The 144,179-nt window shown below is 39.2% G+C and overlaps 1 protein-coding gene, 1 long non-coding RNA gene and 2 pseudogenes across 2 annotated transcripts; 2 read left to right on the top strand and 2 right to left on the bottom strand.

Annotated features, from left to right (window-relative positions):
* Nucleotides 1–51,690: 51,690 nt before the first annotated feature.
* Nucleotides 51,691–108,399, top strand: LOC141554139 (uncharacterized). The gene is made up of 3 exons (XR_012485784.1): nucleotides 51,691–51,784; nucleotides 91,746–91,872; nucleotides 108,232–108,399. It is a non-coding gene; the product is annotated as an uncharacterized LOC141554139 (long non-coding RNA).
* LOC141553172 (RNA polymerase II subunit A C-terminal domain phosphatase SSU72 pseudogene) lies at nucleotides 99,564–100,148 on the bottom strand (annotated as a pseudogene).
* LOC141553170 (RNA polymerase II subunit A C-terminal domain phosphatase SSU72 pseudogene) lies at nucleotides 106,912–107,496 on the bottom strand (annotated as a pseudogene).
* A 19,794-nt stretch (nucleotides 108,400–128,193) lies between the features above and the next one.
* On the top strand, nucleotides 128,194–130,977 carry LOC141554634 (uncharacterized). Its single transcript, XM_074286721.1, is given in 2 exon segments — nucleotides 128,194–128,200; nucleotides 130,061–130,977. Coding segments are annotated over 2 exon segments (912 nt in total). The 3' UTR covers nucleotides 130,966–130,977.
* The last annotated feature ends 13,202 nt before the right edge of the window (nucleotides 130,978–144,179 follow it).

The following is a 144,179-nucleotide window of genomic DNA, read 5'->3' as shown; positions in this document are numbered from 1 at the left end:
TGAGCTCTGCTTTTAGGGCACAGGGGACATTACCTCAAGCTTCTTTTGCAGGAGGAATATTATGGAAACCTGAGGAAGGGATGAGATGTAAGATTCCTGGCCTTCAGGTAGTGGGGATGAGGGGAATAATGATTTAATCACTTAATCAGTACCTAATAAACAGTAGGTATGTAAGAAAGTAGCTGCCCATCAGTTGGAGAATGGCTGAATAAGTTATGGTATATAAATAATATGGAATATTATTTTTCTATAAGAATTGATCAAGGGATAGTTAGGTGGTACAGTGGATAGAACATCAGCCCTGAAGTCAGGAGGACCTGAATCACATAACCCCAATTACCTCAGAAAAAAAAAAAGAAAAAGAAATGATCAGGAGGATGATTTTAGAGGGCCTGGAGAGACATGAACTGATACTAAGTGAAATGAACAGAACCAGGAGATCATTGTACATAGCAACATTAATATTACATGACTATTAATTCTGATGAACATGACTTTCAAACAATGGGATAATTGACGTCAGTTCCAATAATCTTGTGATGAGGAAGAGCCCTCTACACCTAGAGAGAGGACTGTGGGAACTGAATGTGTATCACAAAATAACATTATCACTCTCTTTGTTGTTGTTTGCTTGCATTTTATTTTCTTACTTATTTGCCTTCCTATTTAATATGATTTTTCTTGCAGCAAGAGAATTGTGTAAATATGTTTATACATATTAGATTTAACATATATTTTTAAATATATGTATAACATATATTGGATTGTTTGCCATCTAGGGGAAGTGGAGGGAGTAAGGAGGGGAAAAATCTGAAACACAAGAGTATGCAAGGGTCAATGTTGAAAAATTATCTGTGGGCAGCTAGGTGGTGCAGTGGATAGAGCATCAGCCCTGAAGTCAGGAAGACCTTAATTCAAATTTGATCTCAGATACTTACTACTTCCTAGCTGTGTGAGCTTGGGCAAATCACTTAACCCCAATTGCCCCAGCCAAAAAAAATATCCATTTATATATTTTGAAAGTAAAAAGCTTTAAAATTAAAAAAAAAATAAAAATTCAGCACAACTGAAAAAAAAAACACAAAGATTCCCTTTAAAAAAAAAGAAAAGAAAAATAACATTTTTTTTAAAGTATGCTTCAATCTGCATTCAGACACCACCAGTTCTCTGGATATGGATAGCATTTTTTGTCATAAGTGTTCATACTGGTTTTGGATCATTGTGCTATTGAGAAGACTTATGTTATTCAGAGCTGAATATTACTGTTACTTTGTACACAGTACATTTCACTTTGCATCAGCCCAAGTCCTTCTGGGTTTTTCTGAAAACATCCTGCTCATCATTTCTTAGAGCACAAAAGTTTTCCATCACAATTACATCCACAATTTATTCAACCATTCCCCAATTGATGGGCATCTCCTCAACTGGAATCATTTTAAAATGAATGTCTCTCCTCTTTGTTTAAACTAATCAATATTCTGACTATCCAAAAACTTGATGCAGGAATGCATCTTACATCAGTAATGAATAATTTTTAGTCTATGACAAAATGATCAATATCTGCTTTTTGTGACTTTATTTAGTGCTTATCACGTCCTTCTCCTCCAATCTTTTCTTTTTTAAATGTATTTATCTATTTCTTTAAAATTGGGGGGATCCCTCTCTTAGTAGTTGTTGGCAAAATTTTTGCCAGAGTCCTCCATAATAGGCTGATCCTTCATTTGGAAAACAGTCATCTACCTGAGAGTCAGTGTGGCTTTAGAAGGGATTTATTAAAAAATAAAAGAATTTGTCAGTAGAAAAATAAATAAAATATTCATTATATGGAGTTTGTTCCTTTATGTGCCATATAAATGGAATTTATATAGTGATTTAAAGTTAGGAAAGTGTTTTCAAAATATTAACTCTTCATCTACACAAACACACTGAGAGCTAGGTGCTATTTTTATGCCCAAATTAGAGCTGACAAAGCTGAAATAGATAGAGGACTTGGCCAGGCTTTCACAGCTAATAAGTGTTGGAGGCTGCATTTGAATTCAGATCTTCCTGGTTCCAGGTCCAATACATTGTCCACTGTACTATCTGGTCATCACTAAGCAGCCATGATTGACAAGGGAAGGTTTCAAAATAATGGAAACTCTCTTTTCTGGGGGCACATGTTTCAGCTATAAAATTCAGCCTCTCTGTTTTTCCAAATACCCAGCAATAGATATTATATTGGAGCAGGAGAGAAAATACCACCCAAAGGCTATGGAGGACATAAGAGCTGGAGGAAGGGATCAGGATCTGGCTATGGGACAGTAATGCTCATTGACTGTGAGAGGGATTGACCATGTGCAAGGGGGAACAGAGATAGGACATGGTCATGGGAAGGACAATGGGGGACAGCTGCTGAGCACAGCCATGACCCTGTCCCAGTAACAAGTGATAGGCCAGGGAAGGGCAGAGTCTCTGGGGAGGGGGCTGTAGGCTGAGGGGGAACATTATGGCCTATGGGAAAGAAGTTTTCTTTCACTTCTATATCTAATTCTAAGTTGTGATCAGGGAGAGGGGCGTTGTTTGTTAAGTTAGCTATTTTTGAGTCAGTCTGATTGAAGTGACTTGTCCAGGGTTACATAATTAGTAAATAGCTGCTGGCACATCTGAACTCCAGGCATCCTGATGGCTGGGCCGGTGCTTGAGCCCCTGTACCACCTAGTGCCCATCAGGTACCTTTTAAAGGATCCCATGGCTACTCTGTTTGCATGGGAATTCAAAACTCTTAAAATCCCAGATCATCTGTATGGATCAAAAAAGAATGAAAAATGAGTTTCCCTTAGTGTATAGGGGGGCCCATCCAAAGCTTGGTTTCTTATGCTGCCATTTCAATGAATGAATAAATTAATTAATTGATCGATACTGATTAGGCACTTATTATGGCCAAAACCTATAGTAAGAGCTGGAGATACAAGGGAATGGTAAGGTGGTCCCTTCTCCCCAGAAGCTCACAGACAAAGGTGAGATGTCACTTATTGGAGATTTCTGTGGCAGATTGTTTAGAAAGGCCTTGTAGTTCTCCAACTAGAGCAATAAAGTGATATAAATTCTTCTTCATTAAGGTAATTTCTTCTAATCAAATAATATCAGTTTCAGATGCTGAACAATTCTCCATTTCCAAGGACTTAGCAGAGATCTCAGTAGCTGGGACAGTTGGGGAAAACATTCCAACAGAATTCTTACATCAACACTAGAAAATAATCTGTTCCATTATACTGACTCAATGCCTACAAATTCCTCCCTGATGATCAAAGAGTCATGTCAATCACTCTGAATTAGTGAACAGTATAATAAAAATCACGGGTAATGTGAACCTCTGCCAGGAGGGTCCCCATCTGAGCCTGAGCTTTCTTGGCATCTCTGAGGTTATCAAGGTTCACTGGACAGAGTAGATTCTAAACCTACTGGGATACCCCCATCCCAAGGTCCCAGAAGGGACTGCTGCACTGAGACAGCTCAGGATTCTGGACTAGCCAGGAGGGGAGATCACAGGGCCTGCCTGTGAGCAGAAGCCTCCCTCCCTGGGCTGTTTTGCATGGCTCCCTCCCAGCACAGGAAGCTCCCTGCTGAGAGCAGATATAAAAAGGCAGCTGGGGAGGAAGGTGCTGGGCAGCTCAGAGCTCAGGCACATGGAGATGGGGTTCCAGGCTCAGATGTTCCTTGTCCTGTTATTCTGGATCCCAGGTGAGTGAGAAGAGCAGAGACAAACCTGTCTTTTGTTGCCCCCCCCCCTCACCAGGAGTGGAAAGTGTGGAATTCTGAGGGTTAGAGAGAAAATATATCTCTGCACTGGGATCCTGGGGGCAGAACCCAGCCCTGAAGGTTTAATTCACCACAGTCAGAGGATTTCTCCTGCTGGCAATATGGCCTGATGTTGTTCTCACTATTTCTCTTGTGTTTGTGATTCCAGATGCCCGAGGGGCCATTGTGCTGACTCAGACTCCAGCCTCCCTGGCTGCATCTCCAGGAGAGAGAGTCACCATCTCCTGCAAGGCCAGTCAGGGTATTAGCTATTACCTGAACTGGTATCAGCAGAAACCAGGGGAGTCTCCCAAGCTCCTAATTTATTATACAAATAACCTGCACACTGGAGTCCCTGCCCGGTTCAGTGGCAGTGGTTCTGGGACAGATTACTCCCTCACAATCAGCAAAGTGGAGGCTGAGGACGCTGCAGTCTATTACTGTCAGCAGTATTATAGCTCTCCTCCCACGGTGCTACAGCCCGGAACAAAAACCTGCCCAGCAGCTGCTTAGAGGGCATCAGTGCCCCAGGGGCACCTCCTTCCCCTCAGCTGGGATGGGGGCAGCTTGTTTGGGCTGCCTCAGGGGAAGTTTCTAGGTCTCAGAGGAAGATGCTGGGGCTGTGAGAGTTCTGCCCTTGATTTCTTTTCTAACCAAGAATCCACCGAAATGAATCCACAGAAAATGGAGGCCTTGAAATATGTCTGGTCCTCCATGTCCATCACTTCTCTGCCAGGGACTGAGTAGCACACTTACTTCATCATTGGTCCTCGGAGACAATGATTGCCTTGGTCATTTTATGGTCAGGATTTCTCCCTCATCTTTGCTGGATCTTTACTCAGATCATTCCCTCTAATTCTAGGTGTCCTTTGGTGCTCTATCTCAGGCCCTATTCTCTTTTCCTTTATATCACTTCCCTTGGTGACATCATCAGCTCCCATGGATTTAATTTCCCTTGCTTTGCTAAGAATTCACAAATCTACCTCTCCTGCCCCCATCTCTCTACCACCCTCCAAGCTGACATTTTAGACAGCACAAATTGGAAGTCCAGTAGATAGTTTGAACTTGGTAGGTCCAAAACAGAACTTGCTCTCTTTATGACTTAAGCTTCACTTTCTGCAACTTTTCCCTGTAAATGGGCAATGTTTGAAATAATCTCAGACTCATACTGAACATACCCACTGTCTCTCACTTCCTCAGTGCATCCCACATCTAAGTTCTGTGCTGTACCTTCTAGGGAGGATATAGTAATTACCCCTATGCCCTCCTAACCTTAGGAGTGATCTAATTAAAAATGACATAAGATGAGCTCACAAATACCTCTGATTGTCAGATAACAGCCTGTTCATCTTTGATCACCTAATAAGCAATAATTCTAAGATGCTTAAAGTTGTCACAGGTTCAGAAAAAATTCCTTGCCCACCACTTGACCTAGTGATGTTTCAGGACTAAAAACACACCTCCAAAAGGTACCCTGAGAGCTCTGCCCAGAGAATTATGGGTATTGCACCTGTGCACAAAATCAGAAGCAGAGCACTGCTCAACTCCACCTCTAAGCCATAAAATTAGTATATCAGTCACATGAAGCACCTGGTCCCTCTCACTTTTCCCTATACATTTACCTTCTAGCTCCTGGCTTTTTGCCAACCTCTTTTGGATTCTTAGCCTACTTTACTTGAAAATACAATTATAGTAAAATTTAGTCCTTGCTTTGGAGATGAGTCCCCTTTGAACACCAAGGTGAGCTGTAACCAAAACCTATTCATTTCCCCCTTGCAATATCTCTCAGATATTCCTTCATCTCTCCTCTGTCACCAACAAGATGGCCAGAGCTGCTAAGGAAGCTGCCTGCCCATCCTTTCCCCACCCTAATCCATCTTCCATTCAGCTAATACTGTGATTTTTTTCTGGAAGCTCGGATCTGTCTGTGTCATCCTTCCTACCCAATGAATTCCAGGGGCTCCCAGTGTCCTTCAGAATCAAACACCAGTGCTTATGTTTGATATTTAAGGACTTTGGTGACCTTTTATGTAACTTTCCAGGCTTCTTTCACCTTGATGTTCCAGCATTTAATCTTCATTTCAATGATACGAGCCTCCTGGATGAGCCACAAGCAAGACCCTCCATCTGTTGGCTCTGACCATTTGCTTTGGGTTCCTTCATGCTTAGAAAGCCCTCTCTCCTTTTTCCATTTATTGATTTTCTTTGTGTTAACTAAGATCCCATTTTTACAGGAAAATTTTCCCAACATTTCTTCATCAGGTTGCTTTCCCTCTGTTCACTATTTCTATTGATGCTTGTTTGCATATATGACTTGACTATTGTCTCCCCATTAGATTGTAAGCTCCTTGAAGGCAGGCACTATTTTTTGACTCTTCCAAGCCTCCTACTCATGGACCAGAGGCACCCTCTTTTAATATCATTGTATCCCATGTAAATTCAGAGCCTTTGTTGCTCTCAAAGATCTACTGTGGCCATTTAAAACTGTCTTGTTGTATCGTCTCATTTTTTATTCCCCTACTTCAACATTTTCATTTCTCCTTAATCTTTATTTGCTGCAGTGAAGCCACATTGAATACCTTTTGAGCATTAGTCCTTTCATTCCCCTCTTAGCTTAATATGACTTCATAACTGACAGCCACTCTTTCTGGAAAGAACGCTGAAAGAGATCTCAATGTCCTGGATCTCCTGGTAGGTAGAATAAGCTTTTAATGATGTCTATTGTCTCTGTACTCCTAAGCAAGGCCCTTAACTTCTCCAAGATTTAATAATAATAATTAATAGGATTTCTCATGTATTTTAAGATTTGCAAAGCACTTTTCACATGTTTATATAATTTCTACATTTTAAGTCTGTTCTTACAAAATATTTAATAATTTTTTATCCCATTATAGATCTATTTTACTCTCTGCATGATTATAGTCAGATTAAAAAGGAAAGGGGAAAGTCCCAGGAAACTCATACCTAAAACACTTGTCATCCATAGAAAGAAAAAAAAAATATGGGAAAACCCCAGAAAGGAAGTATTCAAGGCACAAGAATAATTCGATATGACAAAACATCCAGTAGCATCTATTAAAAAACACAAAAAAACTTGGAAAACAATATTCCATAAGGCAATAATATGAAAATCAAGTACTTTATTCTGCCAATCTGAGCTGAATCGGGCAGGGAACAAAATTGACCTTTAATAGAATAGAGAACTCTCAAGTATTTTGAACAAGACATAATTAAGTTTTTTCTCCACAGGTAGTATACAGACAAATTGTCCAGACTGCCTCGGGATAGGTCTTTCAGGCCTCAGAGAAAGAGACTGAGATGGATTAATCCCTGTTTGCTTTAGTTTCCATGAAATGGTGGAATAGCCACACCTGTAATTTCATGTTGCCTGAAAACTCCTGGATGAAGAGATATTTGTAACCTTCCCTCCCATTCCTTTCTCTTCCAAGCTTTCCTATTACTCTCCATCCATACAATCTCCCAAGATAATAAGTTGAGTGCCATCCTTGACTCCTCTCTCACACTTATATGAAAAAATAACCTTTTTGTCAACTCTTATCATTTTTACTTTCAAAATGGCTCTCTTACAAATGATTTGCTCTTCATACAAGCTAAGCTCCAGCATAGGTGAAATAATTACCTCCAGGAATAGATTATCCATCACATTTTTACACAATTAATATTGCCTAAAGATAATCAGTTGGAACAACAGATCAAACACTGGGCCTGGAGTCAGGAATTCAAGTCCATTTTCAGATACTTATTAGCATTTTGACCCTGCACAAGTAACTTAACCTATCTGTCTCAGGTTCTTCCCATTGTAAAATGAACATGACAATGACACTTACCTCCCAGGTGAGTTTGAGGATCAAACAAAATAAATTTTGTATGATAACATTACTTAGTAAATACCAAGGTTACCCAACAAGGGGGAATTCTGCCAACTGCATTTTCCTGTCCAGTGAGGGGAAGTCCTTCAATGACCTCCATGGTAGAAATAGGCTGCATCCTGCAGAGGAGCCACACTGGGCTAGTTGGTCTCTTTCCAGATGCCATCAGGAGGTAAAGAACACAGCTTACCCGATGCTTGGGTGCCCTGAACTAAAAACCTGAAATGGAAGGAAAACCTCCTTCCTTCACTGCTCTTCTTTTAACCTCAGCCCTGGGGCATTGACCTTGTTCAATTTCACTGGTCCTTCTCATTTCCAGGAGCATGTGGTGATCTCTACTGGATCAGGAGTTGAGCTAATGATGCAGGATTCCAGGCAAGATGTGGCTGCCTGCCAAGCTGTCAAGGAAACCCTGAGAGGCCGTGGTTCCAGGGATGTGAGACCAAGTGGCATTTGGGATTTGGGATCAGGAACTGTCCTCTATGCAAACTGAGCTAAACTATCAACCTAGAGACTGGACTAATGGGAGTATGTGCTTAGTTATGAGTGTGTACAAGACAGAGGAAGAGAGAGGATGAAGCCCTCTGTGCTATTTATATATTAATATATCTTTGAAGTCAATATTTCTTTGGAAAACCTGCCTGTTAATGGCTAAATGAAATGGAGTGGAGAAAATTCTCCTAGGTCATAACATCACTAAGACTAGAGCTAAAGGCTGAGAAACTCTAGAGACCGAGCCTTCCCTGAGAATACCAGAGAACCCTGGGGAAGGATGAGATGTAAGGTTCCTACCTCACTTTCAGTGTTAAGTCAGTGGGTACCAGGGGTATAGAAATTCTATTGGGAAATCACTTAGCACAGTACCTGGCACATAGTAGGTGCTCCAGAAAGGCTTGTTTTATTCCCAAGGCACCCACTGCTTACTTCATGTATTACATCAGCTTCTCTTTTCCTCCTCAACATTTATGATTTTCAGCCACTGGAGCTGAGCAGAACAAGTCACACATCTCTATTGGGATAAACTATGAAGTGCTTAAATGTTGCCCAATGAATGTTCTACAGCCCAAGCTTCCATAGCTCTTCCAGTGCTCTTCACCAAATATGAAGTCCAATTCTCTCCACTTTCTCACTCTTTCTCTGGCTACCTTCCAGACTTTCTTGATTCCTCCTAAAATAGGGCACTTATAACTGAGGTGGAAGCAAACTATTTGCAATTCACAATGGAATTAGTTCCCTTTAACTATGTAGCTGGTAAATCAGCCATGTCCAACAGAATAAGTTGGTCTGATCTCTTCACCATTCCCTTCTTTCCCCAAATAAATAAAAGCCACTGGCTCCCAATGATCTTCAAAAGCACATACAACACACTCTCTTTGGCATTCAAAGCTCTTCATACATAAGGGCACTGATTATATTATCATTAACCCTCCAATTTCTCCAGTCTTGGGGAATAAAGTTCCTTGAGTGTCTTATGACAAGTTACCCACATTGTCAGAAGTGTGAAGTGTTTAGTTTTGCAAAATTGCTTTTTTCATCTTTCTTTTCAATATTTTTGCTACAATGTAGATTCTTGCTGATCTGAGGATGTCATAGGGATAAATTAAAAAAACAAAAGAAAACAATGACATTATAATAAAATATTCTTGAAATGGAGTTTGTTCTTGGAGTTTTGTTGGGGGGAAATGATAAGAACAACAACAAGAAGAATGACATTTGTACAGAGTTTTTTATTATTGCTTTTTATTTACAAGATATGTGCATGGGTAGTTTTTTAGTATTGACAATTGCAAAGCTTTACGTTCCAACTTTTCCCCTCCTTCCCCCCACCCCCTCTCTCAGATGGCAGTTAGGTCAATACATGTTAAATATGTTAAATATATGGTGTTTTAATATTTGAAAGTGGTTCAGAAATCTTAACTCTTTTAATCCACACAAGCAAAATGGGAATTAGGTGCTATATTTATCCCCAATTTAGAGATGAGGAAGTAGAACTAGTGAGTGTGGAGGCTGGGTTTGAATTCAAAGCTTTCCTAATTCTGGGTTCAGTGTGCTATCCACTGCATTCCCTGGACATCCCTAATCAGTTTTGCTTGACAAGGGAAGGTCTCAAAACCATGGAAACACTCCTATCTGAGTCACACGTTTCATCTGTCAATGCAGCCTCACTGTTCTTCCCAATACCCAGCAGTGCAATAGCTTTGATCCTGTAGCAAGAGAGAAAAATAGGAGCTGGAGATTAGGGCAGGGGGCAAAAGGGATTCATAGGCCAGAGTCTGTCTGTGGGATAATGGCACTCAGTGTTTGTGTGCTGAGGACAAGAATTGGCCTGTGCATTGACACAGAGACAGGGCACAGTGATAGAGAGGAGCAATGGGGGACAGCTGCTGAGCAAAACCAAGACACTGCCCCAGTGACCTCTGAGGGGCCTGGAAAGGAACAGGGATGAAGAGAAGCTGAGCTAGCCCTTGGGGGCAAGGTATTGGCAAAGCCTGTAGGTGTTTATGGAGAGGGGACTGAAGACTGATGGGGAGTGCCATGGTCCAAGGGAGATAATTTCCGTTCACTTCTATATCAAATTCTAGGTTGGGAATCATGTGACATTAGGTGTCCTTGAGCTGCTCCTTTCTTACTTTTTGAAGGCAATCAGGGTTATGTGATTTTCCCAGGGTCACATGTTAAACAGCTTCTTTCACATTTAAATTCCAGTCATCCTGACTGAAGGGCAGGTGCTCTACCCACTGTACCCCCTGGGAAAGTCCTTGGTACTTTCCTAAGGGAAGCTTCTCAGTTTGCATGTTCTCAGATCATCTGGGTGGAGTGAATAAAGAAGGAAACTGATTTTCTCTTAGTGTATCAGGGCCTACCCAAAGCTTGGCTTCTTCTACTGGCCTTTTTAAATAAATTAATCAACCAATACTGATTAGGCATTATTATGGGGCAAATCCTGTGCTGAACAGCTGCAGACACAAGGGGAACAGTAAGGTGGTCTCTGTTCCCCAAGCGTTCACAGGGCAATGAAGAGAGATATCACATATGGGAGATTTCTGCTTCCGGTTGGAGGGAAAGGCCTTGGAGTTCTCCAGGTAAAACTGTGAAGTGATTAAAACTCCTCTTCATTAATGTCATTGCTTTTAATTAAACCAGATTAGTTTCAGATGCTGAATAATCTTCATTTCCAAGGATTTTGATAAAATTCCTGATAGCAGGAATTTTTTATGTAACTGTGGTAATTGTGTAGCTGATGGAAAAGTCCATCACTAGGAAATGCTTTAATTCTGTTGTACTGACTCCAGTGGCTACAAATCCCTCCCTGAGGATCACACTGTCATGGTACTTCCTGTGAATTGCATAGGAGTGTCATAGGAAACTGAGTGATGAGCAGGGTTTCAGACCAGAATGGAGAATAACCTCCTTGAAGTCACTGACCACATATGTGAATCTCTTCCAGGTGAGTCCCCATCTGAGCCTGAGCTTCCTTGGTTTCTCTCAGGTTATCAAGGTTCACTGGACAGAGTACATTCTAAACCCATTGGACTATCCCTTTCCCAAGGTCCCAGAAGGAGAGGGCTGCACTGATACAGCTCAGGGTTCTAAAGTACCTAAAAGGTGAGATCACTGGACCTGCCTCTGAGCAGAAGCCTCCCTCCCTGGGCTGTTTTGCATGGCTCCCTCCCAGCACAGGAAGCTCCCTGCTGAGAGCAATTATAAAAAGGCAGCTGGGGAGGAAGGTGCTGGGCAGCTCAGAGCTCAGGCACATGGACATGGGGTTCCAGGCTCAGATGTTCCTTGTCCTGTTATTCTGGATCCCAGGTGAGTGAGGAAGAGCAGAGACAAGCCTGTCTTTTGTTGCCCCCCCTCACTAGGAGTGGAAAGTGTGGGGTTCTGAGGGTCAGGGGGAAAATGTGGCTCTGCACTGGGATCATGGGGGCAGAACCCAGCCCTGAAGGTTTAATTCACCACAGTCAGAGGATTTCTCCTTCTGGGAATATGGCCTGGCGTTGTTCTCACTGTTTCTCTTGTGTTTGTGATTCCAGATGTCCGAGGGGCCATTGTCCTGACCCAGACTCCAGCCTCCCTGGCTGCATCTCCAGGAGAGAGAGTCACCATCTCTTGCAAGGCCAGTCAGGGTATTAGCTATAGCTTGAACTGGTATCAGCAGAAAGCAGGGGAGCCTCCCAAGCTCCTAATTTATTATACAAATAACCTGCACACTGGAGTCCCTGCCCGGTTCAGTGGCAGTGGGTATGGGACAGATTTCTCCCTCACAATCAGCAAAGTGGAGGCTGAGGATGCTGCAGTCTATTACTGTCAGCAGGACTATAGTTCTCCTCCCACAGTGCTACAGCCCCGAACAAAAACCTGGCCAGCAGCTGCTTAGAGAGCATCAGTGCCCCAGGGGCATCTCCTTCCCCTCAGCTGGGATGGGGGCTGCTTGCCTGGGTTGCCTCGGGGGAAGTTTCTAGGTCTCAGATAATGATGCTGGGGCTTTGAGAGTTCTGCCCTTGATTTCTTTTCGAACCAAGAATCCACCGAAATGAATCCACAGAAAATGGAGGCCCTGAAATATAAGTGTGGTCCCCAGAGTCCATCAATTCTCTGCCAGAGACAGGGTAGCACACTTACTTCATCATTGGTCCTCTGGAGACAGTGACTGCCTTGGTCATTATATTGGTCAGGATTTCTCCCTCCACTCTACTGGATTCTTCCCTTTCTGCCTTCTAACTATAGGTGCCCCTTGGTGCTCTATCTTGGTCCCTCTTCTCTTCTCTCCTATATTACTTCCCTTGGTGACATCATCAGTTCCCATGGATTTAATTTCCCATGCTTTGCTGAGAATTCACAAATCTACCTCTCCTGTCCCCATCTCTCTACCACCCTCTAAGTTGGCATTTTAGACAACACAAATTGGAAGTCCAGTAGACATTTTAAACTTGGTGGGTCCAAAACAAAACTTGTTCTCTTTCTGACTGAAGCTTCTCTTTCTGTGACTTTTCCCTGTAAATGCTCAATGGCTATCTTTGAAATAATCTCAGACTCATTCTGAACATACCCACTGCCTCTCACTGCCTCCATCCACCCCACCTCTGAGTTCCGTGCTGTACCTTCTAGGGAGCATATAGCAATAACTCTAAGCCCCCCGATCTTGGGAGTGATCTAGTTAAAAATGACATACTACTATGTGACCAGGATGATAAGCCCACAAATACTGCTGTCTGTCAGATAAAAGCCTGTTGATCTGTGATCAACTAATAAGCAATAATAATAAGATGCTTAAAGTTGTCACAGGTTCAGAACAAAATTCTGTGCCCACCACTTAACCTAGTGATGTTTCAGGCCTAAAAACACACCTCCAAAAGGTTTCCTGTGCGAGCTCTGCCCAGAGAATTATGGGTATTGTTTCTGTATACAAAGTCAGAAGCAGAGCACTGCTCAACTCCACCTCTAAGCCATAAAATTAGTATATCAGTCACATGAAGCACCTGATCCCTCTCACTTTTCCCTAAACATTTACCTTCTAGCTCCTGGTTTTTTGCCAACTTCTTTTGGAATCTTAGCCTACTTTATTTGACAATACAATTATGGTAAAATTTGTTCCTTGGCTTGGATATGGTTCCCCTTTGAAGCCCAAGGTGAGCTGTCACCAAAACCTATTAATTTCCCTTTGCAATATCTCTGTTATTACTTCACCTGTCTTCTGACACCATCAAGATGGCAGTGCTGCTAAGGAAGCTGCCTGCTCATACTTTCCCCCATCCTAATCCATCTTCCATTCAGCTGACACTGATTTTTTTTTGGAAGCTCAGGTCTGACTGTGTCATCCTTCCTACCCAATGAATTCTAGGGGTTCCCAGTGGCCTTCAGAATCAAACACCAGTGCTTATGTTTGATATTTAAGGACTTTGATGACCTTTCATGTAACTTTCCAAGCTTCTTTCACCTTGATGTTCCAGCACTTAATCTTCATTTCAATGATACGAGCCTCCTGGATGAGCCACAATCAAGACCCTTCATCTGTTGGCTCTGACCATTTGCTTTCGGTTCCTTCATGCTTAGAAAGCCCTCCCTCCTGTTTTCCATTTATTGATTTTCTTTGTGTTAACTAAGATCCCCTTTTTACAGGAAACCTTTCCCAACACCTCTTCATTATTGTGCTTATCCTCTGTTCACTATTTTTCTTGATGCTGTACATAGCTTGTTTGCATATATCACTTGCCTATTGTCTCCCCATTAGATTGTAAGCTCCTTGAAGGCAGGCACTATTTTTTTACTCTTCCAAGCCTCCTCCCCATGGACCAGAGGCACCCTCTTTTAAGATTGTTCTATCCCATATCAATTCAGAGCCTTTGTTGCTCTCAAAGATCTACTGTGGCCATTTAAAACTGTCTTGTTGTATTGTCCTAACTTACACTTTCATTTTTTATTCCACAACATTTTCATTTCTCCTTAATCTTTATTTGCTGCAGTGAAGCCACATTGAATACCTTTTGAGGTATTAGTCCTTTCCTTCTCCTGTTAGGTCAATATGACTTTACAACTGACAGCCACTCTTTCTAGAAAGAGACCTCAATGTCCTGGATCTCCTGGTAGATAGAATAAGCTTTTAATCAAGTCTATTGTCTCTGTGATCCTTTGTAAGGCTCTTAAGCTCTCCAAGATTTAATAATAATAATTAATAGGATTTCTCATGTATTTTAAGATTTGCAAAGCACTTTTCACATGTTTATATAATTTCTACATTTTAAGTCTGTTCTTACAAAATATTTAATAATTTTTTTATCCCATTATAAATCTATTTTACTCTCTGCATGATTATACTCAGATTAACAAGGAAAAAGGAAAATCCCAGGAAACTCATACCTAAAACTCTTGTCATCCATAGAAAGAAAAAAAATATGGGAAAACCCCAGAAAGGAAGTATTTCAAGCCATAAGGAATTATTTGATATGACAAAACACCCAGTAGCATCTATTAAAAAACACAAAAAAACTTGGAAAACAATATTCCATAAGGCAATAATATGAAAATCAAATACTTTGGTCTGCCAATCTGAGCTCAATCGGGCAGGGAACAAAATTGACCTTTAATAGAATAGAGAACTCTCAAGTATTTTGAACAAGACATAATTAAGTTTTTTCTCCACAGGTAATATACAGACAAATTGTCCAGACTGCCTCGGGATAGGTCTTTCAGGCCTCAGAGAAAGAGACTGAGATGGACTAATCTCTGTTTGCTTTAGTTTCCATGAAATGATGGAATAGCCACACCTGTAATTTCATGTTGTCTGGAAACTCCTGGATGAAGAGATATTTGTAACCTTCCCTCCCATTCCTTTCTCTTCCAAGCTTTCCTATTACTCTCCATCCATACAATCTCCCAGGATAATAAGTTGAGTGCCATCCTTGACTCCTCTCTCACACTTATATGAAAAAATAACCTTTTTGCCAAGTCTTATCATTTTTACTTTCAAAATGGCTCTCTTACAAATGATTTGCTCTTCATACAAGCTAAGCTCCAGCATAGGTGAAATAATTACCTCCAGGAATAGATTATCCATCACATTTTTACACAATTAATATTGCCTAAAGATAACCAGTTGGAACAACAGAGCAAACACTGGGCCTGGAGTCAGGAATTCAAGTCCATTTTCAGATACTTATTACCATTATGACCCTGCACAAGTAACGTAACCTATCTGTCTCAGGTTCTTCCCATTGTAAAATGGAGATGACAATGACACTTACCTCCCAGATGAGTTTGAGGATCAAACAAAATAAATTTTGTATGATAACATTACTTAGTAAATACCAAGGTCACCCAACAAGGGGGAATCCTGCTATCTGCATTTTCCTGTCCAGTGAGGGGAAGCCCTTCAATGACCTCCATGGTAGAAATAGGCTGCATCCTGCAGAGGAGCCACACTGGGCTAGTTGGTCTCTTTCCAAATGCCATCAGGAGGTAAAGAACACAGCTTACCCGATGCTTGGGTGCCCTGAACTAAAAACCTGAAATGGAAGGAAAACCTCCTTCCTTCACTGCTCTTCTTTTAACCTCAGCCCTGGGGCATTGACCTTGTTCAATTTCACTGGTCCTTCTCATTTCCAGGAGCATGTGGTGATCTCTACTGGATCAGGAGTTGAGCTAATGATGCAGGATTCCAGGCAAGATGTGGCTGCCTGCCAAGCTGTCAAGGAAACCCTCAGAGGCCGTGGTTCCAGGGATGTGAGACCAAGTGGCATTTGGGATTTGGGATCAGGAACTGTCCTCTATGCAAACTGAGCTAAACTATCAACCTAGAGACTGGACTAATGGGAGTATGTGCTTAGTTATGAGTGTGTACAAGACAGAGGAAGAGAGAGGATGAAGCCCTCTGTGAGATTCATATATTAACATATGTTTCAAGTCAATATTTCTTTGGAAAACCTGCCTGTTAATGGCTAAATGAAATGGAGTGGAGAAAATTCTCCTAGGTCATAATATCACTAAGACTAGAGCTAAAGGCTGAGAAACTGTAGAGACCGAGCCTTCCCTGAGAATACCAGAGAACCCTGGGGAAGGATGAGATGTAAGGTTCCTACCTCACTTTCAGTAGTCAGTCAGTGGGTACCAGGTGCATAGCTATTCTATTGGGAAATCACTTAGCACAGTACCTGGCACATAGTAGGTGCTCCAGAAAGGCTTGTTTTATTCCCAAGGCACCCACTGCTTACTTCATGGATTACATCTGCTTCTCTTTTCCTCCTCAACATTTATGATTTTCAGCCACTGGAGCCGAGCAGAACAAGTCACACATCTCTATTGGGATAAACTATGAAGTGCTTAAATGTTGCCCAATGAATGTTCTGCAGCCCAAGCTTCCATGGTTCAGTGCTCTTCACCAAACATGGACTGCAATTCTCTTCACTTCCTGACTCTTTCTCTGGCTGCCTTTCAGACTTTCTTGATTTCTCTTAAAACAAGGCACCTAGAACTGGTGCTTTAATTCTGTTGCACTGACTCCAGTGGCTACAAATCCCTACCTGAGGATCACACAGTCATAGGATTTCAGGTAAATTACACGGGAGTGTCATAAGAAACTGTGAGTGATGGGCAGGGTTTCAGACCAGAATGGAGAATAACCTCCTTGAAGTCACTGACCACATATGTGAATCTCTTCCAGGTGAGTCCCCATCTGAGCCTGAGCTTCCTTGGTTTCTCTCAGGTTATCAAGGTTCACTGGACAGAGTACATTCTAAACCCATTGGACTATCGCTTTCCCAAGGTCCCAGAAGGAGAGGGCTGCACTGATACAGCTCAGGGTTCTAAAGTACCTAAAAGGTGAGATCACTGGACCTGCCTCTGAGCAGAAGCCTCCCTCCCTGAGCTGTTTTGCATGGCTCCCTCCCAGCACAGGAAGCTCCCTGCTGAGAGCAATTATAAAAAGGCAGCTGGGGAGGAAGGTGCTGGGCAGCTCAGAGCTCAGGCACATGGACATGGGGTTCCAGGCTCAGATGTTCCTTGTCCTGTTATTCTGGATCCCAGGTGAGTGAGGAAAAGCAGAGACAAGCCTGTCTTTTGTTGCCCCCCCCCCCACCAGGAGTGGAAAGTGTGGGGTTCTGAGGGTCAGAGGGAAAATGTGGCTCTGCAATGGGATCATGGGGGCAGAACCCAGCCCTGAAGGTTTAATTCACCACAGTCAGAGGATTTCTCCTGCTGGCAATATGGCCTGATGTTGTTCTCACAATTTCTCTTGTGCTTGTGATTCCAGATGCCCGAGGGGCCATTGTCCTGACCCAGACTCCAGCCTCTCTGGCTGCATCTCCAGGAGAGAGAGCCACCATCTCCTGCAAGGCCAGTCAGGGTATTAGCTATAGCTTGGCCTGGTATCAGCAGAAACCAGGGGAACCTCCCAAGCTCCTAATTTATTCTACAAACAGCCTGCACACTGGAGTCCCTGCCCGGTTCAGTGGCAGTGGGTATGGGACAGATTTCTCCCTCACAATCAGCAAAGTGGAGGCTGAGGACGCTGCAGTCTATTACTGTCAGCAGTATTATAGCTCTCCTCCCACAGTGCTACAGCCCCGAACAAAAACCTGCCCAGCAGCTGCTTAGAGGGCATCATTGCCCCAGGGGCATCTCCTTCCCCTCAGCTGGGATGGGAGCAGCTTGTTTGGGCTGCCTCTGGGGAAGTTTCTAGGTCTCAGAGGAAGATGCTGGGGCTATGAGAAGTCTGCCCTTGACTTCTTTTCCAGCTAAGAATCCACCGAAATGAGTCGACAGAAAATGGAGGCCCTGAAATATGTCTGGTCCCTCATGTCCATCATTTCTCTGCCAGGGACTGGGTAGCACACTTACTTCATCATTGGTCCTCTGGAGACAGTGACTAGCTTGGTCATTATATTGGTCAGGATTTCTCCCTCATCTTTGCTGGATTCTTCCCTTTCTGCCCTCTAACTGTAAGTGCCCCTTGGTGCTCTATCTTGGCCCTTATTCTCTTCTCCTCTATATCACTTCCCTTGGTGACATCATCAGCTCCCATGGATTTAATTTCCCTTGCTTTGCTGAGAATTCACAAATCTACCTACTCCTGTTCCCATCTCTCTACCACCCTCCAAGCTGACATTTTAGACAGCACAAATTGGAAGTCTGGTAGACATTTTAAACTTGGTAGGTCCAAAACAGAACTTGCTCTCTTTCTTACTTAAGCTTCCCTTTCTGTGACTTTTCCCTGTAAATGGGGAATGGCTATCTGTATTATGATTTTAAAGAAAATTTCGGAATCGCTCCTATAAATGTAGCTCTCAAGCTCAATTAAAAAGTAAAAGTAAAAAGTTTTAATCAAACAAGACAAGGTACAGACAATTTAGATTTACACAAACAAATAGAAATAAGAACAATTGATAACATGACAATTATAGCAGATAAAGGAAGAGAATACATCACCAATTCAAGGGAACCTCAAAAACTCAAATGGCTGGGAGTCCCATTTCAGCCTCAATCAACTTGAATTGTGTAAAGATTTTTCCGGGTGAAGCATCCTCCCCACGGATGAGACTTGGCTATGGCATAGAACATAACCCTTTTATATGTTTTTTTTTTAAGACAAAGAAGACCCTCAGCCAAGATGTTTGGCACGTATACATGTGCAGAGTACTTGACAATTCTATATGTTGACTCATTCCATATTGTCTATACCTTGACGTATTTCCTTATCAATTGTATAGGCTTGGGGAGGAAGCCACTCAGCCCTAAGCATAGACATTCCCAGGGATGGCTAGTTCCTGGTACCTATTGTCAAGGACATATAGAGTTCATGGAACGGTCAAATTCCCATAATTTAGAAGCTCAGGCCTGTTAGATTTGAGTGAGCTTACAATTCTAATATGAAATTTTTATTTCTTATTCACTATCTTAGAAACAATCTCAGACTCATACTGAACATACCCACTGTCTCTCACTGCCTCCATCCACCCCACCTCTGAGTTCCGTGCTGTTCCTTCTAGGGAGCATATAGCAATAACCCTAAGCCCCCCGATCTTGGGAGTGATCTAGTTAAAAATGACATACTACTATGTGACCAGGGATGATGAGCACACAAATACTGCTGACTGTCAGATAACAACAGCCTGTTGATCTGTCATCAACTAATAAGCAATAATAATAAGATGCTTAAAGTTGTCACAAGTTCAGAACAAAATTCCATGCCCACCACTTGACGTAGTGATGTTTCAGGTCTAAAAACACACCTCCAAAAGGTTCCCTGTGAGCTCTGCCCAGAGAATTATAGGTATTGTTTCTGTGTAAAAAGTCAGAAGCAGAGCACTGCTCAACTCCACCTCTAAGCCATAAAATTAGTATATCAGTCACATGAAGCACCTGGTCCCTCTCTAGCTCTTGTTTTTTTTGCCAACTTCTTTTGGAATCTTAGCCTATTTTGTTTGGCAATAAAATTATAGTAAACTTTGTTCCTTGACTTGGATATGGTTCCCCTTTGAACCCCAAGGTGAGCTGTCACCAAAACATATTAATTTGCCCTTTGCAATATCTCTCAGATATTCTTTCTCTTTAATTTTGTAGGTAATAACTCAGCCATGTCTGACAACCATTCAGGCACTAAAGTGATCTTACTAAAATGTAGGTCTGATCTCTTTGCCATCCCCTTCTTTTCCCAAATAAATAAAAACAACTCCAAGATTTAATAATAATAATTAATAGGATTTACATTGTATTTTAAGATTTGCAAAACATTTTTCACATGTTGAAGATTTCTATTGTATTTTAAGGTTTGCAAAGCACTTTTCACATGTTTATTTAATTTCTACATTTTTAACTTACAAAGTACTTAATAATCCTTTATTTCATTAAAGCTCCCAGGAAACTCACACCTAAAACTCTTGTCATCCATAGAAAGAAAAAAAATATGGGAAAACCCCAGAAAGGAAGTGTTTCAAGGCACAAGAATAACTCGATATGACAAAACACCCAGTAGCATCTATTAAAAAACACAAAAAACTTGGAAAACAATATTCCATAAGGCAATAATATGAAAATCAAGTACTTTATTCTGCCAATCTGAGCTGAATCGGGCAGGGAACAAAACTGACCTTTAATAGAATAGAGAACTCTCAAGTATTTTGAACAAGACATAATTAAATTTTTTCTCCACAGGTAATATACAGACAAATTGTCCAGACTGCCTCAGGATAGGTCTTTCAGACCTCAGAGAAAGAGACTGAGATGGACTAATCTCTGTTTGCTTTAGTTTCCATGAAATGATGGAATAGCCACACCTGTAATTTCATGTTGTCTGGAAACTCCTGGATGAAGAGATATTTGTAACCTTCCCTCCCATTCCTTTCTCTTCCAAGCTTTCCTATTACTCTCCATCCATACAATCTCCCAGGATAATAAGCTGAGTGCCATCCTTGACTCCTCTCTCACACTTATATGAAAAAATAACCTTTTTGCCAAGTCTTATCATATTTACTTTCAAAATGGCTCTCTTACAAATGATTTGCTCTTCATACAAGCTAAGCTCCAGCATGGGTGAAATAATTACCTCCAGGAATAGATTATCCATCACATTTTTACACAATTAATATTGTGTTGGAACAGTTGGAACGACAGATCAAACACTGGGCCTGGAGTCAGGAATTCAAGTCCATTTTCAGATACTTATTACCATTATGACCCTGCACAAGTAACTTAACCTATCTGTCTCAGGTTCTTCCCAATGTAAAATGGAGATGACAATGACACTTACCTCCCAGGTGAGTTTGAGGATCAAACAAAATAAATTTTGTATGATAACATTACTTAGTAAATACCAAGGTCACCCAACGAGGGGGAATCCTGCTATCTGCATTTTCCTGTCCAGTGAGGGGAAGCCCTTCAATGACCTCCATGGTAGAAATAGGCTGCATCCTCCAGAGGAGCCACACTGGGCTAGTTGGTCTCTTTCCAGATGCCATCAGGAGGTAAAGAACACAGCTTACCCGATGCTTGGGTGCCCTGAACTAAAAACCTGAAATGGAAGGAAAACCTCCTTCCTTCACTGCTCTTCTTTTAACCTCAGCCCTGGGGCATTGACCTTGTTCAATTTCACTGGTCCTTCTCATTTCCAGGAGCATGTGGTGATCTCTACTGGATCAGGAGTTGAGCTAATGATGCAGTATTCCAGGCAAGATGTGGCTGCCTGCCAAGCTGTCAAGGAAACCCTGAGAGGCCGTGGTTCCAGGGATGTGAGACCAAGTGGCATTTGGGATTTGGGATCAGGAACTGTCCTCTATGCACACTGAGCTAAACTAACAACCTAGAGACTGGACTAATGGGAGTATGTGCTTAGTTATGAGTGTGTACAAGACAGAGGAAGAGAGAGGATGAAGCCCTCTGTGCTATTTATATATTAATATATCTTTGAAGTCAATATTTCTTTGGAAAACCTGCCTGTTAATGGCTAAATGAAATGGAGTGGAGAAAATTCTCCTAGGTCATAACATCACTAAGACTAGAGCTAAAGGCTGAGAAACTCTAGAGACCGAGCCTTCCCTGAGAATACCAGAGAACCCTGGGGAAGGATGAGATGTAAGGTTCCTACCTCACTTTCAGTGTTAAGTCAGTGGGTACCAGGGGTATAGAAATTCTATTGGGAAATCACTTAGCACAGTACCTGGCACATAGTAGGTATTCCAGAAAGGCTTGTTTTATTCCCAAGGCACCCACTGCTTACTTCATGGATTACATCAGCTTCTCTTTTCCTCCTCAACATTTATAATTTTCAGCCACTGGAGCTGAGCAGAACAAGTCACACATCTCTATTGGGATAAACTATGAAGTGCTTAAATGTTGCCCAATGAATGTTCTACAGCCCAAGCTTCCATAGTTCTTCCAGTGCTCTTCACCAAATATGGACTCCAATTCTCTCCACTTTCTCACTCTTTCTCTGGCTACCTTCCAAACTTTCTTGATTCCTCCTAAAATAGGGCACTTAGAACTGAGGTGGAAGCAAACTCTTTGCAATTCACAATGGAATTAGTTCCCTTTAACTATGTAGCTGGTAAATCAGCCATGTCCAACAGAATAAGTTGGTCTGATCTCTTCACCATTCCCTTCTTTCCCCAAATAAATAAAAGCCACTGGCTTCCAATGATCTTCAAAAGCACATACAACACACTCTCTTTGGCATTCAAAGCTCTTCATACATAAGGGCACTGATTATATTATCATTAACCCTCCAATTTCTCCAGTCTTGGGGAATAAAGTTCCTTGAGTGTCTTATGACAAGTTACCCACATTGTCAGAAATGTGAAGTGTTTAGTTTTGCAAAATTGCTTTTTTCATCTTTCTTTTCAATATTTTTGCTACAATGTAGATTCTTGCTGATCTGAGGATGTCATAGGGATAAATTAAAAAAACAAAAGAAAACAATGACATTATAATAAAATATTCTTGAAATGGAGTTTGTTCTTGGAGTTTTGTTGGGGGGGAATGATAAGAACAACAACAAGAAGAATGACATTTGTACAGAGTTTTTATTATTGCTTTTTATTTACAAGATATGTGCATGGGTAGTTTTTTAGTATTGACAATTGCAAAACCTTATGTTCCAACTTTTCCCCTCCTTCCCCCCACCCCCTCTCTCAGATGGCAGTTAGGTCAAAACATGTTATATATGTTAAATATATGGAGTTTTAATATTTGAAAGTGGTTCAGAAATCTTAACTCTTTTAATCCACACAAGCAAAATGGGAATTAGGTGCTATATTTATCCCCAATTTAGAGATGAGGAAGTAGAACTAGTGAGTGTGGAGGCTGGGTTTGAATTCAAAGCTTTCCTAATTCTGGGTTCAGTGTGCTATCCACTGCACTCCCTGGACATCCCTAATCAGTTTTGCTTGACAAGGGAAGGTCTCAAAACCATGGAAACACTCCTATCTGAGTCACACGTTTCATCTGTCAATGCAGCCTCACTGTTCTTCCCAATACCCAGCAGTGCAATAGCTTCGATCCTGTAGCAAGAGAGAAAAATAGGAGCTGGAGATTAGCGCAGGGGGCAAAAGGGATTCATAGGCCAGAGTCTGTCTGTGGGATAATGACACTCAGTGTAAGTATGCTGAGGACAAGAATTGGCCTGTGCATTGACACAGAGACAGGGCACAGTGATAGAGAGGAGCAATGGGGGACAGCTGCTGAGCAAAACCAAGACACTGCCCCAGTGACCTCTGAGGGGCCTGGAAAGGAACAGGGATGGAGAGAAGCCGAGCTAGCCCTTGGGGGCAAGGTATTGGCAAAGCCTGTAGGTGTTTATGGAGAGGGGACTGAAGACTGATGGGGAGCGCCATGGTCTAGGGGAGATAATTTCCGTTCACTTCTATATCAAATTCTAGGTTGGGAATCATGTGACATTAGGTGTCCTTGAGCTGCTCCTTTCTTACTTTTTGAAGGCAATCAGGGTTATGTGATTTTCCCAGGGTCACATGTTAAACAGCTTCTTTCACATTTAAATTCCAGTCATCCTGACTGAAGGGCAGGTGCTCTACCCACTGTACCCCCTGGGAAAGTCCTTGGTACTTTCCTAAGGGAAGCTTCTCAGTTTGCATGTTCTCAGATCATCTGGGTGGAGTGAATAAAGAAGGAAACTGATTTTCTCTTAGTGTATCAGGGCCTACCCAAAGCTTGGCTTCTTCTACTGGCCTTTTAAAATAAATTAATGAATCAACCAATACTGATTAGGCATTTATTATGGGGCAAACCCTGTGCTGAACAGCTGCAGACACAAGGGGAACAGTAAGGTGGTCTCTGTTCCCCAAGCGTTCACAGGGCAATGAAGAGAGATATCACATATGGGAGATTTCTGCTTCCGGTTGGAGGGAAAGGCCTTGGAGTTCTCCAGGTACAGCTGTGAAGTGATTAAAACTCCTCTTCATTAATGTCATTGCTTTTAGTTAAACCAGATTAGTTTCAGATGCTGAATAATCTTCATTTCCAAGGATTTTGATAGCAGGAATTTTTTATGTAACTGTGGTAATTGTGTAGCTGATGGAAAAGTCCAGCACTAGGAAATGCTTTAATTCTGTTGTACTGACTCCAGTGGCTGCAAATCCCTCCCTGAGGATCACACTGTCATGGTACTTCCTGTGAATTGCATAGGAGTGTCATAAGAAACTGAGTGATGAGCAGGGTTTCAGACCAGAATGGAGAATAACCTCCTTGAAGTCACTGACCACATATGTGAATCTCTTCCAGGTGAGTCCCCATCTGAGCCTGAGCTTCCTTGGTTTCTCTCAGGTTATCAAGGTTCACTGGACAGAGTACATTCTAAACCCATTGGACTATCCCTTTCCCAAGGTCCCAGAAGGAGAGGGCTGCACTGATACAGCTCAGGGTTCTAAAGTACCTAAAAGGTGAGATCACTGGACCTGCCTCTGAGCAGAAGCCTCCCTCCCTGAGCTGTTTTGCATGACTCCCTCCCAGCACAGGAAGCTCCCTGCTGAGAGCAGCTATAAAAAGGCAGCTGGGGAGGAAGGTGCTGGGCAGCTCAGAGCTCAGGCACATGGACATGGGGTTCCAGGCTCAGATGTTCCTTGTCCTGTTATTCTGGATCCCAGGTGAGTGAGGAAGAGCAGAGACAAGCCTGTCTTTTGTTGCCCCCCCCTCACCAGGAGTGGAAAGTGTGGGGTTCTGAGGGTCAGGGGGAAATGTGGCTCTGCACTGGTGATCATGGGGGCAGAACCCAGCCCTGAAGGTTTAATTCACCACAGTCAGAGGATTTCTCCTGCTGGGAATATGGCCTGATGTTGTTCTCACAATTTCTCTTGTGCTTGTGATTCCAGATGCCCGAGGGGCCATTGTCCTGACCCAGACTCCAGCCTCTCTGGCTGCATCTCCAGGAGAGAGAGTCACCATCTCCTGCAAGGCCAGTCAGGGTATTAGCTATAGCTTGAACTGGTATCAGCAGAAAGCAGGGGAGCCTCCCAAGCTCCTAATTTATTATACAAACAGCCTGCACACTGGAGTCCCTGCCCGGTTCAGTGGCAGTGGTTCTGGGACAGATTTCTCCCTCACAATCAGCAAAGTGGAGGCTGAGGATGCTGCAGTCTATTACTGTCAGCAGGACTATAGTTCTCCTCCCACAGTGCTACAGCCCCGAACAAAAACCTGGCCAGCAGCTGCTTAGAGGGCATCAGTGCCCCAGGGGCATCTCCTTCCCCTCAGCTGGGATAGGGGCAGCTTGCCTGGGTTGCCTCGGGGGAAGTTTCTAGGTCTCAGATAATGATGCTGGGGCTTTGAGAGTTCTGCCCTTGATTTCTTTTCTAACCAAGAATCCACCGAAATGAATCCACAGAAAATGGAGGCCCTGAAATATAAGTGTGGTCCCCAGAGTCCATCAATTCTCTGCCAGAGACAGGGTAGCACACTTACTTCATCATTGGTCCTCTGGAGACAGTGACTGCCTTGGTCATTATATTGGTCAGGATTTCTCCCTCCACTCTACTGGATTCTTCCCTTTCTGCCTTCTAACTATAGGTGCCCCTTGGTGCTCTATCTTGGTCCCTCTTCTCTTCTCTCCTATATCACTTCCCTTGGTGACATCATCAGTTCCCATGGATTTAATTTCCATTGCTTTGCTGAGAATTCACAAATCTACCTCTCCTGTCCCCATCTCTCTACCACCCTCTAAGTTGGCATTTTAGACAACACAAATTGGAAGTCCAGTAGACATTTTAAACTTGGTGGGTCCAAAACAAAACTTGTTCTCTTTCTGACTGAAGCTTCTCTTTCAGTGACTTTTCCCTGTAAATGCTCAATGGCTATCTTTGAAATAATCTCAGACTCATTCTGAACATACCCACTGCCTCTCACTGCCTCCATCCACCCCACCTCTGAGTTCCGTGCTGTACCTTCTAGGGAGCATATAGCAATAACCCTAAGCCCCCCGATCTTGGGAGTGATCTAGTTAAAAATGACATACTACTATGTGACCAGGATGATAAGCCCACAAATACTGCTGTCTGTCAGATAAAAGCCTGTTGGTCTGTGATCAACTAATAAGCAATAATAATAAGATGCTTAAAGTTGTCACAGGTTCAAAACAAAATTCTGTGCCCACCGCTTAACCTAGTGATGTTTCAGGCCTAAAAACACACCTCCAAAAGGTTTCCTGCGAGCTCTGCCCAGAGAATTATGGGTATTGTTTCTGTATACAAAGTCAGAAGCAGAGCACTGCTCAACTCCACCTCTAAGCCATAAAATTAGTATATAAGTCACATGAAGCACCTGGTCCCTCTCACTTTTCCCTAAACATTTACCTTCTAGCTCCTGGTTTTTGGCCAACTTCTTTTGGAATCTTAGCCTACTTTATTTGACAATACAATTATGGTAAAATTTGTTCCTTGGCTTGGATATGGTTCCCCTTTGAAGCCCAAGGTGAGCTGTCACCAAAACCTATTAATTTCCCTTTGCAATATCTCTCAGTTATTACTTCGCCTGTCTTCTGACACCATCAAGATGGCAGTGCTGCTAAGGAAGCTGCCTGCTCATACTTTCCCCCATCCTAATCCATCTTCCATTCAGCTGACACTGATTTTTTTGGGAAGCTCAGGTCTGACTGTGTCATCCTTCCTACCCAATGAATTCTAGGGGTTCCCTGTGGCCTTCAGAATCAAACACCAGTGCTTATGTTTGATATTTAAGGACTTTGATGACCTTTCATGTAACTTTCCAAGCTTCTTTCACCTTGATGTTCCAGCACTTAATCTTCATTTCAATGATACGAGCCTCCTGGATGAGCCACAATCAAGACCCTTCATCTGTTGGCTCTGACCATTTGCTTTCGGTTCCTTCATGCTTAGAAAGCCCTCCCTCCTTTTTTCCATTTATTGATTTTCTTTGTGTTAACTAAGATCCCCTTTTTACAGGAAACCTTTCCCAACACCTCTTCATTATTGTGCTTATCCTCTGTTCACTATTTTTATTGATGCTGTACATAGCTTGTTTGCATATATCACTTGCCTATTGTCTCCCCATTAGATTGTAAGCTCCTTGAAGGCAGGCACTATTTTTTGACTCTTCCAAGCCTCCTCCCCATGGACCAGAGGCACCCTCTTTTAATATTGTTCTATCCCATATCAATTCAGAGCCTTTGTTGCTCTCAAAGATCTACTGTGGCCATTTAAAACTGTCTTGTTGTATTGTCCTAACTTACACTTTCATTTTTTATTCCACAACATTTTCATTTCTCCTTAATCTTTATTTGCTGCAGTGAAGCCACATTGAATACCTTTTGAGGTATTAGTCCTTTCCTTCTCCTGTTAGGTCAATATGACTTTACAACTGACAGCCACTCTTTCTAGAAAGAGACCTCAATGTCCTGGATCTCCTGGTAGATAGAATAAGCTTTTAATCAAGTCTATTGTCTCTGTGATCCTTAGCAAGGTTCTTAAGCTCTCCAAGATTTAATAATAATAATTAATAGGATTTCTATTATATTTTAAGTTTTGCCAAGCACTTTTCACATGTTTATTTAATGTCTACATTTTAAGTCTGTTCTTACAAAATATTTAATAATTTTTATCCCATTATAAATCTATTTTACTCTCTGCATGATTACACTCAGATTAACAAGGAAAAAGGAAAATCCCAGGAAACTCATACCGAAAACTCTTGTCATCCATAGAAAGAAAAAAAATATGGGAAAACCCCAGAAAGGAAGTATTTCAAGCCATAAGGAATTATTTAATATGACAAAACACCCAGTAGCATCTATTAAAAAACACAAAAAAACTTGGAAAACAATATTGCATAAGGCAATAATATGAAAATCAAGTACTTTATTCTGCCAATCTGAGCTCAATTGGGCAGGGAACAAAATTGACCTTTAATAGAATAGAGAACTCTCAAGTATTTTGAACAAGACATAATTAAGTTTTTTCTCCACAGGTAATATACAGACAAATTGTCCAGACTGCCTCGGGATAGGTCTTTCAGGCCTCAGAGAAAGAGACTGAGATGGACTAATCTCTGTTTGCTTTAGTTTCCATGAAATGATGGAATAGCCACACCTGTAATTTCATGTTGTCTGGAAACTCCTGGATGAAGAGATATTTGTAACCTTCCTTCCCATTCCTTTCTCTTCCAAGCTTTCCTATTACTCTCCATCCATACAATCTCCCAAGATAATAAGTTGAGTGCCATCCTTGACTCCTCTCTCACACATATATGAAAAAATAACCTTTTTGCCAAGTCTTATCATTTTTACTTTCAAAAAGGCTCTCTTATAAATGAACTGCTCCTTATATAAGCTAAGTTCCAGCATAGGTGAAATAATTACCTCCAGGAATAGATTATCCATCACATTTTTACACAATTAATATTGCCTAAAGATAACCAGTTGGAACAACAGAGCAAACACTGGGCCTGGAGTCAGGAATTCAAGTCCATTTTCAGATACTTATTACCATTATGACCCTGCACAAGTAACTTAACCTATCTGTCTCAGGTTCTTCCCATTGTAAAATGGAGATGACAATGACACTTACCTCCCAGGTGAGTTTGAGGATCAAACAAAATAAATTTTGTATGATAACATTACTTAGTAAATACCAAGGTCACCCAACAAGGGGGAATCCTGCTATCTACATTTTCCTGTCCAGTGAGGGGAAGCCCTTCAATGACCTCCATGGTAGAAATAGGCTGCATCCTCCAGAGGAGCCACACTGGGCTAGTTGGTCTCTTTCCAAATGCCATCAGGAGGTAAAGAACACAGCTTACCCGATGCTTGGGTGCCCTGAACTAAAAACCTGAAATGGAAGGAAAACCTCCTTCCTTCACTGCTCTTCTTTTAACCTCAGCCCTGGGGCATTGACCTTGTTCAATTTCACTGGTCCTTCTCATTTCCAGGAGCATGTGGTGATCTCTACTGGATCAGGAGTTGAGCTAATGATGCAGGATTCCAGGCAAGATGTGGCTGCCTGCCAAGCTGTCAAGGAAACCCTCAGAGGCCGTGGTTCCAGGGATGTGAGACCAAGTGGCATTTGGGATTTGGGATCAGGAACTGTCCTCTATGCAAACTGAGCTAAACTATCAACCTAGAGACTGGACTAATGGGAGTATGTGCTTAGTTATGAGTGTGTACAAGACAGAGGAAGAGAGAGGATGAAGCCCTCTGTGCTATTTATATATTAATATATCTTTCAAGTCAATATTTCTTTGGAAAACCTGCCTGTTAATGGCTAAATAAAATGGCGTGGAGAAAATTCTCCTAGGTCATACCATCACTAAGACTAGAGCTAAAGGCTGAGAAACTGTAGAGACCCAGCCTTCCCTGAGAATACCAGAGAACCCTGGGGAAGGATGAGATGTAAGGTTCCTACCTCACTTTCAGTGTTAAGTCAGTGGGTACCAGGGGTATAGAAATTCTATTGGGAAATCACTTAGCACAGTACCTGGCACATAGTAGGTATTCCAGAAAGGCTTGTTTTATTCCCAAAGCACCCACTGCTTACTTCATGGATTACATCTGCTTCTCTTTTCCTCCTCAACATTTATGATTTTCAGCCACTGGAGCTGAGCAGAACAAGTCACACATCTCTATTGGGATAAACTATGAAGTGCTTAAATGTTGCCCAATGAATGTTCTGCAGCCCAAGCTTCCATAGCTCTTCCAGTGCTCTTCACCAAATATGAACTCCAATTCTCTCCACTTCCTGACTCTTTCTCTGGCTGCCTTCCAGACTTTCTTGATTCCTCCTAAAATACGGCACTTAGAACTGAGGTGGAAGCAAACTCTTTGCAATTCACAATGGAATTAGTTCCCTTTAACTATGAGCCTTTAACTATGTAGCTGGTAAATCAGCCATGTCCAACAGAATAAGTAGGTCTGATCTCTTCACCATTCCCTTCTTTCCCCAAATAAATAAAAGCCACTGGCTCCCAATGATCTTCAAAAGCACATACAACACACTCTCTTTGGCATTCAAAGCTCTTCATACATAAGGGCACTGATTATATTATCCTTAACCCTCCAATTTCTCCAGTTTAGGGGAATAAAGTTCCTTGAGTGTCTTATGACAAGTTACCCACATTGTCAGAAATGTGAAGTGTTTCGTTTTGCAAAATTGCTTTTTTCATCTTTCTTTTCAATATTTTTGCTACAATGTAGATTCTTGCTGATCTGAGGATGTCATAGGGATAAATTAAAAAAACAAAAGAAAACAATGAAATTATAATAAATATTCTTGAAATGGAGTTTGTTCTTGGAGTTTTGTTGGGGGGAAATGATAAGAACAACAACAAGAAGAATGACATTTATACAGTGTTTTTTATTATTGCTTTTTATTTACAAGATATGTGCATGGGTAGTTTTTTAGTATTGACAATTGCAAAACTTTATGTTCCAACTTTTCCCCTCCTTCCCCCCACCCCCTCTCTCAGATGGCAGTTAGGTCAATACATGTTAAATATGTTAAATATATGGTGTTTTAATATTTGAAAGTGGTTCAGAAATCTTAACTCTTTTCATCCACACAAGCAAAATGGGAATTAGGTGCTATATTTATCCCCAATTTAGAGATGAGGAAGTAGAACTAGTGAGTGTGGAGGCTGGGTTTGAATTCAAAGCTTTCCTAATTCTGGGTTCAGTGTGCTATCCACTGCACTCCCTGGACATCCCTAATCAGTTTTGCTTGACAAGGGAAGGTCTCAAAACCATGGAAACACTCCTATCTGAGTCACATGTTTCATCTGTCAATGCAGCCTCACTGTTCTTCCCAATACCCAGCAGTGCAATAGCTTCGATCCTGTAGCAAGAGAGAAAAATAGGAGCTGGAGATTAGGGCAGGGGGCAAAAGGGATTCATAGGCCAGAGTCTGTCTGTGGGATAATGACACTCAGTGTTTGTGTGCTGAGGACAAGAATTGGCCTGTGCATTGACACAGAGACAGGGCACAGTGATAGAGAGGAGCAATGGGGGACAGCTGCTGAGCAAAACCAAGACACTGCCCCAGTGACCTCTGAGGGGCCTGGAAAGGAACAGGGATGGAGAGAAGCCGAGCTAGCCCTTGGGGGCTAGGTATTGGCAAAGCCTGTAGGTGTTTATGGAGAGGGGACTGAAGACTGATGGGGAGTGCCATGGTCTAGGGGAGATAATTTCCGTTCACTTCTATATCAAATTCTAGGTTGGGAATCATGTGACATTAGGTGTCCTTGAGCTGCTCCTTTCTTACTTTTTGAAGGCAATCAGGGTTATGTGATTTTCCCAGGGTCACATGTTAAACAGCTTCTTTCACATTTAAATTCCAGTCATCCTGACTGAAGGGCAGGTGCTCTACCCACTGTACCCCCTGGGAAAGTCCTTGGTACTTTCCTAAGGGAAGCTTCTCAGTTTGCATGTTCTCAGATCATCTGGGTGGAGTGAATAAAGAAGGAAACTGATTTTCTCTTAGTGTATCAGGGCCTACCCAAAGCTTGGCTTCTTCTACTGGCCTTTTAAAATAAATTAATGAATCAACCAATACTGATTAGGCATTTATTATGGGGCAAACCCTGTGCTGAACAGCTGCAGACACAAGGGGAACAGTAAGGTGGTCTCTGTTCCCCAAGCGTTCACAGGGCAATGAAGAGAGATATCACATATGGGAGATTTCTGCTTCCGGTTGGAGGGAAAGGCCTTGGAGTTCTCCAGGTACAGCTGTGAAGTGATTAAAACTCCTCTTCATTAATGTCATTGCTTTTAGTTAAACCAGATTAGTTTCAGATGCTGAATAATCTTCATTTCCAAGGATTTTGATAGCAGGAATTTTTTATGTAACTGTGGTAATTGTGTAGCTGATGGAAAAGTCCAGCACTAGGAAATGCTTTAATTCTGTTGTACTGACTCCAGTGGCTGCAAATCCCTCCCTGAGGATCACACTGTCATGGTACTTCCTGTGAATTGCATAGGAGTGTCATAAGAAACTGAGTGATGGGCAGGGTTTCAGACCAGAATGGAGAATAACCTCCTTGAAGTCACTGACCACATATGTGAATCTCTTCCAGGTGAGTCCCCATCTGAGCCTGAGCTTCCTTGGTTTCTCTCAGGTTATCAAGGTTCACTGGACAGAGTACATTCTAAACCCATTGGACTATCCCTTTCCCAAGGTCCCAGAAGGAGAGGGCTGCACTGATACAGCTCAGGGTTCTAAAGTACCTAAAAGGTGAGATCACTGGACCTGCCTCTGAGCAGAAGCCTCCCTCCCTGGGCTGTTTTGCATGGCTCCCTCCCAGCACAGGAAGCTCCCTGCTGAGAGCAGCTATAAAAAGGCAGCTGGGGAGGAAGGTGCTGGGCAGCTCAGAGCTCAGGCACATGGACATGGGGTTCCAGGCTCAAATGTTCCTTGTCCTGTTATTCTGGATCCCAGGTGAGTGAGGAAGAGCAGAGACAAGCCTGTCTTTTGTTGCCCCCCCCCTCACCAGGAGTGGAAAGTGTGGGGTTCTGAGGGTCAGGGGGAAAATGTGGCTCTGCAATGGGATCATGGGGGCAGAACCCAGCCCTGAAGGTTTAATTCACCACAGTCAGAGGATTTCTCCTGCTGGGAATATGGCCTGGCGTTGTTCTCAATGTTTCTCTTGTGTTTGTGATTCCAGATGTCCGAGGGGCCATTGTGCTGACTCAGACTCCAGCCTCCCTGGCTGCATCTCCAGGAGAGAGAGTCACCATCTCTTGCAAGGCCAGTCAGGGTATTAGCTATAGCTTGAACTGGTATCAGCAGAAACCAGGGGAGTCTCCCAAGCTCCTAATTTATAATACAAACAACCTGCACACTGGAGTCCCTGCCCGGTTCAGTGGCAGTGGTTCTGGGACAGATTACTCCCTCACAATCAGCAAAGTGGAGGCTGAGGATGCTGCAGTCTATTACTGTCAGCAGTATTATAGCTATCCTCCCACAGTGCTACAGCCCCGAACAAAAACCTGCCCAGCAGCTGCTTAGAGGGCATCAGTGCCCCAGGGGCATCTCCTTCCCCTCAGCTGGGATGGGGGCAGCTTGCCTGGGTTGCCTCGGGGGAAGTTTCTAGGTCTCAGATAATGATGCTGGGGCTTTGAGAGTTCTGCCCTTGATTTCTTTTCTAACCAAGAATCCACCGAAATGAATCCACAGAAAATGGAGGCCCTGAAATATAAGTGTGGTCCCCAGAGTCCATCAATTCTCTGCCAGAGACAGGGTAGCACACTTACTTCATCATTGGTCCTCTGGAGACAGTGACTGCCTTGGTCATTATATTGGTCAGGATTTCTCCCTCCACTCTACTGGATTCTTCCCTTTCTGCCTTCTAACTATAGGTGCCCCTTGGTGCTCTATCTTGGTCCCTCTTCTCTTCTCTCCTATATTACTTCCCTTGGTGACATCATCAGTTCCCATGGATTTAATTTCCATTGCTTTGCTGAGAATTCACAAATCTACCTCTCCTGTCCCCATCTCTCTACCACCCTCTAAGTTGGCATTTTAGACAACACAAATTGGAAGTCCAGTAGACATTTTAAACTTGGTGGGTCCAAAACAAAACTTGTTCTCTTTCTGACTGAAGCTTCTCTTTCAGTGACTTTTCCCTGTAAATGCTCAATGGCTATCTTTGAAATAATCTCAGACTCATTCTGAACATACCCACTGCCTCTCACTGCCTCCATCCACCCCACCTCTGAGTTCCGTGATGTACCTTCTAGGGAGCATATAGCAATAACCCTAAGCCCCCCGATCTTGGGAGTGATCTAGTTAAAAATGACATACTACTATGTGACCAGGATGATAAGCCCACAAATACTGCTGTCTGTCAGATAAAAGCCTGTTGATCTGTGATCAACTAATAAGCAATAATAATAAGATGCTTAAAGTTGTCACAGGTTCAAAACAAAATTCTGTGCCCACCGCTTAACCTAGTGATGTTTCAGGCCTAAAAACACACCTCCAAAAGGTTTCCTGCGAGCTCTGCCCAGAGAATTATGGGTATTGTTTCTGTGTACAAAGTCAGAAGCAGAGCACTGCTCAACTCCACCTCTAAGCCATAAAATTAGTATATAAGTCACATGAAGCACCTGGTCCCTCTCACTTTTCCCTAAACATTTACCTTCTAGCTCCTGGTTTTTTGCCAACTTCTTTTGGAATCTTAGCCTACTTTATTTGACAATACAATTATGGTAAAATTTGTTCCTTGGCTTGGATATGGTTCCCCTTTGAAGCCCAAGGTGAGCTGTCACCAAAACCTATTAATTTCCCTTTGCAATATCTCTCAGTTATTACTTCGCCTGTCTTCTGACACCATCAAGATGGCAGTGCTGCTAAGGAAGCTGCCTGCTCATACTTTCCCCCATCCTAATCCATCTTCCATTCAGCTGACACTGATTTTTTTTTGGAAGCTCAGGTCTGACTGTGTCATCCTTCCTACCCAATGAATTCTAGGGGTTCCCTGTGGCCTTCAGAATCTAACACCAGTGTTTATGTTTGATATTTAAGGACTTTGATGACCTTTCATGTAACTTTCCAAGCTTCTTTCACCTTGATGATCCAGCACTTAATCTTCATTCCAATGATACGAGCCTCCTGGATGAGCCACAATCAAGACCCTCCATCAGTTGGCTCTGACCATTTGCTTTCGGTTCCTTCATGCTTGGAAAGCCCTCCCTCCTTTTTCCATTTATTGATTTTCTTTGTGTTAACTAAGATCCCCTTTTTACAGGAAACCTTTCTCAACACCTCTTCATTATTGTGCTTATCCTCTGTTCACTATTTTTATTGATTCTGTACATAGCTTGTTTGCATATATCACTTGCCTATTGTCTCCCCATTAGATTGTAAGCTCCTTGAAGGCAGGCACTATTTTTTGACTCTTCCAAGCCTCCTCCCCATGGACCAGAGGCACCCTCTTTTAATATTGTTCTATCCCATATCAATTCAGAGCCTTTGTTGCTCTCAAAGATCTACTGTGGCCATTTAAAACTGTCTTGTTGTATTGTCCTAACTTACACTTTCATTTTTTATTCCACAACATTTTCATTTCTCCTTAATCTTTATTTGCTGCAGTGAAGCCACATTGAATACCTTTTGAGGTATTAGTCCTTTCCTTCTCCTGTTAGGTCAATATGACTTTACAACTGACAGCCACTCTTTCTAGAAAGAGACCTCAATGTCCTGGATCTCCTGGTAGATAGAATAAGCTTTTAATCAAGTCTATTGTCTCTGTGATCCTTAGCAAGGCTCTTAAGCTCTCCAAGATTTAATAATAATAATTAATAGGATTTCTCATGTATTTTAAGATTTGCAAAGCACTTTTCACATGTTTATATAATTTCTACATTTTAAGTCTGTTCTTACAAATTAATAATAATTTTTATCCCATTATAAATCTATTTTACTCTCTGCATGATTATACTCAGATTAACAAGGAAAAAGGAAAATCCCAGGAAACTCATACCTAAAACTCTTGTCATCCATAGAAAGAAAAAAAATATGGGAAAACCCCAGAAAGGAAGTATTTCAAGCCATAAGGAATTATTTGATATGACAAAACACCCAATAGCATCTATTAAAAAACACAAAAAAACTTGGAAAACAATATTCCATAACGCAATAATATGAAAATCAAGTACTTTATTCTGCCAATCTGAGCTCAATCGGGCAGGGAACAAAATTGACCTTTAATAGAATAGAGAACTCTCAAGTATTTTGAACAAGACATAATTAAGTTTTTTCTCCACAGGTAATATACAGACAAATTGTCCAGACTGCCTCGGGATAGGTCTTTCAGGCCTCAGAGAAAGAGACTGAGATGGATTAATCCCTGTTTGCTTTAGTTTCCATGAAATGATGGAATAGCCACACCTGTAATTTCATGTTGTCTGGAAACTCCTGGATGAAGAGATATTTGTAACCTTCCCTCCCATTCCTTTCTCTTCCAAACTTTCCTATGATTCTCCATCCATACAATCTCCCAAGATAATAAGTTGAGTGCCATCCTTGACTCCTCTCTCACACATATATGAAAAAATAACCTTTTTGCCAAGTCTTATCATTTTTACTTTCAAAAAGGCTCTCTTATAAATGAACTGCTCCTTATATAAGCTAAGTTCCAGCATAGGTGAAATAATTACCTCCAGGAATAGATTATCCATCACATTTTTACACAATTAATATTGCCTAAAGATAACCAGTTGGAACAACAGAGCAAACACTGGGCCTGGAGTCAGGAATTCAAGTCCATTTTCAGATACTTATTAGCATTTTGACCCTGCACAAGTAACTTAACCTATCTGTCTCAGGTTCTTCCCATTGTAAAATGGAGATGACAATGACACTTACCTCCCAGGTGAGTTTGAGGATCAAACAAAATAAATTTTGTATGATAACATTACTTAGTAAATACCAAGGTCACCCAACAAGGGTGAATCCTGCTATCTGCATTTTCCTGTCCAGTGAGGGGAAGCCCTTCAATGACCTCCATGGTAGAAATAGGCTGCATCCTCCAGAGGAGCCACACTGGGCTAGTTGGTCTCTTTCCAGATGCCATCAGGAGGTAAAGAACACAGCTTACCCGATGCTTGGGTACCCTGAACTAAAAACCTGAAATGGAAGGAAAACTTCCTTCCTTCACTGCTCTTCTTTTAACCTCAGCCCTGGGGCATTGACCTTGTTCAATTTCACTGCTCCTTCTCATTTCCAGGAGCATGTGGTGATCTCTACTGGATCAGGAGTTGAGCTAATGATGCAGGATTCCAGGCAAGATGTGGCTGCCTGCCAAGCTGTCAAGGAAACCCTGAGAGGCCGTGGTTCCAGGGATGTGAGACCAAGTGGCATTTGGGATTTGGGATCAGGAACTGTCCTCTATGCAAACTGAGCTAAACTCTCAACCTAGAGACTGGACTAATGGGAGTATGTGCTTAGTTATGAGTGTGTACAAGACAGAGGAAGAGAGAGGATGAAGCCCTCTGTGCTATTTATATATTAATATATCTTTCAAGTCAATATTTCTTTGGAAAACCTGCCTGTTAATGGCTAAATGAAATGGAGTGGAGAAAATTCTCCTAGGTCATAACATCACTAAGACTAGAGCTAAAGGCTGAGAAACTCTAGAGACCGAGCCTTCCCTGAGAATACCAGAGAACCCTGGGGAAGGATGAGATGTAAGGTTCCTACCTCACTTTCAGTGTTAAGTCAGTGGGTACCAGGTGCATAGCTATTCTATTAGGAAATCACTTAGCACAGTACCTGGCACATAGTAGGTACTCCAGAAAGGCTTGTTTTATTCCCAAGGCACCCACTGCTTACTTCATGGATTACATCTGCTTCTCTTTTCCTCCTCAACATTTATGATTTTCAGCCACTGGAGCTGAGCAGAACAAGTCACACATCTCTATTGGGATAAACTATGAAGTGCTTAAATGTTGCCCAATGAATGTTCTACAGCCCAAGCTTCCATAGCTCTTCCAGTGCTCTTCACCAAATATGGACTCCAATTCTCTCCACTTTCTCACTCTTTCTCTGGCTACCTTCCAGACTTTCTTGATTCCTCCTAAAATAGGGCACTTAGAACTGAGGTGGAAGCAAACTATTTGCAATTCACAATGGAATTAGTTCCCTTTAACTATGTAGCTGGTAAATCAGCCATGTCCAACAGAATAAGTTGGTCTGATCTCTTCACCATTCCCTTCTTTCCCCAAATAAATAAAAGCCACTGGCTCCCAATGATCTTCAAAAGCACATACAACACACTCTCTTTGGCATTCAAAGCTCTTCATACATAAGGGCACTGATTATATTATCCTTAACCCTCCAATTTCTCCAGTTTAGGGGAATAAAGTTTCTTGAGTGTCTTATGACAAGTTACCCACATTGTCAGAAGTGTGAAGTGTTTCGTTTTGCAAAATTGCTTTTTTCATCTTTCTTTTCAATATTTTTGCTACAATGTAGATTCTTGCTGATCTGAGGATGTCATAGGGATAAATTAAAAAACAAAAGAAAACAATGACATTATAATAAAATATTCTTGAAATGGAGTTTGTTCTTGGAGTTTTGTTGGCGGGAAATGATAAGAACAACAACAAGAAGAATGACATTTGTACAGAGTTTTTATTATTGCTTTTTATTTACAAGATATGTGCATGGGTAGTTTTGTAGTATTGACAATTGCAAAACCTTATGTTCCAACTTTTCCCCTCCTTTCCCCCACCCCCTCTCTCAGATGGCAGTTAGGTCAATACATGTTAAATATGTTAAATATATGGTGTTTTAATATTTGAAAGTGGTTCAGAAATCTTAACTCTTTTAATCCACACAAGCAAAATGGGAATTAGGTGCTATATTTATCCCCAATTTAGAGATGAGGAAGTAGAACTAGTGAGTGTGGAGGCTGGGTTTGAATTCAAAGCTTTCCTAATTCTGGGTTCAGTGTGCTATCCACTGCATTCCCTGGACATCCCTAATCAGTTTTGCTTGACAAGGGAAGGTCTCAAAACCATGGAAACACTCCTATCTGAGTCACACGTTTCATCTGTCAATGCAGCCTCACTGTTCTTCCCAATACCCAGCAGTGCAATAGCTTTGATCCTGTAGCAAGAGAGAAAAATAGGAGCTGGAGATTAGGGCAGGGGGTAAAAGGGATTCATAGGCCAGAGTCTGTCTGAGGGATAATGGCACTCAGTGTTTGTGGACAAGAATTGGCCTGTGCATTGACACAGAGACAGGGCACAGTGATAGAGAGGAGCAATGGGGGACAGCTGCTGAGCAAAACCAAGACACTGCCCCAGTGACCTCTGAGGGGCCTGGAAAGGAACAGGGATGGAGAGAAGCTGAGCTAGCCCTTGGGGGCAAGGTATTGGCAAAGCCTGTAGGTGTTTATGGAGAGGGGACTGAAGACTGATGGGGAGCGCCATGGTCCAAGGGAGATAATTTCCTTTCACTTCTATATCAAATTCTAGGTTAGGAATCATGTGACATTAGGTGTCCTTGAACTGCTCCTTTCTTACTTTTTGAAGGCAATCAGGGTTATGTGATTTTCCCAGGGTCACATGTTAAACAGCTTCTTTCACATTTAAATTCCAGTCATCCTGACTGAAGGGCAGGTGCTCTACCCACTGTACCCCCTGGGAAAGTCCTTGGTACTTTCCTAAGGGAAGCTTCTCAGTTTGCATGTTCTCAGATCATCTGGGTGGAGTGAATAAAGAAGGAAACTGATTTTCTCTTAGTGTATCAGGGCCTACCCAAAGCTTGGCTTCTTCTACTGGCCTTTTTAAATAAATTAATGAATCAACCAATACTGATTAGGCATTTATTATGGGGCAAACCCTGTGCTGAACAGCTGCAGACACAAGGGGAACAGTAAGGTGGTCTCTGTTCCCCAAGTGTTCACAGGGCAATGAAGAGAGATATCACATATGGGAACTTTCTGCTTCCGGTTGGAGGGAAAGGCCTTGGAGTTCTCCAGGTACAGCTGTGAAGTGATTAAAACTCCTCTTCATTAATGTCATTGCTTTTAATTAAACCAGATTAGTTTCAGATGCTGAATAATCTTCATTTCCAAGGATTTTGATAGCAGGAATTTTTTATGTAACTGTGGTAATTGTGTAGCTGATGGAAAAGTCCAGCACTAGGAAATGCTTTAATTCTGTTGTACTGACTCCAGTGGCTACAAATCCCTCCCTGAGGATCACACTGTCATGGTACTTCCTGTGAATTGCATAGGAGTGTCATAAGAAACTGAGTGATGGGCAGGGTTTCAGACCAGAATGGAGAATAACCTCCTTGAAGTCACTGACCACATATGTGAATCTCTTCCAGGTGAGTCCCCATCTGAGCCTGAGCTTCCTTGGTTTCTCTCAGGTTATCAAGGTTCACTGGACAGAGTAGATTCTAAACCCATTGGACTATCCCTTTCCCAAGGTCCCAGAAGGAGAGGGCTGCACTGATACAGCTCAGGGTTCTAAAGTACCTAAAAGGTGAGATCACTGGACCTGCCTCTGAGCAGAAGCCTCCCTCCCTGAGCTGTTTTGCATGGCTCCCTCCCAGCACAGGAAGCTCCCTGCTGAGAGCAGCTATAAAAAGGCAGCTGGGGAGGAAGGTGCTGGGCAGCTCAGAGCTCAGGCACATGGACATGGGGTTCCAGGCTCAAATGTTCCTTGTCCTGTTATTCTGGATCCCAGGTGAGTGAGGAAGAGCAGAGACAAGCCTGTCTTTTGTTGCCCCCCCTCACCAGGAGTGGAAAGTGTGGGGTTCTGAGGGTCAGGGGGAAATGTGGCTCTGCACTGGTGATCATGGGGGCAGAACCCAGCCCTGAAGGTTTAATTCACCACAGTCAGAGGATTTCTCCTGCTGGGAATATGGCCTGATGTTGTTCTCACTATTTCTCTTGTGCTTGTGATTCCAGATGCCCGAGGGGCCATTGTCCTGACCCAGACTCCAGCCTCCCTGGCTGCATCTCCAGGAGAGAGAGTCACCATCTCCTGCAAGGCCAGTCAGGGTATTAGCTATAGCTTGAACTGGTATCAGCAGAAACCAGGGGAGCCTCCCAAGCTCCTAATTTATTATACAAACAGCCTGCACACTGGAGTCCCTGCCCGGTTCAGTGGCAGTGGGTATGGGACAGATTTCTCCCTCACAATCAGCAAAGTGGAGGCTGAGGATGCTGCAGTCTATTACTGTCAGCAGGACTATAGTTCTCCTCCCACAGTGCTACAGCCCCGAACAAAAACCTGCCCAGCAGCTGCTTAGAGGGCATCAGTGTCCCAGGGGCATCTCCTTCCCCTCAGCTGGGATAGGGGCAGCTTGCCTGGGTTGCCTCGGGGGAAGTTTCTAGGTCTCAGATAATGATGCTGGGGCTTTGAGAGTTCTGCCCTTGATTTCTTTTCTAACCAAGAATCCACCGAAATGAATCCACAGAAAATGGAGGCCCTGAAATATAAGTGTGGTCCCCAGAGTCCATCAATTCTCTGCCAGAGACAGGGTAGCACACTTACTTCATCATTGGTCCTCTGGAGACAGTGACTGCCTTGGTCATTATATTGGTCAGGATTTCTCCCTCCACTCTACTGGATTCTTCCCTTTCTGCCTTCTAACTATAGGTGCCCCTTGGTGCTCTATCTTGGTCCCTCTTCTCTTCTCTCCTATATTACTTCCCTTGGTGACATCATCAGTTCCCATGGATTTAATTTCCATTGCTTTGCTGAGAATTCACAAATCTACCTCTCCTGTCCCCATCTCTCTACCACCCTCTAAGTTGGCATTTTAGACAACACAAATTGGAAGTCCAGTAGACATTTTAAACTTGGTGGGTCCAAAACAAAACTTGTTCTCTTTCTGACTGAAGCTTCTCTTTCAGTGACTTTTCCCTGTAAATGCTCAATGGCTATCTTTGAAATAATCTCAGACTCATTCTGAACATACCCACTGCCTCTCACTGCCTCCATCCACCCCACCTCTGAGTTCCGTGATGTACCTTCTAGGGAGCATATAGCAATAACCCTAAGCCCCCCGATCTTGGGAGTGATCTAGTTAAAAATGACATACTACTATGTGACCAGGATGATAAGCCCACAAATACTGCTGTCTGTCAGATAAAAGCCTGTTGATCTGTGATCAACTAATAAGCAATAATAATAAGATGCTTAAAGTTGTCACAGGTTCAAAACAAAATTCTGTGCCCACCGCTTAACCTAGTGATGTTTCAGGCCTAAAAACACACCTCCAAAAGGTTTCCTGCGAGCTCTGCCCAGAGAATTATGGGTATTGTTTCTGTATACAAAGTCAGAAGCAGAGCACTGCTCAACTCCACCTCTAAGCCATAAAATTAGTATATCAGTCACATGAAGCACCTGATCCCTCTCACTTTTCCCTAAACATTTACCTTCTAGCTCCTGGTTTTTTGCCAACTTCTTTTGGAATCTTAGCCTACTTTATTTGACAATACAATTATGATAAAATTTGTTCCTTGGCTTGGATATGGTTCCCCTTTGAAGCCCAAGGTGAGCTGTCACCAAAACCTATTAATTTCCCTTTGCAATATCTCTCAGTTATTACTTCGCCTGTCTTCTGACACCATCAAGATGGCAGTGCTGCTAAGGAAGCTGTCTGCTCATACTTTCCCCCATCCTAATCCATCTTCCATTCAGCTGACACTGATTTTTTTTTGGAAGCTCAGGTCTGACTGTGTCATCCTTCCTACCCAATGAATTCTAGGGGTTCCCTGTGGCCTTCAGAATCTAACACCAGTGTTTATGTTTGATATTTAAGGACTTTGATGACCTTTCATGTAACTTTCCAAGCTTCTTTCACCTTGATGATCCAGCATTTAATCTTCATTTCAATGATACGAGCCTCCTGGATGAGTCACAATCAAGACCCTCCATCAGTTGGCTCTGACCATTTGCTTTCGGTTCCTTCATGCTTGGAAAGCCCTCCCTCCTTTTTCCATTTATTGATTTTCTTTGTGTTAACTAAGATCCCCTTTTTACAGGAAACCTTTCCCAACACCTCTTCATTATTGTGCTTATCCTCTGTTCACTATTTTTCTTGATGCTGTACATAGCTTGTTTGCATATATCACTTGCCTATTGTCTCCCCATTAGATTGTAAGCTCCTTGAAGGCAGGCACTATTTTTTGACTCTTCCAAGCCTCCTCCCCATGGACCAGAGGCACCCTCTTTTAATATTGTTCTATCCCATATCAATTCAGAGCCTTTGTTGCTCTCAAAGATCTACTGTGGCCATTTAAAACTGTCTTGTTGTATTGTCCTAACTTACACTTTCATTTTTTATTCCACAACATTTTCATTTCTCCTTAATCTTTATTTGCTGCAGTGAAGCCACATTGAATACCTTTTGAGGTATTAGTCCTTTCCTTCTCCTGTTAGGTCAATATGACTTTACAACTGACAGCCACTCTTTCTAGAAAGAGACCTCAATGTCCTGGATCTCCTGGTAGATAGAATAAGCTTTTAATCAAGTCTATTGTCTCTGTGATCCTTAGCAAGGCTCTTAAGCTCTCCAAGATTTAATAATAATAATTAATAGGATTTCTCATGTATTTTAAGATTTGCAAAGCACTTTTCACATGTTTATATAATTTCTACATTTTAAGTCTGTTCTTACAAATTATTTAATAATTTTTATCCCATTATAAATCTATTTTACTCTCTGCATGATTATACTCAGATTAACAAGGAAAAAGGAAAATCCCAGGAAACTCATACCTAAAACTCTTGTCATCCATAGAAAGAAAAAAAATATGGGAAAACCCCAGAAAGGAAGTATTTCAAGCCATAAGGAATTATTTGATATGACAAAACACCCAGTAGCATCTATTAAAAAACACAAAAAAACTTGGAAAACAATATTCCATAATGCAATAATATGAAAATCAAGTACTTTATTCTGCCAATCTGAGCTCAATCGGGCAGGGAACAAAATTGACCTTTAATAGAATAGAGAACTCTCAAGTATTTTGAACAAGACATAATTAAGTTTTTTCTCCACAGGTAATATACAGACAAATTGTCCAGACTGCCTCGGGATAGGTCTTTCAGGCCTCAGAGAAAGAGACTGAGATGGACTAATCTCTGTTTGCTTTAGTTTCCATGAAATGATGGAATAGCCACACCTGTAATTTCATGTTGTCTGGAAACTCCTGGATGAAGAGATATTTGTAACCTTCCCTCCCATTCCTTTCTCTTCCTAACTTTCCTATGATTCTCCCTCCATACAATCTCCCAAGATAATAAGTTGAGTGCCATCCTTGACTCATCTCTCACACTTATATGAAAAAATAACCTTTTTGCCAAGTCTTATCATTTTTACTTTCAAAATGGCTCTCTTATAAATGAACTGCTCCTTATATAAGCTAAACTCCAGCATAGGTGAAATAATTACCTCCAGGAATAGATTATCCATCACATTTTTACACAATTAATATTGCCTAAAGATAACCAGTTGGAACAACAGAGCAAACACTGGGCCTGGAGTCAGGAATTCAAGTCCATTTTCAGATACTTATTAGCATTTTGACCCTGCACAAGTAACTTAACCTATCTGTCTCAGGTTTTTCCCATTGTAAAATGAACATGACAATGACACTTACCTCCCAGGTGAGTTTGAGGATCAAACAAAATAAATTTTGTATGATAACATTACTTAGTAAATACCAAGGTTACCCAACAAGGGGGAATCCTGCTATCTGCATTTTCCTGTCCAGTGAGGGGAAGCCCTTCAATGACCTCCATGGTAGAAATAGGCTGCATCCTCCAGAGGAGCCACACTGGGCTAGTTGGTCTCTTTCCAGATGCCATCAGGAGGTAAAGAACACAGCTTACTCGATGCTTGGGTGCCCTGAACTAAAAACCTGAAATGGAAGGAAAACCTCCTTCCTTCACTGCTCTTCTTTTAACCTCAGCCCTGGGGCATTGACCTTGTTCAATTTCACTGGTCCTTCTCATTTCCAGGAGCATGTGGTGATCTCTACTGGATCAGGAGTTGAGCTAATGATGCAGGATTCCAGGCAGGATGTGGCTGCCTGCCAAGCTGTCAAGGAAACCCTGAGAGGCCGTGGTTCCAGGGATGTGAGACCAAGTGGCATTTGGGATTTGGGATCAGGAACTGTCCTCTATGCAAACTGAGCTAAACTATCAACCTAGAGACTGGACTAATGGGAGTATGTGCTTAGTTATGAGTGTGTACAAGACAGAGGAAGAGAGAGGATGAAGCCCTCTGTGCTATTTATATATTAACATATCTTTCAAGTCAATATTTCTTTGGAAAACCTGCCTGTTAATGGCTAATGAAACTGAATGGAAAAGACTCTCATAGGTCATACTATCACTAAGACTAGAGCTAAATGCTGAGAAAATATAGAGACCCAGCCTCCCTTCAGAATACCAGAGATCCCTCACCTTCAGTGTTAAGTCACTGGGTATCAGGGGTATAGAAATTCTATTGGGAAATCACTTAGCACAATACCTGGCACATAGTAGGTATTCCAGAAAGGCTTGTTTTATTCCCAAGGCACCCACTGCTTACTTCATGGATTACATCTGCTTCTCTTTTCCTCCTCCCAATTTATGATTTTCAGCCACTGGAGCCAAGCAGAACAAGTCACACATCTCTATTGGGATAAACTATGAAGTGCTTAAATGTTGCCCAATGAATGTTCTGCAGCCCAAGCTTCCATGGTTCCAGTGCTCTTCACCAAACATGGACTGCAATTCTCTCCACTTCCTGATTCTTTCTCTGGCTGCCTTTCAGACTTTCTTGATTTCTCTTAAAACAAGGCACCTAGAACTGGTGCTTTAATTCTGTTGCACTGACTCCAGTGGCTACAAATCCCTCCCTGAGGATCACACAGTCATAGGATTTCAGGTAAATTACACGGGAGTGTCATAAGAAACTGAGTGATGAGCAGGGTTTCAGACCAGAATGGAGAATAACCTCCTTGAAGTCACTGACCACATATGTGAATCTCTTCCAGGTGAGTCCCCATCTGAGCCTGAGCTTCCTTGGTTTCTCTCAGGTTATCAAGGTTCACTGGACAGAGTACATTCTAAACCCATTGGACTATCCCTTTCCCAAGGTCCCAGAAGGAGAGGGCTGCACTGATACAGCTCAGGGTTCTAAAGTACCTAAAAGGTGAGATCACTGGACCTGCCTCTGAGCAGAAGCCTCCCTCCCTGGGCTGTTTTGCATGGCTCCCTCCCAGCACAGGAAGCTCCCTGCTGAGAGCAGCTATAAAAAGGCAGCTGGGGAGGAAGGTGCTGGGCAGCTCAGAGCTCAGGCACATGGACATGGGGTTCCAGGCTCAGATGTTCCTTGTCCTGTTATTCTGGATCCCAGGTGAGTGAGGAAGAGCAGAGACAAGCCTGTCTTTTGTTGCCCCCCCCTCACCAGGAGTGGAAAGTGTGGGGTTCTGAGGGTCAGGGGGAAAATGTGGCTCTGCACTGGTGATCATGGGGGCAGGACGCAGCCCTGAAGGTTTAATTCACCACAGTCAGAGAGATTTCTCCTGCTGGGAATATGGCCTGGCGTTGTTCTCACTGTTTCTCTTGTGTTTGTGATTCCAGATGTCCGAGGGGCCATTGTGCTGACCCAGACTCCAGCCTCCCTGGCTGCATCTCCAGGAGAGAGAGTCACCATCTCCTGCAAGGCCAGTCAGGGTATTAGCTATAGCTTGGCCTGGTATCAGCAGAAACCAGGGGAGCCTCCCAAGCTCCTAATTTATTCTACAAACAGCCTGCACACTGGAGTCCCTGCCCGGTTCAGTGGCAGTGGGTATGGGACAGATTTCTCCCTCACAATCAGCAAAGTGGAGGCTGAGGACGCTGCAGTCTATTACTGTCAGCAGTATTATAGCTATCCTCCCACAGTGCTACAGCCCCGAACAAAAACCTGCCCAGCAGCTGCTTAGAGGGCATCATTGCCCCAGGGGCATCTCCTTCCCCTCAGCTGGGATGGGGGCAGCTTGTTTGGGCTGCCTCTGGGGAAGTTTCTAGGTCTCAGAGGAAGATGCTGGGGCTATGAGAAGTCTGCCCTTGACTTCTTTTCCAGCTAAGAATCCACCGAAATGAGTCAACAGAAAATGGAGGCCCTGAAATATGTCTGGTCCCTCATGTCCATCAATTCTCTGCCAGGGACTGGGTAGCACACTTACTTCATCATTGGTCCTCTGGAGACAGTGACTAGCTTGGTCATTATATTGGTCAGGATTTCTCCCTCATCTTTGCTGGATTCTTCCCTTTCTGCCCTCTAACTGTAAGTGCCCCTTGGTGCTCTATCTTGGCCCTTATTCTCTTCTCCTCTATATCACTTCCCTTGGTGACATCATCAGCTCCCATGGATTTAATTTCCCTTGCTTTGCTGAGAATTCACAAATCTACCTACTCCTGTTCCCATCTCTCTACCACCCTCCAAGCTGACATTTTAGACAGCACAAATTGGAAGTCTGGTAGACATTTTAAACTTGGTAGGTCCAAAACAGAACTTGCTCTCTTTCTTACTTAAGCTTCCCTTTCTGTGACTTTTCCCTGTAAATGGGGAATGGCTATCTGTATTATGATTTTAAAGAAAATTTCGGATTCGCTCCTATAAATGTAGCTCTCAAGCTCAATTAAAAAGTAAAAGTAAAAAGTTTTAATCAAACAAGGCAAGGTACAGACAATTTAGATTTACACAAACAAATAGAAATAAGAACAATTGACAACATGACAATTATAGCAGATAAAGGAAGAGAATACATCACCAATTCAAGGGAACCTCAAAAACTCAAATGGCTGGGAGTCCCATTTCAGCCTCAATCAACTTGAATTGTGTAAAGATTTTTCCGGGTGAAGCATCCTCCCCACGGATGAGACTTGGCTATGGCATAGAACATGACCATTTTATATGTTTTTTTTTTAAGACAAAGAAGACCCTCAGCCAAGATGTTTGGCACGTATACATGTGCAGAGTACTTGACAATTCTATATGTTGACTCATTCCATATTGTGTATACCTTGACGTATTTCCTTATCAATTGTATAGGCTTGGGGAGGAAGCCACCCAGCCCTAAGCATAGACATTCCCAGGGATGGCTAGTTCCTGGTACCTATTGTCAAGGACATATAGAGTTCATGGAACGGTCAAATTCCCATAATTTAGAAGCTCAGGCCTGTTAGATTTGAGTGAGCTTACAATTCTAATATGAAATTTTTATTTCTTATTCACTATCTTAGAAACAATCTCAGACTCATACTGAACATACCCACTGTCTCTCACTGCCTCCATCCACCCCACCTCTGAGTTCCGTGCTGTTCCTTCTAGGGAGCATATAGCAATAACCCTAAGCCCCCCGATCTTGGGAGTGATCTAGTTAAAAATGACATACTACTATGTGACCAGGATGATGAGCACACAAATACTGCTGACTGTCAGATAACAACAGCCTGTTGATTTGTGATCAACTAATAAGCAATAATAATAAGATGCTTAAAGTTGTCACAGGTTCAGAACAAAATTCCATGCCCACCACTTGACGTAGTGATGTTTCAGGTCTAAAAACATACCTCCAAAAGGTTCCCTGTGAGCTCTGCCCAGAGAATTATAGGTATTGTTTCTGTGTAAAAAGTCAGAAGCAGAGCACTGCTCAACTCCACCTCTAAGCCATAAAATTAGTATATCAGTCACATGAAGCACCTGGTCCCTCTCTAGCTCCTGTTTTTTTTTTGCCAACTTCTTTTGGAATCTTAGCCTATTTTGTTTGGCAATAAAATTATAGTAAACTTTGTTCCTTGATTTGGATATGGTTCCCCTTTGAACCCCAAGGTGAGCTGTCACCAAAACATATTAATTTGTCCTTTGCAATATCTCTCAGATATTCTTTCTCTTTAATTTTGTAGGTAATAACTCAGCCATGTCTGACAACCATTCAGGCACTAAAGTGGTCTTACTAAAATGTAGGTCTGATCTCTTTGCCATCCCCTTCTTTTCCCAAATAAATAAAAACAACTCCAAGATTTAATAATAATAATTAATAGGATTCACATTGTATTTTAAGATTTGCAAAACATTTTTCACATGTTGAAGATTTCTATTGTATTTTAAGATTTGCAAAGCACTTTTCGCATGTTTATTTAATTTCTACATTTTAACTTACAAAGTACTTAATAATCCTTTATTTCATTAAAGCTCCCAGGAAACTCACACCTAAAACTCTTGTCATCCATAGAAAGAAAAAAAAATGTGGCAAAACCCCAGAAAGGAAGTGTTTCAAGGCACAAGGAATGATTTGATATGACAAAACATCCAGTAGCATCTACTAAAAAACACAGAAAATCTTGGAAAACTATTCCATAAGGCAATAATATGAAAATCAAGTACTTTATTCTACTAATCTGAATCCAGTCATGCAGGGAAAAAATTGACCTTTAATAGAATAGAGAACTCTCAAGTATTTTGAACAAGACATAATTAAGTTTTTTTTCTCCACATGTAGTATACAGACAAATTATCCGGACTGCCTCAGGATAGGTCTTTCAGGCCTCAGAGAAAGAGACTGAGATGGACTAATCCCTATGTTGCTTTAGTTTCCATGCAATGGTGCAATAGCCACATTTTAAATTTCATTTTGTTTGAAATTCCTGAATGAAGAGATATTTGTAACCTTCCCTCCCATTCCTCTTTCCCCTTCCAAACTTTCCTATTACTCTCCATCCATACAATCTCCCAGGATAATAAGTTGAGTGCCATCCTTGACTCCTCTCTCACACTTATATGAAAAAATAACCTTTTTGCCAAGTCTTATCATTTTTACTTTCAAAATGGCTCCCTTATAAATGAACTGCTCTTCATATAGCTAAGCTCCAGCATAGGTGAAATAATTACTTCTAAGAATAGATTATGCATCACAGTTTTACATGATTAATATTGCTTAGAGATAACTAGTTGGAACAACAGGTCAAATACTGCGCCTGGAATCAGAAATTCAAGTTCATTTTCAGATACTTATTAGCATTGTGACCCTAGACAAGTAACTTAACCTATCTATCTCAGGTTCTTCCCAATGTAAAATGGAGATGCAATGACACTTACCTCCTAGGTGAGTGTGAGGATGAAACAAAATAATTTTTGTATGATAACATCACTGGTCCTTCTCATTTTTAGGAGCAGGTGGTGATCTCTATTGGATCAGGAATTAAGCTAATGATGCAGGATTCCAGGCAAGATGTGGCTGTCTGCCAAGCTATCAAGGAAACCCTCAGAGGCTATGGTTCCAAGGATATGAGACCAAGGGGGATTTGGGATTTGGGATCAGGAACTGTCCTCTATGCAAACTGAGCTAAACTATCAACCTAGAGACTGGAATAATGGGAGTATGTGTTTAGTTATGAGTGTGTACAAGACAGAGGAAGAGAGAAGATGAAGCCCTCTGTGCTATTTATATATTAATATATCTTTGAAGTCAATATTTCTTTGGAAAACCTGCCTGTTAATGGCTAATGAAACTGAATGGAAAAGACTCTCATAGGTCATAACATCACTAAGACTAGAGCTAAAGGCTGAGAAAATATAGAGACCCAGCTTCCCTTCAGAATACCAGAGATCCCTCACCTTCAGTGTTAAGTCACTGGGTACCAGGGGTATAGAAATTCTATTGGGAAATCACTTAGCACAGTACCTGGCACATAGTAGGTGCTCCACAAAGGCTTGTTTTATTCCCAAGGCACCCACTGCTTACTTCATGGATTACATCAGCTTCTCTTTTCCTCCTCCCAATTTATGATTTTTGGCCACTGGAGCCAAGCAGAACACGTCACACATCTCTATTGGGATAAACTATGAAGTGCTTAAATGTTGCCCAATGAATGTTCTACAGCCCAAGCTTCCATGGTTCCAGTGCTGTTCACCAAACAGGGACTGCAATTCTCTCCACTTCCTGACTCTTTCTCTGGCTGCCTTCCAGACTTTCTTGATTCCTCCTAAAATAGGGCACTTAGAACTGGGGTAGAAGCAAAGTATTTGCAATTCACAATGGAATTTGTTCCCTTTAATTATGTAGCTAATAACTCAGCCATGTCTGACAACCATTCAGGCACTAAAGTGGTCTTACTAAAGTGCAAGTCTAATTTCCTCACCATCCCCTTCTTTCCCCAAATAAATAAAAGCCACTGGCTCTCAATTATCTCCAAAAGCAAATACAACACACTCTCTTTGGCATTCAAAGCTCTTCATACACGAGGGCACTGATTATATTTATCATTAACCATTCTGTTTCTCCAGTCTTGGGGAATAAAGTTCCTTCGGTGTCTTATGTTATGTTACCCATGTTGTCAGAAGTGTGAAGTGTTTATTTTTGACAAACTGCTTTTTCACCTTTTTTTTCAAATTCTTTGCTACAACCTAGGTCTTGCTGACCTGAGGATGCCATAGGGATAAATTTAAAAAACAAAAGAAAGCAATAAAATTATAAGAAAATATTCTTGAAATGGAGTTTGTTCTTGGAGGTTTTTTGGGGAGAAATGATAAGAACAGCAACAACAATAATAACATTTACACAGTGCTTTAATATTTGAAAGCTGTTTCAAGAATATTAACTCTTTTAATCTACACAAGCAGAATGTGAATTAGGTGCTATATTTATCCCCAATTTAGAGATGAGGAAGTTTAACTAGTAAATGTTGGAGGCTGTGTTTGAATTCAGAGCTTCCTGATTCTGGGTTCAATGTGTTATCCACTGCACTCCCTGGATATCCCTAGTCAGTGTTGGTTGACAAGGGATGATTTCAAAACAATGGAAACCATCCTGCCTGGGGGCACATATTTCATCTGTCAATGCAGCCTCATTGTTCTTCTCAATACCCAGCAGTGCAGTAGCTCCAATCCTGCAGCAGGGAAGAAAAATATGACCTGGAAACTGGGAGGGGGGATGGCAAAAGGGTTGGAGGCAGGGGCCAGGGTCTGTCTGTGGGATAATGACACTCAGTGTTTGTGTGCTGAAGACAAGGATTGACTATGTGCAAGTGGACAGAGACAGGGCACAGTGATAGGGAGAAGCAATGGGGGACAGCTGCTGAGCACAACCAAGACTCTCCCCCAGTGAACTCTGAGGGGCCTAGAAAAGAGCAAGGATGGAGAGAAGCTGGTCTAGCCCTTGGGGGCAAGATATTGGTAAAGCCTGTTGGTGTTTCTGCAGATGTGACTGCAGACTGTCGGGGAGTGCCATGGTCTAGGGGAGAGAAATTTCCTTTCACTTTTATATCAGATTCTAGATTGGGAATCATGTGACATTAGGTGTCCTTTTTTCTTTGCTCCTTTCCTACTTTTTGAAGTCAATCGGGGTTATATGATTTTCCCAGGGTCACATGATAAATTTGTATCACATTTGAACTCCAGTCCTCCTGACTACAATTTGATAGTTCTCCAGCTTGGCCACAATATTCCGTTGATTTTCTTTTTTTAGGGTCTTTTTCAATGAATTCTTTCAATGCCTATTTTACCTTCTGGTTCTATTATCTCTGGACATTTCTCTTTGATGATTTCCTGTAAAATAGAATCTAGGCTCTTTTTTTCATCATAATTTTCGGGGAAGTCCAATAATCCTCAGATTATCTCTCCTAGATCTATTTTCCAGGTCTGTCAATTTTCCCAGTAAATATTTGACGTTATTCTCCAACTTTTCATTTTTTTTGGTTTTGCTTGACTGATTCTTGGTGTCTCAATGAATCATTCATTTCTATTTGTTCAGTCCTGATTTTTAATGAGTTATTTTCTTCATTCGCTTTTTTACTTCATTTTGAATGTGTCCAATTGAGTTTTTAAATGAGTTATTTTGCTCTATTGAATTTTTTTCCATTTCACTAATTTTGTTTTTTAGTGAATTATTTTCTTTTTCCAATTCACAAATCCAACTTTTTGGGAATTCTTTATCTTTTCTAATTCACAGATCCTACTTTCCTGTGATTTTTTTAACCTTTTCCTATTCACAAATTTTGTTTCCCTGCACTTCCTTTTGTCCAATTCAAATTTCAGGATGTTGTTATTCTCTAACATAGCTTCTCTTTCCTTTGTCCATTTTTCTTCTAACTCTCTTTTCAGGTCTTTAATAGTCTCTTCTAGAAGAGAGTTATGTGTTGGGGGCCAGGTATCATTCCCCTTTAGGGTATTATCTGGAGACTATCTGCTGTTAGCCTCCTTGGGGTTGGAAACTCTCTCTTTTTCTGTATAGAAGCTGTCAATAGTTCTCTTCATTTGTTTACTAATTTTTAAAAACCTATGGGATCTGCCTTCAGGGTAAGGAGGTTACCAGCTTCCTCAAAATACAGGGATAGGATGGATTGCAGCTGTCTTGTGAACAGGCTGCAAAGTTAAGAGGGAGCTCTGGGAGAGAGTTTCCCCCCCCTCACCGGAAGTGACTCAGAGGTGGTTAGCAGGGCTGAGCTGTGGGAGTGCTGGTGAAGATTTTCCATTCTGTGGCCTAGCAACTGCCCTGAGGCTAGAGGCTGAACAGTGAAAGTGTCACAATCCCAGGCTAAAACCCCTTGTGGGCCTGTGGATATTAGCAGCTGACCAGCAAAAAGCCCCAAGCACAGACTGGAAGTGTCTCTGACCGGGGCAGCACAGCCGCTGCTGTGGAAATTCTACTACTTCAAGACAAACTCCCCACTGTGTGGATTAGAGGCTGTCCTAGGCTGTGTCCCCTGCTGTGCAAGTTCTTAATTGCCCCAAGGAAAAGCCCTGGATAGCAGAGGGCAGCTGCTTATTAGTGCTGTGATTTGTGTTAAGTCACTTCCTGTTTGGGGTAGTTATAGGTTCTGGCATTTTTTTGTTTGTTTGTTTGTTTTTGAAAGTGGCTTTGATTTCTCTGCTGATCTGCTGTTTTGCAAGCAGAGAGAACAATGCCAGATTCCTCTGTCTCCTTAGCTTTTCTAACCCTAGAGGCCTCCCCAGCTCATTTGGCGAAATATGCTAGCCTTTAGTCTAATTCTGTCTGTGCTGATCTATTTCTCCACCCCTCAGGACTGACCTTTTCTGACAAAATTCCATATTCTCTTTGGCTGGTAAGTTGTGCTTCTGATCTTTGTGGTTTTTACCAGTCCAGCACTATTTTTGAGGCTGAGTTAAATAGTTGGTATTGAGGGTAACAGGGAGCTTAGAAATTCGCATGTATCTTCTCCGCCATCTTGGCTCCACCCCAGCTTAAGTCTAAAGTAAGCTTCTCTACATCTTTCCCATTCTGCTCACCTTTATGTGGTTTGGTACAAGGCAAGTCACACCTTCATCCTTGTCACATCCCTTTTGATGGTTGAAGGTAGTTTCTACATGGCCCATGTTGGTCCTTCTCCCAGGCTCAGCCTCCCTGGCTCCTTCAGACAACCTTCTCGTCTCTAGGCATCTGGCCTTTTCCCCATCCTGGCTGCCTCTCTCTGTCTCAGCTACCTTCAGGCCATTCTCCAACAGGGCACCCAGGAAGGAAAACAGGATTCCAGGAGAGCTCTGATCAGGGCAAATCTAGAACAGCTTGGGACCTAAGAGGGAGTTACTGATCTCTTGACAGAGAAGGGATAGACACAAAGGACATAGCCCTATATTTTAGGCATGGCTTCTCTGCAAATTCAGTTTGTCGGACTTTCATTTGTGGTTTCACTAAGGCTGAACACCAGGAAAGCATCACAGTCTGTCATATATTGACTGGCGTCTGGGTCTTTTAGCTCTGCAGATGTTAACTCAGCCATGCATGGCCATGTTATGAGAAAAAGGTAAAATAGTATGCTTCAATCTGGATTCAGGTTCCATAGTTCTCTCTCTATGTTATAACATTTTCCAGGGTGATTCTTTTATAATTGTCTTGGATCAATTTTTTGCTGAGAAGATTTATGTCTATGAAATTTGATCATTGCCAAATGTTGTTGTTATTTTGGACAATGTTCTCCTGGTTCTGCTGATTTCACCTAGCATCAGTTCATATATGTCCTTGCAGGTTTTCTGTCATCTGTCAGCACAACAGTGCTCTTATGGCATAACAATATTTTATTCCACTCATATACCAAAATTTGTTCAGCCATTCTACAATTAATGAACATCTCAACTTCTAATTCTTGCTATCATAAAATTTTTTTCACATCCTCTCCAAAATATACCAACCATCTTTTCTATCATATCAGCCAACCTATTATTTTGCATTTCTCTAATCAATAATGTCAGACCATTTCTTGTTTTGACATAGCTTTAATTTCGTTACCTGAAAATTATCTTTTTTTAACAATTTATTAATTTATCAATTGGGGAATAACTTGCATTCTTATAAATTTGACTCATCTTTATATTTTTGAAGTGAGGACTTTTTCAGACACACTGGCAGCAAAAATTGTTTCCCCAATTTTGGCTTTCCTTTTAATTTTGATTGCCTTGGCTTTGTGCAAATCTTTTAAAATTTAATGCAATCAAAATTATCCATTTGGCTTTTCATAATGTTCCCTATCTCTTGTTTGCTTATAATTTTTTTTCCTTTCTCCACAGATCTGACACATAAATAATAGTTTATTGCACTTCTAATTTGTTTATGAAATCATCCTTTATGTTGAAATCCTATACTTATTTTGATCTATTCTCAGTATATTCTGTAAAATGGTGGGCTTTGTCTAGTTTCTGCTGCACTATTTTCTAGTTTTCCCAGAAATTTTCTTAATAGTGAGTTTGGGGTTTATCAAACAGTAGATTACTATAGTCATTGATTATTATGAATTGTTCCACCTATTCCACTGATCCACCACTCTATTTCTTAGCCATTACCAAAAAGTGATGATGTCCTGCTTTACAATATAGTTTTAGATATGGTACAGCTAGACAATCTTGCTTTGAATTTTCTTGAATACTTTCCTTGATATTTTTGACTTTTTATTTTTCCAGATAAGTTTTTTGTTAATATTTTTTCTAACACTATAAAGTATTTTTTTGATAATTTGATAAGATGGCACTGAAGAAAATTAATTAGTTAAATAATAATAAATTAATTTACCTAGAATTGTCGCTTTCTTTATATTAGCTCAGCCTATCTATGAACAATTGATAATTTCCCATTTATTTGATTAAAGAAGAGAAAGGGACCTGTATGTGCCAAAATGTTTGTGGCAGCCCTTTTCATAGTGGTTAGAAACTGGAAAATGAATGGATGTCCATCAATTGGAGAATGGTTGGGTAAATTATGGTATATGAATGTTACGGAATATTATTGTTCTGTAAGAAATTACCAACAGGAGGAATACAGAGAGGCTTGGAGAGACTTATATCAACTGATGCTGAGTGAAACGAGTAGAACTAGGGGATCATTATACATTTCAACAATGATACTGTATGAGGATGTATTCTGATGGAAGTGGATATCTTCAACATAGAGAAGAGATAATCCAATTCCAATTGATCAATGAAGGACAGAATCAGCTATACCCAGAAAAGGAACACTGGGAAATGAGTGTAAACTGTGAGCATTTTTTTCTTTGTTTGTTTTTCTTCCTAGGTTATTTTTACCTTCCAAATACAATTCTTCCTTTGCAACAACCACAACAACAAAATTCGGTTCTGCACATATATATTGTACCTAGGATATACTATAAGATATTTAATATGTATGGGAATGCCTGCCATCTAGGGGAGGGGGTGGAGGGAAGGAGGGGAAAAATTAGGAACAGAAAGGAGTACAAGAGATAATGTTGTAAAAAAAATTACCTATGCATATGTACTGTCAAAAAATGTTATAATTATAAAAATTAATAAAAAAAAAGAGAAAAAAATTCCCACTTATTTGGATCTGACTTTATTTGTGTCAAAATGTTTTGTAATAATAAAATTCCTGGATTTTTCTTGGCTTGTAGACTCACAAATATTCTGTATTGTCTATAATCAATTTAAATGGAATTTCTCTTTCTATATCTTGCTGCTGGACTTTTTTGGTAATATATAGAAAGCCAATAATTTATATAGGTTTATTTTATATCTTGCAACATTGCTAAAATTATTGAGTATTTTTTAAATTGTTCTCTAGGATTCTCTAAGCATACCATAATATCATATACAATGAGTGATATAGTGATAATAACAGAATTTCCTAATTCCTTCAATTTCTTTTTCTTTTCTTATTGCTAAAGTTAATACTTTCAGCACTACATTGAATAACAGTGGTGATAATGGACATCCTTGCTTCACCCTGGGAAGACTTCTAGTTTATGCCCATTATAATGAGAGACTTTCAAGATAAACAACAAAAATTTTTAAAAAAGTATTTATTACAAGGGCAACTCCCAACAAACAAGATGTAAGCAAAAGAGTGCTAAGTACAAACTTCAAAACACAAGATTAAATAGACCCTAAACACAGAAGGCCCCACCCACCTGACTTTTTCTCTTATTGTTTGGGGGAGTCCAGGTTTACACTCTAAACATGGAAATCTATGCCAGAAACAAAAGAATACTAGTAAATAAGAAACTCAATTTAAAATTCTCTAAAGATCTGTTCTGTTATAAAAGCAGATATCCTTAGATGAGAGAATTCTGTTATCTGAATTTCCAAAATCATGATTGTCTTTTTAAAAAAGTACTTAAATGCTAATTAAGAGGTAGGGGAAAAGAGGAAGAGAAATGTTCATGCAAGACAATGGAACACCTATAGCTTTTTAGCTATAGTATAATATGTTATTGAAAAGTCTCAAGTCACTGTTAAGACATAGTTCAAGGCTACATTCCCAGGAGAGGTCTTCACTCAATTATCCCATTCAAATTCATTACATTTAACCTCAACATCATAAGTGGTCAAGCTTTATTTGGAGTTTTTCCACTGTGGAAACAAAACTTTACAATAGACTTATTTTTCACAGTTTCTATAGAGTTATGAAAATTGAATTGAAAAAAAAAAAAAGAAACAAATTAGAAAATTGAGAAGGCTGAATTCCACAAGGAAATCAAGGAGTGTAATCAGGGCTAGGGGAGTGGGGTTTAGATTTGAAAAGGAACCTTCTCCACTTTGCCCTATTCCTTTTTTCTACCTTTATGTGTTATCTTCCACCAAAAGAATAAACTCCTTAAATGCATTCACAGGTTTACCTAATCAAGGGTAGAGAATTACAATAGGAGATATTTATGAGATGTAATTGGGGGGGATGGAGATTCACACTCTGTAATGTAGAGGGCTGGAACTCTGAAAAAGTCTATTTAAATCTGAGACAGCAGAGCACTTAAGGCTAATTACCTTCTCAAGGTGTGATAAACATATGGTGATGCCATGTCTTTCCTCAAGACTGGCTGACTGTGTTGTGATGAGGTAATCAGAGGCAAGGATTGGAAAGCTAAGGGAAAGGGTCAGAGCCACTCTGCCACAGCACCCTGAGGAAAGAGGACTTCAGGCTCCAAATTCCAGAGTCCAGTATTCATCTTTGGCAAGCCTTGTAGCAGCTTGCCTGCCTCCTTCACTTCTCCTAAAGACCAAGGACTTTGATCCTGATTCTGCCTGATTCTGAGACCCTCCAGAGAGCTAGCTCAGACATTATACTGTAACACCAAAACTTTCCTACTGAGTTCTCCTTGGCCTCTGTGGGTTGAAAGGTCAATTTGGATGTAGATGCCATGTATCATTGAGAAGAAGGAGTATACCTTTCTATCCCAATTCCATTTTCTCTAGAAGTCAATCATATCTAAGTTTTTAAAGATTCTAATTACTTCCCCAATTTCTTTCTTGCTTATTTTGTGATTAGATTTATCTGATTCTAAGAGCAACAGGTTGAAGTCCCCTTTAGTATAATTTTGCTGTTTATTTCTTCCTATAACTGACTTAACTTCTCTAAGAATTTGGATGTTGCCCAACTTAGTACATAAATGTTTGGTATTGATATTACTTCATTATCTATGAGATCTTTTACCAAGATGTAACTTCTTTCCTACGCCCTTAATTAGGTCTATTTTTGCTTATTCTGAGATCAGAATTGCTACATATACTTTTTTTTTGTTGTTGTTCCAACTGAAGCATAATATAGTCTGTTCCATATTTTTACCCTTACTCTGTGTTAATCACTCTGGCTCATATATGTTTTTCTAAGCAATCTTGTGCATAACCACTAGATGTCACCCAAAAGTTTTTGATAGTCATGAAGAGTAAATTGATCTGTCCTTCTCCTGTGGTTCTGATCACTACTGTCATGAGTCTGGCAAAGAAATCGCTGAAGGACTCAGTGGGTCCTTGTTTGATCTGTGAAAGAGAAATTCCTATATTTTGCAGAGGGGAGCTTTTGCTAGGTCCTTAAGGCATAGACAGCAATCTGCTGGTGTTCTTGCATGGTATAGTACAATCACCCCCCTAATTGATTGTACTGACACATCCCGGTTAGATGATCCCAGGTGATATTAACATTATGAACCTGGTTGTCCATTGCCTGAAGTCTTCATTTCTCCCCCAAATCTGTGGAGTAATTAGAAAACCCCCTGGGTCTAGGCAGATGCAAGCAAATGTGTAAGGGGCCTTTAAATGGGTGCCACAGCAAATCGGGAGATTGAGGCCCGGAAGTAATTTCTGTGGATATTAGGACTGCCCTTGGGCGGGATCCTGGCCATATTGAGATAGCTTCATAATGGGTGACTCTCTCGCTGATTGGCTGTGTGTGTGACCTCACAGGCCCTATGTAAGCCCACTGCAGGCAGCAGGCGGTCTCTTTAACCTGGCGCTCTTCACCCTGGCTCCCTAGCCTGGGTGGCCAAGCCAAGATGGATAGCCAAAAGAGGTAAGGGTTTTGGTAGTGAACACGTGGGTCTTCTGACCAGGTGTTCACTCGGGAACCAACAAGTCAGGGCATCAGTTAAGGCATTATGTGAATAGGTATAATAAAGGCTTTTAAGATTACACATGGTTGTTCTTGAGTGCGCTACCGGTTATTAAGCTAGTAATTGTAACTGCCAGGAGAGCACGTTACACAAATGTGTACCAATCATGGGGGGAGGGAAGAAGGTAAGACAGAGTGTTGAATCTGTTCTAAAAGACTCTTAACATATGCAGATGTAGGAATTATTAATCCTTTGATGCAGCCTTTAAGTTCTTAAGGACACTCCTGGGCAAAAGGGTGTACTCAGGGATTTCTATGAAGGGAAAAGTCTCAAAGAGAGCATCTGCTGGGAAAAAGTCATTCCCTGAATGTGATCATAACATCTTTTGTAGAGAGGTGAGAAGCTGCTGCCTTTGCCTTGAGGTAGAGTCGGGAGGCTCCTCATTGATGGATAAAGAGGGCATTCCATCAGGATCTGTTTAGAATGAGAGTAAAGACCAGTATTTCTCATAAAATACCAATGTGAATGTACAGGGAATTGATAAAGAACATAGATTTAACATATGTAAAATCAAATTGTATTTTTTCATTGAACAAAAATGTATTTTCTTTGTCTCTCAAATTCTCAACACTGAAAAAAAAAATAAAGGAAAACAAGACCCTTAAAACAAATCAAAAAGTTTCTCACTTGATTCATGACTAAAACTTTGTTTTGTTTTTCAACCTAAGTCTTCTTGATGCCTTTGTATCATGGTTAGTAATTGTTTTCATCAGAATTCTTACAGTTTTTATGCAACTTCCTGGATGCAACCTTGCAGCAAACACTGACACTTAATGGACTATGTCAGGGGTTCTCAAACTACGGCCTGTGGGCCAGATGGGGCCTGCCATGTTATGGCAAATGGGCTGAGGGGCAGAGCTTTTGTTTTTACTATAGTCCGGCCCTCTAACAGTCTAAGGGTCATTGAACTGGCCCCCTATTTAAAAAGTTTGAGGACCACTGGAGTATGTGACTGTAAGGATGTGAGAGTAACAAAGATGATGTGGAGTGCAGAATACTAGACTTCTCATAATCTTATCTTTTCCAAGCCAAACATTCACATGCAGCAAAAGTGATGTCAAAATGATAAGATTACTACTAAAAGACCTGATGCCAGTAGATTCTGTAGTGAGAATAGTTAGTTGCTAACCTAGAGGAAAAGCAACATCAATACATTGTTGACAATAGTGTAGCAGAAATAGAGTGGGCAGCTTTCTGAGATCTGGTGTATAGAACCACGTTTATTCCTGTAAGTCAGAACTCTCCCAAAACTCAAGATTAGTTTCACAAAATGATGTGTAAATGTAGAAGTAGTTAAAAAAAGAAACAAGAATTCCACAGCAGAATAGGTCATTTTTCTCTACCAAAAAAATAAATAAATAAATAAATAAATAAATCTATGCAAAGATCAGAGAGATACGATTTTTGATTCAGTAAAAAGGTAGATGAAATTTAATTTTACACTAACAGTAGTGAACTAGACTGCCTTTATGGCACTCTAAAACCCATCTATAACCAAAGACCTACACTGTCTCTCAGTTACTCATTGCTCATAGAGCCATATTCAGTCAAAATGGGATTATGAATAGGATTAGGGAAAAAAACCTAAGAAAGGAAACAAAATGCAAGCAAACAACAACAGAAAGAGTATAAATATTATGTTGTGGTCCACACTTATTCCCATCATCCACTCTCTGGGTATAAATGTCTCTTTTCATCACCAGTGAAACTGTTTTGAATCATCTCATGTTTGAAGAGAGCCCCATCCATCAGAATTGTCTTGTTCTTACTGTGTACAGTGATCTCCCAGTTCTGCTCATTTAGTTTAGCATCAGTTCATGTAAGTCACTCCAAGCCTCTCTGAAATTATCCTATTGATAGTATTTTAACAGAACAATAATATTCCATAACATTAATATACCATAATTTATTCAGTCATTCTCCAACTGATGGGCATCCATTCAGTTTCCAGTTTCTTGCCACTACAAAAAAGGGCTGTCACAAACATCTTTGCACATGTGGGTCCTTTTGCCTCCTTTAACATCTCTTTGGGATATAAGACCAGTAGAAACACTGCTGGGTCAAAGAGTATGCACAGTTTGATAACTTTTTGAGCAAAGTTCCAAATTGCTCTCCAGAATAGTTGTATCCATTCACAGTTCCATCAACAATGTATCAGTGTCCCAGTTTTCCCACATCCTCTTCAACATTCGTTATTTTCTATTCCTATCATTTTAGCCAATCTGAGAGGTGTGTAGTGATATCTCATAATAGTCTTAATTTGCATTTATTTGATCAATAGTGATTTGAAGCACCTTTTCATGTGGCTACAAATATTTTCAATTTCTTTATCTCAAAATCTTCTGTTCTATATCCTTTAACCATTTTTCAATTAGAGAATTGCTTGATTTCTTATAAATTTGAGTCAATTCTCTATATATTTTAGAAATGAGGCCTTTATCCAAACTTTTGAATGTAAAACTGTTTTCCCAGTTTATTTGCTTCCCTTCTAATCTTATCTGCATTAGTTTTGTTTGTACAAAACCTTTTTAACTTAATATAATCAAAATTATCTATTTTGTGATCAATCTAGTTCGTGATCTCTTGGTTTTCTTTGGTCACAAATTCCTTCCTCCTCCACAAATCTGAGAGGTAAACTATCCTATGTTCTTCTAATTTGTTTATAATATCATTCTTTATGTCTGGATCATTAACCCATTTTGTCCTTATCTTGGTATATGGTGTTATGTGTGGTTCAATGCTTAGTTTCTGCCATACTAGTTGCCATACTAGTTTTTGTTAAGTAGTTAAATAGTGAATACTGATCCCAAAAGCTGGGGTCTTTTTGGGTTTGTCAATGCTAAATTGTTATAGTTATTGACTATTTTGTCCTGTGAACCTAATCTATTCCATTGATCAACTAGTCTATTTCTTAGCCAGTAACAAATGATTTTGATGACCGCTGCTTTATAATATAGTTTTATGTCTGGTATAACTAAGTCACTTTCATTTGCTTTTCTTTTCTTTTTTTTTTTCCCTTCATTAATTCCCTTGAGATTTTTAACCTTTGTTTCTTCCAAATGAATTTTGTTGTTATTTTTTCTAGGTCAATCTGATTGGTATAGCACTAAACAAATAGATTGCTTTAAATAGTATTGTCATCTTTATTGTATTTGCTCAACCTATCCAAGAGCGTTTGATATTTTTTTAATTGTTTAGATCTGACTTTATTTGTGTGGAAAATGTTTTGTTATTTTGCTCATATAGTTCCTGACTTGGCAGATAGATTCCCAAATATTTTATACTATCAACAGTTATTTTAAATGGAATTTCTCTTTGTATCTCTTGATGTTGGATTTTGTTAGTGATGTATAAAAATGGTGATGATTTATGTGGATTTTTTGTATCCTGCAATTTTCCTAAAGTTGTGAATTATTTCTAATAGTTTTTTAGTTGATTCTCTAGGGTTCTCTAAATTCTCATATTATCTGCAAAGAGATACTTTGGTTTTCTCATGACCTACTCTAATTCCTTTAATCTCTTTTCCTTCTCTCGTTGCCAAAGGTAGCATTTCTAATACAATATTGAATAGTAATGGCCATAGTGGGCAACCTTGTTTCACCCCTGATTTTATTGGGAATAGTTCCAGTTTATCCCTATTACATATGATGCTTGCTGATGGTTTTAAATAGATGCTACTGACTATTTTAAGGCAAAGTCCATTTATTCCTATACTCTCTAGTATTTTAATAAGAATGGATGTTGGACTTTATCAAATACTTTTTCTGCCTCTACTGAGATAATCATATGTTTTTTGTTAATTTGATTATTGATATAGTCAATTATACTAATATTTTTCCTAATATTGAACCAGCCCTACATTTCTGGTATAAATTCTACTTGGTCATGGTGTATTATCCTGGGGATGATTTTCTGTAATCTCTTTGCTAATATTTTATTTAAGATTTTTGCATCAATATTCATTAAGGAGATTGATCTATAATTTTCTTTCTCTGTTTATGTCCTACCTGGTTTAGGTATCAGTATCATGTTTGTGTCATAAAAGGAATTTGGTAGGAGTCCTTCATTCCCTAATTTGTCAAATAATTTCTACAGTATTGAGTTAATTGTTCTTTAAATGTTTGGTAGAATTCACATGTAAATCCATCTGATCCTGAGGATTTTTTCTTAGAAAGTTGATTAATAGCTTGTTCTATTTCTTTTTCTAAAATAGAACCATTTAAGTAATTTATTTCCTCTTTTGTTAATCTGGGCGACCTATATTTTTGTAGGTATTCCTTGAGTTATCAGATTTTTTGACATAAAGTTGGGCAAAGTATCTCCTAATTACTGCTCTAATTTCCTCTTCATTGGTGTAAAGTTCTAGGAGAACAATTTTTGAGTAACTGAGACAAAGAAAACTTTTTTTTTTTTTTCTGAAGTAATTGGGGTTAAGTGACTTGCCTAGGAAGTATTAAGTGTCTGAGATCAAATTTGAACTGAGGTCCTCCTGAATTCAGGGCTAGTACTCTATCCACTGTGCCACCTAACTACCCAAAGAGAATATTTTGAGGCAAAATATGGATAATCTACATAACTTTAATTAGCTAGATTTTGTACAAGTAAAATCAATGTAACCAAGATTGGAAGGAAAACAGAAAATTGGGAGAAAAATTCTATAAACTATTCCTCAAATAAAGGTCTCATGTCAAATAGATAAAGAACTTTGTCAGATTTAGAAGAATGTGGAGGGTTCTTGGGAGATGACAGAGTAGGTCAGAAAACCTTTTTGACTTTCCATATTTCTAAACTCAAAAGAATTTAAAAAATAAAACAGAAAATGAAACTTCTCTTCTGAAAAACAACTGGATCTAGGGAACAGATTGAGGAGAAATTATTAAAAAAATAGTCAAGCTACCTGAAAAATAAGATTTTAAATAAGAATTTTAAAAAGAATCTTGATAAAATATTCCATGAAATTTTTGAACAAGAAAGTCAAACATAAATAAAAGAAAAACTATATATATATGTGTGTGTGTGTGTGTGTGTGTGTGTGTGTGTGTATATATATATATACATACATATATGTATATATATATGTATATATATATGTGTGTGTGTGTGTGTGTGTGTGTGTGTGTGTGTGTGTGTGTGTGTGTGCATGCATGTGTAAAAGTCTTCTACATTCAGGAAGAAACAAGAGGGCCAGGGGATGGGATGGTAGATAAGGGAGAGACTTTTAGTGTCAGGTTAAGGAATAGGAGGGCAACATAGTGGGTAAATAAAACAGAGGATGGAAGAGAGATAGGATAAATAGAGAGAGAAGGATACTAAGGAAAAACAGGAAAAAGGAAAATGCACATGCAATTGTAGCTTAAAATATGAATGAGACACATTCATCATAAAGTAGAAATGATGGCAGATTCAAAATTTGAATTTAATGATAAATTGCTTTCAGGAACATTATGAAATTATTTTAAAATAATAATTTAAAAATTATAATAATTATAATAATTAAAATTATTTTACTGATTTACAAAGAAAAAATTATAAAGTTCATTTGGAAGAGCAGAACTTCAAAGAAGCCAGGAATAAAATATATAATCAGCAACTATAGTATAAGAGACATCATTGAGGAAGTGCAAAGAGGATCAATTCAATTATTTTACACTAAATTTTTATAGACAAAAATAGAAAGACTACAGGAAATTGAGGAAAAAATGTTCACAATCTCTCAGATCAGATGAGACTGGGTTGGAATACTGCTATGGTGTAGGAAGTAATGAGCTGATTGATTTAGAAACATGAAAAGACTTGAAGCTGTGAAGGAAGATACCACCCAGCCTCTGAAAACAGATGACAGATGGAAATAAGCAAAGTATATATATATATGTGTGTGTGTGTGTGTGTGTGTGTGTGTGTGTGTGTGTGTATACATATATATATATATATATATATATATATATATATATATATATATATACATATGTATATACATATATATGTATATGGTTGCATATGAGTATGTAGGTATATGTTTATAAATATCTATGTGTAATTGTAGCCTTCTTTAGGAAAGGGGGTGAAAAGAGAGGGGAAAAGTAAATTAAGAAGTGCATAGCAGAGAGTAAAAAACAAAAAACAAAAAACAAACAAAACAAAAAAAAAAACCAGAACAACCAAAAACAAAAAAAAAAAAAAAAAAAAAAAAAAAAAAAAAAAACTCCACAAAGAAGAAAAGAAAGCATGGGCCATTCTGGAAAAATATGTAATATTTATTATATAAGTTTCCTTGACTTGAAAATCTATTGTTTAGATTCAAGACTTCTATGCATCTCTGTGTATATGGCAAGGTTGTCCTTTTATCTTTGCCACTTTGTAATTAAGTTTAAAATTAAAAAGTCATTTTTAAAAATACCCCAGGCATAATCTAATCCCACTTCTTCATTTTACAGATAACTAAATTGAGGTCCACTCTATAATTCTAAATGATAAATACTATTGATGATTAAAAAACTATAATATAGTAATTCCCCAGTTGATAATTTGTCAAGAATATGAATAGGCATTTTTTTCAATTAAGCAATACAAATATAGATAGTCATATAACATAAATGCTCTAAATCACTATTAATTAGAGAAGTACAAATTAAAACAACTTTGAGTTAATAACAAATAGCTTTTAGATTGACTAACATGATAGAAAGGGACATGATAAATGTTGGGAATGAGGAAAATTGGAACCTGATTTACTACTGGTAGAACAATAAACTGACCAATCAATTTTGAACAGCAATGTAGAAGTGTGCCCAAGAAGTTATAAAACTATGTAGCCACTTTGAGCAGCAATGCCTCTCTTTGATATGTTTACTAAGGTAATGAGTAGAAAAGGAAAAGAAAGTTAAAATAAAATATGAAATATAGTAGCAGCTGTCTTTGTACTGGCAAAGAACTGGAAGCTGAGGAGATAACCAACAAGTGGGTCACAGCTCAGTGAGTTGTGATATATGATTTTGCTGGAATTCTACTGTGCTATAAGAAATGATTCTAGAAAACTATTGAAAGACTTGTTTGAAATGAATAAGAGTAAAAGAATCAAGTGAATATTGTTCCTTGTAACAGCAATAATATTATAGGAAAAACTTTGAACAAATGATCTGAGTATTATGAATATTCATATCAACTCTAGAGTCCATGAAGGAAGATGAAAATAAAAGAAGAGATTAAGAAAATGAAGGTAAGAAAACTATTGATCTACTAAATAAAACTGAGTTGGTTAAACCTTTAGTTAATATGATTAGAAAAAGGAAAGAAAAAACCAAATTACCAGTCTCAAAAATGAAAAGGGTGAACTTTCCACCAAGGAAGAGAAATTAAAGCAATAATTAGGAGCTATTTTGCTTAATTGAATGCCAATTAATCTGATAATCTAAATGAAATTGACGAGCTTTACAAAAATATAATTACCCAGCTTAAAGAAGAAGAAATCAAATACTCAAATGGTCTTATTTTAGTGGGGAAATTTTGAATAAGCCATCAATGAACTACCTAAGAAAAAAATCTAGAGAAAATTGAAAATTGTATGGCAGAAAGTAGGTGTCTACCAACATCTAACACCCAATACTAAGATAAGGTCAAAATGGGTTCATAATTTAGACATAAACTATCAGCAAATTAGTAGAGGATGACCATGAATTGGTTGTTAAATTTTCCTTGTGAACATTCAAATATTGGCAAATACTCAAAATCAGTGCTTAATTTAATGTTTTCTTGGCAGTCTGTACGTGAGAAAGTGACAAACAAACTGCTAATAATTACAATTGCACATGAAAGTGTAGCCTACATTTCTTAAAGCTACTTAGTAGACATTTTTCAGCATAACACTATTATGTTTATCATCAACCTTCCAGTTTCTCTTATGTTGGGAAACAATGTTTCTTTAGTATCTTATTATATTATTACATATGTTGTGAGAAGTGTGCACTGTTCAGTTTTTTTGCATTGTTCTTTCTCCTTTTTAAAAAAAAATAACAAGGGAGATCTTGCTGACCTGAGGAGGTAACAAGGATATAGTTGCACGTAAATATAATTTTAAAGTAAAAGAAAACAATCAAATTATCTGAAGTCAAAATAAATAAAATATTTGTGATGTGGAGTTTATTTTACATGCTTTTTTTGAAAATAACAAGGAGGACATTTATAAAATTTGGAAAGTATTTTTAAAACATTATCTTTTTTTCAGGCACACAACTACACTAGGATATGAGGGGTATTTTAATGCCAAATTTAGAGGTCAAGAAGTTGGAATAAATGGAAACGGATAAATGACTTGGTCAGGCTTTCACAGCTAGTAAGCGTTGGAAGTCCAGTTCCCTATCCACTAAACAACCTGGTCATCTCTAGACAGGCTTGGTTGAAACAATCCTCTATAGTGACTGTTTTCCCAGTTTTGCAACAAATCTGATGCCAAAGCAGGAGAGACAATACAATCTGAAGCCTGTGGAGGGCAGGAGGGCTGAAGCCAGGGGCCAGGGTCCTTCTGTGGGACAGTGACGCTCACGGCCTGTGAGCTGAGGACAGGGACTGCCCCGGGGGGAACAGAGAGAGGACACAGTGATGACAAGGAGCAGTGGGGGACAGCTGCTGAGCACAGCCGAGATGCTAACCCAGTGACCTCTAAGAGGCCTGGAAAGGAGCAGTGATGGAGAGAAGCTGAGCTAGTATATGGGAGGTAATAGGGGGATATCGGGCAAAGACAGAGCCTTCAGATGTCTCTGAGGAGGGGGCTGTGGATTGATGGGAAATGTCATAGTCTACGGCTGAGAAGTTTCTTTTCACTTCTGGAACAAATTCTAGATTTGAAATCATGTGACCGTAGAGTTTTTTGGGTTTTTTTTGTTGTTTTTTTTTGTTTTTGGTTGTTGTTGTTGTTGTTTTGGTTTTTTTTTTTTTTTTTATTTTTTATTTATTTTTTATTTTTTTAAAGTCAGTTGGGTTAAGTGACTTCCATAGGGACACACAACTAATAAATGCCAGAGGTCATGTTTCAACTCAGGTCCTCCTGACTCCAGGGTCAGTAAGTACTCTATCCATAATGCCACATTTCAACCCTCCATCCCCCCATTAGGTGCTTTCTATAGAATGCTGTGGCTATTCCATTTGTATGGGAGTTCATATCCCAAAATTCCAAGATCATCTCTCTGAAGTAAATGAAGAGGAAAGGAGTTTTCCTTACTGTTTAGGGGCCTTGCAAAGCTTGGTTTCTTATGCTGACATTTTAATAAATGAGTAAATTAATGAATAAAACAATGTTGATTAGACACTTATTATGGACCAAACCCTGTGCTAAGAGCTGGAGACACTAGGGGAACAGTAAGATGGTCCCTGTTCCCTCAGAGCTCACAGAGGAATGAGAGGAGATAGAATCACATAGTGGAGATTGCCGCTGGAGGTTGGATTTTAAACCACCATATATTCCTCTGGGTACAACAACAAAATGAGGGTAATTCCTTTTCAATAATGTAATTTCTTCTAATCAAATCAGATGGATTTCTGACATGAGCTATTTGCATTGTCCATGGATTTTAGTAGCAGGAACTTTCTTCACTAGCTCCAGGATGATGCAAAAATAAATAAATAACTACAGCAGTATTTATAGTAACATTAAGAAATGACTCTCATCTATTGTACCAATTCCAATGATTATAAAGTCTTTCTTTATGAACAGACAGTCATAGTAATCACTGAAAACTCAGGGAAAATATAATAAAAATCTGGAGTGATGTGCAGGTGCTTTAGGTTAGAATGGAGAGTGAACCCTTTGAGTCACTGACCATATATGTGAGTCTCTTCCAGGCTGGTCCCATTTAGCTCCTGAGCTTTCTTGACATCTCTGAGGATTTCAGGCTAATGGAGACAAGGTAGGGTCTACCCCACTGGGATATCCCCATCCCAGGATCCCAGAAGGGGAAAGCTGCACTGATACAGTTCAGAGTTCTAAACTAGCCAGGAGGGGAGATCACTGGGCCTTCCTCTGAGCAGAAGCCTCCCTCCCTGGGCTGTTTTGCATGGCTCACTCCCAGCCCAGGAAGCTCCCTGCTGAGAGCAGCTATAAAAAGGCAGCTGGGGAGGAAGGTGCTGGGCAGCTCAGAGCTCAGGCACATGGACATGGGGAACCAGGCTCAGATGTTCTTTCTCCTGTTGCTCTGGATCCTGGGTGAGTGAGGAGGAGCAGAGAGAAGGCTATCTTTTATCTCTTTGACAGAACAAGGAGGGTCAGAGAGCAAATGTGGTTCTGCACTGGTGATCATGGGACAGGACTCAGGCCTGAAGGCTTAATTTACCACAGTCAGAGATTTCTTCTGCTGGCAATATGTCCTAGAGTTGTTGTCACTGTTTCTTTTGTGTTCTGATTCCAGATTCCCAAGGGGCTGTTGTGCTGACCCAGTCTCCAGCCACCCTGGCTTTGTCTCCAGGAGATAGAGTCACCATGTCTTGCAGGGCCAATCAGGGTATTAATACCAACCTACACTGGTACCAACAGAAACCAGGCCAGGCCCTTTGGCTCCTCATTACATATGCAAACAACCTACATACTGGGGTCCCTGCCCGGTTCAGTGGCAGTGGGTATGGGACAGATTTCTCCCTCACAATCAGCAAAGTGGAGGCTGAGGATGCTGCTGTCTATTACTGTCAGCAGTGGGATAGCTATCCTCCCACAGTGATACTGCCCGGAACAAAAACCTGCTCTGCAGCTGCTGAGGGGGCATCAGTGTCCCAGGGGCCTCTTCCTCTCCTCAGCCAGGAAGGGGGTAGCTAATCTGGGCTGCCTCAGGGGGAAGTTTCTAGGTCTCAGAGGAAGATGCTGGGACTGTGAATAGCTCTGACCTTGATTTCTAGTTTGAATCATTTCATTGTTGAAAAGAGCCACGTCCATCAGAATTGATCATCTCATAGTCTTGTTGTTGCCATATATGATGATGTCCTGGTTCTGCTCATTTCACTTAGTATCAGTTCATATAAGTCTCTCCAAGACTTTCTGAAAGATAGAACATATTTTTTAAAATTATTTAACTTTAGTTTATGAGATTTTCTAAATTCCAATTAAATGTTCCAGACAACTTGAATCATTATTTGAATATTTTCCAATTCACACAAATCATTTCTCTTTTGTGTGCCAGGAAAGTTTAAGGTGTTAGTTTTTTTGTAACTAGGCCCTGAGAAATCTGATAACTCAAAAGCATGCTGAGTTGTTTTTTTTTTTTTTTTTTGGTTTTGTTTTGTTTTGTTTTGTTTTTTTGGAGGGTGCAGTTTTTAAGTAGCTATGAACTGCTTTTTTTGTTTTCCTTAATTTAGTGCAAATAGATTATATTTTATATATCCCTTTAGTGAGCTTTGAAAAACTGCTTTTGCTATCATATCTCAAATAACTAATTTTACTGAATGATGTATATATTTTTTTTCTTTCTCTCTTATCCCTTTTGTCAGAGAAGGAGGGGAAGGAAGAAGGATATGAACTATCCTCCAAAGTTTGGTAAGGCCTTAACTTAGTTGAATTTGCTTAATTTACACAGACCCAAAAATTATTTATCACACATTGGCATTGTATGTTGGTCACATTTAAAAAGCCATAAAGTCATCAAATATCAAGCAATTTTATCCAATAAAGCAGTTAACATTCATATGGCTTTTGTTTTTTCTAAGCACTTTCATATTTATATTATTTTCACAAGGAAAATCATTATTAATCTTTACAAATCAGAAAGCTGAGCAGAGATAAAATAATTTGCCATGAATCATATAGCTAATACATTTCTTTAACTGAAACAGAATAATTTACTAAAAACAGAGGATGAGTGGCTTTTTCCCATCACACTGTCATATTGGGTGCTGCCAGGGGCACTCAGATTCTTCCCAAGCAGTTTCTGGACAAAACCTGATGAAGGCTGGTGTTCCTCTCCAGGCAACAACACCTACATAGTAACAACTGCTTAGCTGCAGGATTCCACATTATCCTGACCTGGCTTTGAATCCCCCTTGAACTCCCTTAAAATGTCAATCAGCAGACCAGCAAAGACTGAGAAGAATTAGGAATGGGTGTATTGGAGTATGTACCATTAACCAGGATGGAAAGGAGGTGACCCTTTTTCTATAGAGAATGCCTAGTTTCTAAAAGTATACAAAATGTTGTCACTTTATGCCCCTTTATCTGCTTTATGGTTCTTTGTTTCCTTAGTAATTTTGCAGTTTTAAGGCTTAAATATGGAGAACATAGACACAGGAAATGGAGGGTCTTATCTTGACTATCTACACTGGTGTTTCCTGCCTTTTCTTGCTTTTTTGGGCTCTGTGAGTCCATGCAGTTGATCTGTTATTAACATTTCACAGGCTGGAGTAACTGGTGCCAGGATTTTTCATTGATGGTAGTTTCAGGTTCCAGGGCTCAAGGAATGCTGACCATGGATCCTGACCCCCACTCCATCCTCATTCCCCCAAGCTGGGTTAGGGAAGTGTTTGGACAAGGTTGTTTGGGGTTCCCATGGGATGCTTCTCCTATTTCTACAGGTGAGGCAAAATTTGATTTTTAATCTGATCTGCGAGGAATTAGTAAATGGAGGGACTTTAGCTATACTGATCATCTTATCAATCCCCACAAATAATATACTATATTCAGGACTCTGGAGCAGAGCAGCTGAGTGATAAATGCTGTAGAAAGAGCCCTCCCTTAATTCCTTCTGGCTTTCTTTCCCAATGGGTAGGAGACTCCAGATAAGATAGAAGTCAGAGTGGTTAGCAAAAAGTTGCTATTTACCTAATTTTTTTTCTCGTCTTTTCTTTCACAATAAGGTAAATTCTTGCAATTATCCCCAATATCTCAGGAATTTTTCTTAAAATCTTAAAATGACTAATTACCAAATTTCCTAATCATTGCTTTCAAAATTTTGAGAATTTGCTAAGTTGTTTTGCTCTCAAAACTTTTGAGAATCTGTAAAGATGTATTTTAATTTTAATTAGTTAACTTTTTTTGTGTAGTCCCCAGCTTGGCCAGAGTTGAAATCCACAGAAAAAGTTAATCTTTTAAAGAAATTTTCCCGACATTCTATCTATAGTCTAGAGATTTTTTTCTTTCTTGTTGCCTTTTAAATCTTTCCAGGTAACAAAATCTAGTTCACAGAACAAATATGAAATTCTGCTCAGAAACACAGATGCAGACACAGACAAAAATGACATGGAAGAAGACTGTTCCAGTTTGCCAAAAGCCATAAACTTGTAAAATAAAATCAACTACTCAGTTATTAATATTGTGCACACATATACCATTCTTTTAAGAAATAACTAATATTAAAAGAATCTCATTTTAACAGCAGGATGTCCAAAAATGGGATTATTTCATAAACAGCAAATTTGCTATTTGAAAAAATATTGAGAGGTTCTTGAACAGTATAAAGAACAGTAATGATTGCATATAACTCATTCTACTCTATATATTCAAACAGGATCTTAAAAACATATTTAGTAATAGGTAGAACATATTTCAAGAAGCTAATTATTTATTAGTAGCATCTGAAAATATCATCTACTGCTTGAAGCTGATCTTCAGACTTCTTTTTGGATTAGGGTTAGAATCTCCTTTTAAAATTTTGAATAATTTTGTCAATTCATGCATTTCTGATTTCAAATACAATTTTATCCAATTAATATCCCTTACTATTTGATAATCTTAGTTGATAAACATAGTTGGAGTAACTAAGTTAACGCTTCTAATTTGTATTTTAAAATAGTACTAAAATTGTTATGCCATAGTTTTCAGTTTCTCTAATTATCCTGACCTAACTCAGTTTCTCTGCTTCTCAGTCCTGCAAAACCTCCTCTCCCTCTTTATCAGAATATTTGATAAGTATAAAAGATCTTATGTTTTAGAATAACAGAATGCCTCTCCCCATCCCAAGCTACCAGAATGTCAGATACTGTCTTATCAACAAGATGCCTCTCCCCTCACCTTGTGAGAACCAGATTGTCTGAGTCCCATTTCTACTCTCAGCACCCCACCTCAGTCTACCCCCTGAGTTTGAGCAATGTATATATATGTCATTGAGAACTCTCATTGTTGGCTGGATTCTTGGAGATGATAGTCTTATTCACCCAAGGGATCAAACCATGGATCTATCTGGTCCCAGTAAATCTCTCCATTTAATAAATTATTAAATACTCTCTAATCTCTATCTTGTGAGGAATGGCATAGCAAAGAATACATATAAAAATTAGAATTACAACTCTGGCCATAACCTTAAATCCTAGCAATGAACTGCATCCAAAATAAGACCTAGCATACCAGAAGGAAGTGAACCTGAAGAGGGAGGGAAACCATTGCCTTTACTGAAGTTGTGTTCCCTTTAAGATTAATACTCTGAATCTGTGTTCCCTTTAAGATTATCACTAAACTGTATTGTGTCCAGGCTCCAAGAAGTCTAGAGTCAGAGCCTATCTTCCCAGGATAAGAGAAGCAATATTATTCAAGAGCAAATCAACTCCCATAGATCTTTTTGAAATTCTAAATTCTCATTCAATTGAGAAATCCTGGTCTGATCAGCTCAGACTGTTCCAGCCCTCCATCAAGATGCCCATATAGCATATATATATAGCATATAGGCTTTCTTCAGCTCAGCTCTTTGCAGAAGGCCTAAGCAATTTGCTAGGATCCTGCCCACTGATTCTCAATGTAAAATTCCATTTCCCAATAGGACTCTGCCACTAAAAAAGTCAGTCTCTTAGCAAACTGATTTCTATGCAATAATAAACTTTCATTTTGCAATTAATAATTCGAGAATAAGTGAATTCTTTCACTTTAAACCTGCAGCAAATTAAAAGGGGATTTTTAACAACTGTCTTATTGCCACTAACCTCATCACCACCAGGAATTGAGGGGATTCAAACATCATCAAATCCAAGTGGGTCTCCAGTTGGGAAAGAACATTTTCTATATTATCTGTATTTCAGAGTGACACTGATGGGGACACATCAAGACTGGCTCTTTTGGGGGTAGTATGCATTAAAAATTGTTCTGTCAATAAGTAGGTTTTAAGATATTTTGTTTGCAGGAACAGCTTGAGGGGAAAATAAAGGAAAGTGCCCATTGTTGCCTGGGTAGAAGCTAGTTCTGGGAATGGTTGATATCCAGTTACTTTCCCTATCATTCTGAGAGTGATATACAGAAGCCCATTGTCTGCCTTTCTTGAATTTTGAACAAAAAAAATCAGAGGTTTATCTGCTGAATTGCAATGAGGTGCAACCTTTTGAGCAGTAAGATTTTTTTCTTATGTGACCCAATTGTCCACAATTATAGTATCTATGAAAATTTGAAAAAAAAATTTAGTTAGTAAATTTTCCAGATTTAATGCAACCGTTTGAAAAGTAGAAGTCTCAATATTCTGACATTTTGGAATCATTTCTCCTAAAGTCATTTTTGGTTTTCCATCAGCTAATTCTTTTTTACAATCAGCATAAGCATTTTTCAAAGGCAAGTTGTTTCAATAAAATAAAGTTGGCTCCCCATATTGATTGAAGGCTGGATGGGGAGAGGCATTCTGTTATTCTAAAACATAAGATCTTTTATCCTTATCAAATATTCTGATAAAGAGGGAGAGGAGGTTTTGCAGGACTGAGAAGCAGAGAAACTGAGTCAGGTCAGGATAATTAGAGAAAGTGAAACTGAAGTCATTAAAGGTCTTATTGTCTTTATTACCTTATTACCTTGCCTGATTTTTATATAAGATATTCCTCTATCAGCTTTTTCTGGTATTTTCACCCATGCTACTCTAGGCATTCCTCAAAAAACACTGCCTTCCATATCAAATAGTCTCCTCCTTCTAAAGTTAGATTTCCCACTAATCTAAAAGGTATCAAAGTAATTCAGAAAAATACTTTTAGATAATATTCTCTGTCCCTGCTATCTGATTGAGATTCTGATTCAATATGTATATTATACTGATATCACTTGGACAAGGATCATCTTATAAATTTTATCTTTTTGTATACCTCTTATTTTTTCTGATATCTAGTATCTTATAACATATTTTATCTTATATTTTCTCCTCATGGCAGCCTAGTGATATATTATTTTTGGCGATTACCTCTTCTTTACTTTATCTAACTTCGCGTATAATTTACTTTCCTCTCTTACCTTTATTGTGAGCTCACCAAGAGGGCACTCTCGTGCCAGGACAACCAAGTCCCTGTAATCCGGGTACCATATGTTGGAGTCCAGCTGACTGAGAGTGTGAATGAATACCCGAGGCCAGGCAGAAGATATACATTGCAGTCTTGGTTTATTAATCTAAGTGCCAGACTTAATATACCTTTTAGGCTAGTGTTAAAACATCACTAACTACCTTCAGGTGACATCATGTTCCTCCAAGGTTAATGTATGTTTCATATTTTGGTGTTATAGTATCCACGCCAACCATCAATACCAAGATACTTATCAATACAGAACTGTAAATAACCTTGTTGTGATGCTCATCAACATCAACAGAATTGTAAATAGTTATAATGTTTTATCAGTATCAAATTATTTGTTGAAACAGAATAGTAAAGAGCAAAAATTATCATACTAATGTACTTATCACTAGTATGTCCTTTATTCATTGTTAAGGGGTAAATAATATTGTTGAAATCCCTTGTTCCTTGTGCTTTTTCCTAAATTTACCCCGAATAGGTCTTTCAAAGATTGTGAGAAGACATGGTAAGCCAATGTGGGTATGAACTTACTGGCCTGGTTGACAAAGGATATTCAAAGTAAAGGAAGCTTTCTGTATATACACAGGGCTATACTTGTTTTGGTTTTTTTGGAGGGGGAGGGATGATTTAACATAATATTTTATTCCCCTTCCCCAATTACATGTAAAATAATACCTTTCACATTTGTTTTAAAAATTTGGGTTACAAATACTCTACCTTCCTCTCTCCTCACTCCTACCTCCTCTTACTGAGAGTACCCATATGAAGTTAATACAAAACATTTTCATTAAACTCATTTTGTGATATATATATATATATATATATGTGTGTGTGTGTGTGTGTGTGTGTGTGTGTGTGTGTGTGTGTGTATTCCCCAGTCTACAGTCCCCCCAAAAAAATCTGAAGAAAAATAAAGTTTAAAAAAGTATTCCGCAATCTGTATTCAAACATAATAAGTTCTTTCTCTGAATACAAATAACAGTTTTCATCATAAATCCTTCAGATTGTTTTGGATCACTGTATTACTGAGAGTATCAAAGTCATTCACAGCCAATAATCTTTTATTCTGCTATTGCTTTATATATAGTACATTTCATTTTGCATGAACTCATGGAAGTCTTTCCAGATTTTCTGTGAGCATCCTGCTCATCACTTTAAAAAAAAACATTTTAAAGATTTTATTTTATTAAAGTTTGTTTTTTTTCAAACCATATGCATGGATGATTCTTCAATATTAATCCTTGCAAAATCTTGTGTTTCAATTTCCCCCCCCCCCTTTCTGCCACAGCCTCTCCTATATGGCAAGTAATCCAACATATGTTAAACATGGTAGAAATATATGTTAAATGCAATGTATGCATACATATTTATACAATTATCTTGCTGCACAAGGAAAATTAAACCAACCCAGAAAAATGAGAAAGAAAATATAAGCAAACAACAACAAAAAGAGTGAAAATGATGTATTGTGAACCACACTCAGTTCCCACAGTCCTCTTGCTGGGTGTAGATGGCTCTTTTCATCATAAGATCCTTGGAATTGGTCTGAATCATCTCACTGATGAAGAGAACCACCTCCATTAGAACTGATCATTGTATAATCTTGTTTTCATGTACAATGATCTCTTGGTTCTGCTTATTTCACTTAGCATCAGTTGATGTTAAGTCTCTTCAGGCCTCTCTGAAATCATCATGCTGATTGTTTCTTATAGAATAATAATATTCCATAACATTCATATACCATAACTTATTCAGACATTCCCCAACTGATGGGCATGGATTCAACTTCCATTTTCTTGCCACTACAAAAAGGGCTGCCACAAACATTTTTGTGCATGTCAGTCCCTTTCCCTCCTTTAAGATCTCTTTGGGATACAAGCCCAGTAGAAACACTGCTATGAACCGTTTGATAACTCTTTGGCCATAATTCCAAATTGCTCTCCAAAATGGTTGGATCCATTCATGATTCCACCAACAATGTATTAGTGTCCCAGTTTTCTCACATCCCTTCCAACATTCGCCACTATCTTTTCTTGTCATCTTAGCCAAATAAGCTCATCATTTCTTATAGCAGAATAGTATTCTATTCTAATCACATACACATTTATTCAGCCATTCCACAGTTGATGGACATCCCCTCAATTTCTGATTCTTTACCAAAAGAAAGGAACTACTATAAATATTTTTGTACATATAGGTATTTCTTTTCCTGTTTGTTTTTTTAAAAATATCCTTTTGCAATACATGCCTAATGGTATTTTTCTTAGGTCAAAGGATATGCATGGTTTTATAGTCCTTTGAGAATAGTTCCAAAATGTATGGTTGGATCACTCCACCAACAATGTCTTAATGTCTCAGTTTTCCCATATCCCTTCCAACATTTATTATTATCTTTTCCTGACATCTCTGTACTTTGTGTCCATCACTTCTCTGCCAGGAGGTGGGTAGCATATTTCCTCATAGACATGATTGTCTTGGTCATTATATTGGTTTTTCTCTATCATCCTTGCTGGATCCAGATCCAGATCCTACCCTCTAACATAGGTGTATCTTGAGGTTCTTTCCTGACCCCTCTTTTCTTCTTTCACACTAATTTACTTGGGGTCATCATCTCCCAAGGATTTTTTTTTCTTTTAAAATCCTTGTGACAATGCTTAACTGAGGAGGTGACAGGGACATACTTGTAATTAAAGATGATTAAAAAACCCGGAAATTTTTCAGAAATCAAAATAAATAAAATATTCATTATATGGAGTTTGTTGTTTTATGTGCTATTTTTGGAGATAATAATAACAGTCACAATAACAATAATAATGCCATTTATATAGTACTTTAAAGTTTGAAAAGTGTTTTTAAAATATTCATCCATACAACCACATTCCTAGCACTTAGGTGCTATTTTTAGGCCCAATTTAGAGATGAGGAGCTGAAATAAACAGAGGAAAGTGACTTATCCAAGGCTTTAAACTACTAAGTGTTAGAAGTTGGATTTGAATTCAGACCTTCCTGATTCCAGTCCCAGTATGCTATCCACTGCACTTCCTGGTCATCTCTAGTCAGGCTTCCTTGTCTAGTAGGCCATGTGCAGTAGTGCAGAGACAGGAAACAGTGATGGGGAGGAACACAAGGGGATAGGTGCTGAGCATGGTCATGATCTAATAGGAAGTAGAATGAGAATCATGAATGATGGACAGGTGCTTCTGGCTAAAATGAAAAATAATCCCCTTGAAATCACTGACCACATATATAAATCTCTTCCAGGCTGGTCCCACTATGCTTCTGAGTTTTCATGGCATCTTTGAAGTTTTCAAGGCTCATGGGACAGAATGGGTTCTAATGCCACTGGGCTAACCCCATACCAGGGTCCCAGAAAGGGCCTGCTACACTAATACAGCTCAGGCTTCTAGATAGTAAGGAGGGGAGATCATTGGTGCTGCCTCTGAGCAGAAGCATATCTCTGTGGGCTGTTTTGCATGGCTCACTCTCAGCACAGGAAGCTCCTTGCTGAAAGCAACTATAAAAGGCATCTGGGGAGGAGGGTGCTGGGTACTCAGAGCACATGGAGATGGGGAACCAGGCTCAGATGCTCTCTCCTGTTGTTCTGGCTCCCAGGTGAGTGAGGAAGAGCAGAGACAAGCCTGTCTTTTGTCACTCTGGGAAGAACTGGGAAAGGGTAGGATTCTAAGGGTCAGGGAGAAAATGTGGCTTTTCACTGGGATCATGGGAGCAGGACCCAGCCTGAAGGTTTAATTCACCACAGTCAGAGAGATTTCTCCTGCTGGGAATATGGCCTGATGTTGTTCTCACTATTTCTCTTGTGTTTGTGATTCCAGATGCCCAAGGGGCCATTGTACTGACCCAGACTCTAGCCTCCCTGGCTGCATCTCCAGGAGAGAGAGTCACCATGTCCTGCAAGGCCAGTCAGGGTATTAGCTATAGCTTGAACTGGTACCAACAGAAAGCAGGCCAGGCCCCTTGGCTCCTCATTAGGTATGCATCCATCCTGCACTCTGGGGTCCCTGCCCGGTTCAGTGGCAGGGTTCTGGGACAGATTACTCCCTCACAATCAGCAACATGGAGTCTGAGGACACTGCAGTCTATTACTGTCAGTAGTATGCTAGCTCTCCTCACACAGTGATACAACCCCGAACAAAAACCTGCCTGCTGAAGGGACATCAGTGTTCCAGGGGCCTCTCCTTCCCCTCAGCTGGGATGGGGTCACCTTGTCTGGGCTGCCTCAGGGGAGGTTTCTAGGTCTCAGAGGAAGATGCTGGGGCTGTGACAAGCTCTGCCCTTGTTTTCTTTTCCAGACAAGAATCACAGAGAGACACAAAATTAATAAGTGGATGACACCCAAAGATGGCTTCTCTAATCCAGATCTGAGCAACAATTCTGTTTCCAAATCCCCACAAGTGTTCTTATAGCCTTTGTTTTAAAGAGTTCCAGTGCCAGGGGAATAGTTACCAAGGTGCAATTGTTAGAGCCATATTGTCAGGAAGACCTGAATTCAAATCCAGTCTCAGCCACTTTCTAACTGTGTGATGTTGGTTTAGTCACTTCACCTTTGTTTCAATTTTATTTTCTGTTAAAATAAGAACCATAAAAGCATCTCCTTCCAGGGGTGGTTGTGAGGATCAAGTGAAATAATAGTTATACAGAGTTTAGTAGTGTGTCTCAAAGTAAGCATTGTAGGAATATTAACTATTATTATTACCACCACCATCACTACCACCATCATCATCATTACTAGCTCATTAACCATCTAATATAGTTATTATTGCCACAGAGTTTGTTCTGAAGTTAAGTCTAAAGTCAGCCTCTCTACACCTTCACCCTTTGCTTATATTTCTGGGCTTTGGTCCTGGGCAAAGCAAGTCCCACCCCCATCCTTGTCACAACCTTTTGAATGCTTCCAGGCAGTTACTACAAGCCCTGTATTGGACCTCCCCAAGCTCAGCCTCCCTAGTTCCTTCAGACAACCTTCCTGTCTCCTAGCCTCTGGCCCTTTCCCCATCCTGGCTACCTTGCTTTACCTAGATACCAGCCTGCCTCAGGCCATTCTCCCATGGGGCCCCCAGGAAGGAAAGCAGGATTTCAAGGGAGTTCTGACCAGGGAAAACCTAGGACAGCTTGGGACTTAGGAGGGAGTTACCCCTTCCTGACAGAGAAGGGATGGACACAAAGAACAGAGACACACATGTGTCAGAGATGGGTACTCTGCAGATTTAGTTTGTTGTACTCTATTTGTGGTTTCACTGAGACAGAAAGTGTCACAGTCTGTCAGACACTCCCTGAGTATGGGCCTTCCAGCTCAGCCATGCAGGTCCATGCTGTGAGACCTCTTTGGTCATGCCTTACTAAGTTTACTAGGAGAATTCCATCCAAGCTGATGGGGCCCTTCTCCATTGAGATGGACATCATCATCACAGTGGAGTTTATGGGTCATCCAACAATTGTCCTTTTCTCTTCCCACCTGACATATTATGAGCTTATATTTTGGATATTGTACTTTATTTTACCCTTTCTTAAAAATTCTTTCTTTACCATTCTTCTTTACCATTTGCCTCTCCATTGACTTCTCAAAGCACCATTAAGAAAACAAGGTATAGAAAGAGTGCAATGAGGCAAATGAAAAATGAAAATATCAAAACAAAACTAAATGTTTCAATCCTGCAAGGACCAACCCTTGACCTGAGAGAGGAGTTGAGATATTGAGCCTTTCTCTCTTTGTATTATATTCTGTTGATTTACTTGTTGGTTTTTATTGAACTATTCCCTCCTATTTTTTATTTTTTACTATTTGTTATATTCTTCAGTATAACAGCAGGCAGAGGAATATTTGCAAATTAATATAAAAAGATGTGGGTCAAAGTACAGTAGTCATAGTATAAAATTTATGGATGCATCTACCTGCTTGTTTAAAAAAAAACATTTAGCCCAATTTTAGTCTAATTTTAGTCCAATTTTAGTCTAATTTAGTCTAATTTTCCATTAGTTTTTTTAAATTATTATTATTAAGAGAGGTCATACTGAGAAGAACAAGTGGGATATGTTGGTGAGATAATATCAATTTAACATAAAAAGTTAATGTAAAAAAATTTAAAAATCAAAATAAACAAAATAATCATCCTATATAATTGATAAGTAGTTGTATATACTTTTTGAAAACCATAAACATCTCACACATATACTCCCTCCCACAGAGACACTGACATTGGAAAGAGATATGTGATTTCGAGATTCAAGATTGAAACAGTATCTCAGTGAACCTCTTTGTAAGTGAGCCATGGTTTAAAGTAATGGAAGCTTTCCTTCTCTGTGCTTTAAAAAATAATTCCAAACTTGGACATTAAAAAGACTTTTTCCATAAACCACAACAGAACACACATACACACACACACACACACACACACACACACACACACACACACACAAATGTATTCTATATGAAACTCTGAATCTCCATTGCACACACTTAGATTTAAAAGAAACATAATTTATATTGGACTATCTGCCATCTTGGGGAGAGGTTAGGGGAAAGGGTTGTTTATAAAGTCAATGTTGAAAAATTACTCATGCATATGTTTTGTAAATAAAAAGCTATAATAAAAAAGAAACATGAAAAATTATGCATTTCAATTTCTATTTATGCTGATTTTCTGTACCCACTTCTAACATGCTATCTATTCTCTTCAGTGCATTTTTAAAAATATTATTTCCCCAATTTCTGTCTTCACTATGGCTAACCTTACTTAATGCTTACCTTTCTCTCCATTCTGAAACCTATGAAAACAGAAAGAATAAAAGGAAAAAATAACAACAGCACAAGTTACAAACAGAATCCCACAAAATGAATCCACAGAGTAGCTGACCTTGAAATATGAGTCTTGTCCTCCGTGTCCATCACTTCTCTGCCAGGAGGTGGATAACACAACTTACTTCATCATTGGTCCTTGTCATTTTATGATCAGAGTTTCTCCCTCATCTTTGCTGGATCCTTATCCAAATGCTGCCCTCTAACTGTAGGTGCCCCTCAGGGTTCTATCCTGGCCCCTATTCTCTTCTCCTCTATATCACTTCCCTTGGTGACATCATCAGCTCCCATGGATTTAATTTCCATTGCTTTGCTGAGAATTCACAAATCTACCTCTGCTGCCCCATTTCTCTACTACCCTCCAAGCTGACATTTTTAGACAGCACAAATTGGTAGACATTTTAAATTCGATAGATCCTGTTTGTGCAAAAATGTTTGTAGCAGCCCTTTTTGTAATAGCTAGAAACTGGAAATTGAATGGATGCTCATCAATTGGAGAATGGCTGAATAAATTGTGGCATATGAATGTTATGGAATATAATTGTTCTGTAAGAAATGACCAGCAGAATGAATACAGAAAGGCCTGGAGAGACCGATATGAACTGATGCTAAGTGTAATGAGCAGAACCAGGAGATCATTATATATTTCAACAACAATATATGAGAATCAATTCTGATGGATGTGGCTGGCTTCAAAAATGAGATGATTCAAATCAGTTCCAATTGTTCAATAATGAACAGAACCAACTACACCCAGCAAAAGAACACTGGTAAATGAGTATGGCCACAACATAGCATTTCCACTCTTTGCTTGTATTTTGTTTTTCTTCCCTAGTTATTTTTACATTCTTTGTAAATCCAATTTTTCTTGTGTAGCAAGACAACTGTATAAATACATATATGTATATTGTATTTGACATATACTTTAACATATTTAACATGTATGGGACTACCTGCTATCTAGGGGAGGTGGTGGGAGGAAGGAGAGGAAAAGACGGAAAAGAAGTTTCTGCAAGGGTCAATGTTAAAAAATTACCCATGAGTATGTTTTGTCAATAAAAAGCTATAAAATAAATAAACTTATGTTTGTTTTATGAAAAAATTAAAAATAAAAATAAACTCGATAGCTCCAAACAGAACTTGCTCTCTTTTTCACTTAATCTTTCCCTTCCACAACTTTTCCCTGTAAATGAGCAACTATCTTTGAAATAATCTCAGTCACTTACTGAATTCCCCACTGTCTCTCACTGTCTCTGCCCACCCCAAATCTGAGTTCTATGCTATATCTTCTAGGGAGGATATAGCAATATCCCTTAAGAACCTTGATTGGGAGTGATCTAGTTAAAAATGATATACTTCTGTGTGAACAGGATGCTGAGCCCACAAGTACTGCTGACTGTCAGATCTGTGATCAACTAATAAACAATAATAATGAGATGCTCAAAGTTGTCTCAGGCTTAGAACATAATTGGGTGCCCACCCTTGATCTAGTGATATTCCAGGCCTAAAAACACACCTCCAGAAGATTCCCCATGAGCTCTGCCCAGAGAATTATGGATATTGCACATGCGCACAAAGTCAGAAGCAGAGCACTCCTCAACTCCACCTTTAAGCCATAAAATTAGTTTATCAGTCACATGAAGCAGCTGGTCCTTCCCACTTTTCCCTAAACATTTGCTTTCTAACTCCTGGTTTTTTACCAACTTCTTTTGCAATCTTAGTCTACTTTATTTGACAATGCAATTATAATAAACTTTGTTCTTTGACTTGGAGATGGGTCCCTTTTGAACCCCAAGGTGAGTTGTCATCAAAACCTATTAATTTCTCCTTTGCAATATCTCTCAGATGCTCCCTCTCCTCTCCTCTGACATGGCCAATGTCTGATGGCCAGAGCTGCTGAGGAAGCTGCCTCTCCTCCTTCCCCCACCCTAATCCATCCTCCATTCAGCTAACACTGTGATTTTTTTCTGAAGCTCAGCTTTGTCTGTGTCATCCTTCCTACCCAATGAATTTCAGGAGCTCCCTCTGACCTCCAGACTCAAACACCAGTGTTTATGTTTGTTTGATATTCAAGGACTTTGGTGACCTTTCATATAACTTTCCAGGCTTTTTTCACTGATGTCCCAACACATAATCTTCATTCCAATGACTGGCTTTCTGAATGAGTCACAAGCCTTGATCTCTTGGCTCTAGCTATTTACTTTGGGTGTCCTTCATGACTAGAATTATGGGGAGTGCTATGGTCTAAGGAAGAGGAATTTCTTTTCACTTCTATATCATATTCTAGGTTGGGAATCATGTGACTTTAGGTTATGTGACTTTCCCAGGGTCACATAATAAACAGCTTCTGGCACATTTGAACTCTAGTCCTCCTGATTGTAAGGCTGGTACTCTACCCACTGCACAACCTGGGGCAGTTTTCTTGGTACTTTCTAAAGGATCTTTTGGCTACTCAGTTTAGATAGGAATTCATATCCTAAATTTCCCAGATCATTGGTCTGGAATCAGTAAAGAAGAAAAATGATTTTTCTTTAGTGTATCAGGGCCTATACAAAGCTTGACTTTTTCTACTGCCCTTTTTAATAAATTAATGAGTCAAACAATACTGATTAGGCATTTATTATGGGCCAAGCCCTGTGCTAACAGTTGGAGACACAAAGGGAACAATAAGGTGGTCTCTGCTCCCCAGATGTTCACAGAAAATGGAGAGAGATGTCATATATGGGAGATTTCTGCTTCCAGTTGGAGGGAAAGGCCTTGGAGTTCTCCAGATACAGCAGTGAAGTGATTATAACTCTTCTTCATTAATGTAATTTCTTTTAATTAAACCAGATTAGTTTCAGATGCTGAACAATTTTTTGGTAGCAAGAACTTTTTTATGTAACTGTAGTAATTTTGCAGCTGATAGAAAACTCCAGCATTAAGAAATGCTTCAATTCTGTTGTACTGACTCCAGTGGCTACAAATCCCTCCCTGAGGATCACATAATCATAGTACTTCCTGTGAACTACAGAGGAGTGTCATAAGAAACTGTGAGTGAGGGTGGGTACTTCAGAGTAGAATGGTGAATAATCCCCTGGAAGTCACAGACCACATATATGAATCTCTTCCAGTCCCCCTCTTATCCTGAGCTTTCTTGGCATTTCCAAGATTTTCAGTGCTCATGAGGACAGGGTAGGATCTAACTCCACTGAAATATCCCCATCCCAGGGTCTCAGAAAGAGATTGCTGCATTGAAACAGTTCAGGCTCTTGGACTAGCCAGGAGATCAGATGACTGGACCTGCCTCTGAGCAGAAACCTCCCTCACTGGGCTGTTTTGCATGGCTCACTCCCAGCACAAGAAGCTCCCTGCTACTATAGGAAGCAGCTATAAAAAAGCAGCTGGGGAGGAAGGTGCTAGGCAACTCAGAGTTCAGGCACACGGAAATGGGGTCTCAGGCTCAGATGCTCTTTCTCCTATTGTTCTGGCTCCCTGGTGAGTGAGGAAAAGCAGAGAGAAGCTTGTCTTTTGTCCCTCTGGACAGAATTGGGAAGGGTTAGGATTCTGAGGGTCAGAGAGAAAATGTGGCTCTGCACTAATGATCATGGGGGCAGAACCCAGCCCTGAAGGTTTAATTCACCACAGTCAGAGAGATTTCTCCTGCTGGGAATCTGACCTGGTGTTGTTCTCACTATTTCTCTTGTGTTTGTGATTCCAGATGCCCGAGGGGCCATTATGCTGACCCAATCTCCAACCTCCCTGGCTGTGTCTCCGGGAGAGAGAGTCACCATGTCTTGCAGGGCCAGTGAGAACATTAACGACAGGCTATTCTGGTACCAACAGAAACCAGGCCAGGTCCCTCGGCTCCTCATTAGGTTTGCAACCAACCTGCACTCCGGGGTCCCTGCCCGCTTCAGTGGCAGTGGCTCTGGGACAGATTTCTCCCTCACAATCAGCAACGTGGAGGATGAGGATGCTGCAGTCTATTACTGCCAGTACGATAAAAACAGTGTTCACACAATGACACAGCCCCGAACAAAAACCTGCCCATCCCCTGCTGAGGGAAATATCAGTGTCCCAGGTGCCTCTCCTTCCCTTCAGCTGGGATGGGGGCAGCTTGTCTGGGCTGCCTCTGGGGAGATTTCTAGGTCTCAGAGGAAGATGCTGGGGCTGTGATGAGTTCAGCCAAGAATCATGTAACATGATCTAAATGATTGGATGACACCAAAAGGTGGGCCTCTCTGACCAAGACCTGACCAATAGTCCACTTTCCCAATCCTCAGTGTTGTTTTAGTCTTTGAAGACATCCTGTGCAGCAGGACTGGCTATTGAGGGAATGGCATGGTGTAGAGAATAGAGCCATGTGGTAAGGAAGAGCTGAGTTCAAATCCAGTCTCAGTTAATTCCTAATTGTGTGGTGCTGGTCAAGTCCCTTAACCTTTGTCTTAATTTTGTTATCTTTAAAATGGGGATCATAATAGCACATGCTTCCCAAAGTGGTTGTGAGGATCAAGGAGATAATAATTATAATGAGCTTAGCAGTATGCACAGCTGGAAATAAGTACAAAGAAATGTTAACTATATTATTATTACATCACTACTGCCTCCAGGACTGGATCACCACTTAGCCTTCCATATAGGTCTCACTGCCAGAGAGTCTGTACTTAAGTCTAAACTGAGCCTCTCTGCACCTTCCCCACTTTGCTCACATTTCTGGGCTTTGTTGCCAGATAGAACAAGTCCTGCCCCCATTCTTGTCACATCCCCTTGAATGCTTGCAGGCAGATACTACATGCTCCATGTTGGGCCTCTCCCAAGCTAAGCCTTCCTGGCTCCTTCAGACAACCGTCCTGCCTCTGGGCCTCTGGCCCTTTCCCCATTCTGGCTGCCTCCCTCTGCCTGGACACCAGCCTGCCTCAGGCCATTCTTCCATGGTGCACCCAGGAGGAAAAGCAGGATTCCAGGGGAGCTCCAACCAAGACAAGCCTATAACAGCTTGGGACCTATGAGGGAGTTACTGACCTCTGACAAAGAAGGGATGGACACAAAGAACAGACACACATGTGTCAGACCCGGCTACTCTGCAGTTTCAGTTTATTTGACTCTGTTTATCTGTGGTTTTACTAAGGCAGAACACCAGGAGAGTGTCACAGTTGATCAGACATTCACCAGAGTCTAGGCCTTCCAGCTCAGTCATGCACATCCATGCTGGGAGACCCCTTTTGTCATGTCCTACCTAAGTTCTCTGGGAGGGCTCCATCCAACCTCCTGGGACTCTTCTCCATTGTTCTGGACATCATCAGCACACAGTGGAGCTCACAGGTCTTCCAACAGTTGTCCCATTCTCTTGTCACCTACCATATTTTTGATGATTTTACATTTTGGATGATGTGCTATATTTTATCCCTTCTTATGATTTCTTTCTTTCTACTTGTTCTTTGTTGCTATATGCCTCTCCATTGATATCTCCATTAAGTATCACTAGGAATACAACACATATAAGGATAGCAATGATGTAAATAAAAAAATCACAATAAAAGTGAATGCTTCATCTCTGCAATAACAAAGCTTGACCCCCACCCGGGGGAGGGGAGGAGTTCAAAAGTGGACTTTCCTCACTCCATGATGTATTGTGCTGATTTTGTGGTTGGCTTTAATTAACTGTTACCCCTTACTTTTTATTTTATATTATTTTATATATTTTATATTTATATATCTGTTATATTTCTTATCTAATGTAAAAGGAAAAGATATGAAAAATATCAAAGTAAAGTAGTCACAAAATTGACTTTATAGATGGAACTACATGTTGAAAAAATCTAAAAAGATTTCCTTTTCTTCTCTTAGTTTTTGTTTAAGAAGGTTCTTATGTAGCAGAAGAACAGTCTGAGTTTTTTGGTAAATTAATACAAAGTGTTTAATTTAATAAATAATTTTAAGAATCAAATAACCAAGTATTTATATTATTATCAGTGCTTGTACATATTTTGGGGGGAAATTAGCATCTCCCATCTCTTACACACACAATGGCACACATAGATACTCCCTAAATGCTAAAGTAGAAAGAATTAAATAGGAATTTTGGTATAACTCCATAGGGAATTTTGAAGAGAAATGTGAAAGATTTCAAATGTTCATAAATCCAAACAGCATCTGAGTGATCTTTGCATGTGAATCCTGATTGATGAAGGATGTTTTCAAAATCATGGAAGCTTTCTATATCCATATACCTAGTACCATGATTTTAAAGAGTTACACATTTTAAAATAAGAAGCATGATTTCTACACACCCCAAAAGAACCCACTAAAATGCATTCCACGTGAAACTGAATTTCTATTTCATATATCTGGGCTGGAAAAAATTAGAATAAAGCTTTGTATTCTTTCATAGGCACATTGCCTTTACTTCTCATATTCTGTCCCTCTTTCTTTAGTTTTCTCCATTGTGTGAGCTTTTGCTCCTGAGGCCAGACAGAACAAGCCATACACCTCTCTCAGTGGATAAACCTTAGAATGCTTGAAGGTTTCCCTTCAATCTATTTTGTTACCCCATGTGTGTTCTACAGATCAAGCTTTCTGGGTTCCTTCCAATGATCATGAACTTCAACCCTTTCTCCATACTGACTGTTTCTCTTAATGCCATCCAGATTGTCTTGATTCCTCCTACAATGGGATACCTATAACTGGAGAAAAGCATGTACCTGGTAATAAATGTAATCATTCCTGTCTCTTTCCCCAAGTGCCTACTAGAGAATAGCATGCTATCATTATTCTACCAATAGTTAACCAGCTGAAGGGGAACAATATAATAATTTAGTCATCAGATCCAAATATATCTTAACAGATTATTTGTCTTTTGAAGATGAATTTTATTATTATTTTTCTATATCTACAAAATAAGTTTTAGCACTTTAATTGGTATTTCACTGAATAAGTAGACTAACAGGTAGATTTGTCATTTTTTATTATATTTGTTCTGCCTATCCATGAGCAACTGATATTTTTCAAATAGTTTAGATCTTATTTTATTTTCATGAAAAGCATTTTGTAATTTTGTTCATATATTTTCCGACTTTTTCTTGGCAGGTAGACTCTTAAACGTTTTATTTTGTAAACAGTTATTTCAAATTTAACTTCTCTTTCTATTTCTTGCTGCTGGGCTTTGTTGGTAACAGAAATGCTGATGATTTATATGGGTTTATTTTAGATCCTGCAATTTTTCTAAAGTTGTTAATTGTTTCAAATATTTTTTGGTTGATTCTCTAGGATTCTCTAAGTATACCATCATATCGTCTGCAAAGAGTCATAGTTGTTTTTCCTCATTGCCTAATCCAATTTCTCCTACTTCTTTTTCTTTCCTTATTTCTAGAGTCAACATTTGTAATACAATATTGAATAGTAATATTGAGAATGGGCATCGTTGCTTATCCCTCAACTTATTTGTAATGCTTCTAGTTTCTTTCCATTACACATAATACTTGCTGATGGTTTTAGACAGATGCTGCTTATCATTTTTGGAAAAAAAATCACTTATTCTTATTAACTCTAATATTTTAGCAGGAATTGGGTCTTTATTTTTTCAAAAGGTTTTTCTGCATCTATTGAAATTATCACATGGTTTCTATTAGTTTTGTTATTGGTATAGTCAAATATGTTGGTAATTTTTCTGATATTGAACCAGCCTTACATTCCTGGTATAAATCTCATTTGGTCATATTGTATTACCCTGTTGACATATTGTGGTAATCTCTTTAATAATATTTTATTTAAAATTTTGATTCCAATATCCATTAGAGAGATCGGTCTCTAATTTTCTTTCTCTATTTTAGCTCTTCCTGTTTTAGGTATCAGCACCATATTTGTGTCATAAAAGGAATTTGGCAAGGCTTCTTCTTTATTTTTCCAAAGAGTTTACATATTACTGGAATTAATTCTTCTTTAAATATTTACTAGAATTCACTTGTAAATTCATCTTTTTTTTCTTAGGGAATTCATTGAAGGATTTTTCTATTTTCTTTTCTAAAATTGGATTATTTAAGTTCTTCTCTTGTTAGGGACAATTTGTATTTCTGTAAATATTCATTCATTTTATTGAGATTGTCAGACTTCTTGGCCTACTAGCTCCTAAATATTTCTTTAACTTCCTCCTCATTGTATCTAAGTTCAGCCTTTTCATTTCTGGTGTTAATAACTTGATTTGCCTCTTTTACTTTTCTAATCAAATTAACCAAAGATTTAACTATTTGTTGTTTTTTTCTTAAAACCAGCTTTTAGTTTTATTTATTAGCTCAATATTTTTCTTGCTTTCAATTTTATTAATCTCTCCTTGGATTTTCAGAATTTCCAATTTGGTATTTAATTTGGGATTTAAAATTTTTTTTCCTTTCTAGCTTTTTTGGTTGCAAGTTTCATTCATTGATCTTCTCTTTCTCTATTTTATTCATGTAAGTATTTAGGAATATAAAAGTTCCTCTAAGAACTGCTTTGACTGTACGGCAAAAGTTTTGGTATGTTGTCTCATTATTGTCGTTCTTTCGAATGAAATTAATCTTTCTATGATTTGTTGTTTGACCCACTCATTCTTTAGGATTAGATCATTTAATTTCCAATTAGTTTTTAGTCTATCCTTCCTTAGCCCTTTACTGAATGTAATTTTTATTTGCAGCATGATCTGAAATGTATCCATATCCTGTATTTGATTGTGAGATTTTTATGCCTGAATACATGGTCAGTTGACCATGAAGAGGAAGGAGATAGGAATAGTATGAAAGCTTGGGTCAAAATGTCCCCTGAGCTTCTTTTCTGAGCTAGAGTTATGATGCTAATTTATGTCATAAAGTTATTGTTGCCAAGTGCTAGTAGTAAAAGGTTTACCTGATAATAAACATAACAATTTCTGTGTCATTTCTGTATTACAAACTGGAGAATATTATGCCATCATTATTCTAGCAACTGTTAACCAGCTGAAGTTGTGTGGTATATGATTGGCCAGCAGATGGCCCGCAGTCTAGGGTATTATATAAACATATCTCCAAATAAGACAAATGCAAAATCTTTCTTCAACTTTGCAAGCCTCTATTTGATATACTTGCTTCATTCCTTTAGTTGATAATCCTTCAAGTTCAAAGAATTGAAATTTTCATTATTAAAGGCCATATGGTTTATTAATAGAGTTAGAGAGCACAGGAAATACAAGAAAGTAAAAATAGTTAATATTACAGATTAGGTTGATTTTTCTTTCTCCCTCTCTGCCCCTCAGCCCTTCTCCCACTGCTTTAAAGGAAAAGAAGCAGACAAGATTGAGCAATGTTAGTATTGATGGGAACTTCCACAAAAAGACACTGGGGAGATAATATCTGAATATGCATTTGCTGAGAACAAAGAAGGTGAGTTGGATTGTCAAGATATAAAGAAGATATAATGTTTTATAAATGTTTTAAATTAGGATTGAACTATCAATGCATGAATAGGGAAAGTTGTGCAGATATTTGCATGGAATGGGTGAAATTTATGTTTCTACCACAGCTTAGCAACTGTTTTCTCTCTTCAAGATGCAGGTTGATCTCTATTTGAAGGAGAAGGTGAGGGGATTTAAAGAAACATGCTACACGCCCAAATAGTAGTATGTGTATATGTGTGTGTGAGCACGTGTATACAATCTGTGATAAAAAATGAATACATTTATCCTTTTTAGGATGTTGGAAAGAGAAAGTAAAGGAAATATGAAAAGAGAGATATGGAGAAAGATGTGACAGAAAGAACCAAAGTTGAGCAATTGCATACATGCCTTAGCAAGGTGGCTTCAACCTTTAATGAACAATAATAGTTTCCTTTCATAAATTAGGAACATAAAAATAAAGACAGAAATGAGAGATAGAGAAGGAGAGAGACAGATAGACAGACAGAGAGGCAGGCAGGTAGACAGATAGAGAAAAATATAGCGAGACTGGCAGGCAGAGAGAGACAGAGACAGAGAGGGAGAGAAAGAGAGAGAGAAAAAGAGAGAAAGAATGAGAGAGAGAAAAAGAGGAGAGACAGAAAGAAAGAAAGAAAGAAAGAAAGAAAGAAAGAAAGAAAGAAAGAAAGAAAGAAAGAAAGAAAGAAAGAAAGAAAGAGACAGAGAGACAGAGAAATACAAAGAGAGATTTTCAGAAAAGGACAAGGCTATTTGTCTGCTAAAAGTATGATAAATTTAAAAAATTAAAATTCATCATAGGAAGAAAAATTGTACTTTTCAGTCATTTCCTATGCCAGAATACTAACATAACCATTTATCAAATGGATAACAAAAACAGAGAAATCTCTTGTCATTCTGAGCTACATGCCCAATATACTAGCAAACCATCTCAAGTCTTAGCAAATAACACAACCATTATCATCTTGTAGTTATTCAAGGAAGCACCAGTGGTATTGCCAAAAGTAACCAAAAAGCATTTCATGAGTATTGACTCTTGGATAAGAGACTAAAAGTCATGGGAATCATGGAATTTTCCCATTTTTATCTATTGTAAAGGAAGCAAAATAGTAGAATTAATTGGAGCATTAAAGAACAGCCAAAAAGGTGGTGCTTAAGAAGAATAATGGAACTTCTTGACCAACATCTAGAATATAAAGATAACAGTTTCTTGGAAAGAAATGATGTATATTTAAATAAGACTGTAAGAATGTATCTTGAATCAGAAGGGACTTAAATTAAACAAATTAAACAAAAAGACAGGAGGAAGAAACCTAATTTTTGTATCCTTTCTGCTAAATATCTTTAAAAATACCCAAAATAACAAAAGATTAGATGTGGTAATATGCATGAATAGTAAATAAAAAATAGTAAATAAATAGTAAATAAAATAGTAAATAATGATAGTAGAATAAAATTCACAATCAAAAGTAACAGGGTGTTGGGGAAAGGTCATATATAGAATAGAATTTTATATAAAAAAGTATACTCAACTCAGCTTTACAAAAGCTTTCAGAGTATTTAGGTGAAATCAATAGTAGGAAAAATTCAGGTGATCTTGCCATTGAAATAAACCACCTGTACAGCAAGAAACAATAGATGAGGTGGAGAAACAGATCACATTCTTTGTTTAGAAAAATGATATAGTGGTGAAAGGAGATCATCTCTTATCTAGATAGCTACTTGAAAGTTCTTCATTTGAGAAAAACAGAACTTCTAATTATTTCTTGATTTGCCTTAATTATTTTTTTTTCCTTCAGAAGGTAGGAGAGTCAGCAGGAAGAAATTCTATTCTATGTTTAATTCTCTCTCAAAAGGAAGTGTGAAAACATTTGGAAATCTATAGAGAATGGAACTATCCCTTTTTGATACTATGAATTAAGTATGGAAATCTGGACATATCTTTGATACATCAGCATAATCTGATTTGGACCCTAGATTTAGGGAAAACATATTTCAAAGGTTTAGCTAAGAGATAGCTAGAATACCATGGACTAAATTTCTATAGAGGATGTGATCCTAGGAGGCTTGGGAGATGTTCAGGATGAAATCCTAAAGCCATCAAGGGGAAAAATTTGAATGAGAAAAAGACCAGTATTTCTCTTAAGACGCTAATGTGAATGAACATGGAATTGATAAAGAATATAGCTTAAACATTTTTTAAATCAAATTATATTTTCTCAAAGAACAAAAAGTGATTTTCTTTCCTCTCACATTCTTATCACAGGAAAAATAAAGGAAAACAAAGCCCTTGAAACAGATCAAAATGTTTCTCACATTGTTCATGTCTAAAACTTAGCCTCATTTTTTGACTTGTGTCTTCTTGATCTCTTTGAATCATGGTTAGCTGGTTAGCAATTTTTTTTATCAGAATTCTTATAGCTTTTATGTATAGTAAAAAGTTTCACTTCAACTTCCTGGAAGTACTCTTGCAGAATTTAATGACTATTTTGACATTTAATGGATTATACCCTTGTAAGGATAGGAGAGTAACAAAGATGATATGGGGTGCAGAGTACTAGACTTCTCATAGTCTTATCCTCTCCAAGTTAAACATTCACATGTAAAAAGTGGTGTCACCAAAATAAGATTATTACCACAAGATTAAATATCATTAGATTCAAGCACGGTTTCTCTAGTGAGAACAGTTTGTTGCTAATTGGGAAAGAAAGCAGTCAACACATTGTTGACAATCATGTAGCAGAAGTGGAATGGAGGCCAATTTTCAGAGATTTTGTGTATAGTACCACATTTATTCCTCTCAGCCAGAACTCTCCCAAACTCAAGATTGATTTGACATAAATGATGGATAAAAGCAGAATTTGTTCAATAAGAAACAAGAATTCCACAGGATTTACCAATAGAATAAGTCATATGTCTCTACAAAAGAGTATTTACCTTTATCAAAATTAAAGTGCAAGCAAAGCTTAGAGAGATGCAAGATTCATGGCTCAGTAAGAAGGCAGATGAAATTCAGTTTTACACTGACAATAATAAATCAAAGAGCCTTTGTGGAACCCTCTAAACTACTTACAGCCAAAGATCTACAATGCCTCTCAAATACTCATTGCTCTTGGAGCCATCTGGGCCTAATGACAAGATATAGATCAGAATGACTGGAAGTGGCTCTGAATACAGTGAGAGAGCATGACTTTTTAAGCTAAGGTCTTTAACAGATTTCAGTATGACTGGGACAGTGCCCAATCAATTATTAAGTCTAGGTAAGAAATGAGGCAGAAAGTGATCTCTTTTATCTAGTCAAAAAGAAGAAGTTTCAAAGCTCCCAAGTTAAGGAGAAAATATTGGAAGCAACATGAAAAAAAAAAAAAATCATGGAGGTACATTAAAGATTTCACAAGACATAGCAGCTATTACCTTGAAGGACCATAGGTCTTGGAACACTATATGCCATAGAGCAAAAGAACAGGAGTTATGACCAAGAGTAACTTACCTAGCAAGGTAACATATAATTGTGAATGGAAAAAATAAAATAACATTTGCTGACCTGAAAAAGTTTCAGGTTTTTGTAGCCAAAATCTCAGAACTTAAGAGAAAAGTTGACATATAACTTTCAAGAAATTTTAAGATAAACATTAAATTTTTATATTATATTTATATCTTATATTTATAAGAGATCAATAAGTTAAATTGTTTACCTAAAACATATGAAAATATTTGCAATACTCTAATGAATGTCATTATTATTTGGATAACTTGAAAGTAAGGCTAGGATTGAGCTGAGGATGATGGGGTGATTCTTAAACAAATACATTTGTGTAGCAAGAGATAATAGAAGTCATAAACAATAAGAAGTAATTGTCTTATTAAATAAAGCCTAAAAGGATAAAAATAGTAAGGAGGAGAGCAGGTAGTGCATTACCCCATATGGGAGGGGGTATACATATAATACACAAACTGTGTATTCATATATATATATATATATATATATATATATATATATATATATATACACATACATATCTGTGTATATATGCATATATGTGTGTGTATGTGTATATATATGTGTAAATATCTTCTACATTCAGGAAGAAACAAAAGGCCACAGGATGAGGGCAGGGGAATAAGGGAGAGACTTTTAGAGGAGTGACCAGGTTAAGGAATAGGAGGACAAGATAGTAGCAAGTAAAACAGAGGAGTGAGGAGAGATAGGATAAATAGGAGAAGAATATTAAGAAAGAGCAGGAAAGAGGAAAATATACAAGTAATTGTAACTTAGAATATGAATGGGAAAATTTACTATAATATAGAAATGGATAGCAGATTCAAATTTTGAATTTCACAATGTTGCTTTCAGGAACAGTATAAAATTATTTTAAAATAATTTATAATTTTAGATTATTTTACTGATTTACAAAAAAAAATAATAACAAAGTTCATTTAGAAGAGCAAAATTGGTCAAGAACTTCAAAGAAGCCAGGATTAAAAGATATAAAGGAATTAGATTCAGCAGTCTAAGACCATATCATATATTATAAAAGAGATCTTTGTTGTGGTGTGAAAAGGATAATTTCAATTATTTTGAACTACAATTTCGTATTATAAATGAAATATATGTAGTCAAGAATAGGGGAACTATAGAAAATTGAGGTTTTCCTCACAGCCAATCTCTCAGATCAGATGAGATGGAGTTAGGATACTGCTGTGGTGTAGGAAATGATACATTTAGTAATATGGAAAGACTTTGAGCTATGAAGGAAGATGCTACCTATCCTTCAAGAAACAGATGAAAGGTAGAATAAGCAGAATATAGCCTTATATATATGTATGTCTATATGTGATTATATATATATAGATAGATAGATAGATATAGATATATATGTTTACAAATATCTGTATGTAATTGCAGCCTTCTTTAGAAAAAAAAAGAAAAAAGGAGAGGAAAAAAATAATTCCGCAAAGTGCACAGCAGAAAGCAAAAAAAAAAAAAAAAAAAATCCACAAAGAAGCAAAAAATCCAGCAAAGAAAACATGGGCTGCTCTGACAAAATATGTAGAACTTTTTACATAGATTAGCACGCTCACTTAATCTTTAACAAAGTTTCCTCGTTACTCACGGTTCTGGGTCAGAGAGACTGAGATCTGGATGGGAGGTTTTTCCACTGGAATCAGGATTGTGTCGGTCCCTGTTCAGGCGCCAAATTGCTATGGTCCAGTCTAGCTCCTCTTGTCAGAATAAGCAAAAGTCCTTGCCCCACGTTTGGACGCCAAATGTAGTGAGCTGTCGTCTCCAGAAGCTGCCAGATCGCTCTCTGGGAAGAGATATGCTGTGTCTACTCAAATCTTTCAGACAGATTCTTCTTCCTGTAGTGAACCGTTGTCTCCAGGCAGTTGCTGTTAACTCTTGTCCTTAGAAGTAACTTCCCTTCCTGCAGAGAGCCCCGTCAAGCCAGATGTAGTGCAGAGTCCTCTCCTTGAATCTCCTCCAGCTCTTATCCTTCTCCATGTAGACTAACTTTCCAGGCCCACTGTTGCTTTTTATCCTCCCAGAGAATGGGCGTGGGATAATGTTGGGATTACTAGGATAATGCAAGGGCTTCTGGGAAGAACCACTTCAGCCAATGAGCTTGCTCCTTCTATCAAGTCAACTTGAGTTCTCACCTTGTAATTGTCCAGAAAACCTGAATTCTCACCTTGTCACTGTCCAGACAACCTGAGTTCTCATTTAGTAATCCTAACAAGTCTCCAGGAAAAAGGGTCACCACTAGCTATAAGACCAGTTCTGGTGTAACTAATGAATTAAATTGGTACCAAAAGAAGCAAGGGGAGGCCCCTAAACTCCTTATTTATCTGTCACCCAACCTGCACTCTGGAGTCCCTGGATGGTTCAGTGGCAGTGGGTCTGGGACAGATTTCTCCTTCATAATCAGCAGAGTAGAGGCTGAGGATGCCACTGTCTATTACTATCAGCATGACTATTACTACCTTATTATGGTGATATAAGGCACACCAAAAACCTCCAGGCTGCTTAGCTGTCCCAGCTTGGGCTTGTTCTCTGGCAGCTGTGACTAAGGGCAGGGTGTCTGGCTGTGTTTCAGAGAGGGGCTGGAGGGATGCAGTGGTCTGGTACTGTCTTGTTTCTTTTCAGCAATTTCACACTGACTCTTTCTTGTTCCCATGTTAAGGTTCACATCATTTCCATGAGCCTTTCCTTTCACCAGAATCTGAACACCAGTCCTTGGGGCTGTACTTTGAGGAACCTTAAAGACTGTCTAGGTTGGACTCTAGACTTAGTCTCCCATGATCCAGAAGCCTCTTTATCCTCAAAGCTCCCTCCAGCCCTGGAATTTAGACATTGGAATTAGTTATTGCCACCCTGGTATTGGATGACTCCCCCCAAAACTTCCACTGAAGAAAGGCATCCAGATCTGCCAGGTTTTCTACAATCCCCATGACACCGTTATTGTGACAATTTTAGTTTCATCTCCTCTTTCTATCTTTTCCTCCTTTTTAGTTTTCTTTTATATTTTGTTTTCCCCTATTAGAAAGGTACTTTCTTCTTGTCTTTGTATGCCCAGGACTTAACACAATGCCTTGCACACTGGATAAATGCTTATTATTGACTTACTATTAAATATGGACTGAGGATGAAGAGCAGAGGCTCAGAGAATATTGGGATCTAAAAGCATAAGGATTACACCCAGGGAATTAATGAAAAAATTCAAATGAAGGTCACCTAGACCAGATCTAAACCTGTATTATAAAGCAGTGGTCGTCAAAACCATTTGGTACTGGCTAAGATATAGAGTAATGAATCAGTAGAATAGGTTAGGTTCACAGAACAAAATTCGTCAATCACTATAGCAATCTAGGATTTGAAAAACCTAAAGGCCCCAACTTTTGAGATAATAATTCACTATGTGACAAAAACTGCTGGGAAAATGGGAAACTAGTATAGCAGAAACTAGGCATTGACTCACACCTAAAACCATATACCAACATAAGGTCAAAATGGGTCAAAATGGCACCAAAGAGTGATTCCCTTAGAGCTACTCTTAATGCCCATCCCTCCACTGGATGGCTAAGTCACATTTACCTATCTTTGGACACCCACGCGTATCCCACAGAGACAGACCACTAGGAGGTAAGGATTTAGTGAAAGAGAACTTTATTCTTAGATAGCACATATTGACAACCCCCTGAGGATCCTCAGGAAGGGAAGCTCTTCTAGGACATGAGACTGTCAGGTCATAATGGTATTGACCTGAGAAGAGAGAAAAATGACATTGAAAACTGAAATAAAAAGAAAAGAAAAGAATGTTGGATATTGATCTTCTGGAGGAGTAGGGAATAGTCAAAAAAAAAAAACTTAACACACATGCTTTTATCAAATAAAAAGGAAAAAAATAATTGGGGCTTCAGTAAAAGCATCTTGAGGAGAAGACAGTCTTCCTTCTTTCTTCCTACAATTCTGGTAACAGTTCATCAGTCTTGGTCTTCATGTCTTCCATGGGCTGTATACACCAACAGGCTGCTCCAGTGGCTTCTTCTAGAGTGTCCTGAATGTCCACATGAATCCCATGGACTAGCTGCAATGTACCCTGGTTTCTGCATTAGACCAAGACTTCTTTCAAGTCAGAAGGAAAAGAAAAAGTCACGTGGACTTCAGTAAAAACAGAGTGTGTGGAGCAAAGGCCTGTCACTTTTCTCTTCTAATTTCAACAGCAGTTTATCTATCTGGGTTTCCATGTCTTCCATCTGCTGTATGCAATGACAGAGCTCACAGATGAGAGAGGCTCCCAGCCTGGCTTCTGTCTCATTGTCCTCAATGTCCACATTAATCACATGCACTGGCCTCAGACTCTCCTGATCCCTGGAATTTAAATGTTCCAGTACCTTGTCATAGACTCTCTCTTCACAGGTAAAGATGAGATCAAACTCATCCCTGCAATGCTGGAACCTCTTTGGCCGGGGCTTGATTCTCTTATTTCTGCTCAGCATGTTCAAAACGCCATTGCTTCTGTAGAGTTCTTGGTCTTTCTTAAGAAGATCATTGTACATCTGATGATAGGTCGTTTTGAAATCATAGACATTAGGCTGGTCTTCCGTGGGTCCCGGAAGTTTGACACAAGTTGCTGTTCCAAAAGATCTGACTCGAAATCCTCTTTTTTTGAGGACACTGTGAGCCTCCATGCTCCGGTTGTGGTTACTAGAGCACACCACAGCCACTTTGAGAGCAGGAGACAGCATGGACAAAGTTGGTGAAAGCAGCAGAAAACAGGAGACTGAGGGATCCAGTGGACAGCTAAAGCAACAAACAGTCTCAGCTGCTCGAGCAGAACAGAGCTGTTCCTGCAGCCAGGCTGAAAAATAGGCACCTTCCTGACTGGAGGGACAAGGTTGGGGAAAGCAGCAGCTAAGAGGAGACTGGGAGAACCAGTGGAGAGCTAAAGCAACAGCCTCAGCGGTAGGCAGAATGAAGCTACACCTCAATCAGGAGGTATAAATACTGCCTTGGCCTGAGACCTTCCTTATGACATCCTGAAAGACATAGGCTTGAAAGCCTGGGGCCCCAGCCAATTGAAGAGTTGCTGAAGTGTCAAGCTAAGGTGTGGAGCTGAGGTGTGAACTCAGCCTGCTTGTATCAGCTGTGTTATCACTTGCTGGCTCAAAGTATAGATTGTTCCTTAGAGTATTCTAATGCACTAGAGTAGAACACTAGATAACGTTTGTCCTTGTACCCTGGAGGCCCACAGACTCTCTGGACACTGACAGGACTCTAATCAGTGTCTTTGGATTACTCACTTTTACATAGGGCATGATTGAACTGGAAATGCTTCAAGATGGCTGGTGTGTACATCTTAGATGAGATGTTTTTAATAGTGTCCAGAGCAACCTTTTGAATTCTTTAAATTACATTGTAAAAGATGTTTAAATTGAATCTGTTTCTTTTGCACTTTTAAAAATTGAGACATCATCATTGATCTGAGAAGATTTCCATAGACTTCAACAGGCTGATATATAGATGTCCCTGAAAACCAAAAGGTCGAGAATTCTTGAGATCTTCTCTGTACTCCCAAATGGTTTCATTTCTATCAGCAGATTTGGTAACAAGACTTTCACTCAAAAATAGATGGCACACATAAGAGAAATTGGATTGACTTGTTCTGCTCAGCTCAATAGGGATAAATTGTTGGTGTTTATCTGTTGCTTTTGTTCTTTGTCCTTCATTTTCAAAGAGGACCCTGACGTTGGGGAGGTGACACAAGTGAGTTGGATTTAAGTGGCTGAGGAATGGGCAATTTCACTTTGTCATCTAGAGGCATCTGTGCCTGCTGGTAAGATGGAGATCAAGAGAAATGGAGATGGCCCTGAAGGTGGGGAGTCATGATGAGGTGCTAAGGTTTCCAAGTCCATATTGGATGGCCAACTCTCAAGAAAATTCTAGAAAGGATGGGGGTGGGGCGGTAGTTGTTTGCTTATTGTCAGAAATAGGTTGAATCAGATGACATCTGAGAGCTTTCTCCTCCACAAAAACAACATGAAAGCTCCTTGAGTATAGGCACATCAATGTTCTCCTGGTATGCCAACTTTTCCTACTCTATCATTGTGAAATCAGTCTGCTCCTATGAATTATGGCATCAGTGGGTAGAGTTGGATGAGATAAATGAGAAAACTTAGATTCAGAAAAGTTTGGTTATTTTCCTAGGTCTTGATTTCACACCTCCTCAAAACCTTTGCCTCTGTTATGGATGGGGCACCTTGGAAATCATCAACTTCCCCTTAATTAAGATCAGCTGGAGACACTCCCTTCCAATATCTCCTCCGTTGCTACCAAACTGCTCCCAGTTTGGACTTATTTAGTTTCTTTGATTGCATTTGTTTTGGACTTCTTCCACCACCGAAATTTGATCACCACACCAACTTACCTTGTGTCTTCCCCCTTGGAACTTTTCTTTTGTGTGTTGCCCTTCCCCCATCAAGTCCTAAACTCATAGGTCTCTGGTTTCCATCTCTATCCCCAGTGCTTAGGCACTGGTATGTTGTAGGGGCTTAATAAATGTTGGTTTGCTCCTGAGATTCAGTGTTAATTTTTTATGGAGTCCATCACAAGAAATACACTACTCCGATTTATTTCCAGATTTGTTTCTTCCTTACTGAAGGATTATATAAATGTTACTTAATCTCACTGGGTCTCAAGTTTCTTTCCCTACAAATTGTATATATGATATAAAACATCTCTCATTCGTTTAGCTATAACAGTACCTGATTTTATAATTATTTTAAGCAGGAATTTACTGCACTTAAGTATATGTATGTGTGAATCTATTATGTATGCAAGACATTGATATAGATATAATTCATATAAATATACAAATATAATCTGTTTATATCAATCACCAATGAGTCAATAATCTGCTTGTCTCTCTTATGCATCCATCTGTCCCAATATTATTCCTGAAAATATTATCATCTCAAGAGACATGTGTCAGTGTGTGCCCACATGTGTGTGTGTGTGTGTGTCTGTGTCTACAAAATGACAATGAAAAAACAATAGGAGTTTGACGAAGCAATACCTGGTTGACAGTGCCACCCCTAATTCTTTCCAGCTCTGTAAAGTTTGGCAAATATAAGAACTTTTTGCCTATGTTTTTCATCTGTCAAATAAAGTTTTTGGACCAGCTACCCTCTCTTTTACTTTAGCTTTGGAATATTTGATGGGTAGATCCTATGTCATCTACGCCTTTTCTTTAAGTCATTTTTTAAAATGATGAATGCACATATATTCATTCTTTGATGTCAAATGCCCCTCGGAGGGAATCTCAACTCTTCTAAATGTATTGGCCTATACATTTGTCCAGAAAATCAAAATATTGTTTGAATGTGTCACTTGGAGTCAGGAAGAGCTGGATTCATATTCTGCCTAATGCACCAGCAATTATCACTGCCAAAATCCTTCGACCAGTTTTTACTTCCAGAATAAATTTATTCAGGTGCTTCATTAGTGTTTGTTTGTTTTCTTCCCCAGGCCAAGGACATCATCAACAAAACCTCTTCACATTGCCATATTGAAACATAGATTTGAGGAGACAATTTTAACAGCAGGTCAATTTAATATGACTGGCACCAAAAATTCCCAAATTATTATTTGTCCTCCTTTTCCTCTTCTTCATCTCTTCTCCCCTTCTTTCTCTCCCTACTCCTCCTATTTACTCCCCCACTCCACTTCATTATCCTTCTGCTTTCCTTCCCCCTCTCCCTCCCTGTCCTTGTTGCTCTCCTTCCTCTCTTCCCCTTTCCTGCCAACCTCCCCCTTCCTGCTTCATCAGTTCCTAGTAGAAGTCCTCCTCCTCCTTCCCTCCCTCTCCCCTTCCTAGTCTTTTTGCTTCCCCTCTTCTTCCTTGTCCTCTTTTCCCCCTCATTTTTCTTCTCCTCCTCCCTTTTTTCTCTTTCTTCTTTTTTCCCTTCTCCTCTTCATCTTCTTGCTGCTCCTTTTCTCTTTCTTTTCACGTGGAAACAAATATCAGCTTTTAAAAAGTGTCCTGCACTAAATTTGCCTTGTTATTGCCACAAAACATTTAGCAAATGCATCCCAGATGTTGCTTGGAATCAAAAAGACCTTCTATAACAACCACATAGAGGGACAAGTCACTTAAACTCTATTTTTCTTGAATTTCCTATGTGTAACATGGAGATGGTACCAAGACACCCTTTCATTGCACACAGAAGATGCTATTAAAATAGCGATTCTTCAGAGAAAAGGCTAGAGTGTCCTAGAGTGGGAAGATCTTGATGGTGAACTTCATAAACCATGTACAGATATGTTAAATGATTTTGAACAGTGTGTAAGTTCTTCATAGAAATATGATGAAAATCATTCACAAAATACAATGGGGGAATTGTGTGGAATAGAAAGAGATAAGGTGAAGAACTTCCAAGAATGTATGAATTCTTTTTCTGTATTTTATTTTCATTGTTTCTGTGTTTCCCCTATGACCTGTAAAATATGTGCAGGCTTGTATTTATTTGAGCCTTGGCCAGCTGTAAACATACTTACTTAACTTGAGCTGATGACATTTATGAGTATTTTACATTTATCAATATTTAGTCTATCTGCTTGATTAAGCCTAAAGGCCTGGTTTTCTGTTTCCTAGAAATCAGGAGATTTGGGGGAAATTCGAACCTTCCATTCCAGTCTCTCCGAATAGCAACAATGAATTCAATGCCTCCCCTTCCCCTTCTCAATGCTCTCTTTAGTTGTGATGTAATCTCTTTTTGGAAAAGCCCATGTATCTTTACTACTTCTTTAGCCCTCCTACCCCAAGTTTTCTCTTTCTTATCTCTTGATGGTATGGCTCATCCTCTAGAGGTTTTCAATAACTAACTTTTCTACTTTTGACTGAATGATGTCTGAGTAGTCATTTTGGGTAAGGGTCTTCCACATCCCTTCCAGTTGGATCTTCCTGAGTTCAAAGCTGGTTCTCTATCTAATTCGCCACCTAGCTGGCCCAGATTTAGTTTTTTTAAGGTCATTTTTGAACATATGTGTTTGACTTCTGCTAGCTTGAATGAATGATTGCTCTTCCTCTAAAATTGAAAATTATCCCTGGGTATGTTTTGACAATAAAAGATTCAATACACAAAAATAGAAAAGAAAAAAATAAATTGTCCATGTTTATTCCAAATGGTCAAGAATATATAAATCTATTGTAAACATTCTTGTGGCTCTCCCTTTGACTACTCTAACTTTGTAGCTTCCCTTAGAGCTACTCTTAATGCCCAGCCCTCAACTACATGGCTAAGCCACACATACTTGTTCGGACACCCACCCAAATCCCACAGAGACAGACCACCAGGAGGCAAGGGTGAAGTGAAAGAGAACTTTATTCTTAGATAGCACATATTGATAACCCCCTGAGGATCTGTAGGAAGGGAATATCCTCTAGAACCTGGGACTGTCAGATCTTAATGGGATTGACCCATGAAAAGAGAAAAATGACATTGAAAATTGGGTATGGAACAAAGGCCTGTCACTTTTCTCTTCTAATTTCAATAACAGTTTATCTACTTGAGTTTCCATGTCTTCCATCTGCTGTATGCAATGACAGAGCTCATAGATAAGATAGGATCCCAGACTGGCTTTGTGTTTGTGTGTGTGTGTGTGTGTGTGTGTGTATGTGTGTAACAAGAATAATATCACTGATATTGAAATACTTCACTTAAGAAACATTCACTCTTAAATGTCATTAATATATATTTATATCAATTTCTGTCCTGAATATATAGGTATTCACCTAGTTGTCCTCCTACTAATTTCCACTCCCCTGGATTCAATTCTTTTTCCTTAGAGAATCAAGGAGATGTGTATTATGTAGTTTTTAAAAGATCAATGATCTGCTCCCAATTTATATTTAAACCTTGATTTTTTTATCAGTCTAATCAAGCTTTTGACACATTTTCCTTAAAGAGGAAAAGAAGGCTATTTTCTAAACATCTGCCCCATTTTAGCTGAAATTCTACTTTAGGTCTTTAACAAGGTGTCCTTGTTGTACTCACAATTTCTGGATCATTGATGAAGATTCTTGGCCCTACATTGGGCACCAAATGTAATATTCTTCTCTAAAATGTAATATTCTCTGGGAGCAGTTTTCTTGGGGGGCTTCTGGGAGTAGCCTTCATTTCAGTTCAGTAAAATCACCTCAGATACAGCCAGGTATTAAAGTCCAATAACTTTATTGTTCCCTTCAAAGTCTTGTCTCTTTTCCTGGGACCTGGCTAGCTTTCTTAGAGGCCTATTGCTCTCCTTGGTTCTGAGAGCTCCTGCTGCTAGTCCTTTGGCTTTGCCAGCTTCTGCCTCTAGCTTCCTCCAAATAAGCTTCTAGTGGGCTTGTGTCTTTCTGGCCCTGTCTCCCCGTCTCCTCCTTCTGTAACCCACATTGAGTATATATCAATCATTATGTCACCAGGAAAATAGTATTTGTTGTAGAATTAAATCAATGCTAAACTAAATTTAACCACTATCCCCTCAATTCCACTTACTTGGCACCTTGTAAGAATTATTTCATTTTGTCTTTCTATACTTTAGCCAATTACATTAAAAAAGACATAGCCAAAGAAATGAATGTTTGAAAAATACAAAATATTTATTAAAAGTAAAAAATACAATGAATAACAAAGTGAGATGAGAAAAATAAATATGATGAAGGGAATAAAAAGAATTAAAGAAAGGAATGGGGGAGGGGCCGGCAAGATGGTGGAGAGGAGTCATGTCATCTTGTGAGCTCTCCCCATATTCCTCAAATTAACAATAAATTATGACTCAGGACTGGTTTTGGAATGACAGACCCCACAAATATTTGAAGTGTAACAAATTTCCAGCAGAAGATAATTTGGAAGGTCTGTTTCAATCAGACACAGAGGGAAGTAGGCCAAGCTCAGGCCACCACAGGAAAATGCAAACACAGGCAGTGCAGAGACCTAGGGCAGATTGGGCTGAGCACCAGGGAATGTAACAAGAGCAACCTACAGCAGTGTTGGTTACTCTGTCCTATTTACAAGCCAGTAGATCAGCAGATTTGGTATAAGATAATTCAACACAAATACAAAAGGCAAAGCATGAGCACCTAAACACCAGAATAAGGAAAGAAAGGAATATTACACACTGGTCTTCTGGAGGAGTATGGAATAGGAAAAAGCAAAACAAAACAACAACAACAACAAAATAACCTTGACACACATGCTTCTTTCAACTAAAGAGGAAAGAAATTTTGGCTTCAGAAAAGTCAGGTTGTGCAGAGGATAGTCTTCCTATTTTCCTCCTCCAATTCTGGTAACAGTTCACCAACCTTGGTTTTCACATCTTCTGTCTGCATACACTGATAGGCTTTTTCTGTGGCTTTTTACTCATTGTCCTGAATATCCATACGAATCTCATGAACTGGCTGCAAAGTATCTTGATTTCTGGAATACAACTAGACTTCTTTAACTCTGAAGGAAAAAAAATTTTGTAGCTTCAGTAAAAACAGAGGGTATGGAGCAAAGACCTATCATGTTTCTCCTCTAATTTTAATAACAGTTTATCTATCTGGGTTTCCATGTTTTCCAAATTCTGTATCCGCTGACAGAGTTCACAGATGAGAAAGGCTCCTAGAATGGCTTCTTCTTCGTTGTCCTCAATGTCCACATTAATCACATGCACTGGCTTCTGAGTCTCCTGTTGTCTGGAATTTAAATGTTCCAGTACCTTGTCATAGACTCTCTTTTCACAGGTAATGATGAGATCAAACTCATCCTTGCAGTTCTGGAACCTCTCTGGCTGGGGCTTGATTCTCTTATTTCTGCTCAGCATGTGCAAAACCCCATTGTTTCTATAGAGTTCTGCATCTTTCCTAAGGAGATCATTGTACATCTGATGATATGTCGTTTTGAAATCATAGACATTAGGCTGGTCTGCTGTGGGTCCCGGAAGTTTTATACAAGTTCCTGTTCCAAAAGATCTGACACAGAATCCTCTTTTTTTGAGGACACTGTGAGCCTCCATGCTCCGGTTCTGGTTACTGGAGCACACCACAGCCACTTTCAGAGAAGAAGACAGCATGGTGATGGTGACAGCAACCAGAAAGAAAAAGGTGGTGAAAGCAGAAAAAAAGAGGCTGGGGGAACCAGTGGACAGGTAAAGCAACAAACAGTCTCAGCAGGTCAAGTAGAACGGAGCTGCTCCTGCAGACAGGCTGAATAAATAGGTACCTTGGTTTGAGACCTCCCTGACTGGAGGGACAAGGTTGGGGAAAGCAGCAGTGAAAAGGAGACTGGGGCAACCAGTGGAGAACTAAAGCAATAGCCTCAGCTGTAAGCGGAATGAAGCTGCATCTGCAGCCAGGCTATATAAATACTGCCTGGGCTTGAGACCTTCCTGATGTCATCCTGAAAGACAAAGGCTGGGAAGCCTGGGGCCCCACCCCACTGAAGTGCTGTTGAGGTGTGAAGCTGAGGTTTGTAGCTGAGGTGTGAACCTCAGGTGTGAAGCTGAGGTGTGGAGCTGAGGTGTAAACTTGTCCTGCTTGTATCAATTGTGTTGTCACTTGTTTGCCCAAACTTTTGTTCTTGTACCCTGTCTGGGCACTGATAAGCCTCTAATAAATGTATTTTGATTATTCACTTTTATGTAAAAGTCTAGACAGTATATGATTGAACTTGAAATGCTTCAAGATGGCTGGTGTGTACATCTTACATGAGGTGTTTTTAATAGTGCCCAGAGGAACCTTGTGAGTTCTATTAAATGATATTGTAAAAGTTATGTTTCAGTTTAATGTTTCTTTTGCAATTTTTTTAGATTCAGACCTCATTCCTCTGAGAAGACTTCCATAGACTTCAACAGACTGATAAAGGTGTCTCTGAAAACCAAAAGGTCGAGAATTCTTGATTGAGATCCTCCCTTCACCCCCAAATGGTTTCATTTCTATCAGCAGATTTGCTAACAAGACTTTCACTCAAAAATAGATGGCACACATAAGAGATATTGGATTGACTTGTTCTGCTCAGCTCAATAGAAATAAATTATTGGTGTTTGTCTTTTTTTTTTTGTCGGGTCTACATTTTCAAAGAGAACCCTGATCTTGGGGAGGTGATATATGTGAATTGCATTTAAGTGGGGGAGGAATGGGCAATTTCACTTTTTCCTCTGGAGCCATCTGTGTCTGCTGGGTAAGATGGAGATCAACAGAAATGGAGATGGTGCTGGAGGTGGGGAATCATGATGAAGTGCTGAGTTTGGCATCCAAAAATTTTTCCAAGTCCCTACTGGATCACCAACTCTCAAGGGAATTCTAGAAATGATGGGGTGGTAGTTGTTTGTTTACTTTCAGAAATAAATTGAATGAGATGATATCTGAGATCTTTCTCCCCCATGAAAACAACTTGAAAGCTCATTTTTTCCTTGGTGTTCCAACCTTCCAGCAAAATTCCTTATAGTGTGGGAACCAATGTTTGATTGTTAAATGAATTAATGGTCATATGAATTATTGCCTCATTGGGTGCAGTATCTATAGATGAGATAGTTGAGAAAATGTAGACCCAGAAATGTTTGGTGATTTTCCTAAATAGTGAATCTCTGTGAATTCTCTTTTGCATTCACACCCATTCAAAATCTTTACCTCTCCTGTGAAGGTGAAACTGGGAACTCCTCAACTTCCATTTAATGAAGACCAGCTGGAGACACTCCCTTAAATGTCTCCTCCTTTCCTAACAAACTGCCCCCAGTTTGGACATCTTTGGTTCATTCATCTTTGGACTTCTTGTACCACTGAAATTTTAGCTCCACACCTCTTACATGGTGCCTTCCAAAGGCAAAAGAAATCAAATATTCATGATATGGAATTTGTTGCTTCACATACACTTTTTTTTAAATAACAGTGACATTGATTTATTAAATTAGTTGTTTGTTTATTCATTTATTTAAGACATTTATTATTTAAAGTGCTTTAAAGTTTGGAAAACATTTTTAAATATCTCTTTTCAAACACATAACCACACTAGAATGTGGAGGGTATTTTTATGCCAAATTTAGATGTGAAGAAGCTGAAATAGACAGAGGATAAATGACTTAGACTTTGATTGTTGCTGAGCCCCTCTATGATTCTGTTCAAGGCCCTGACACAATGCCCCTGGAATAGAGGCCTGAGTAGGCCAAAGCTTTTAAGACCCTGAAAGGTAAACTAATTTCTTGCCCCAGCCTTAGCCCTACTTTTTATGCTGTTTGTTGATGGAAGATGGGGTCAGGTCCTAGGGGTCTTGAATCAGTTCCTTACTTACTTCTCAAAGAAACTTAATATCTTTGGGGTGACCCTCCTACCTTAGAGCAGTTCCTGCCACAGCCCTTTTATATGAGGAAGCCTCTAAGTTCAACCCAAGCCAACCTTTGAAGGTTCTCACCTCTCACCAAATTCAGAGCATTTTTGCTCTCACAGAGCTGTAGAATTGCAGAAAGAATGAGAGCAAACATCGAGAATGACTCTAAATATACCTTTGATGTTTTACATAGTCATGGGGCTCTATGGAAGGAAAGGGATTTTTGGCAGCAAAAATAAATAAATAAATCCCCCATTAAATATGCAGGGGAAATTCTACAAGTGTTACAAGCTGTCCATGGACCTAGAGAAATTTCAGTTATATCTTGTGAAGGATACCAGAAGGGACATTCGCTTCAGAGCCAAGGGAAACAGGCTTGGACATTCAGCTTCCCATGCTGTTGCCTGTTTGGCCCTGACCATGGCATATTTAATTCCACAGCTCCCCAACTTTTACACCCTTTCTTCCAGCTCAGTTAGAAAAATATCAAGTGCTCTTGGATAAGTTGAGCAAATATAATAAAGATTACAATACTACCTAAACTAATTTATTTATTTAGTGCTATACCAATCAGACTCCCAAGAAATTATTTTACTGACCGAGAAAATATCACAACAAAATTCATCTGGAAAAACAAAAGGTCAAGAATTTCAAGGGAATTAATGGGGAAAAAACACAAAGAAAGGTGGCCTAAGTGTGCCAGATCTAAAACTATATTATAAAGCAACAATCAGCAAAACCATTTGGTACTGGCCAAGAAATAGAGTAGTAGATCAGTGGAATAGCTTAGGTTCACAGGACAAAAAGAGTCAATGACTCAACTTTAGGATAAGAATTCACTATTTCACAAAAATTCCTGGGGAAACTGGAAACTAATACAGCAAAAAATAGGCATTGCCCCAGAACTAATACTGTATACCAAGATAAGCTCAAAATGGCTTGATGATCTAGCCATAAAGAATGATATAATAACAAATTAGAAGAACATAGGATAGTTACTTCTCAGATCTCTGTAGGAGGAAGGAATTTGTGACTAAGGAAGAACTGGAGATCATTAAATAGATAATTTCGATTATATTAAGTTAAAGTTTTGTACAAACAAAACTAATGCAGACAAGATTAGAAGGGAAGCAATAAATTGGGAAAACATTTTTACATTCAAAAGTTCAGATATGGGAGCAGCTAAATGACACAGTGGATAGACCACCAGCCCTGAATTCAGGAGGACCCGAGTTCAAATCTGGTCTCAGACACTTAACACTTCCTAGCTGTGTGACCCTGGGCAAGTCACTTAACCCCAGCCTCAAAAAAAAAAAAAAAAAAAAGAAAAAGAAAAAAAAAGAAAAGAAAAGAAAAGAAAAAAAGAAAAGTTCAGATAAAGGATTCATTTCTAAAATCTATAAAGAATTGACTCAAATTTATAAGAATTCAAGCTATTCTCCAATTGATAAATGGTCAAAAGATAGAAACAGACAATTTTCAGATGAAGAAATTGAAAAGATTTCTAGTCATATGAAAAGGGACTATAAATCACTATTGATCATAGAACTGCATCTCTCAGATTGGCTAAGATGGCAGGAAAGGATAAATGTTGGAGGGGATGTGGGAAAATTGGGACACGAATACCTTGTTGGTGGAATTGTGAATAGATCCAACCATTCTGGAGAGCAAATTTGGAACTATGCTCAAAAAGTGGTCAATCTGTGCATGCCCTTTGATCCAGAAGTGTTTCTACAGGACTTATATCGGAAAGAGAGCTTAAAGAAAAGGACCCACATGTGCAAAAATGCTTGTGGCAGACCTCTTTGTAGTGGCAAAAACGTGGAAAATTAATGGATGCCCATCAGTTGGAAAATGGCTAAATAAATTATGGTACGTGAATATTATGGAATATTATTGTTCTGTAGAAAACAATCAGCAGGATGATTTCAGAGAGGCCTGAACAGATTTTCATGTACTGATGCTAAGTGAAATGTCTAGAAGCAGGAGATCATTATACATGGCAAACAATAAGATTATGCAATGATCAATTCTGATGGATGTAGCTCTCTACAACAATGAGATGATTCAACCCAGTTCCAATTGTTCAGTGATGAAGGGAGCCATCTGCACCCAAGAGAGAGAACTCTGGGACCTGAATGTGGTTCACAGCATAGCATTTTCACTTTTTATTATAGTTTGCTTCCATTTTATTTTGATTCTCTTTTTTATTGTTTTGATTTTATTTTTCTCGTGCAGAACAATAATTGTATAAATATGTGTGCAAAAACTGGTTAACATATATTTCTATCATGTTTAACATATATTGGAATACTTCCCATCTGGGCAAGGGAGTGGGGAAAAGGGATGAAATTGGAACACAAGATTTTCTAAGGGCAAATGTTGAAGAATAGGCCACTATAATGTTTTGAAAAATTAAAGGTTTAATAAAATAAATAAAAGAAAGAGATAAACAGTAATGTAAAGAAGAAGAAGAAGAAGAAGAAGAAGAAGAAGAAGAAGTCCTCCAAATATTGTTGATTGTCAGAGGCATAATCTGCTGATCAGTGATAACTAAATTTCTAAGACAACTGCTCAATTCTGCCTATGGACCATAACATTGGCATATCAGTGACAAGAAGAACTAGATAAATTTGTCTCCTTGCTCCTGGTTCTTTGCTAAATTCTTTTGGAACTTGGCCCACTTCAATTGGTGTTACAACTACAATAAAAATCTCCCCTTAACTTGGAGATGGGTTCAAGCATGCAAATTCTTTTGGAACACCTCACAACATCAGCCTGCAAGCCCCAACTTTTAGGGGTCTTTTCTGAACCTCAACAATATTACAGTGTTTTCCAGTGCAATTTGTTCTGCAATTATACATGTTGCAGTGCGCATTTTTCTTATTTTTACTTCCTTGTTAACGGATGAAAGCAAGACATACCTTATGATTTAGAATATCTAAATAATTTAGGACTTAATCTCACAAAATTTATATCAGATATCCAGGTGCCTGACAAAATGTTAGAGCACAATTGATATACTTTTTACCAATTATACAATATGCAATTTAGCAAGCAGCATGGTCTACTACAAATATATGATCTCTTTAGACACCAGAGTACCAAAAAATTTTCAAGTTAAAATTAAATCAAACACAAATTTAAATTTCTAGTAGCAATACTTCTGGACCAATGCATACATATTTGTAAAATCTTATACCCAAATAAACAAATTCACAATCTTAGCACACACTAGGTAATAGTAATTATCTCGTACAATTTCAAAATCACAATACCAATTTAAACACACGCAGTCCCAAGACTTAAGGTGGCAGAAAAGTTCCCCTTCAAGTCCATCTACAAGGCTGAAAGAAATTAGTGGACTTTGGGATCTTGTAGGAGAGAGTCATAGCATTTGTGGACCCAGGTGTCCAGCTGCAGATCTATAGCCCAGTGACTAGCCCACACTCCTTGCCAGAAATGCCAGGGGGGAAATGTCAAAGATGTTGAGCACCAGCAAAATTTCAGAATAATCCAGGCCAAGAAGGAAAGCAGTCCTAGCCAGGACAGATTCCACAAGCTTTTCCAAGGGAGAGCAGTTTGTAAAATCCCAGAGAAGGTGATTTTTTTCCCTCTTGCAGTTTTTCTGTAAGACTCAGGCAAAAGCCTCTGGTTAAAGTCACTCCCTTTCTGGCTGAAGTGCCAAGACAAGGATGCCATTAGTGGCCTCTCCTGTGGTAAAGAATTTGATGCTGATTCTATTTTTGCTTAAAGCATACAAAAGCTGACTACAATCTTCAAGGTTATATGAAAAGAGGCTATCCAACAGGAACTCAAATATGTCTCCATTGTCCATTTTAAAGGAAAAATAGCTTAGTTACCCTATGACAGACATGGAGGGAAGGAGGGCAGGGTGCCACCTCTTTAATCATTGCCAATAGGATTTGCCTACAACTCCTCTTTAATAGGCTAATCCTTCAACTGGAAGTTGGTCATCCACCCAAGGGCAAATGAATCCATATCTAAGTGATTGAAGCAACATGCATTGTTTATGGGTGCTTAAACCCAATGTAATTTTTACTATAACAATTTTGTTTAACTAATCTATTTCTTTAATGTCACTCGAATTAAATTATTTTTAGAAGATTTCATGGATTTACAAAAAAATGAGAGAAATACCAAAGTTCATTTGGAAGAGCAAAAGATCAGGAACTTCAAAGAAGCCAGGAAAAAAAGATATAAAGGAAATCAATTTAGCGGTATAAGACCATAAACTTCATTATAAGGGAGATCTTTGTTGAAGTCGGGTGGGACAAGTTAGGTGCCCCTTCCCAATTAACTAATCAGAAACATCATCAGGTACATTTAATCCCTGCAGGTCCAGGCCTAGACACACACCTGGGAGCCATCCCAACTCAGCCATATGCTCCTGGAACCTGGCCAGCTTCCAGCATGTCCAAGGTGTAAAAGCAAAAGACTCGAGCTTACTCATTGGATAGACTAAAAGGACATAACCATCCTTGACCAACGGTCACCAATGTTTGTTAAGGGACAGATCAATTCCCCCAGAGCCTCCACAGATGTGGATCATAACATCGGTAGGATTTGCAAGGCAGCCTTTCCTGACACAGCTGTTGAAGACTGGGAACGAGATAAATTACAGGCAGAGGGAAAAGAGAGGTAAGACAATGCAACAGCTTCTTACTCAGAGACATCAGAGTGTTATACCACAGTTTTCTTTGAATGTCCTCAGTTTCCTTAATTGTCCTATTCAGTTACTCTGCCTCAGATTATTACCATTCCCTGCTAATGTTTGATAGGATAAAGGTCTTATATCTTAGACCTTAGGCTATACTTATTCCCTCTTAATGTTTAATGGGATAAAGGTCTTTATCCATTTAGACATCATTAGAATATCAGGAGCCTCTCCAGTATCTCCCATTGTGTCATCCTAGGTGCCTCCCCCCAATTAGGTCAGACCCATCCAGGTACCTCCCCCATTATGTCATCCCAAAAAAGAATGCTGTATCCTATATTCAGGGCTAGATTTTTTGAGATGATAGTCTCGTTCAGCCATGAGACCAACCATGAATCCATTGGTCCCAGTAAATCTCTCCATTTAATAAATTCTGTATTGAATATTCTCTAATCTCTGTCTTGCTTAGTTTCTCCAGCATTACATTTTGGAGGCCCCAGCGAGATATTAGAAAATGAGCAGGATTAGAGATAAGAGACTTTCCAGCCTCTGCTTTGGGCATGAGTTGCTGCTGATCTGAATTCTTGGCCTTGAGAAGCTGGGCCTGCTGGATTTTTTTTTCCAGAGACTCCAGGAAATAGAACAATTTCTTGCTACAAAAGTCTGAAGGTAGACACTTTCCATTTCAGCTACAAGAGAGTGTAAATCTGTCTGGGTACCACCTATTTTGTTTGTATAAGACCTGTTTAAGTACCTATACCTGTTCTGTTCTGTATGCTAGCACCTGCATTCCCAGAATTACAAAATGCTAATCAGAATAAATTCTGGGAATAGGGTCTTCTGGACGCAGGGGATCCTATGTGGCTGTCTTCTAAGATGCATCTAGTACTGTGTGCCTGTTGGCACAACTCTAGGCATTCCAGAGTATAAGTCTGGGTGGTTTTATAAGATACCATCTGGCAAAAAAACAAACATCAAACAAACAAACAAACAAACAAAAGGCTCTGTTTGGATTATGGAAGGGCAGATTGCAGTTCATAACCTCCCACAAGACTATTCTTTCTAGATAAGCTGCTGCACAGTCTATGTGTGTTCTGTGTTCTGTGTGATTTGTTTGTCTGTTTTGTTAATTTTAAGATCTCTGTTAAATTTAAAAACAATGATCAAATTTGAGAATTGGTTATACTGAACTTCAGCTGGAGAAAACATTGTATAAGGAATTTTAAATTGTGAAAAAAAAATGTATGGTTGCCTATGCTGGCTAGATTTAATTATGACTAAGTATAAGATCTTAAAAGAACAATATCTTGTTAAAAAAGTTCTGTTAACTTGCCTGAAAGGGGTCATTCGGCTCTAATTAGGTAAAGTATGTAGCAAAAAGGATCTGAATTCTGAAGGCTTCAACTCTGGCCAAATTAGAGCTTAGGAGAAGTCTATTGGGAATAATGGCCTTGTGGGGCCAGAGGGAGAGAACGAAAAACTATGCTGTTTCATTATTTGAAATATGATAGGAAAAGCAGTTTTATATTATTGGGAATTTAAAGCTGTATTTAGTTTGGTTCAGAGTTTCTTACCTATGATAGAACATTGCAAATTATGCTTTAAATCCAATTCTGCTGGACATGTAGATTTTATGAAATCTTCCCCCTCCCCTGACTAATTTTTGCTACTTTAAAGGTTGACTGGGGTAGGGATATTTTGCCTTCAAAGTGAAGATTTAAACTGAACCTGCACTGTTCTCTGATACTTCAGGCCTGGAGTATCTGGTTAGCCTGGGCTGCAGTTTAATTTGAATTCCTTCCCCCCACTGCTTTTTGGAGATGGAATCGCAGAAGGTCAGCCACGTGGAATCCTCTTCTCTCCTTCCCCCTTTAAACTTGCAGACATTTTCTATCAAGTTGGAGCCACCTGTGTACTTGGCTAAAAGGAGCAAACTGATTCATATGAATATAAGGTTAGGGTAAATATCTGTATAGGATTTATCTGAAACTTTGGTTCATGCAGGTTATTGAAACATTATTGGAGATTAAATATCTTGGGTTTGTAGTTAATTAGAGCAATGGTCAATAAGAAACTCTTAATGCAATTCAATTATGTCATACTTTGCTATTTCCAATTTGGTTATATGTTATACCTGGCTATCTGTAATCAATACTTGAGCAAAAAAGTATTTAGTCTGTTCATCTATCAGTTACTAGATATTGTGTCTAGATATTTGAGAGGTTTTTTTTAAGTTTATAAATAATGAGAGGCCACATCTTGTAGCAGTCTTTGTGAACCAGTCTTTCTATCTCAGACTGTTCTAATTTTTCTTTGTTAGACTTATTTTTGTTTCTAGATTTGGTCAAATTACCGATATTGACTTGCTTCTAGGACCTAGATCCAAGCTTTGATTGTCAGCACTCCACACTATGCCCATCCCCCTCCCTGGACTGAGGATTTCTGCCCATCTTCAGCAGAAAGTAGTTTTGAGAAAACCATCTCCCCTGCTTTTGATGTAATGTGGATTAATATGAGGGAGTGGGAAAGTTAAAAACTTAACTATTACTGTATTTGAGACTTGGGATGGAAATTGTTAAACTTGTGAACCTATTGCTGTTATATTTGAGGGATTTTTAGTCTGTTATGTATATGTATAAGAATTTTGAATCACTCTTGGGTTTTATATGTTGAATGGTTATTTGATAATTCATTTCCATAAGAAAAAAAGGGAGGAAGATATAGGAAATTGGGGAATCTGGTGTATTTTCTTAGCCACTTCTGTCCTACTACCTATCTCACTAGTTCAGATTGAATTGAAGTCCTTAAATTGACTGGACTATGACTTGCTGGTTATGCTTTAACTTTGAAATCCCTTATTCTGTTGAATTGCCCTGGCAGACTCAAATCAGACACCTGGCAGTCTCTCTGATCTGTTTTTCCACTCCTGTAACCCCAGTTCCTTAATTAGTATTTCAGCATTCTCAAAGAACCTTGCAGCAGTTTGATATCAGGCCTCGAAAAGTTTGGGGTTGCTTGCCTTGGTCTAACTATGCATACACTGCTCAGAAATCCGCATCCTAGGAGCAGCTCCTGTCCCATTGAGGGGACAGCTGGAGCTATACAAGGCCCCACTTTTCCCCTAGGACTTGGGGTGCCCCTCTTAGTATGGGCAGAGAATTCAGGACTGTCTTGAGGCCTGTTGCTCTATAAGCAGAGGCTGAGTTAAATGCACAAATGACCACAGACCTAACTCACAATGAACTGTCCATATGCTCCCGAACTGCAGAGGATCTGACATGATTGCAATGAGGAGCTTTCTGTATTGCTGATTAACTCTGGGGTTATCAGGGAGAGACTTGTCTTTACCATAAGTACTTGCATTGTTCTAGCTTTATTTTGGTTTTTATTTCATTTATTTGCTTTACATTGGGTTGGTCAAAATTATGGAGCTAAGACCTTCTAGATGGAAGGTAATTCAAAGATTTGAATAATTAGAAGAGAGTGTGTGGAATGTTGTGCAACAGTTTTCCTTTAATGTCCTGACCCAGTTTCCCTAATTGTGCTATTCAGTTACTCTGCCTCAGATTATCACCATTCCCTCTTAATGTTTGATAGGATCAGGGTCTTATATCTTAGACCTTAGGCTATACTTATTCCCTCCATGTTTATTGGGATAAAGGTCTTTATCTATTTTAGACATCATTAGAATAGCAGGAGCCTCTCTAGTGCCTCCCATTTTGTCATCCTTGGTGCCTCCCCCCATTAGGTCAGCCCCACACAGGTACCTCCCCCATTATGTCATTGTTATCCCATGAAAGAATGCTGTATCCGATAGTCAGGGCTGGATTCTTTGAAATGATAGTCTCGTTCAGCCCTGGGACCAACATGGATCCACTGGTCCCAGCAAATCTCTCCATTTAATAAATTCTGTATTGAATACTCTCTAATCTCTGTCTTGCTCAGTTTGTCAGGCATTACAAGAGAACAACAACTGCCTCTCAGTTTCCTTGTGTCATGCTTTCACAAGAGGAGATTCACTCTGGGTTGGATCTTCAAGAAACCACTGTTAGGCGGCTCCCATGTATTTCAACAGCTCTCCCATGCATTCCAACAAATGTTGGCTTCGTCCCACAGGTCATGTCACTTCCTGAAACTTCCTGTATCTCCAGGTTCAAATTTCATTCCTCCAGAGATCAAATGGCCTCCCCAAGGTCCCAGTTCTGGAAACAGGGATCATGTGACAATGTTGAGAAATACTTCATCCAAACATTCCCATTCAAAGTCTAAAAAGGATAGTTTTGTTTTAAGTTACAGTGTTGTAGTATAAATAAAACCTATGTAGTCAAGAATAAAAGGACTGTAGAAAATTGGGGGAAAAACTCTCATGGACAATCTCTCAGGATGTAATTGGGTTAGAATACTGCTATTGTGTAAGAAATAATGAGCTGGTTAATTTACAAATACGGGTAAAAATTTTGGCCTATGAAGGAAGATCCTACCCAGTCTCTGAGAAACAGATGACAGGTGGAAATAATCATAGTATGGTCTTAAATATATGTGAATGTGTATGAGTGTGTGTGTGTGTGATTATAGATATCTGTATTTAATTGTAGCTTTCTTTAGAGAAGTGGGCATAGAGAGGGGGAAAATAAAGTAAAAGGTACACAGCATAGAGCAAAGGAAAATCAACAAGAAAGCAAAGAAAAAGCAGGCTGCTTTGAAGAAATATGTAATATTTATTATACAGGTTTTCTGATAATGAAAAGTTACTATTTTGTATTAAATCCTGTCCTGATGTCTGCTGTGTACATAACAATGTTTTCCTTTTTTCTTTTTAGGTATAGTTAGGGATAATCTGATGCAGCTTCCTAATTTTACTAATGAATAAGTTAAGATCAATTCTATAATTCTAGCCAATAAATATTATCTATATATATATTTTTTGGTAATAAAAGAAACTATAAGAGGGGAAGCTAGGTGGCACAGTGGGTAACCACCAATCCTGAAGTCACTTCATAGCTGTATGATCCTGGGCAAGTCACTTAACCCCAAATCGACTAAGGGGAAAAAAAGCAATTCCGCAACTGATAGTCAAACTACAAATAGTTATATGACTATATAATAATGACTAATTAGAGAAATATAAGTTAAAACAACTGAGATGTTAGCAGGCATTGATCATAATGGCTAACATGATTGAAGGGGAAATGACAAATTTTGGATTGAATGTCAACAAATTGGGACACTGATTTACTATTGGTGAAAATACAAAATGATCCAGCGATTTTGTAATCTAGAATTAGTCCCAACAATTCATGAAACTGTGTATACCTTTTGAACCAACCATAAGTCTCTTAGATATGTTTACCAAAGTACTTAGAGGGAAAGGAAAAGAACTTACATAGAACAGCTCTTTGTGGTTCCAAAGAATTGAAAATTGAGGGGATCCACGTCAACTAGGGAATGTCTGAATAAATTGTGATAAATGATCAGGACAAAAAATATGGAAAGACTTGTAGGAAACTATGAAGAGGGGATTGACAAGAATCAAGAAAACATTGTCTACTGTAACAACAACAAGTACTCTAAGACCAACTTTGCACAGCTGAGACACGTTGAGTATTATAAATTATATAATACATAATATGTTATATTATATAATTATAATATTATTAATAATGATTATGTAATTAATTATTAATTAACTAATTATTAATTAATATTGTTTAAAATATTATTTAATATATCATAAATAAAATATTATAAATACTTTTATCAAATACAAAGGACTTTTAAAGTAAGGCCTTATCTACATCCTGAGTAAGAATTGAGAAACATAAATATGTATAGACTGATTTGAAGTATATCAATGTATAAGCTTACCTAAACCTTATTACATTTAATGGCAACCTTATTCAGAGTAGAGCAGGCAAGGAGCAAGGAAAAAATGGAAGGTGCAAAGTAGAAAACTTAGAATAAAATGCAGAAAAACATAGCTTTGAAAATAATGTGCTATACATATTACATTGTGCAGTAAAAGGAAATTGTAAATAGAAATTCATAGCTTTTTTGATATGTCTTTTTTATTCTATCCTCTGTACATGGAAATGTTCCTTTTTTGTTTGTATATTAAAGTTCAAAATTAATAAAAGCTTAAAAATGTAATTAAGAAAAATTACAGCAAAACATTGGTAACATTGTATTTCATATGTTAGTCAAAACACAGCTCATAGGGAAATTTGGCCTGAAGCCATTCTTTTGAGGAATATACAGAACTATAATTTCTTTTGTGACTTAAGTTTAAGTAATATTCCTGATGCATGACAAGAAAACTCTTAAGCTTATTCTGCCTTTCTACTTCCCCCTGCCTACTTCTGCTGATTTGCATGTTTCCTCAGGGACAGCCCCAGTTACTTAGACCCAAATAAATGCCAGATCAGAGTGAGGTCTCTGTTCAACAGAATATAAGACCAGGGGAGGAGATGGGGTCCAAGGCTCAGCTCCTCTGTTCTCTGTTGCTATGGATCTCAGGTGAAATACCCTTTATTCTATTTGGCCATCTCTGGGATGTGAATAGGGGAAATTGGAAGAGAACAGAAAAGATTTGGTCCTTTCCCTTGTTTTTGGTCATTCTGAGTTGAAAGTCCAAGACAATGAATTCATATGGATCATGTTCTGTCTTTTTTTTTATTCCAGGTTTCAGGGGAGCTATTGTGGTAACTCAATCTCCAGAGTTTTTGTCAGTGTCTCTAAGAGAGAGGGTCACCATTGATTGTAAGACCAGTTCATAAACTTGTACAGAATTCGATTGGTACCAACAGAAGCCAGGAGAGGCCCCCAAGCTCCTAATTGATAAAGCAACCAGGCTGCATACTGGGGTCCCTGCCCCGTTCAGTGGCAGTGGGTCTGGCACAGATTTCTCCCTTACAATCAGCAAAGTGGAGGCTGAGGACACTGCAGTCTTTTACTGTCAGCAGGACTATAGCTGGCCTCTCACAGTGATACAACCCCAAACAAAAACCTGCCCAGCAGCTGCTGAAGGAGATATCATTGCCCCAGGGGCATCTCCTTTCCCTCAGCTGGTATAGGGGCAGCTTGTCTGGGCTGCCTCCAGGGGAGGTTTCTGAGTCTCAGAGGAAGATACTGATTCTGTGAGGAATTCTTACCTTGGTTTTCTTTCCCAGCCACTTATAAAGGAGTGACACAATCTAAATGATTAGATCACACCCCAAAAATAATTTCCTCTACCAAATACACAATCAAGAGCCCCCTCAAATCTTTTGAAAAGCTCTTATAACCTTTGCTAGGAAACCTCCAATGCAGGAAGAGTAGCTACCACAGGAGCAGAAGACAGCTTCAGGCAGGTGGTCAGGAAGATCTGAGCTCAGAGTAAACTATTTCCTCATTTTATGATGCTGGGAAAGTCAATTAACCTTTTTTTTTTAACCCAATTTTCTTATCTGTATAATGGGGATCACAATAGCAGCTGCCTACTGGGGTGTTTGTGAGGATCAAGTGAGAAAATCATTATGAACTACTTAGCAGAGTGGCCAGCACTTAGTAAGCACTGTGGGAATGTTAGCTATCATCATTATTAATGCTTCCAGTACTGGATCATTACATTCGATCTAGTTCTCATTGCCAGGGAGTCTGTTTTTAGGCTAAGTCTAAAGTCAACCTCTCTGCATCTTCTTCAATGGGGCAAGCAGGAGGGTAAGGAGGATTCCAGAGGCGCTCTGACCAGGACAAGCTGAGAATAGCTTGGGACCTAGGAGGGATCTCCTGACAGAAAGGATAGACAGAAAAGATAGACATACATATGAGACACAGCTATTTCTGCAATTCAGTTTGTTGGACTCGGTTTATTTGTGGTTTCACCCAGGAAGAACATCAGGAGAGCATCACAGTCTGTCAGACACTCAGTGGAGTCTGGGCCTTCCAGCTGTGCAGATGCAGTGGATAGAGCAGCAGCCCTGAAGTCAAGAGGACCTGAGTTCAAATCTGGCCTCAGAAACTTAACATATCCTAGCTATGTGACCCTGGGCAAATTGCTAAACCCCAAATGCCTCAGAAAAAAAAAAGAAAGAAAAAAAAAATAAGGAGAGAGAGACCAGTAGTGTCAAAGGCTGCAGGAAAGTCAAAAAGAATGAAGACTGAGAAAAGGTCATCAGATTTTAAAGGTCTCTGACCTTTCTGAGGACTTAGGGAGACTACTTCCAAACCTGCTACTTGGTTGGAAGTAAGAAAAAGCACCAAACAGTCACTTTTTGTCTATTTTCTGCACAGGGGCATTCCCCACAACTCTCATCAATAGCACCAACATGGCCCCAGTGGAGAACAAGGACAATGTCTCCTTGACATGCCAGGTTGAGACTCAAGATGTCACACACCAGTGGTTCATAAACCAAAGATCCCCAGCTGGTGACAGGATAGCGCTGTCCCCGGATAACAGGATCCTCACCATGGACTAGGGAAGAAAAATCCATGGATCATATGAATATGAAATCTGGGACTCAATTACTTTCAGTGAGAGTGAATTCACTCTGCACATTAACTGTGAGTAAATTCTCTCTATGTATGGTTCATGCTCATAACCTGGGAGTGTGTTCCCAGAGGTCAAGCCCATCTAGTCACTGATCTTGAGTGCTAAAGAATAAATCCTTGGGCTGCCCATTGCTCTCGATTTTATATTTAAGATTTTAATTAATCATTGATTTAAAAGCAATTGGGTGATTCTTTACTGCTCATATCACAGAATTCTGTGTGGAGAAAGTTCCTTTACATTTTAGCTACAAACAGATGTGAGTTGTTGCTGGGATTGAGGGTGATGATAATATCTTTAGTAACTTTGGAGACAGTAGTTATGGTGAAATGATAAAGCCAGAAGCCAGATTATAAAGGGTTATGAAGAGAATGAGAAGAAAGTAGAAGCACCTATTATGGACAACCTGACCCAATTGTTCAAATTGCTTACTACCTGACCTCACTGTATCAAATCTATTTCTTTTGTACTTGCTCTTCACTTGTATCTCACTCTTCATGACCTTGATTTGGAGTTTGCTTTACAAAGATACTGGAATGATCTTCCATTTCATTTTCTAGCTCAATTTTGCAGATGAGAATACTGAGGCAGTTAAATGACTTTGCCAGGGTCATACATCTAATAAGTGTTGAAGGCCAAATATAAAGTTGGAAGATGAGTCTTCCTAATTCCAAGCAAAGTGCTGTATCCACTGTGCCACCTAGACTTAATCTCTCCCTACTGTAGTGTTATCTTCTACCGATCTATGAGAGTGATCTTTCTAAAATAAAGATCTAAGTCATTATTCTAAACAGTAAGGTTCATTATTTCCCAAGCACCTACTTTATCAAATATAAAATTGCTTTTAGGACGTTTAAAGCCCTTCACAATCTATCTTTTTAACAATTTATTTTCCCCCTCCCTCCAAACACACACACACACACACACACACACACACACACAGAAGAGAGAGAGAGAGAGACAGAGACAGACAGAGACAGAGACATAGGGAGACAGAGAGACAGAGAGAAAAACAGAGACAAAGAAAGAGGGAGATGGAGGGAGGGAGAAACAGAGAGAGAGTTCAGTAGTTTTGTAATATTGGCTTCTTACTATTTCTTGCACTTGAAATTTCATTTCCAGACTATCAGCATTTTCACTGAGTGTTCCCATGTCTGGAATGGTCTCCTTCCTCCTCTCCAGGTCCTTTCCTCCCACTCTTCTTTCTGTAAGATGTGTCTTAATTCTATTGCCTTTCCTGTTTTGATGATTTCTAATTTCTGTTACATATAACAGAATGGTTGCATGCTATTTCCACTGTTACATTGTGAATTGCTTTCAAGTATTTGTTACCTTTTGCTTTTCTTTGTATCGCCATCTGCTAAACTAGACTCTTGATATTTCTTGACTGAGGAATGTTTCATAATAACAATCCATATACAGATAAAAAGAGAAGGCAGCAGGTCAAGAATAGCCACTAATTCTGATAAGTAAATCTATCTCCAGAAAACAAAAAGGGGGACAGGGAAGAGAAGATCTCAGACAGGATCAAGGTAGCTGTATTAAATTATTAATCCTTAATATCTCTATAGTAACAATGCTTTAAAAAAACAACAATAATATTAACATATTAGTCTAGGGTGGGAAAAGGGAAAAGGGATTTAATAAGGGTTATGATTTGTTACTGGAGCTGGAAGATTGGAATAATTCTTGAATTCTCAAATGGTACTTAGGGTATCCTCATTTTAAATTCCCTATACATTACATGTTTTCACTATCAGTATGAAAATAAGTATCCACTAATTCTAAGAAACCTTCAGATTACTTACTTATCAATATTTGCAACACTTTGGCCCTCCCTCTTATCATTCTTGCTTTTTTGTTAATCTTAAAAATGTAATTATTTATTGAATCCTTCCCTAATTGTAATGTTCTATTGTCTCCAGACACTGCCAATCACTCTCTGGGAGGAGATCTGCTGTCTCAACTCAATCTCCCAGCCAGACTCTTCTACCTCCAGAGTAGACTACTCCTCCAGACCCAACTCTGTCCTAGAGTAGACTAATTCCTTGCTCAATGTTGTCTTCTTTTATCCTCTCAGAGAATGGGATAGTGAGAACTCAAGGGCTTGTGGGAAAATTAATTCAACCAATGAACTTGCTCCTATTAAAGGTTATGTGAACTCCTTTTCATATGTAAACTCCTCTTCAGAAGTTCAAAGGGGTAAACTCCCCTTAAAGGCCAGAACCAAAGGTGGGAACTAGAGAATTGTTAAGTACCAACTTAGCACTTAGTAAGAACCTACAAGGACCTTTTCTGGCAAATTTCAAGGATGGCTTCTGTTGGTAATTATTTGTGGGTTTTTTAATGGTGAAGCATTAATTCAGAGGCTTGTCATGAAGTAAATTCTGAGAGAAAATGTGGAGCTCAAGTAGATGTGTATGTGTGTGTGTGTGTGTGTGTGTGTGTGTGTGTGTGTGTGTGTGTACAAAATAACAATAAAAAGTCAGTAGGAGTTTGACTAAGTAACACCTGGTTGAAAGTGCCACCCCTAATTTTTTCCACCTCTGTAAAGTTTGGCAAATATAAGAACTTTTTGCCTAGGTTTTTTATCTGTCAAATAAAGTCATTTTTTTAAAATGATAAATGCATACATATTGATTTTTTGATATAAAATACTCATTGGAGAGAATCTCAACTCTTCTAAATGTATTGGCCTGTACATTTGTCCAGAAACTGAAAATATTTATAGTTGGAATGTTTCATTTGGTGTCAGGTCAATTCGATAATACTGGCACCAAGAATTATCACATTATTATTATTTCTTCTCCTTTTTGGTCTTCTCCCTCTCCTCTTCCCTTTTTTCTCTCCCTCTTCCCCCTACTTATTCCCCCACACCCCTTCATTCTTTTTCTATATTTCATTCCCCTCCCCCTCCTCTGCTTGTTGCTCTCTTTCCTCTCTTCCCTTTTCTTGCCTCCCCCAAACCCTCCATGCTTCATCTACTCCTAATAGAAGTTCTTCTCCTCCTTCCCTCCTTCTCCTCTTCCTTATCTTTTTTTGCCCTTTTTTCCTTGTCCTCTCTTCCCCTCTTTTTTTGTTCTCCTGCTCCCTTTCTTCTCTTTTCCTCTTTTTTCCCACTCCTTGCTTGATTAAGCCTGAAGCCCTAACTTTCTGTTTCCTAGAAATCAGGAGATTTCCATTCCACTCTCTCCAAATAGCAAAAGCCAATTAGATGCCTTCCCCTCCCCTTCTCAATGCTCTTTTACTTGTGATGTAATCTTTTGTATAAAAGCTGTGTATCTTTACTACTTCTTCACCCTCCTACCAGGAGCTTTCTCTTCTTATCTCCAGAGGTCTCTATAAACAACTTTTCTTGCTTTTTGCTGAATGACCTCTGAGTAGTCATTTTGGGTAAGGGTTTTCTATATCCCTCACAGTTGAGGGCTCTCCAAGATCGAGTGTTTGGGGAAATGGCTGTGTGCACGCTGGACCGGGACAGGCACCCACACAGTAGTTTTCTCCATGTCCTCTGGCTCTGGTTGAGCAACCTCTCTCCCCTCTTAAACAATGACCCGAGGCAGGGATACTCAGTGGAAAGCAGAATTGAAGATTGGAGGAAGTAAAAGCCTGATGGCCAGCATTTCCAGCCTGAAAGATATATACAAGTGTAAACTCAAGGAACTCCTGGAGTCTGGGGGTCCATTGTTTAGGTGGAGGGAGACCCTGAGGGATTAGCTCTCCTAAATTTGTTTTTGGTGTGGACTGCTGTCGACCCCAATGATAAAGGACCTCATTGAGCAAGCTCTCTGGTCTCTTCAGGGGGGTGAGAGTAACTAAGAACCTCTGCCCTGGCATAAGGGCAATGAAGGGCCTCCATCAAAATCTGGACTGGCTCAAAGGCAGTAATATGGGATAGAAACAGTCCAAGAATTTGTATCAGTAGATTAGCTAGGGAATTCAAGATTGGAATGAACTTCCCAGATAAAAAAGGGAAGAAAACTGTATATCCCAGGACTATTTGGGTATATCAGACTTAAATCTATATGTAAAAGGTGAAAATAGAGTTTTGCATTTGTCTGTGTATGTATGTCTGCTTTGCATTGCTTTTGTTCCCTGTTAAAAGTTAGCAAGCTCATAAGAGATCACAATTCAGCCTCTGTGTTAAGGCTGAATTGTTGGGAGTTGGAATTCATTCAGAATAGTAATTCTTTCATAGTGGCACAGAATTAGGGGAACTAATTCTGGACTTCTGGAGAAAAGAAAATATTTTATTCTCTTTCTCTTCCTTTTCCTCTGGCAGCAGCTCTACAGGAAGGGGGAGAGAAGGTGAAAAAAACAAAAACATAATTTGAAAGTTTGGAAAGTTTTGAGATAATAAAAGAACAGTGGCTATCACTCGTATAAACAAGGAGCCTGATATTCTCACTCAGTCGGAGAAAAAAAATTTTCAAGGTAAAACAAAGATTGGTGCTTAACTCTTTTCTGGTTTATCAAAGAAAAGAAGTTTGACAACTGTTTGGTCATGTATATATATATATATTGTATTAATTTATTCTCTAACATACTTAACATGTATTGGTCAACCTGCCATCTGGTGGAGGGGGAAGAAGGGGAAAAATTAGAACAAAAGGTTTGGCAATTGTCAATGTTGTAAATTACCCATGCATATATCTGGTAAATAAAAACTATTCTAAAATAAATAAATAAATTTAAAAAAAAAAGTTTGAATGGAATATCATGGGTAATTTTGGGAAATTTGACAAACTAAAGTACTGGTTAATTTTAAAATAACTTTAAATTGGTATGTGTGTTAAGACTGGAAACTTAAAATTGGAATCAAGAAATTGTAGAGATATGACATATGGCCTGAGACATTCCTTATGACATCCTGAAAGACATAGGCTGGGAAGCCTGGGGCCCCAGCCAACTGAAGAGTTGCTGAGGGGTGGAGTTAAGGGGTGGAGCTGAGGTGTGAACTCAGCCGGTTTGTTATCAGCTGTGTTATCACTTGCTGGCTCAAAGGATAGATTGTTCCTTTGAGTATTCTATTGCACTAGAGTAGAACACTAGATTACTTTTGTACTTGTACCCTGGAGGCCAACAGGCTGTCTGGACAATGACAGGACTCCAATCAGTGTCTTTGGATTACTCACTTTTGCCTAGGTTTTTCATCTGTCAAATAAAGTTTTTGGACCAGCGAGCCTCGCTTTTACTTTAGCTGGGAAAGTCTACCCATGGCATGATTGAACTGGAAATGCTTCAACATGGCTGGTATGTACATCTTAGATGAGCTGTTTTTAATAGTGTCCAGAGCAACCTTGGGAGTTCTTTAAATTACATTGTAAAAGATGTTTAAATTGGATCTTTTTCTTTTGCACCTTTTAAAATTGAGACATCATCATTGCTCTGAGAAGACTTCCCTAGACTTCAACAGGCTGATATATAGGTGTCCCTGAAAACCAAAAGGTCGAGAATTCTTGATTGAGATCTTCTCTGTACCCCCAAATGGTTTCATTTCTATCAGCAGATTGCTAACAAGACTTGAACTCAAAAATAGATGACACACACAAGAGAAATTGGATTGACTTGTTCTGCTCAGCTCCACAGGGATAAATTGCTACTGTTTGTCTTTTGCTTTTGTTTTTTGTCCTTCATTTACAAAGAGGACCCTGGCCTTGGGGAGGTGATACAAGTGAGTTGGAGTTAAGTGGCTGAGGAATGGGCAATTTCACTTTCTCCTCTGGAGATGGAGATCAAGAAAAATGCAGATGGCCCTGGAGGTGGGGGAAGTCATCACAAGGTGCTCAGTTTTCCAAGTCCCTATTGAATGGCCAACTTTCAAGGAAATTCTAGAAAGGATGGGGGTGGGGCAGTAGTTGTTTGTTTATTATCAGAAATAAGTTGAATCAGATGATATCTGAGAGCTTTCTCCTCCACAAAAACAACATGAAAGCTCCTTGAGTACAGGCACATCAGTTTTCTCCTGGTATGCCACTCTTCCAGTAACGTACCTGACAGAGTTCCTACTCTATCATTGTGAAATCAGTCTGATCCTATGAATTATGGCATCAGTGGGTAGGGTTGGATGAGATAGATGAAAAAACTTAATCCAAGAAAAGTCTGGTGATTTGCCTAGGTCTTGATTTCACACCTCCTCAAAAGCATTGCCTCTGTTATGGATGGTGCATCTGGGAAATTCTCAACTTCCCCTTAATTAAGATCAGCTGGAGACACTCACTCCCTTCCAATACCTCTTCCTTGTCTACCAAACTGCTCCCAGTTTGGACTTCTTTAATTTCTTTGATTGCATTTGTTTTGGACTTCTTCCAACACAGTATTTTATCACCACACCAACTTACCTTGTGTCTTCCCCCTTGGAACTTTTCTTTTGTGTGTTGCCCTTCCCCCAGCAAGTCCTAAACTCCTAGGTCTCTGGTTTGCATCTCTATCCCCAGTGCTCAGGCACTGGTATGTTGTAGGGGCTTAATAAATGTTGATTTGCTGGTGAGATTCAATGTCAATTTTTCATGTACTCCATCACAAGAAATACATTACTCTGCTTTATTTCCAGATGTGTTTCTTCCTTACTGAAGGATTATAGAAATGTTACTTAATCTCACAGGGTCTGAGTTTCTTTACCTACAAATTGTAGATATTATAGAAAACATCTCTCATTCCTTCAGCTGTAACAATTCCTGATTTGATAATTATTTTAAGCAGGAATTTACAGCCCTTAAATTATATGTATAAGTGAATCTACTATGTATGTAAGACATTGATATAATTAGAATTATTCATATACATATACAAATATAAAAGCATTTATATCAATCACCTAGGAGTTTATAATCTGTTTATCTCTCTTATCCATGCATCTGTCCCAATATTATTACTGAAAATATTATCATCTCAAGAGACATGTGTCAGTGTGTGTCCACATGTGTGTGTGTGTGTCTACAAAATGACAATGAAAAGACAGTAGGAGTTTGACTAAGCAATAACTGGGTGAAAGTGCCACCCCTAATTCTTACTGAAAGACCAGTGAGATCAGTTCTCTCAATCCAGAAGGCAAGAGTATAGCTCTAAAATCTTTGAGCAACTAGGCACTTTGGAAAAGGGAATAAAAGGCAGGGTTAATTGGCTCTTTATTCTTCTTTTCAGAGACCAAAGAATTTCCTGAAGAGAAACTTTATGAAAGTTGTGACTGTGGGAAGGCTTTTCGGATAAAAAACTATCTCACTGTGCATCAAAGAATTCATGCTGGAGATATTCTGTGTGAGTGTAAGAAGTGTGAGAAGACCTTCCATTTCAACTCAGATCTTATTGAACATCAAAAAATTCATACTGGAGAAATATCTCCTATATATAATGAATATGGAACATCTTTTGGACAGAGTGCACAATCTTATATCTATCAGAGGATTCATAATATAGAGGTTCTTCATGAATGTAAGGAGTGTGTGAAGACCTTCCATTGCTATTCAGCTCTCATTCAACATCAAAGAATTCATACTGGAGAGAAGCCTTATGAATGTGAAGTATGTGGGAAGGCCTTCTGCCAGAATGCAAATCTTATTGTGCATCAGAGAATTCATACGGGTGAGAAACCTTACAAATGTGCAGTATGTGGGAAAGCAGTCTGTCAGAATACAAAACTTTTTATGCATCAGAGAATTCATACTGGAGAGAAACCTTATGAATGTAATGAATGTGGAAAAGCCTTCAGGAAGAAGGAATATCTTACTGTCCATCAGAGAATTCATACTGGAAAGATTATTCATGAGTGCAAGGAGTGTGGGGAGGCCTTCCATCACAACTCAGTGCTTATTCGACATCAAAGTATTCATACTCAAGAGAAACCTTATGAATGTAATACATGTGGGTAGGCCTATAGGATCAAAGGACATCTTACTGTGCATCAGAGAATTCATACATGTGGGAAGGCCTATAGGATCAAAGGACATCTTACTGTGCATCAGAGAATTCATACTGGAGAGATTCTTTGTGAATGTAAGAAGAGTGGTAAGAGCCCTTAAATGATTAGATTCTGATTCCCTGCATGAAGTTCAGGGAGTCCTTATATATCCCTCATGGGCGTAGGTCATACTCCTATCCTCTGCAGAGGTCTTTAAGGGAGGCAAAGATTTAGTGTTTTCCTGAGTTAGGGAGAAGTTATGCTGCCAAAGGTTGGAAATGATGATAAGTGGATGGTGGTATTGGGAGATGAACAGAGGGAGCCTATGATATTGCCCCAACTTATATTGTATAAAGCAGTTTGGAATAATCAGGGCCCAATACATACTTCTTCAAATTCTGTCATTTTGATGGTAATCTCTTTTCTTTTTCCTTTCTGTGTTTGTTTTTAATTAGCATTTTATTGGCATGTCTCAAAATGCCATCAAAAGCCCTGAATTATGCAATTACAAAATTGAGAATTCCTATTTCTTAAGAAGGAATGAGAAGTAAATAACATTCCAGTATTTCAGTCTGAAGCCCAATTCTTCAGAGGTAACAAAACTAGCAATAGTTGAATCAATTTGTGTAAAAACTTAAGGGAAAAACTTGGAGGAGGAATTTAATTCTTTTCTATCAATGCAATATTGTAAAGCAGTCATCAGAAAGTACATCTCTTTATGAGCTAGCATACTGTGGAATATAAATCCAAAAAAATGATAGTAACATTTGATTTGAGTTTTCCTCCATAATATTTTCCTCTGGTATTATCTTCTCAAAACCACCCTCTTTTCTAAATAACGAATTTGGAACTTTCTCCTAAAGAAGCTAAACCCATTTATCAAAGCTTCTTTTGAAAATTTTTTGTAATAATAGCTTTTGATTTTCAAAGTACATGCAAAGATAGTTTTCAAGATTTACCCTTGCAAAATATTGTGTTCCAAATTTTTCTCCCTCCTGTATGAATAAGAAAATTTATGGTTCAGATTCACACTTACAATAAGACACACAAGAAAAAGAAGATAGATGTTTTATTGATTTATAGAAAAGGCAAATGAATAGGCAATTTGCAGTAACAGAAACAATAGCTAACAAGCCTTCATATTAATGTAATTATAGCAATACTCATGTAAATGTAAAAAGTAGTAGAAAACATTGCCAATTCAGAGAGCACCAGCTCCTGATGTTTTCATCTAGGAGATCTCAGCTTCAAACCTGCTCAAAACCTTTGCCTCTGTTATGGATGGTGCATCTGGGAAATCCTCAACTTCCCCTTAATGAAGAACAGCTGGAGACACTTCCAATATCTCTTCCTTTGCTACCAAACTGCTCCCAGTTTGGACTTCTTTAATTTCTTTGATTGCATTTGTTTTGGACTTCTTCCAACACAGTTTTTGATCACCACACCAACTTACCTTGTGTCTTCCCCCTTGGAACTTTTCTTTTGTGTGTTGCCCTTCCCCCAGCAAGTCATAAACTTCTAGGTCTCTGGTTTCCATCTCTATCCCCAGTGCTTAGGCACTGGTATGTTGTAGGGGCTTAATAAATGTTGGTTTCCTAGTGAAATTCAGTATTAATTTTTATGGACTCCATCACAAGAAATACATTACTCTGCTTTATTTCCAGATTTGTTTCTTCCTTACTCAAGGATCATAGATAACTTATTTAATCTCACTGGGTTACAGTTTCTTTAGCTACATATTGTACATATTATAGAAAACATCTCTCATTCCTTCAGCTGTAACAATTCCTGATTTTATACTTATTTTAAGCAGGAATGTACTGCACTTAAATTATATGTATATGTGAATATATTAAGTATGCAAGACATTGATATATTTAGAAATATTTATATAAATATACAAATATGATAGCACTTATATCAATCACCTATGGGCCTATAATCTGCTTATCTCTGTTATCCATCCATGTGTCCCAATATTATTACTCAAAATATCATTTCAAAAGACATGGGTGAGTGTGTGTGTGTGTGTGTGTGTGTGTGTGTCTGTGTGTGTACAAAATGACAGTGAAAAGACAGTAGGAGTTTGACTAAGCAATACCTGGTTGAAGTTGCCACCCCTAATTCTTTCCACCTCTGTAAAGTTTGGCAACTATGAGAGCTTTTTGCCTAGGTTTTTGATCTGTCAAATAACATTTTTGGACCAGCTAGCCTCTCTTTTACTTTAGCTTCGGAATCTTTGATAAGGAGATCCTATGTCATGTAAGCCCTTTCTTTAAGTCATTTTTAAAAAGGATCAGTGCATATATTCATTCTTTGATGTCAAATGCTCATGGGAGAGAATCTCAACTCTTCTAAATGTAATGGCCTATACATTTGTCCAGAAAATCAAAATATGGTTGGAATGTGTCATTTGAAGTCAGGAAGAGCTGGATTCATATTCTGCCTAAGGCACCAGCAATTACCACTGCCAAAATCCCTCGACCACTTTTTCCTTCCAGAATCAATTTATTCAGGGGCTTCATTAGTGTTTGTTTGTTTTCTTTCCCAAGCCAAGGACATCACCAGCAAAATCTCTTCATATTTCCATATTGAAACATATATTTGAGTAGACAATATTAACCACAGGTCAATTTAATATGACTGGCACCAAGAATTTCCAAATTATTATTATTTGTCCTCCTTTTCCTCTTTTCCATCTCTTCTGCCCTTCTTTCTCTCCCTCCTCCCCCTATTCACTCTCCTAATCCACTTCATTCTCCTTCTGCTTTCCTTCCTCCTCCCCGTCCTTGTCCTTGGTGCTCTCCTTCCTCTCTTCCCCGTTCTGGCCTCCCCCACACCTTCCTGCTTCATCAACTCCTAGTAGAAGTCCTCCTCCTCCTTCCCTCCCTCTCCCCCCTTGTATTTTTGGCTTCAGTTCTTCGGGGGTTTTTCCTCTCTTCCCCCTCCTTTTTCTTCTCCTCCTCCCTCGCTTCTCTTTCTTCTTTTTTTCCCTTCTCTTCTTCCTCTTCTTCCTCCTCCTTTTCTTTTTCTTTGCACATGGAAACAAATATCAGTTTTTCAAAAGGGTCCTGCACTAAAATTTGCCTTGTTATTGCCCCAAAACATTTAGCAAATGCATCCCAGATGTTGCTTGGAATCAAAATACCTTGTATAACGACCATATAGATGGACAAGTCACTTAAACTCTATTTTTCTTGATTTTCCTATGTGTAACATGCAGATGGTACCAAGGCACACTTTCATTGCACACAGAAGATGCTATTAAAATAATGATTCTTCAGAGAAAAGTCTAGTACTAGAGAGGGATGATCTTGATGGTGAACTTCATAAACAATGTACAGATATGTTAACTGATTTTGAACAGTGTGTAAGTTCTTCATAGAAATATGATGAAAATCATTTACAAAATTTAAGGGGGGAATTGTTGTGTGGAATAGAGAGATATAAGGTGAAGAACTTCCAGTTATGCATGAATTCTTTTTCTGTATTTTATTTTCATTGTTTCCCTGTTTCCCCTATGACCTGTAAAATATGTGCAGGCTCAGATGTACTGGATCCTTGGCCAGCTATTAACATATTGACTTAACTTGAGCTGATCACATTTATCAGTATTTGATGTTTATCAACATTTAGTCTATCTGCTTGATTAAGTCTGCTGGCCTCGTTTTCTGTTTCCTACTTATCAGGATATTTGGGGGAAATTGAAACCTTCCATTCCAATCTCTATGAATAGCAACAACAGATTAGATGCCTCCCCTTGGCCTTCTCAATGCTCTCTTTACTTGTGATGTGATCTCTTTTTGAAAAGCTATTTATCTATACTACTTCTTTGGCTCTCCTACCCCAAGCTTTCTCTTTCTCATCTCTTGATGGGATGGCTCATCGTCCAGAGTTTTTCAAGAACTAACTTTTCTACTTTTGACTGAATGATGCCCGAGTAGCTATTTTGGATCTTCTACATGCCTCCCAGTCAGATCTTCCTGACTTCAAAGCTGGTTTTCTATGAAATTCGCCTCCGACATGGCCCTGATTTTGCTTTTTCAGGTCGTTTTTTTACACATGTGTTTGACTTCTGCTAGCTTGAGTTAGATGATTGCTCTTCTTCTAAAATTGAAAATTATCTTTGGGCATGTTTTGAAAATAAAAGCTTCAATACACAAAAATACAAAAGAAAAAAGAAATAAATTGTCCACGTTTCTTCCAAATGGTCAAAGATGTATAATCTATTGTAAACATACTTGTTGCTGCCCCTTTTACTACTCGAACCTTGTGGCTTCCCTGAAAGCTACTCTTAATGCCCGTGCCTCCACTGCATGGCTAAGTCACACTCACCCATATTTGGCCACCCACCCGCATCCCACAGAGACAGACCACTAGGAGGTAAGGATGAAGTGAAACAAAACTTTATTCTTAGATAGGACATATTGACAACCCCCTGAGGATCCTGGGCAAGGGAAGATCCTCTAGCATAATGTCATTGACCCAAGAAGAGAGAAAAATGACATTGAAAATTGAAATCAAACGGAACGAAAGGAATGTTGAATATTGGTCTTCTGGAGGAGTAGGAAATAGTCAAAATAATAATAATTTTTGTAGTATAGTCATTAAGTTGGTTTTTTTTGTTTGTTTTTATTTTGTTTCATTGTTTGTTTGTTTTGTTTTGTTTTGTTTTTAATTTGAAGTCTGTTGTGGAAGCCACCTGCTAGTGGCTGCTGGGGATCTCATTCTGAACAGCAGAATACACAAAAGTCAACTGTAAATTTGTCAGAAACTGTCAATGTCCTTACACATATTTCATTTAATCCACAGGAAAACCTGTTCTTTCCTCTCTTTTACATTTAAGAAAACAGGAAAACAGGTTAATTGACTTGAGCAAGATTCCACAGCCAATAAGGGTCTGAGACTGGATTTGAACCCAGGTCTTCCTAACTCCATGCCCAACACTCTACCCAGTAAGTTACATGGATGATAACTACAACAATGGCTGACTTACAATGACATTGACATCTTGTACCTTCAGATCTAAAGAAGTTTATGGTCAAGATGCTGTAGATCCTAATTTAAGCTTTGAGTAAATTTATCCTCTCAGCAAAAGGTCTGAATTCTCAGTCATGTAGAGTTGGGACCTCATAATGTTATTAGGATTTCCCAACAAGATCATTCTTCTTCCAGGATTCTATCCTGGCCTCAAGTTCCTCACATCCAGTTATATAAATGGCATATCTCTCTCCAGAGGAGCTACCTGGAACCATGATGCATCTCTTTTTATCACCAGACAAGCTATAGACATAAAAGCGTTCTGGTGACTTTAAATTTTTGACATATTGCAAAAATTGCGTTGCCACAGTATAATAATGAGAATCAAATGTTAAAGTGTAAGGTTCCGTAATCTGTTGGTCATAAACCCTTTGATAATCCCTATGGAAAGTCCTATGGACAATATCCTGGAGCAGTTCGATATTTGGCTTCTGGAGCATTTCTTCCGACTTTTGGATGACTTCTGCTACAAGTCTGCTTTGTCTGGTTATCATAGCTTCCCACTTCTTCTTTTCTTCCATTATTTTCCATTGCAGGGTAGCCTCCAACTCCTTCAGCGTCTGATAGAGCTCCCTGAATGTCTCATCCATCTGCTCGACAGTAAGTTCTTCATGTTGCACTATCTCAGTTTCATCCTTCATACCCAGGAGGTGTTCTTCTATTGCAAGACTTTCTTTCTCAGACAGCCTCCAGTATGTAACTTTGTAGCCAGTGTCCTGCACAGCCCATGCCATCGTTTTTTCTTCCTCTTCTATTATAAGTTCTTGAGTATCTTCCATCAGCTCTTTCAAAAGCTTCCAATACTTCAGGATATACTTCCTACAAAGGAGAGCAGCCACTCCAATTGGCCAATGGATGTGGTTCTCATGATTCTCTGATTGAGAACAGGTCACACAGAGTAGCGCTTTGTTGGTATCACAGAAAAACTTCAGGTCTTCCCCGTGCATCTCACAAAAGCCTTCTCCTTCAGGGAACATGACAATATCAACTTGAAGATTTCTGAGCTGGGAGAATTCCCAGCATGCAGTGCAACATGAAGATCCAAAAACTTTTTTCTGGAGACAAAACTTGCACACGGTGTGTCCACATTCAAGAGTGATTTGCTTAGATGTCTCTCTGAGACAGTCATAACAGATAGTATTTGTCTCTTGTAGCTCTTCAAATTCATTTTCTCTCAGCCTTTCATCTCCTTGGAAATATCTGTCCCTCAAGAAAGCATTGAGTGGAAGCATTTTAGTTCAAAGAAAGCACTGGACTGTTCAGGTACCAAAATGTGAAGTCCAAGCTAGCACCCTGAAGGGCTCAGAATAAGTCCTTGCCCCAAGTTGGGCACCAAAATGGAGTGTCCTGTTGTTTCTCAAATTGTAATCTTTCTCTGGGAGGAATCCTTTTCTCTGTGAGCAGGTTTCTTGGGATGTTTCTGGAGCCTCCAGCCAGAGCAAAGGGAGAATCCTGAATCCTCTTCTTCCTGATTCCTGGCTCCTTTTATCCTCCCAGAAAATGGGCTTGTGGGTATTCCAAAGGTGTAAACTCCTTTATAGGTGTCAACTCCTTTTAAAGGTGTCAACTCCTTTCAGAAGTTTAAAGGTGTGAATTAAAGATGTGCATTCTGAGCTAGAGAACTGTTAACTACTATGCTAAATCAGACAACTGAGTTAGCACCTAGTGATCCTTACAAGAAACAGTCACAATTTTGTTGTGTTCCATACTCAATTCCCACAGTCCTCTCTCTGGGTGTAGATGGTTCTTTTCATCACTGACCAAGTGGAACTGGTTTGAGTCCTCTCATTGTTGAAGAGACAATTGGCTATTTCTTTTACCCTGGCCGAATCAGGAAGAATTAAATCAAGGGTAGCACCTGGTGAATCCAAGGCTAGAAATCTAGTAGTTCTGCATTTGGGTAATTCCTATGCTGGGGGGTAACTATTATTGAATAAACTATGCCAGAGGAAGCAGTGAAGGGGATAACAGAGCAATTGGATGATGTCAGAAGAATGGGAATGGTTCTGGACATGTTGTTGGCAAAACAAAAAAGAAAAAGAAGGGGAGAGAAGGAGGAAAAGGATAGGAGGAGGTGAAGGGGAAAGGAGGGAAAAGAGGAGGAGGAGAAGAAATCTGCTACAATTGGAGCAAGTTGTTATACATTCACTTCTGATATAGCCCTGTCAGAAGAATTAACAGAGAATTCAGGGAGTAATTATCCATTGACTGAATGTCTGGAGTCATGTTTTTTCTCATCCTGATCTTCATAGCAATTGCTGGGATTTTAAATGTAGCAGGAGATTGTCCTATGTGAGATTTGCTCAGAGGTTAATATACTTTTATGAAGTGGGATATAAAAAGTATTAGGCAATTTCTGGGGGTTAGAAAAGGCTGTGGAAATTGTGAAGTAAAAAAAAAACAAAGAGTTGGGGGATTGTGACACCCCTTCCCCCTCAGGGCTGAGTAGTGTGAGCTGCCTGCCTCCCTCCCACTGCTTGCCCTCAGCCTGGGCCCAGTCTGTTTGTCCCCTCCCCCAAGCCAACACAAACCTTTTCTGACGAATTTCAGGGATAGCTTCTGTTGGTAATTATTGCTGGGTTTTTTAACCCAGCATTAATTTAGCATTAATTCGGAGGCTTGTCATGAAGTAAATTCTGAGAGAAAACAGGGAGCTCAAGCAGTTGTGTGCCTCCTCTCCGGCATTTTGGCAGGAAGTCTGTCCTTCATTTTCAAAGAGAACCATGATTTTGGGGAAGTGATACAAGTAAGCTGGATTTCAGGAATGGGAGGGGGAGGAATGGGCAATTTCACTTTCTGCTCTGGAGCCATCTGTGCCTGCTGGTAAGCTGGAGATCAAGAGAAATGGAGATGGCCCTGGAAGTGGGGAGTCATGATCAGGTGCTCTATTTGGCATCCAAGAAGTTTTCCAAGTCCATATTGGATGACCAACACTCAAGGAAATTCTAGAAAGGATGGGTTATAGTTGTTTATTTCTTTTCAAAAATAAGTTGAATTACATGATATCTGAGAGCTTTAAAGGTGTAAACTCCTTCCAATAGAGAACAGGTGTAAACTCCTTTTAAAGGTGTAAATTCCTTTCAGAAGTTTAAATGTCTGAACTAAAGGTATGAATCCTGAGCTAGAGAATTGTTAAGTACTATGCTATATTAGACAACCCAGTTAGCACCTAGTAATCGTCAGAAGGAACAGTAACTTTTTTTTTGAGAGTGACTTTGTATTTAGGATCAGATTATTTAAAACTTCTCTTCTTATAAAAAAAAACAATCAGCAGGATGATTTCAGAGAGGCCTGAACAGATTTTCATGAACTGATGCTAAGTGAAATGTCTAGATCATAACATTGGCATATCAGGGACAAGAAGAACTAGATAAATTTGTCTCCTTGCTCCTGGTTCTTTGCTAAATTCTTTTGGAACTTGGCCCACTTCAATTGGTGTTACAACTACAATAAAAATTTCCCCTTAATTTGGAGATGGGTTCAAGCATGCAAATTCTTTTGGAACACCTCACAACATCAGCCTGCAAGCCCCAACCTTTAGAGGTCTTTTCTGAACCTCAACAATATTACATTGTTTTCCAGGGCAATTTGTTCTGAGATTATACATATTGCAGTGCCCATTTTTCTTACTTTTACTTCCTTGTTAAAGGATGAAAGCAAGACATACCTTAAGATTTAGAATATCTAAATAACGTAGGACTTAATCTCACAAAATTTATATCAGATATCCAGGTGGCCTGACAAAATGTTAAAGCACAATTGATATACTTTTCACCAATTATACAATATGCAATTTAGCAAGCAGCATGGTCTACTCAGGAAAGACAAATATATGATCTCTTTAGACACCAGAGTACCAAAAATTTTTTAAATGAAAATTAAATCAAAAGCAAATTTAAATTTCTAGTAGCAATACTTCTGGACCAATGCATACATATTTGTAAAATCTTATACTCGAATAAACAAATTCACAATCTCAGGACACACTAGGTAATAGTAATTATCTCGTACAATTTCAAAATCACAATTCCGATTTAAACACAAGCAGTCCCAAGACTTAAGGTGGCAGAAATGTTCCCCTTCAAGTCTATCTACAAGGCTGTGAGAAATTAGTGGACTTTGGGAGCCTGTGGAAGAGAGTCATAGCATTTGTGGACCCAGGTGTCCAGCTGCAGATATATAGTCCAGGGACTAGCCCACACTCCTTGCCAGAAATGCCAGGGGGGCACTGTCAAAGATGTTGAGCACCAGCACAAATTTCAGAATAATCCAGGCCAAGAAGGAAAGCAGTCCTAGCCAGGACAGATTCCACAAGCTTTTCCAAGGGAGAGAAGTTTGTAAAATCCCAGAGAAGGTGATTTTTTTTCCCTTTTGCAATTTTTCTGTAAGACTCAGGCAAAAGCCTCTGGTTAAAGTCACTGCCTTTCTGGATGAAATGCCAAGACAAGGATGCCATTAGTGGCCTCTCCTGTGGTAAAGGATTTGATGCTGATTCTACTTTTGCTTAAAGCATACAAAAGCTGACTACAATCTTCAAGGTTATATGAAAAGAGGCTATCCAACAGTAACTCAAATATGTCTCCATTGTCCATTTTAAAGGAAAAATAGCTTAGTTATCCTATGACATACATGGAGGGAAGGAGGGCAGGGTCCCACCTCTTAATCATTGCCAATAAGATTTGCCTACAACTCCTCCTTAATAGGCTAATCCTTCAACTGGAAGTTGGTCATCCACCCAAGGGCAAATAGATCCATATCTAAGTGATTGAAGCAACATGTATTGTTTATGGGTGCTTAAACCCAATGTAATTTTTACTATAACAATTTTGTTTAACTAATCTATTCCTTTAATGTCACACGAATTAAATTATTTTTAGAAGATTTTATGGATTTACAAAAAAATGAGAGAAATCCCAAAGTTCATTTGGAAGAACAAAAGATCAGGAACTTCAAAGAAGCCAGGAAAAAAAGATATAAAGGAAATCAATTTAGCGGTATAAGACCATAAACTACATTATAAGGGAGATCTTTGCTGAAGTTGTGTGGGACAAGTTAGGTGCCCCTTCCCAATTAACTAATCAGAAACATCATCAGGTACATTTAATTTCTGCAAGTTGAGGCCTAGAAATACACCTGGGAGCCATCCCAACTCAGCCATATGCTCCTGGAACCTGGCCAGCTTCCATCATGTCCAAGGTGTAAAAGCAAAAGACTCGAGCTTACTCATTGGATAGACTAAAAGGACATAACCATCCTTGACCAATGGTCACCAATGTTTGTTAAGGGACAGATCAATTCCCCCAAGAGATCAATTCCCCCAGAACCTCCACAGATGTAGATCATAACATCGGTAGGATTTGCAAAGCATCCTTTCCTGAAAAAGCTGTTGAAGACTGGGAAGGAGATAAATTACAGGCAGAGGGAAGAGAGAGGTAAGACAATGCAACAGCTTCTTACTCAGAGACTTCAGAGTGTTATACCACAGTTTTCTTTGAATGTCCTCAGTTTCCTTAATTGTCCTATTCAGTTACTCTGCCTCAGATTATTACCATTCCCTGCTAATGTTTGATAGGATAAAGGTCTTATATCTTAGACCTTAGGCTATACTTATTCCCTCTTAATGTTTAATGGGATAAAGGTCTTTATCCATTTAGACATCATTAGAATATCAGGAGCCTCTCCAGTAGCTCCCATTATGTCATCCTAGGTGCCTCCCCCTAATTAGGTCAGACCCATCCAGGTACCTCCCCCATTATGTCATCCCAAAAAAGAATGCTGTATCTGATAGTCAGGGCTAGATTTTTTGAGATGATAGAATGGATCAGCCCTGAGACCAACCATGGATCCATTGGTCCCAGTAAATCTCTCCATTTATTAAATTCTGTATTGAATATTCTCTAATCTCTGTCTTGCTTAGTTTCTCCAGCATTACATTTTGGAGGCCCCAGCGAGATATGAGAAAATGAGCAGGATTAGAGATAAGAGACTTTCCAGCCTCTGCCTTTGGGCCTGAGTTGCTGCTGATCTGAATTCTTGGCCTCGAGGGGCTGGGCCCCCTGGATTTTTTTTCTAGAGACTCCAGGAAACAGAAAATTTTCCTGCTACAAAAGTCTGAATGTAGACACCTTTCATTTACAAGAGAATGTAAATCTGTCTGGGTACCACCTATTTTGTTTGTACAAGACGTGTTTAAGTACCTATACCTGTTCTGTTCTGTATGCTAGCATCTGGATTCCCAGAATTACAAAATGCCAATCCGAATAAATTCTGGGAGTAGGGACTTCTGGACGCAGGGGATCCTATGTGGCTGTCTTCTAAGACACATCTAGTACTGTGTGCCTGTTGACACAACTCTAGGCATTCCAGAGTATAAGTCTGCGTGTTTTTTAAGATACCATCTGGAAAAAAAAAAAAAAAAAACAAACATCAAACAAACAAACATACAAACAAACAGCAGGCTCTGTTTGGATTATGGAAGGGCAGATTGTAGTTGACAACCTCCCTCAAGGCTATTCTTTCTAGATAAGCTGCTATACAGTCTATGTGTGTTCTGTGTTCTGTGTGATTTGTTTGTCTGTTTGTTAATTTTAAGATCTCTGTTAAATTTAAGAACAATGATCAAATTTGAGAATTGGTTATACTGAACTCTAGCTGGAGAAAACATTTGATAAGGAGTTTTAAATTGTGAAAAAAACAATGTATGGTTGCCTATGCTGGCTAGATTTAATTATCACTAAGTATGAGATCTTAAAAGAACAATATCTTGTTAAAGAAGTTCTGTTAACTTGTCTGAAAGGGGTCATGTGGCTCTAATTAGGTAAAGTATGTAGCAAAAAGGATCTGAATTCGGAAGACTTCAACGCTGGCCAAATTAGAGCTTAGGAGAAGTCTATTGGGAATAATGGCCTTGTGGAGCCAGAGGGAGAGAAAGAAAAACTATGCTGTTTCATTATTTGAAATATGATAGGAAAAGCAGTTTTATATTATTGGGAATTTAAAGCTGTATTTAGTTTGGTTCAGAGTTTCTTACCTATGATAGAACATTGCAAATTATGCTTTAAATCCAATTCTGCTGGACATGTAGGTTTTATGAAATCTTCCCCCTCCCCTGACTAATGTTTGCTTCTTTAAAGGTTGATTGGGGTAGGGATATTTTGTCTTTAAAGTGAAGATTTAAACTGGATCTGCATTGCTCTCTGATACTTCAGGCCTGGAGTATCTGGTTAGCCTGGGCTGCAGTTTAATTCGAATTCCCTCCCTCCCCAGCTTCTTTGGAGATGGAATGGGGGAAGTTCAGCCACATGGAATCCTCTTCTCTCCTTCCCCCTTTAAACTTGCAGACATTTTCTATCAAGTTGGAGCCACCTGTGTACTTGGCTAAAAGGAGCAAACTGATTCATATGAACATAAGGTTAGGGTAAATATCTGTATAGGATTTATCTGAAACTTTGGTTCGTGCAGGTAATTGAAACATTATTGGAGATTAAATATCTTGGGTTTGTAGTTATTTAGAGCAATGGTCAATAAGAAACTCTTAATGCAATTCAATTATGTCATACTTTGCTATTTCCAGTTTGGTTATATGTTATACCTGGCTATCTGTAATCAATACTTGAGCAAATAAGTATTTAGTCTGTTCATCTATCAGTTACTAGATAGTGTGTCTAGATATTTAAGAGGTTTTTTTTTAAGTTCATAAATAATGAGAGGCCACATCTTGTAGCAGTCTTTGTGGACCAGTCTTTCTATCTCAGACTGTTCTAATTTTTCTTTGTTAGACTTATTTTTGTTTCTAGATTTGGTCAAATTACCGATATTGACTTGCTTCTAGGACCTAGATCCAAGCTTTGATTGTCAGCACTCCACACTATGCCCATCCCCCTCCGTGGACTGAGCATTTCTGCCCATCTTCAGCAGAAAGTAGTTTTGAGAAAATCATCTCCCCTACTTTTGATGTAATGTGGACTGATATGGGGGAGTGGGAAAGTGGCTGAATTATTGTTAAAAATTTAACTATTACTGTGTTTGAGACAGGATGGAAATTCTTAAACTTGTGTACCTATTGTAGTTATATTTGAAGGATTTTTAGTCTGTTGTATATATGTATAGGAATTTTGATTCGCTCTTGGGATTTATATGTGAAATGGTTATTTGATAATTCATTTCCATAAGAATAAAAGGGAGGAAGATATAGGATATTGGGGAAACTGGTGTATTTTCTTAGCCACTTCTGTCCTACTACCTATCTCACTAGTTCAGATTGAATTGAAGTCCTTAAATTGACTGGACTATGAT

Source organism: Sminthopsis crassicaudata, chromosome 2, assembly GCF_048593235.1.
Source record: "Sminthopsis crassicaudata isolate SCR6 chromosome 2, ASM4859323v1, whole genome shotgun sequence".
NCBI classification, from domain to species: Eukaryota; Metazoa; Chordata; class Mammalia; order Dasyuromorphia; family Dasyuridae; genus Sminthopsis; species Sminthopsis crassicaudata.
The sequence above is the reverse complement of the archived record's forward strand: the minus strand, read 5'-3'. Positions and strand labels throughout refer to the sequence as shown.